The sequence below is a fragment of the Carassius carassius genome, chromosome 41, assembly GCF_963082965.1.
Source record: "Carassius carassius chromosome 41, fCarCar2.1, whole genome shotgun sequence".
NCBI classification, from domain to species: Eukaryota; Metazoa; Chordata; class Actinopteri; order Cypriniformes; family Cyprinidae; genus Carassius; species Carassius carassius.
In genome coordinates, this window is record NC_081795.1 from 17,096,829 (window position 1) to 17,241,007 (window position 144,179).

The 144,179-nt window shown below is 40.3% G+C and overlaps 5 protein-coding genes and 1 pseudogene across 9 annotated transcripts; 3 read left to right on the top strand and 3 right to left on the bottom strand.

Moving 5' to 3' along the window:
• Nucleotides 1-4,558: 4,558 nt before the first annotated feature.
• On the bottom strand, nucleotides 4,559-8,913 carry LOC132122908 (calcium-activated chloride channel regulator 4-like). The gene is made up of 7 exons (XM_059533406.1): nucleotides 8,717-8,913; nucleotides 8,052-8,158; nucleotides 7,735-7,950; nucleotides 7,340-7,604; nucleotides 7,073-7,237; nucleotides 5,495-5,719; nucleotides 4,559-5,027 (listed from the first exon to the last, which is right to left on the bottom strand). The coding sequence occupies exons 1-7, from the start codon at nucleotides 8,730-8,732 to the stop codon at nucleotides 4,642-4,644; spliced, it is 1,380 nt and encodes a 459-aa protein (XP_059389389.1). The 5' UTR covers nucleotides 8,733-8,913; the 3' UTR covers nucleotides 4,559-4,641.
• Nucleotides 8,914-8,915: 2 nt separating this feature from the next.
• On the top strand, nucleotides 8,916-113,279 carry LOC132122909 (trafficking protein particle complex subunit 6b-like). Of its 4 annotated transcripts, none has more exons than XM_059533408.1 (7): nucleotides 8,916-8,920; nucleotides 112,058-112,143; nucleotides 112,270-112,337; nucleotides 112,451-112,568; nucleotides 112,658-112,741; nucleotides 112,863-112,956; nucleotides 113,140-113,279. In XM_059533408.1, the coding sequence occupies exons 1-7, from the start codon at nucleotides 8,917-8,919 to the stop codon at nucleotides 113,169-113,171; spliced, it is 486 nt and encodes a 161-aa protein (XP_059389391.1). In that variant the 5' UTR covers nucleotide 8,916; the 3' UTR covers nucleotides 113,172-113,279. The 4 variants fall into 4 exon arrangements, with proteins under 4 accessions (XP_059389391.1, XP_059389393.1, XP_059389390.1 ...); XM_059533410.1 differs by having other exon boundaries at nucleotides 112,273-112,337; XM_059533407.1 differs by lacking the exon at nucleotides 8,916-8,920 and adding an exon at nucleotides 109,837-109,988 and having other exon boundaries at nucleotides 112,052-112,143.
• On the bottom strand, nucleotides 9,390-11,102 carry LOC132122985 (calcium-activated chloride channel regulator family member 3-like). Its single transcript, XM_059533523.1, has 6 exons — nucleotides 10,954-11,102; nucleotides 10,669-10,806; nucleotides 10,420-10,570; nucleotides 10,203-10,308; nucleotides 9,948-10,116; nucleotides 9,390-9,488 (listed from the first exon to the last, which is right to left on the bottom strand). Exons 1-6 carry the CDS (start codon nucleotides 11,068-11,070, stop codon nucleotides 9,390-9,392), a joined length of 780 nt encoding a protein of 259 aa, XP_059389506.1. The 5' UTR covers nucleotides 11,071-11,102.
• LOC132122910 (calcium-activated chloride channel regulator 4-like) lies at nucleotides 51,940-84,898 on the bottom strand (annotated as a pseudogene).
• On the top strand, nucleotides 105,648-109,427 carry LOC132122904 (uncharacterized). Of its 2 annotated transcripts, none has more exons than XM_059533400.1 (4): nucleotides 105,648-105,899; nucleotides 107,141-107,591; nucleotides 108,076-108,342; nucleotides 108,422-109,427. In XM_059533400.1, the coding sequence occupies exons 2-4, from the start codon at nucleotides 107,180-107,182 to the stop codon at nucleotides 108,892-108,894; spliced, it is 1,152 nt and encodes a 383-aa protein (XP_059389383.1). In that variant the 5' UTR covers nucleotides 105,648-105,899; nucleotides 107,141-107,179; the 3' UTR covers nucleotides 108,895-109,427. The 2 variants fall into 2 exon arrangements, with proteins under 2 accessions (XP_059389383.1, XP_059389384.1); XM_059533401.1 differs by having other exon boundaries at nucleotides 105,652-105,899; nucleotides 108,425-109,427.
• A 16,676-nt stretch (nucleotides 113,280-129,955) lies between the features above and the next one.
• Nucleotides 129,956-133,199, top strand: LOC132122905 (mRNA decay activator protein ZFP36L1-like). The gene is made up of 2 exons (XM_059533402.1): nucleotides 129,956-130,114; nucleotides 131,049-133,199. The coding sequence occupies exons 1-2, from the start codon at nucleotides 130,061-130,063 to the stop codon at nucleotides 132,186-132,188; spliced, it is 1,194 nt and encodes a 397-aa protein (XP_059389385.1). The 5' UTR covers nucleotides 129,956-130,060; the 3' UTR covers nucleotides 132,189-133,199.
• Nucleotides 133,200-144,179: the final 10,980 nt, after the last annotated feature.

A 144,179-nucleotide genomic window follows, 5' to 3' on the forward strand; every position in this document is an offset into this window, starting at 1 on the left:
TTTGAATATTTACACACATCCACATACAGATTTAACTGATTTATTTCCCAAATTGCGCTGACTATTCTGAGACATACCGCCCTAATAATTTCCGGGATGTGGAAATACAGTCTGGTTCGTAGAATCCAGTCATAAAAACGGAATGCCTAACGCGGACGGAATATGCCACATTTTGGATGACTAAATCAAAAGTAGGTCAGTACACTTGAATCAAAACATGACATGGACTAGTGTCTGTGAATATAAAGCCCCAAAAATGCAATAGCCTATAAGACTTGCACATTCTGCGTGTTGGAAATCAGGCGCGGACTGGACACCGGGAGAACCGGGACAATTCCCGGTGGCCTGGCAGCCGATTTTGCCCCACTATTTAATATCATTATTGTATAATTGCCTGCCGAATGTACTAAAGCGATCATCCGCCATATGATAATTAAATCTCTAATAAGTAATGAATTGTTAGTCATGACTCGCGCGCTCTCCGCGCCTCCGCCAAACGGTTTGGATCAGACTCGGAGTAATCAATGAGAGAGAGAGAGAGAGAGAGAGAGAGAGAGAGAGAGAGTCACCAGTCATCACTCAAAATACTATATAAAGGACATCATTATTATCTGTTGTAATGTTATAGTAGTAATTTAGCTGAAAAAAATTCCGATTTTTTTATAGGTTTAGGGGGAGCTACGACAGACAACAACACAACCCTTACTAAAAATTAACATTTTAATATTTAACTATAAATCCAGAGAAAATGGTTACTATTGTTTAAATGTGTTAACCAAAAATGTAAAATTATTTTACAAATGTATTTATTTAAAAATAAATACAAATCCATTTGCAAAAAAACAAAAAAAAACAAAACAAGGTTATTTTACTTTTATATAGGCTAATAAAAGCAAGGTTAATTTTTGTAAGGGAAAAACATGACTCGTGTACAGTATGAGGATTTTTCTATAAAGATATTGTAGTATTGTAGAGTATTGTATTGTAAAGTATAGTTTTGTTCAATCTTGAGTATTAAAGTCACGAGAGATGGATAACAGGGCAAAATAAAGAGACTGAAGAGAAAAATGGAAGTGAAGGTGCAGTTCAGGAGAGCATGTCCCAAAATTAAAGATTTAAACCTTTTTTTATGTCAGGTCCATACAAAAAAATAGTTTTGTCCATGAATTTGTTTGTATGAGTTTGAATTTTCCAGTCCGAATTTTTTTCCAGTCCGCCCCTCCTGTAAATTAATGGCAAAGACATGGTTTCATTTACTACACATAGGCCTACTGAAGCTCGCAGTGTTTTCAACCTCTGCTGCCTCAATATAGGAGTACACAAGCACATAAACATAATTTCTAGAACTGCTCTGTGTCACTTCATGTGAAATTTTACTTATTTTGAGAAAACTATCATCATATACAAAGAGACAGCAGTTTAAAAAAAACACCAATGTTTCAGGAGTTTATTACACAGAATACGTCTACATATGCTTATTAGATAACTGTATTTAAGTTGATGTATATGCTTTTATTTATTATTCTTTAATTAAAAAAAAAAGTACTCAAAAGTAATTGGTTACATTACTTTAATAAAGTAATTGAAAAAGTTACACTACTATTACATTTTAAACAGGGTAACTTGTAATATGTAACCTATTACATTTCCAAAGTAACCTTCCCAACACTGATGATACACAGGCTGGACGTTGCAGTGGGAGGAGAGATGGTGGCTTCTGGATCTTTCATTTTCTCCAGTTGTTTCGCCCATTTCTTTTCTCTCCTCTTAAAACAGTCAATGACCTCTCTCTCTAGTGTCGCCACGGCATCCTTGATAGATTCCTCCATTTTACCAATTTTAAAATCCACAGCCTCTCTAAAATACACCTCATGGTTAAAATTACTTTCAACAGAGTCTTTAAAATCCTTCTCCAATTTTAAAACAATTTATTTGATTTACGAACATCCTGTGTCTTGAGCCTTTCTATGGAATTCGGCTCCTCAAGTTTCAACCATGCTCTCAATTGAATCTTTAATTTATCTGGATTGCTCTGAAACCCTACAGGACCAAAAAAAAAAAAAGAAAAAAAAAAGAAAAAAGAAAAGAAAAGAAAAGAAGAAGCACACATTCACCTTGATTTTATCAATGAGCATGTTATCCTGTGGTACTGTTGAACTGATTACAATGACAATGTCAACATAAACATTTTCATCTAGTTTGATTCCAGAGGTGGACGACAGCAACATCCATAATAAGACAAACATTGTTCTTAAGTCCACTGACGCAGAGTTTAGATGAACAGTAACTCCCAGACCCTGTTTTGAACAATGTCACAAGTGATTTTCAAGGGTCTGATCAGAGATAAGTGGGTGAGTGCTTTAATGTCATGCAGGGGTGTAAATAGATTCTCCAAACATTAGAGCATGAAACAAAAGAGCCAAGAGGCATTTATTTATAAATGATAAAATATAAATACATTCATAGTTAACACTGGGGTAAACTAGGCATTGAAGTGCTTGTGACGAGGCTCAGACATACAGTAACAATAACAGGACTATACATAAACAGATATAGATGTACATGGAGGGCACTGAGGTATTGAGTGACTTCAGTGACCATAGGCAGAAAGATAAACACAGACAGAGCATTAAATACAAATAAGTGACAGTAACCGATACAATAAGGGTAGACAGTGTTAAAAGTTATAAGTAGTCCTGAGGAACTGATATAATATAATATTGGGGTAGAGCAGTGTCCAAAATGTCATTGTAGAGTGTCGCAGAGCTACATGAATGAAAATAAAAAGTGGCAGTGCAAGTACAATAAAAATAAACTAAAGAGCAGCACATATTTAGATTTTGTATTTCTGAGTAGAGCAGTGTCCAAAATACCATTGTAGAGTGACACAGAGCTACATGAAGGGATATTAAAAGTGGCAGTGCAAGTACAATAAAAATAAACTTAAGAGCAGCATGTATTCCGGTTTTAGCTAAAGAAAAGCTGGCTGTTAAACAGTCTGATGGCTTGGGTCAGCAAATTTGAGGATGATCTTGGAGTTATGCTTAGTAGAGCAGTTGTACGTGAACAAGGAGTACAAGAGAGGACTGAGTACACGTCCCTTTGGGGCACCAGTGCTGAGTGTGAGTGAGGAGTATGTGTGATTGCCAATTCTAACCACCTCGGGTCTGCCAGTCAGGATGTCCAGGACCCAGTTACATAAGTGACTGTTAAAACCCAGATCTTTCAGTTTGGCTATAAGTTTGGCTATTAACACCACTGGCATGAAGGGGTGTATATGGTCTGCAACAATCTTTTGGTAGGTGATGCATGTCAAAGTAACAGCCATGTGATTGGACCCAAAATTTCCCAGCAGAACACTGAACAGAGCAAAACACTGCATCTGCCAACCAAACTTGTTTCTAGAGTGTATCTGGTTCCAGATCTCTAGGTAAATGATGAACACTCACCTGGCCATCCACCTGATCTAAAAGAAAACATGATTTATCAGACCAGGAAATGTTCTTCCGATGCTCCATGGTCCAGTTCTGAAGTTGCTTTTGGAGGTGGGCAGGAGCCATCACGGACACTTATTCAAAGCCCTGTTAAATTTGAACACAAGGCTGGTACATTTGAAAATATATAGGCTAACTCTTAATTAGTTTACTATGTGCAACTACAGTTTACAACTACTGTTTAGAGCAGTCCTGTATACTGTATGTCATGTTGCAGTATGTGCGAATGGAAAACAGGAAATTTACCCTTCAATGTGTTTATTGTTTTTAACCATCACAGGTTAAATGTGTATGTACTACAGAAGTTATTTCATATCTTATAACATAAGTTATAACAGCACTATAAGTTATAAAGTCACTCCCTTGGTGTTATGGACTGATGATGCAAGTAAAGGCATTTTAAAAGACTTTTCTTCTATTTCTGGTTTAAAGGAATAGTTTGCCCAAAACATTCCATCAGAATAGGTTTGCTTCTTCATCTGAACAGATGAGAGTTATCAACTTTTCAGGAAACAAAGCAGTATCTGCTTCATACTGATGCAGTTATTTTGCCATTCATTAATAAATTCAATAACGTGTAAATACTGGTCTGGTCTATGTCTTCATTCTAATCTACATTTCATTGAATAATTAAAAAGGGGAAGCAGATTGTTGGAGATGCTGATCAGTGACTGATGAATGTGAAACATCACAGTGGCTCCCCCTTATGTTTATATAACTACAACTACAAACTCCATCAATACTTACAGCTTGTTATAGAACAGTTTTATTTATTATTATTTCAATATATATTTTTAAACATTCACATATTACAAATTATTATGGATTTATCTGCATTGTGCAGACTTACCAGGTCATAAATATGGAAATCTAAATAACAGTGTTTCTAATCACAACAATTCAAATTGAAGGTTTTACTGCTCACATTTCAGGAAGCTAAATAAGTTGATTGAGAATCATAAATAAAAATGCTTCGAGGCGGCAGCTTTAGACATGCACTTGAAACATTTTTTTCAGAAACTAAGAAATTCTGTCTGAACTAATTAATTATTTTAAGAAATGTTTTTAAGCTATTGCATGTATTTGTTAAAAGTAGGAATAAGGCTTGATTTTATATTTATCTGCGTCGTTAATGTCAGTTGTTGCTTTAGACAGCGAGATTCCTGCGTCTCACTGCCCACGTGGTTACAACTACAATAAAGCATATAACCATAATTCCCACACACAGAGAGATGACAAGAAGTGTTAAATTCAGGCCTGGGTTTGATACTCCTGGGGGTTTTGGACCAGGCAGGATCTTTGAAGCTTGAGCGATGTTGGAGGTTTCAGATTTTGCATTTTGTTTGTCCTCAGACTGAACCGCAAAGAAGAGTGTGGTCCCATTTTGGATTGGGAAACTGAGATTGAATGAATGTTGTTCAACTGATCCAGCCTCGTGAGGAGAGACGGCAGCTGTGTTCACTACATGACCATTGCTGAAGCTGTTTCGAAGCATATCAAGGTCAAAGCTCCATCTGATCTCATAGGATTTAGCTTTAAGGAAAATAAACATACCATCAGTTATCCTCCTGAGACTAGAGGAGCCTACTTTTATCAAAATATATGACTTGTGAAGACAACCAATTGTAAATTCAACAAAATGAAGTATCGTTTTTAAGATTCAGTTGTGTTCTTCTGTATTTATCAGTCTGTACAAATTCAATATTTAATACCACTTTTACAAAATAATGCTAAAACATATACACTGAATAGGGTTGTCACATATTGTCTTCTTGTTAACATGTAGCACTGTTAAATAATCATCAATGTTATAGTTACATTTCTAAAAGTGTGTGACATTATTAACTGGTTAAAATCACTTAATCTATTTAATTTTGATTTTCTACACATGCAAGACAATTAAAGATACATTATGACGTAACTTTAAAACAACTATTATTTTGTCAGTGAAGTGAAAAATATTGTATTTTAAATGCTGTTACAGTAAGTGTATGCTTTACCTGTGCCTTGGTCGAGGTCCTCTCCAGGTGCTGTCCAGCTGAGAATCACAGTGTCCTCCTGGATCTCAGCACTCAGATCTGTGATTCTGTTAGGAGGGAAGTTTAGTGGAGTTGTGCCTGAAAGTTTCACCACAAAACTCTCTCCGGTGGCTGTTCTGGTGAAGTTTCCAACCTCAAGTGGTTCCTCAGAAACTGGAGGCTTTGGAGGGTTCAGCTGCACAACACCTGAAATAAGAGGAACCATTTGAGTACATCTCAAGTGAATTGGTTAAAAAAACAGAGAACCTCTTTCTTGACTACTGTATTATCTGAACTGTTTTCTCCAAACAACTTTATAGCTTATTATACTGCCATTTACATAACATTTATACCAATGCTGTCAACACAGGTTTCTTTATGAGTGAGTAATTTAATCATTTATTCAAATGATTTGTTCAACACAATGATTCATTCAAAACTCAGAAGCTGCGTTCAAATTGACAGGTTCCCCACATATACTGCGTTTCCACCGAAATTACCCGGAACAATTATACCAGGAACTTTTTTTGTCCCCCCCCCCCCCCAGTTTCTTTCTGCATTTCCACCGTGGTCTAAAGTACTTGGAAGATTAGATAAATAGCCCCCAAAAGTTCCAGAACTTTGAAAAAGTACTACATCGCCAGCAGGGACTTTCTGAGGGGTATTTTTTTTTTTTTTAATTCCTGGTTCCTGCGGTGGAAACATACCGAGTACCAGCCCAAAGTCCCTAGTTCCTGGGTAAAGTTCCAGTGGTGGAAACGCAGCTATAGTATTCACAACTCTCTATTCACTGAACACAGGATATCTGTTGAAATTCATTTCACTTCACAAAATTACACTGATCAGTCATCAAAGACATAATGAAGCCATTATATATATATATATATAGACTTGTGTGAATTTTAATAATAATAAAATAAATACATGGGTATTAATTATAATTAATTTACATTGTGATAAAAAGTGATAAATGTCTGTTGCAATGATTAATATGAAAATAAATGTAATTTGGATATATTCGATGTGGATTATTATTGTGATCTTATTTAATCATAATCAAAAAATGATAGCTACATTGTGACTTTTGTGTCTCATGTGGTTTATACCTATGAAAAGTAGTATACAATCCACACTTTGAATTGATAAAACTCAATAATTCCAGAGCCTCAACTCAACAGAATCAATTGTAAATCCACGTCTCAGGATGCTTAAGGTAGACGCATCATCATTCACTCCATCATTCACTCAGCTGATCAGTTTAAAAACTGATAAATTCATAAAAAAAGTGGCTTTATGTGTAATTTGGCTTTGGTTTTATTGCTGACAAAAATATAATGATATAGTGTGTCTAAAACTTAACTTACTCAATATAAATATTTGTTAAATGAACTGCTGTATAAAAGCAATATTACAATCACAGTTGTAGTGTTGGTAAGAATTTCCATTTTTAGATGTGATTACGTTTGAATGTATTTTAAAACAGACCAATATTGATCTCAGGATTTACCGTTTACCACAGAATGTATTTTAAAACAGACCAATATTGATCTCAGGATTTACCGTTTACCACATATCCTGGAACATATGGGGCGCCACTATTTTTTGGGGCAGCAAATCTGATTTGTCCACCTTTGTTCTTCACTCTTACTTTCAAGCTGCTTCTCCCATCTACAATCTTTGTGAAATATCTGGAATAGATTCCATCACCCTGAAAAGCATCAGCTCCTGTAAAAGATGTGTCTCTGATTTATGTGGGCACAATCTGAAGATGTATCTTAGTGTTTATTTTATTATATTTTAAGTTGAGTGCACATTTTTGTAATTTACCTGCTCCATTGTCCAGCAGTTGTAGATTATGTGTTAACCCAGTTTTTGACTCCAGTGTAGCCCACACTTCAGCATTTATTACAGGCCTGTAATTCTGACTAACCTCAGCAAACACTGTCATGGGTTTAGAGCCGTCATTGAACTGCTGGTTCATGTGGGTTTTTACAATAATAGGAGGAACATCAGCACGCGCCGCTTGACTCGTTACTGTTATAGTGAAAGCCTGATTTGAGGTGGTTTGGACATTGTACTTCCAGTCCCCAGGCTACCAAACACAAGAAAGTAAAAGCAGATCAATAATGGTTTGCTGTGAGTGTATAATTTAAGTGTAAGTTACGTTTATGGTCTGAACTACAGTATAATCTTGATTCAGTGGGTTATAAAGGTTATCATACCTCTGCAGTTCCTGGAATGTTTAAAGTGACTATTTTGAGCGATCCATCATGACTCATATTTGTCTGAGTGTAGATTGAGCCACTTGGTGATTGTATGTAAACACTAGGAAAACTTTTTTCATAGATTATTACAAAGCTGGTTTTGTTCCCAACAGTCTGATCCACTGATACTGTCCCGTTGAACCAACCAGATGTTCTTGCTCCAACACTCTCTAGCTAAAGTCATAAGAAAAATAAAATGATGAAATACACATAATATTGATGAGACTCTCATAGTGATGAATGTATTATGTTTAATAAGTGAAACCTTGACAAACCTGAACTGGTTCTTTTGTGTAATCACCAGTTGATAATGTAAGCATAGCAAAAGCATCCATTAACTGGTTGGAGATCATGTCATCTCTGGCTATGAAAAATATTCCCCCTATTTTCAACATGGAACAGTTTTTCATTGGAAAATGAGCAGATAGAAAGTAAGTTATTAATTGTCCATTCGCAAAGACCCGCCCCCTTAGTTACTGTTGCTACATCTAACAAGCCAAGCCACACATCAAGTTCTCACACAGTTAAAATATATTGCAAAGTAAAGAGGACACTGATGATGTGCCGACATACAGAGCTAGTTACTTGAAACATAATCAAAGTTTTAGCTTTCAAATGTTGTAATTTCTTAAGAATTCAAACTATAATTACCAATTATTTGGCTCTTTAACGTGTTTTGACAAATCGCTGTAGACCCTCAGTTCAAGTGGAACCAATCATCGCTTCCTCTTTACTTACAGCACCAAATAAACATGAATCAACATCAGAAGCTATGTTGATTCAACCACAGAAAACTGACAATTCACACTATTTTTCAAGGTTATGTCCGCTGACATTACGAACTCTCTGTTGTGGTTTTGGCAGATTCTGCATTATGATTGGTCGGATCACCTGTCAATCAAACTCTCAGTGAAGGGTGAATTGTGGTTATATCACTTACCAGTTTTGTTCGCCATATCTGTAAGTGCCTGAGCTGCACTGTCACTAAAAGCTATTGTGCTTATAATGGCACCACTTTGTATTGCAGATGGAGCACAACCAGCAATGTTGTCTGTTGCCTGACCATCTGTCAGAAAAATTATTTCATCTCCTAATACATCCCCATTGTCCCTTTGTAGTACCTGTTGTATTTGAAGGAATATGGATCACTGACATAAAACAAACTCTATTCACTTAATACATCACAAACATATAAAACACCTATAACTGCAATTAATATGGCACCTGTAAGCCTTGACTAAGGCCCAAGCACATATTTGTAGATCCACTTGCTACTTTTGGTAACGATTGGATAAGAGTCTCTCGTGTGTTTTCACTGTCAATAATAGTCAAGGATCGCAGAGTAGAAGCAGAAGTACTAAAGGTTACAATTCCAACACTGGCTTGATCCTCAATGATGTACCGCAGGAAATGTGTAGCAGCCTGTCGCTGTTGAAGAATTCTAGTGCCCTAGAAAATAGGTGAATAAAAATAAAATAAAAATTTGTTTCTCCTTGCCGCAAGTTATTTTTCATTTCAAAGCATTGGTAACACAAAAAGTTTATCATAGTAGCATCTTTGTTCTAAGATGAAGCTAATATCTTTTATAACATACTGCCATGCTTCCTGAGACATCAAGGATGAGACAAACGACCCGCTGTGCTCTCTGCACAACTTTGAAAGATGGTGGCGGTGGAGGGGACTGCAGTGGTTTTAGAGCTTGAAGTGCATCTCTATCCACAGAATCCTCAAAGATTACAGTCCATGTCGCTTTGTTGCCACATTTATCATTTTGTAGGTTTGGGGCTTTCTTATTGTGCTCATTTTCACGACAAAATGTGCTCACCTGAAACCGAAATACCCTGAATTATTGCAGATATTTCACCAAACACTCAAGGACAGATCATGGCTCTATGAAAAACTCAACTCTTTTACCGATTGTTATCTTGAGATAACACACCTTGGAATGTTGCGACTGACCAATCAGAATCAAGTGTTCCACATGCCGTGTAATAACTCAAAGTAATGCCTAACAGTTTAACTTTGCAAATGTGACATATCAAGCAGCTGTTGGAAATACATTGCATAGAAGAAAACAGTCTGTGACCCCTTTGGCTCAGGCAATATATTAATATACTAGTTCTTAAAATAATTTAGTGGAATGTGTGTAAACATGTAAATTCAGTACTTACAGAACCCAGGCTTGGTAGGAACATTAAGGAGCTGTTTGTGTTCTGATTTCGTTTTGGAAAAAACTTGCACTTATCGGTTGGTAGTGAAGTTTGTGGATCTATACGGCATGGTTGAAGAGATCCTCCAGCGATCTCCTCATAAAACTGACCTTCAATATTCTTGCTACACCTAAAGATAAGCAAGACATCAATAGTAATTCTAATTTCTAATGTAATTTCAGTAATATTCTTTATTTTATATTATCAGTTTATAACCTTGTGGCTTCAATGCGGCCATTAGAGAGGTAGAAAGGATTTTTTTCACTGTTTTCATCATACACGCCCCATCTCAAATGAGCCCATTCATGCACAAAGACCCTTCCTGCAAACATACAAGCTATTAAATAACAGACTACTGTATTCATAGAACTTTAAACCTCTTATCATTTCATAATAAATGTATAAATGTTGAAGGCAGATAAAGGACATTCACCTCTTAATCCGTAAAGCTGGATGACTATGTCCTTCAGGAGGTATTCTGGGGTGAAATGAATGTATTCTGCCATAGTTCCACATTCTCCATACTGTTTAGTATAGGGCTGATCACCGTATGTTGAATTAGCATGATCAATTCTTATTTTTGCCTGCATTCCACAGAGAAAGTGTCAACAACATCATATATGAATGAAGTGATTAGAAATTTATATTTTACTAAATTAAATCATAAAGTAATGCTAGGTACTTTATCAAAGGACTCTGTTCTTGCTTTGGTAACATTCTTACTGCTCCAGTGCGATGGGACTAGTATTGTAGCTTCTTTGAAATAGACCTTTTTATCCAATGCATCATAAAGATAAACCGACCCTTCAGTGACCATTTCCTGTGAGAATGAAAATGGAAAGATAAGTAATTATTAGATATGTAATTATGCTTTACTTCAAATACTGGCAACAAAAATACAGTGTACACTGTATATTTCTGTCTGTTTTCAATTTAAATAATTAAATCATAAAAAAAGCACGTTTACCTTGATTTTATCAATAAGTCTGTCATCCTGTGGAACTTTTGAACCGATTGCGATTATAATGTCAACATAACCATTTCCATCTAATTTGATTCCAGAGGACATGGATGACAGCAACATCCATAATAAGACAAACACCGATCTGGAGTCCATAGCTGCGGAGTTTAGATGAACAGCAACTCCCAAACTCTTGTTTTAAACAATGTCAAGTCAAAAATTAACTTAAAATGTCCTTTACTGGAATGGACTGAATGATACCAATATAACTGGTTCATACTGGTAAACACATTATTACAGTGTCAGTGACACGTGTCACGTTGAAGCATTTTGGAGACAGCTATCAACAGCTGTTTATTTCACTTCACATGACTGCCATTGCACAGGAAAGCACCTACAGTCCATAAAATAAGGTTCTCCTAAGTCATTCCAGTGCATTTCCCAATTTTGTTCAACTATAGTTTTGTCTGAAATTGCATACTGTCTAGTATATACTATATTTAGTTTACTGTTTTTTTAATACTATGAATTTGAACATGCCACTTTTTAGGGGCCAAGCAACGAAGGTGCAAGGCACCTATTGTATCCGTTAGCATGATTTTTTTCTATTCAAGTTGATTTATCCAACCGTTCTCGAATGACACATGACCAAATTTGACAAAAATCACGCAAAAATGCATATGAGACTATATCTCGGCAACAGTTTGTCATATTGAGACCAATTTTGGTGGGTGTTATAACAAGCATGACCAGAGACTACCTGCATTGTTTCGGCACTTTGTCCCTTTGTGGTCAGGATATATAAAAAATGCATATTTTTGCTCATAACTTTTGAATGTTTTAGCCAAAATTCACAAAACTTTTCTCTTTAGATTATCTATTAGATATCTAATTTTCCTTTGTCGACCATTTTAGGCGTCGGCCATTTTGAATTATGTTCTAAAATGCTGTATTTTTTTTTACGTATTAGCATATCATTACGAAAATAATTACAAAAATATTCGGCCCCATGCCCTGATGGTATTCAAAAAGTTTTGGGGGCAGCCCCACCTTGTGGTCAACAGTTATGATGAAATTTAGAAAAATGCTAATAACTTTTGCTTACATTAACCTATTGTAATTGGATTAATGTTGATAGATTCCTTGCATCATTCTGAAAACATGGATACCAATTTTGCCATAATTTACTGATCTTCCTGTCCACCATTTTGATTCATGTTGAAAACATACTTTTTTAAAATCCTCTTAGATCGTTGGTCCAATTGTCACCAAATTTGGCTCAGATCATCTTCAGACCAAGCTGGCAAAAAGTTATGGATTTCGTGTTGATACATGAAATGGTTTTCATTTAGCGCATGAACGAATTTGTTAGAAAAATGCCAAACTGCATCTGAGGGCTGCATTACACCAAACTTTGTATGTGCCATTTTCACCTCAGACTGACCACAGCACATTAATTTGGTAAAAGCACCACATATTGGTCAAGAGTAATAAACCATTAATTAACCTTCAATTATGAAATTTCCAAAAATGCTAATAACTTTTGATTGCATTAGGCTATTGTAATAAAACTGATCTCAAAATATTCCTTCGTGCAGACAATAGATATGCCAATTTTTTAGTAGGAAATCTGAACTCCCTGTCCGCCATTTTGATTTATATTAAAATCCTACCTTTTCTAACTCCTCCTCAACTGTTAGTCCGATTTTCACCAAAAATCGAGTCAGATCATCTTCAGACTTTGCTGACAAAATTTTAAGCATTTTGTGTTGATTTACATAACCATTTTCATACAGCACCGTTACAAATTTTAGGCACGGTGCCAAAATGATTCTGAGGCTATATCTCTGCAAAGCTTTGACATATTTGCACCAAACTTTGTATGTGTCACTGTCACTTCACACTGACCATACCTCCTCAATTTGTTAACAGCGCCACCTATTGGTCAAGAGTAATAAACCATTCATTAACCAGTAATAATTACATTTATAAAAAATGCTAATAACGTTTTATTGCATTAGCCTTTTGTAATGAAACTGGTCTCAAAATATTCCATGGCTTAAGCCGACAACATAGATACCAAATATGCCAGATTAAGATGGATTTCCTGTCCGCCATTTCTATTTATGTTGAAAACCTTTGTTAAAAAAATATTGACACCAAACTTTGTGTGTGCCGTTGTCACCTCACACAGAACACACCAAAATGATTTGATTACAGCGCCACATTTTGGTCAAACGTGGTAAGCCATTTAATCATATTACTAGTGCTTGTATTTATGATTTTTCACAGCCTTTTCAATTACAATCATCCTAAAATTGCTCATTGTTGCATTTGGTGTGGTACTCTATGCCATGCTTACCTCCTAAATTTGCCGGTGGAGTGCTTGGCCCCGTAATTGCTGCTTGCAGCTATATTTTTACATATATTTTTCACATTTGTGATCCTGGATCATAAAACCAGTCTTAAGTCGCTGGGGTATATTCGTAGCAATAGCCAAAAATACATTGTATGGGTCAAAATAATTGATTATTATCGATTCTTTCATGCCAAAAATTGTTAGGATATTAAGTAAAGATCATGTTCCATGAAAATATTTGGTACATTTCCTACTGTAAATACAACTTAATTTTTGATTCATAAAATGCTTTGCTAAGAACTTCATTTGGACAAGGTGATTTTCTCAGATTCCAGATTTTCAAATAATTAAACTCCAAACAACGTGGCTTCGCTATGAGTTGCGTGTGTTTTGCTTGACTGACTTATATTCCACAGTCTGTTCGGACACCTTCTTTCAGTGAGTGTCTATGGGTCGCTGGAAGGTAAAAACATACTTGACAATATTTGAAACCTTTTTTCATCAACATTCAAAGCTAGTGTGTTGATTTAATTATTTTAGAATAGGCCTATCACATAATTCATCATTGCTCGTTTGTCATGTAGGCTATAATACACCAACCAATCATTATTATCTGGCAGAAGAAGTTCAAATTTCCCTTGACAATAATGAGAAGTGGAGCGGTCATTTTCCGTTTTTATTCATAAATCAGTTGAAAATTACATGGACTGACGAGTTTACATTTGTGGAGCGCTCTGGATCTGTGGTTTGTTTCATTTTATAAATCAAATACATCGCTGAAAAAATGGATGCTAAATGACAAGACCGTGCAGTGCCAAAAGTGGCAATAATGGTGATCAGTATTAATTTCCCTTATATTTATATATATATATATGGTAGGCCTACACCATTTCCTATTTCATGAAACTATTAAAGTTAATGAAGCCTAAGTGCCACCTCCAGGTCTATTATGTGAAGTGTAGGTTGGCGAACTGGTGACGTGAAAGAACTTTATGAATTTACAATTTTTGATAATTATGCAGCATTATGAAAGTGTGGTATGCTCATCATGCCTGCATTTATTTGATCAAAAAAATATTTAAAAAGAATAATCAAATTGTACTAAATTTAAAATAATGTTTTTCTATTTTAATATAGGCCTACTTAAAAATATTATTTATTCCTGTGATGCAAAGCTGAATTTTCATCATCATTAGTCAAGTCTTCAGTGTCACATGATCCTTCAGAAATCATTATATGCTGATTTATTATCAATATTGTGCTGTTTAATTTTAATTTTACATTTTTTTTATTTTTTTTACCTGTGATGTTTTTTGTGGGGTTCATTGTTTAAAAGAAATTATAAAAAAATAAATAAACACATTTATTGAAAATAGAGATGTTTTCTAACAACATCAGGCTTTAATATCACTGTTTCTATCAATTTAACAAATCCTTGCTGAATAAAAACTTCTTTCAAAAAATAAAAAATAAATAAAATACTGATCTCAAGCTTTTTAACTGAAGAATATTGTTACATAAGTTATATTTTACATAAATGCTGTTCTTTTTAAACTTTTTATTTATCAAATAATCACAGGTGAAAAAAGTATCATATGTACATGCAGAGAGTCCTTCAGAGATAGAGGCAATGTAAAAAATAAATAAATAAACTCATGTTAAAATAATAATAATAATAATAATAAAATAAAAAATAAAAACATTGTAGGTCAAAAGTTTGGATATATCAACAGCAAATCAGAATATTAGAATGATTTCTGAAGGATCATGACGGGTAGTGTATATATAATATATTTAATCCACCAATTTTCTATATTAAAATTATGAAAAAAAGTTGTTTGAATTAAACTACTTCACTTGTTTCATTACTGGATGAATCAGCGTTTTTAAAACGATTCTCTTGAATTAATAATTCATTCATTGACAATATTTTTCACGTCACTTGTCTCCACCTAGTGGCAAAACAATGCAATCGACACAAACATTATTTGAAGCGCAGATACTTTCAAAAGGTGATTTCAATTGTCCAGTAAGAATTTCAAGAATTTCAGATTTCAATGATCCAGTAAGAATTTGTCAAAGGCAGGGATGGGCAGTATTTCAGATTTAAAATACAAAATACTATTTCGTATTTTGTTTTCAAATATATTTAATCTCAGTATTTTTATAGTTTCAAAATAGCCTACATAAAATAATTTTTGCTAGTCAACCTCTTTGTTAGACTGCTGATTTCCTGTATCAACAAGTATACAAAAATACTAAATACAAAAATACAACTAATAAATGTATTTAAATACAAAATACATTTGCCTTTTCCCAAAGGTATTTAAATACAAAATAGTACTCCACCCACCAGCGTGTGATTCTGCTTGTCAAAACCACACACACACACACGCACACACACGCACACACACACACACACACACACACACACACACACACACACACACACACAAAGAAAAACCCACCTTGACAGATGTTTTCTTTAGTGGTGAAGAGGGTAACACATGTCTTGTACATATTTGGCCTTTATTAAAAGTAAGCTGACATTTAAACAGGACTGCCCACACTTACTTGTCAATGAAACCTTTCTGTAATCAGAAACTAGCCTGTCTACTCATGATGAGGCACTGCAATAAGGAGAAAAAAGTAATATAACATATTATTCTAAACAACACAATCTAATCCCTTTAAAATGTACAATGGCTGAGAGAGTTCAACGTGCTGCAAAAAAAAAAAAAAAAAAAAAACATCTGCAAATTAAAAATACATCTTCATCAATTTGACAACATACGCACTGCAAACTCCAAATAGAGAAACATGCTGCAAATTCTCACAAAATAATCATATGCTAATTTCGTGACGTAAATTCTCACAACTCAACCAAATACAGAACACAACCAAATACAGATAGTAGTAGAAAGCAGTAGAATTTGCAGCTTGTTTCTGCAGTTTGTTCCCAACACTGCAGTGGCTGAGTGGATGTTTGACATCCTTGAAAACATTATAAACTCAAGACCCAATTACATATTCATGCTTTGTTGGAAATACCTGACTCCTCTCGTGTCCCTGGTGAGTGTCTCTGTAATTCATTCAGCTGTTCGATCCCCATCTATTCTTTGGAATGTTCTCATTCTCTTTTCACTTAGACGACTGTTTATAAACTGCATAACTAACCAAGAATAAATCAACCTAGGTTAGTGTTGTTTCACTGTGTCTGTGTGTCATGACAGCGTTGGCGTCACCTGTGCAGACCTGACATAAATCACCCTTTTACCTGTAAGCTACAAATTGAAAAAAAGAAAAGACCCTCATCACAGAGATGGAAGACTTAGTCAAGAACTACACCAACTAACACAATACAATAGATATGGAAAATACATGCATAAGAAAAAGGTTCTGTTCACAATTACTGGAGGTGCTCACTCTTCTTATTTATTTCAATTTTTTTTAGTGATCTTTGTTATATAATCAGCTGTTCATAGGTTATTGCACTGTACTACTGTGCGTTCACACATTTGTATAACTTTTTATTATTTTGTTTTGAATAAAAATAAATAATAATAATAATAATAATAATAATTAAAGCTGCAAGCAGCATTTACCGGGGTTCAAGCATTTAAGGCCTCTGAGGTAGTCACAGTCAGACACATGCACTGAAATTAAATGATTAAACTAGTTTTTCAGAGTTTAGATGTCATTTTCAGGTTTCACTGTAATCATAATGTGGCAAACATTTAAAAACTGATATATATGTATAAACAAAATGGAAAACTTTAACTCAATGAGATTTAAAATTTTGTAACTGTGTTTTTTGATTGGTTAGGCATGAATTAATGAATCCTTTCAACAGTACTGTTTAACTTAGCTGAATGAGCCCATTATTGGTCTTCCGCTGCCATCTAGTGGTTATAAATTGCATTTACTCAAACAACAATGTGTTTTTAAACATAACTGTTATAGTGTTTTTTTTTTTTTTGCCAAATCTCTCTTAAATTTTGCATGCTTGTTTAGAATGAATTATGCATCATTTTACACAGTTTTGATAATTTGTGGGCTTTCTTGTTTGTATTAATAGGCCTTTGTGTACACTATGCAAATAACATATTATAAAATTACTGGTTTATAGTTGTCCAAATGCAATTGTTCAACATGTTTTTGATAATTATTGACCTTCAGAGTCTAGAGAATTGTACTTCAGTGGTGTTATTGATTTTCAGCTTAAACCCTATCACTAGTTTGCCAAAGTAACTTTTTAAAATAATCTTGAATATTTAATTAACAGCTTTATTGACAACATTGGTCCGAGAGGCAAAGTTGTTCAGAATGAGGAGATCTATCATATGATATGAAGATCTAGTGTTTTTGAGTGAATATATGAGCATTTTCAAACAATTTGAGGGCATTTACCATATAAATCTTTTGTTTTGAGACCTTTTCTACTGTTATAGCGCCACCTATGGTCCGATCTTCATGAAACTTTGCATGCTTGTTAAGAGTCACCTGTTACATGATTTCACCAAGTTTCATAAAGTTTTGAGTTTTCGTTTAGGTTTTATAGGCTTTGGGGTGTGTTTGGCCACGCCCCTTTTCTAAATTACCCCTTTAAAGCCAACCAAAGTACAAAATTCAACATTTTTTTGATAATTATTGATCTAGAGAGTCCACAGAATATTACTGCAGTGGTTTGGTTCCAATCGGACAAAAAATCTAGGACTAGTTCGCAAAAGTAGCTTTTTAACATATTTGTGAATAACAATTGAACGATTTGATTGACAGCAATGGTTCTTGAGGCAAAGTTGTGCATTATGAGGAGATCTATCAAATGATATGCTTATTGTGTTGATATGTGAAACACCACGTGATTACAGAGCCATAAAACTCGTCAGCGCCAACTAGTGGCCGATTTCTTTCAAAATTCTTACAGACCTTAAGGTTCATGAGTCGAACGTACCCAGCGAGTTTCGTTCCGATCAACATCTGTTAACCCTTTCAAATAGGTGGCTAAAAATGTTTGGCCAATGGCGGCCATGTTTTTTGAGATATGCAAATGTCCTTTAAGATTTTCAGCTTAAACCCTATCACTAGTTTGCCAAAGTAACTTTTAAAAATAATCTTGAATATTTAATTAACAGCTTAATTGACAACATTGGTCCCAGAGGCAAAGTTGTTCAGAATGAGGAGATCTATCATATGATATGAAGATCTAGTTAGATCTAGATTTTAGGCACCTAAAATTTTTTGGCCAATGGCGGCCATGTTTTTTGAGATATGCAAATGTCCTCATAGGTACTTGTGCCCCTTCAGACCAAGACACTGCATACCAATTTTCAAGTCGATCGAGCCTACGGTTGCCTAGTTATAGCCGTTTATGTGTTTTTTCTTTTTATAGCGCCCCCAAGTGGCAGAGGTCTGCAATTTTTTTTATTTGACCAAAGTTTTAGCTCATAAAAATGTTCAGCAAGTTTGGTTATGATATCTCATTTCATTCATGAGTTATAGCCTGTTGCGTAAAATTGGTCCTCGACTTTCGAACATTTTGGCATCCCATTACGACAGTGAGTCAAAATTTCTACTTTTTTTTGATAATTATTGATATTCACTGGCCAGAGAACATTTCTGCAGTGGTTTGGTTCAGATTGGGCGAAAAACCTAGGACTAGTTCGCAAAAGTAGGTTTTGGACATACGTCAAATTTGCGAAAAAACGAGGCCTCCTAGACCCAAAATCAGAGTGACCGTTTTTCATTTCGCATGACCCAAGGATTCCAGAAATGTTAAATTTTTGGCTCTATCACAAGCGCTTTAGGAGCTATTAGCTAAAACGCATTTTCGATCACTGTAGCGCCCCCTATTGGCCAATTGGGCTGAGACTTTGATAGGTTCTCCCCAAATTGAGCTCTATCATCTGACCAAGTTTCAAGTCTCTAGGCCTTACGGTTTGGGCTGCACGTTCAGTTTTAGGGGAGAAGAATAATAATAATAATAATAAAAATCCTAACAAAAACAATAGGGTTTCAGCACTGCGTGCTTGAACCCCTAATTAAAGCTGCAAGCAGCATTTACCGGGGTTCAAGCATTTAAGGCCTCTGAGGTAGTCACAGTCAGACACATGCACTGAAATTAAATGATTAAACTAGTTTTTCAGAGTTTAGATGTCATTTTCAGGTTTCACTGTAATCATAATGTGGCAAACATTTAAAAACTGATATATATGTATAAACAAAATGGAAAACTTTAACTCAATGAGATTTAAAATTTTGTAACTGTGTTTTTTGATTGGTTAGGCATGAATTAATGAATCCTTTCAACAGTACTGTTTAACTTAGCTGAATGAGCCCATTATTGGTCTTCCGCTGCCATCTAGTGGTTATAAATTGCATTTACTCAAACAACAATGTGTTTTTAAACATAACTGTTATAGTGTTTTTTTTTTTTTGCCAAATCTCTCTTAAATTTTGCATGCTTGTTTAGAATGAAATTATGCATTATTTTACAGTTTTGATAATTTGTGGGCTTTCTTGTTTGTATTAATAGGCCTTTGTGTACACTATGCAAATAACATATTATAAAATTACTGGTTTATAGTTGTCCAAATGCAATTGTTCAACATGTTTTTGATAATTATTGACCTTCAGAGTCTAGAGAATTGTACTTCAGTGGTGTTATTGATTTTCAGCGTAAACCCTATCACTAGTTTGCCAAAGTAACTTTTTAAAATAATCTTGAATATTTAATTAACAGCTTTATTGACAACATTGGTCCCAGAGGCAAAGTTGTTCAGAATGAGGAGATCTATCATATGATATGAAGATCTAGTGTTTTTGAGTGAATATATGAGCATTTTCAAACAATTTGAGGGCATTTACCATATAAATCTTGTGTTTTGAGACCTTTTCTACTGTTATAGCGCCACCTATGGTCCGATCTTCATGAAACATTGCATGCTTGTTAAGAGTCACCTGTTACATGATTTCACCAAGTTTCATAAAGTTTTGAGTTTTCGTTAAGGTTTTATAGGCTTTGGGGTGTGTTTGGCCACACCCCTTTTCTAAATTACCCCTTTAAAGCCAACCAAAGTACAAAATTCAACATTTTTTGATAATTATTGATCTAGAGAGTCCACAGAATATTACTGCAGTGGTTTGGTTCCAATCGGACAAAAAACCTAGGACTAGTTCGCAAAAGTAGCTTTTTAACATATTTGTGAATAACAATTGAACGATTTGATTGACAGCAATGGTTCTTGAGGCAAAGTTGTGCATTATGAGGAGATCTATCAAATGATATGCATATTGTGTTGATATGTGAAACACCACGTGATTACAGAGCCATAAAACTCGTTAGCACCAACTAGTGGCCGATTTCTTTCAAAATTCTTACAGACCTTAAGGTTCATGAGTCGAACGTACCCAGCGAGTTTCGTTCCGATCAACATCTGTTAACCCTTTCAAATAGGTGGCTAAAATTTTTTGGCCAATGGCGGCCATGTTTTTTGAGATATGCAAATGTCCTCATAGGTACTTGTGCCCCTTCAGACCAAGACACTGCATACCAATTTTCAAGTCGATCGAGCCAACGGTTGCCTAGTTATAGCCATTTATGTGTTTTTTCTTTTTATAGCGCCCCCACGTGGCAGAGGTGTGCAATTCTTTTTATTTGACCAAAGTTTTAGCTCATAAAAATCTTCAGCAAGTTTGGTTAAGATATCTCATTTCTTTCATGAGTTATAGCCTGTTGCGTAAAATTGGTCCTCGACTTTCGAACATTTTGGCATCCCATTACGACAGTGAGTCGAAATTTCTACTTTTTTTTGATAATTATTAATATTCACTGGCCAGAGAACATTCCTGCAGTGGTTTGGTTCAGATTGGGCGAAAAACCTAGGACTAGTTCGCAAAAGTAGGTTTTGGACATACGTCAAATTTGCGAAAAAACGAGGCCTCCTAGACCCAAAATCAGAGTGACCGTTTTTCATTTCGCATGACCCAAGGATTCCAGAAATGTTAAATTTTTGGCTCTATCACAAGCGCTTTAGGAGCTATTAGCTAAAACGCATTTTCGATCACTGTAGCGCCCCCTATTGGCCAATTGGGCTGAGACTTTGATAGGTTCTCCCCAAATTGAGCTCTATCATCTGACCAAGTTTCAAGTCTCTAGGCCTTACGGTTTGGGCTGCACGTTCAGTTTTAGGGGAGAATAATAATAATAATAATTAAAGCTGCAAGCAGCATTTACCGGGGTTCAAGCATTTAAGGCCTCTGAGGTGGTCACAGTCAGACACATGCACTGAAATTAAATGATTAAACTAGTTTTTCAGAGTTTAGATGTCATTTTCAGGTTTCACTGTAATCATAATGTGGCAAACATTTAAAAACTGATATATATGTATAAACAAAATGGAAAACTTTAACTCAATGAGATTTAAAATTTTGTAACTGTGTTTTTTGATTGGTTAGGCATGAATTAATGAATCCTTTCAACAGTACTGTTTAACTTAGCTGAATGAGCCCATTACTGGTCTTCCGCTGCCATCTAGTGGTTATAAATTGCATTTACTCAAACAACAATGTGTTTTTAAACTTAACTGTTATAGTGTTTTTTTTTTTTTGCCAAATCTCTCTTAAATTTTGCATGCTTGTTTAGAATGAAATTATGCATTATTTTACAGTTTTGATAATTTGTGGGCTTTCTTGTTTGTATTAATAGGCCTTTGTGTACACTATGAAAATAACATATTATAAAATTACTGGTTTATAGTTGTCCAAATGCAATTGTTCAACATGTTTTTGATAATTATTGACCTTCAGAGTCTAGAGAATTGTACTTCAGTGGTGTTATTGATTTTCAGCTTAAACCCTATCACTAGTTTGCCTAAGTAACTTTTTAAAATAATCTTGAATATTTAATTAACAGCTTTATTGACAACATTGGTCCCAGAGGCAAAGTTGTTCAGAATGAGGAGATCTATCATATGATATGAAGATCTAGTGTTTTTGAGTGAATATATGAGCATTTTCAAACAATTTGAGGGCATTTACCATATAAATCTTGTGTTTTGAGACCTTTTCTACTGTTATAGCGCCACCTATGGTCCGATCTTCATGAAACTTTGCATGCTTGTTAAGAGTCACCTGTTACATGATTTCACCAAGTTTCATAAAGTTTTGAGTTTTCGTTAAGGTTTTATAGGCTTTGGGGTGTGTTTGGCCACACCCCTTTTCTAAATTACCCCTTTAAAGCCAACCAAAGTACAAAATTCAACATTTTTTTGATAATTATTGATCTAGAGAGTCCACAGAATATTACTGCAGTGGTTTGGTTCCAATCGGACAAAAAACCTAGGACTAGTTCGCAAAAGTAGCTTTTTAACATATTTGTGAATAACAATTGAACGATTTGATTGACAGCAATGGTTTTTAAGGCAAAGTTGTGCATTATGAGGAGATCTATCAAATGATATGCATATTGTGTTGATATGTGAAACACCACGTGATTACAGAGCCATAAAACTCGTTAGCGCCAACTAGTGGCCGATTTCTTTCAAAATTCTTACAGACCTTAAGGTTCATGAGTCGAACGTACCCAGCGAGTTTCGTTCCGATCAACATCTGTTAACCCTTTCAAATAGGTGCCTAAAATTTTTTGGCCAATGGCGGCCATGTTTTTTGAGATATGCAAATGTCCTCATAGGTACTTGTGCCCCTTCAGACCAAGACACTGCATACCAGTTTTCAAGTCGATCGAGCCTACGGTTGCCTACTTATAGCCGTTTATGTGTTTTTTCTTTTTATAGCGCCCCCAAGTGGCAGAGGTCTGCAATTTTTTTTATTTGACCAAAGTTTTAGCTCATAAAAATGTTCAGCAAGTTTGGTTTTGATATCTCATTTCATTCATGAGTTATAGCCTGTTGCGTAAAATTGGTCCTCGACTTTCGAACATTTTGGCATCCCATTACGACAGTGAGTCGAAATTTCTACTTTTTTTTGATAATTATTGATATTCACTGGCCAGAGAACATTTCTGCAGTGGTTTGGTTCAGATTGGGCGAAAAACCTAGGACTAGTTCGCAAAAGTAGGTTTTGGACATACGTCAAATTTGCGAAAAAACGAGGCCTCCTAGACCCAAAATCAGAGTGACCGTTTTTCATTTCGCATGACCCAAGGATTCCAGAAATGTTAAATTTTTGGCTCTATCACAAGCGCTTTAGGAGCTATTAGCTAAAACGCATTTTCGATCACTGTAGCGCCCCCTATTGGCCAATTGGGCTGAGACTTTGATAGGTTCTCCCCAAATTGAGCTCTATCATCTGACCAAGTTTCAAGTCTCTAGGCCTTACGGTTTGGGCTGCACGTTCAGTTTTAGGGGAGAAGAATAATAATAATAATAATAAAAATCCTAACGAAAACAATAGGGTTTCAGCACTGCGTGCTTGAACCCCTAATAATAAAAATCCTAACAGAAACAATAGGGTTTCAGCACTTCGTGCTTGAACCCCTAAAAATCCTAACAGAAACAATAGGGTTTCAGCACTTCGTGCTTGAACCCCTAATAATTGTTTCTTTGAGATAGCTTGACTTTTTACAGCTGCCTGTGTCTCAGCATTTACAATTTGATTATGTTTAAATACCAAATAATATGTAAATTGCCCAATACGTATAAAGCAGTGTTCTTTTATTTGGGTTAAATCACCTATTTATCATCTTTTTGTAGTGTGTTTTTATGTTGGTCTAATTGAAAATCATAGTTTCCAGTTTGAACCAGTTTTGTTCACCTTTGTATAAAACATGGCTGCTTTATCTCTAAAGAAAACCCACAGACTATGAAAACCCTGAAACCCATGAAAACCTACTATTACTACTACAACTAATTTTCACCTCTTCGACTAATATTTAAATATATTTATTTAAAAAAAATTTTTTTTTACTGATACAGCATCTGAATTAATCTTTTATAAGTCTGTTTCTTTGCTTTTATGCTCAGTGCTGTAACTCTTACAACTTTTATTACTTATTGGAACATATTTCAGGGTGTACGTTTTGAATGAATAACAAATTAATTACTTTGCATTTCATGTTTTACCTGAGGCTCACCAAGCATCATATTAATCATACATTTTGTCTGCTTTAGACTCACCCACTGACGACTTCTTTTTTTTTATTTTTTTTATTTTTTATGCCTTTCATCCTCCTCCACCACAGAATTACAGCAGTCTAGAGAACAGGATCAGTGAAGCGCTGAAAACAAAGTGAAGAAATGAACAGAATAGAAGGACAAATAGAGGAGCGACGGTACTGGGGCAGTAAAGCAGAGTTTCTTCTGGTGATTGCAGGGAATGTGGTTGGTCTGGGTAACGTTTGGAGGTTTCCTTACCTCTGCTACAGAAATGGAGGAGGTATGATACAGCCTAAATACAGATTTCATTATATCTGCACATTGCTGAACATAAAAATAGATTTAGATGCATACATTTTTTTTTTCCCAAATGTGCAGTTATTAGTTGTACAACCCGAATTCCGGAAAAGTTGGGACGTTTTTTTAATTTTAATAAAATGAAAACTAAAGGAATTTCAAATCACATGAGCCAATATTTTATTCATAATAGAACATAGATAACGTAGCAAATGTTTAAACTGAGAAATTTTACACTTTTATCCACTTAATTAGCTCATTTAAAATTTAATGTCTGTTACAGGTCTCAAAAAAGTTGGCACGGGGGCAACAAATGGCTAAAAAAGCAAGCAGTTTTGAAAAGATTCAGCTGGGAGAATATCTAGTGATTAATTAGGTTAATTGATATCAGGTCTGTAACATGATTAGCTATAAAAGCTTTGTCTTAGAGAAGCAGAGTCTCTCAGAAGTAAAGATGGGCAGAGGCTCTCCAATCTGTGAAAGACTGCGTAAAAAAATTGTGTAAAACTTTAAAAACAATGTTCCTCAACGTCAAATTGCAAAGGCTTTGCAAATCTCATCATCTACAGTGCATAACATCATCAAAAGATTCAGAGAAACTGGAGAAATCTCTGTGCGTAAGGGACAAGGCCGGAGACCTTTATTGGATGCCCGTGGTCTTCGGGCTCTCAGACGACACTGCATCACTCATCGGCATGATTGTGTCAATGACATTACTAAATGGGCCCAGGAATACTTTCAGAAACCACTGTCGGTAAACACAATCCGCCGTGCCATCAGCAGATGCCAACTAAAGCTCTATCATGCAAAAAGGAAGCCATATGTGAACATGGTCCAGAAGCGCCGTCGTGTCCTGTGGGCCAAGGCTCATTTAAAATGGACTATTTCAAAGTGGAATAGTGTTTTATGGTCAGACGAGTCCAAATTTGACATTCTTGTTGGAAATCACGGACGCCGTGTCCTCCGGGCTAAAGAGGAGGGAGACCTTCCAGCATGTTATCAGCGTTCAGTTCAAAAGCCAGCATCTCTGATGGTATGGGGGTGCATAAGTGCAAACGGTATGGGCAGCTTGCATGTTTTGGAAGGCTCTGTGAATGCTGAAAGGTATATAAAGGTTTTAAAGCAACATATGCTTCCCTCCAAACAACGTCTATTTCAGGGAAGGCCTTGTTTATTTCAGCAGGACAATGCAAAACCACATACTGCAGCTATAACAACAGCATGGCTTCGTCGTAGAAGAGTCCGGGTGCTAACCTGGCCTGCCTGCAGTCCAGATCTTTCACCTATAGAGAACATTTGGCGCATCATTAAACGAAAAATACGTCAAAGACGACCACGAACTCTTCAGCAGCTGGAAATCTATATAAGGCAAGAATGGGACCAAATTCCAACAGCAAAACTCCAGCAACTCATAGCCTCAATGCCCAGACGTCTTCAAACTGTTTTGAAAAGAAAAGGAGATGCTACACCATGGTAAACATGCCCCGTCCCAACTATTTTGAGACCTGTAGCAGAAATCAAAATTGAAATGAGCTCATTTTGTGCATACAATTGTAAACTTTCTCAGTTTAAACATTTGCTATGTTATCTATGTTCTATTATGAAAAAAATATTGGCTCATGTGATTTGAAAGTCTTTTAGTTTTCATTTTATTAAACTTTAAAAAACGTCCCAACTTTTCCGGAATTCGGGTTGTAGAAAAAAAAAATTTTGTCCCTACCTTCCAAAGCATTCTAAACATTTAGGAAGTGGCTGCTTATTTTAAATTTATTTTAAAGTGACACAATCGTCAGTAGATAATTAATATATATATATATATATATATATATATATATATATATATATATATATATATATATATATATACACTCTAAAAAACGCTGGGTTGTTTTTCCAAACCCAAATGCTGGGTTGAGGCCGCTGGATAGTATTTTGGGATGTTTTAACCAAAGTTTGGGTTTAAAATTGTTCTTCGTTTTAACCCAGCGGGACTGGGTTGAACGCGGACGTGAAGGAGAGCACGCACGTCACGTCAAGATCGTACGTCTCCAGTGCGAGCAGCCGCCATTTTCTCAGCGTGAAAGAAGCGAGAAGCGAGTGAAAGACTATGGTAAGTAAATATTCAAAATGTTAAGTTATCGTTTATTGTTTACCCAGTTGTATGAGAAGGTTTTATGAAAGGCGGAAACAAAGAAGCTTAACGTTATATTACAAAAAACCGCTGTGCGCCGAGAGTTAAAGACACAGAAGCTGTTTGTGTGAGAGTCTCAGACTGCGAGGAGGAGGGTGTTCTTCTGAAGAGAGGGACAGACGGGTTTAATGAGAGTAAACTTCAGAATAACATCGTTATCGTTATATTTATTTTTACTAAGACTAAAATAATGTTTGTTTTTGTAGATGTTGAAATCCAGAGACAAGATAACTTAATTCTTTTGAGACTGATGTGAGTTATTTATTTTTTATATTTTGGAAAATTCATGTTTCTGTTGTGTCCTCCCTGTTTAATTCACATTTTGATGCAACAACAGTGTGATCACATGTTCATATTTTATTGAAACCATTGATATCCCTCTTTGCAGAACTCAAACTAACTGGAGTTAAGGACACAGAAGTCTGCTTGTGTGAGGAGGTTTCTCAGCTTCTTCTGAAGAGAGGGAAAGATAGTTTAAGGCTAAGAGTGTTTTTTACTAAGAGTAAAATAATGTTTGTTTTTTGTTTTTGTAGATGTTAAAAGCCAGAGGCATGGGTGAGCATCATTCTTTTGAGATTTTATGTAAGTTATTTTTAGAAAATAAATGTTTCTGTTGTCTCCTGTCGGTTTACTTCACATTTTGATGCAACAACAGTGTGATTATGTGCTCATTTCATTAAAACCATTGATGTCTGTGTTTTTCATTGCAGAACTCAAACCAACTTTGGAGTTGTCTTGTCTGATTTGGAGAGTCATCATTCCTGGTCTTCCCTTTTAAAGGTAAATTTCACACACAAAATAATTTACTTGCCCTCATGCCATTCCAAACCTATAAGACTTGAATATATTGAAATTAATATATTTTAAATTTTCTCATAATTTTGTTAATCCATTTATAGTCTAGATAATCAGTATTTTAAAGCCTCATAAATACAGAGTTATTGTAGAAGTAATTAATTCCGATATTTATATATGAATAAATCTTAAATTATATGATAGTAAACATGTATGTTTCAAATAAAATACTGGTCTCCCAGACTAGCAATGGAGGACACAAATTAATAGAATATTAAATATATTCATTTGTTTTCCAAAAATGAGCAGAGTTTGTATGAGTCTGGAACAACATGAGGGAGAGTAAATTATGACCATTTTCATTATTTGGTGAACTAACCGTTTGAAGAGCAGCCACCTAGGTACATGAACATTTGTGAGGTATGTGAATGTCATGTCTGTTTTAATGTTTCAGAAGTTTTCTGAAAGCAGTATATTTATTCAAACAATATTATGTGCCCTCACACTAGTGCTGTCATTATAGCATTCTGGAGCGCTGTTGTGGACCGAGACATTAAACAACCTCACAAAGTGTTGAAACTTTAACACAGATTATTTACCTATCATTACGGATGTGAATACACCTCTACCTGAAAATGGATAGTTTAATTAAATGTTTTATTTTTTCAAATGTGTTTCACTTTCTAGGCCACTGATGAAGAACAGGTGGTGACTGGATGAATGCTGGTCACAGAAGAGAACGTCCTTTCCCCTAAACTGATGCAGCAGTGGTTTTAAAGGAGGACGCTGCCCTGGATGATGGAAAAGTCACATGTGCTGATGGGGCTTCTTTATGACTACATCAATTATGCTAAAGAGATCATGAAAATTGACTGTGATGCTTGATCTGTATTCATGGACTATGAAACAAACTAAGTGTATAATTTGTAAAAACAATGTTAAATGCTTGTTCTGTGTTGTTTAGTAGAAGAGTTTACACTCTGTCATTCATACACATGCTCACATTCTTTCACACACACACACACACACACACACACACACACACACGTCTGTTAAATGTTATAATATCAGAGTTAATGTTGATATTTATTTGTGTACTGTCATGCCAGAATAGTTGGTAAAGAACCTAACTAATTTTAAATTTATTGTATAATAGTGTTTTTCGTATATTTGTTTTAATACAGTATATACAATTGAACAAAGTCCAATTTGATCTTAAGTTATAATAATTAATTTGAACATTTTCTAAATATAGCAGTTTTCCTTCTGAAATACAGTGAGAAAAAACACCTGCTCTGGTTTTTGAAACCCTGCAATGTAGTCATTTTAAACCATAAAAAAAGTAACCCAGCAGGTTGGGTTAAAATAACCCAACGTTGGGTTCGTCCCTTTTTGACCCAGCGTTGGGTTGCCAAAATAACCCAAATTGGGTTGTTTTCAACCCAGCAGGTTTTAGAGTGTAACATCAGCATATTTTCATTTTTGTGAAATATGCATTACTGCATAATGATGTTCTGGTTGTGGGCATATGTAGTGGATAGGTATAGGGCCCAAACATAACTTCAATCCCAGGGGCCTCTGCCCTGCATATATGCATTCCCCTTGGAGTTAATCAGAGAAACAGCAATTCCAAGGGGAACTACTTACAATTTAAACAAGGCAAGCTAAATTACTTACCAAAAATAAATCTACCTTAAATTCTAATGTTGTTTAATCTTTGTCTGTATTTCCTGACAGCGTTGGCACCACTTGTGTACTCCTGACAAGAACCTTCCTCTTACCTGTAAGCAACGAGGTAAAACCAAGGGATAAAAATTTCACCACAGAAGTGAAAGACTTAGGAGTTTCGTTTTTCAGAAAATTCTCTCAATATGCTAAACATATATTTACTACTCTGGGCCACTTTGACAACCTATGTCATCACACTATGTGACTTTTTCAACACATTTACTTCATTCTCTATCCCTTATATTAAAGAATAAAGTTGGATATTGTATGAACTTCTCTCTCTGTTAAAATGCACTCATTATCTTTATGTTTTGGGAAGTGCCTGATAAGAGTATGAGCCTGAGCTACTCAACCTTGACAAAGTTCCGATCAGCAAGAGTGTGTAAGTTTAAGATTTGGCACCTGCCCACACTGCCAAAAGCACCAAATTGGTTAAATGAGCATGGTTTTGGTGTGCTTGATTTGCCAGCAAACTCACCAGACCTGAGCCCCATAGAGAATCTAAGGGGTATTATCAAGAGAAAACTGAGAAACAAGAGACCAAAAATTGCAGTTGAGCTGAAGGTCACTGTCAAAAAAACCTGGGCTTCCATACCACCTCAACAGTGCCACAAACTGATCACATCCTTGCCTACCAAGTATTGAGTATATGTACAGTAAATGAACATTCTTTCCAGAAGGACAACAATACATTAAAAATAATTTTTTTGTTGATCTTATGAAGTATTCTAATTTGTTGAGATTTGTTTTTTTTTGTTGGGTTTTTGTTGAATGTGAGCCAACATCATCACACTGAAAATAACCAAAGACTTGCTACTTCAGTCTGTGTGCATTGAATTTATTTAACACATGAGTTTTACAATTTGAGTTTTTTCACGACATTCTGATTCATTGAGAAGCACCTGTATGTGTGTGTGTGTGTGTGTGTATATATATATATATATATATATATATATATATATATATATATATATATATACAGTGTTGGGGAGTAACTAGTTACATGTAACGGCGTTACGTAATTTAATTACAAAATTATAGTAACTGTAATTAGTTACAGTTACTAAGAAAAAATGAGTAATTAAATTACAGTTACTTATGAAATTTTTTACGATTTCAAAGGGGATTACATTTGAATATTTACACACATCCACATACAGATTTAACTGATTTCTTTCCCAAATTGCACTGACTATTCTGAGACATACCGCCCTAATAATTTCCGGGATGCGGAAACACAGTCTGGTTCGTAGAATCCAGTCATAAAAACGGAATGCCTAACGCGGACGGAATAGGCTATGCCACATTTTGGATGTCTAAATCAAAAGTAGGTCAGTACACTTGAATCAAAACATGACATGGACTAGTGTCTGTGAATATAAAGACCCAAAAATGCAATATATGACTTGCACATTCTGCGTGTCTGTGGAAATCAGGCGCGGACTGGACACCGGGAGAACCGGGACAATTCCCGGTGGCCTGGCAGCCGATTTTGCCCCACTATTTAATATCATTATTGTATAATTGCCTGCCGAATGTACTAAAGCGATCATTTGCGAATCCGCCATTTGATAATTAAATCTCTAATAAGTCATGAATTGTTAGTCATGACTCGAGTCGCTCGCTCTCCGCGCCTCCGCCAAACGGTTTGGATCAGACTCAGAGTAATCAATGCGAGAGAGAGAGAGAGAGAGAGGGAAAGAGAGATAGGAAGGGGGGGGGGCTGCTGGAGCAGAGAAGCAGAACTCCTGTTCAGGGTTTCAGGTCAGTTTCATCTGTAAAGATGCTTTTTTGTCTTTGTTTTTTTATTTATTTAATCAAGCAGCAGCACGTTGCTCATCAGTCATCACTCAAAATACTATATAAAGGACATCATTATTATCTGCTGTAATGTTACAGTAGTAATTTATCTGAAAAAAAAAAATCCGATTTTTTTAATAGGTTTAGGGGGAGCTACGACAGACAACAACACAACCCTTACGAAAATTAACATTTTAATATTTAACTATAAATCCAGAGAAAATGGTTACCCTTGTCAAAAAATCCTAAAGGATTCCAATAAGAAAACTGTACAGGATTCTAATTGGAATTTCTATTATATTTTGGAACCATTGTAGGACAAGACATAAATATCCTGTAGGATCAGTCCTATAGGATTTTAATGGGATCCAGTTGGGTGACTGTTTATATGGGATTTCTATTTTTTTTTTTATTATTATTATTATTATTATTATTATTATTATTCTAAAGGTACACTTTTCCATTGTATTTGTTTTATGAACAAATAGTACTTGCAGTTTGCTTTAACTCACCCTGATGTAGACATTGTTTATTGTATGTTGCACAACCTTTAGTAACATTGTAAACAACATGAGAGGTGATTTGTGCAGCACACAGCATTAGTGCAAAAATTTCTAAGGCACTGATAATGGATTGATCATACACATACACGCACGCACACACACACACACACACACACACACACACACACACACACACACACACACACAATGTAGCACTTGTGTCCTCCAATGTAAATATCCACTGGACCAGTTCTAGACTCGAAAGGAGTGAGGAAAACCATATAAAGTGTACACAGGAAACCAAAAGTTGAATATAAAAATAACACTTTACTGTAACAATAATAATAGCAAATACAATCACAACAAATAACAATAAAACATCAAACAATATGTAGAATTTGATATTGTAACTCAATTAATGTAAATGTAATGTAAAAAGAGAGAAAAAACTGAAAAAATATTGTATCAAATATATTCCAGAGCAATCACTAATGCTCTATCAATTGATATGCACAATTACTTCCTGGTTTTAGATAAGCCAGCTCAGTCATTTCCAGTCAGTTGTACTGTGCTTTAAGGGGAGTTACCTTTGCTCAGTTTCTCTACAAAATCTATTCACAATTTAATGAAAATTTTTGTTTATCTAAGAGGACCAAACGTCCACATTTACCATTTCAGGAATGACAAATGCGGGTGTTAAATATTAAGCAGGTAAATCTCATAAATTGTTCTGGACTCATTGCTACGATTGACAGTAATAACGGAAGACAAGCCAATGTCAAAATAGAGCGATCCATTAAGTGATTCAGACTAAATTCACAGTAGCAAAACTACAACAGTAACAAGTCTGTGTTGACAATATATTTTGAAGCTTTTACAGTTAAAGATAAAACTTTAAAAATGTAGTTACTAAATTAAATCTAAAAAGATAAAAAAATGTGTAATGCATTATTTAATTGTTAAACCATTAATATTTAAATTTCATTTGTAGTTAACTAGTTAAGTATTTAAATAATTCTCCCTTATACACTGTTGGTGTTGGGACATATTTTTGTTCTTATTATGATTCTAGCACCTTTTTTTAAAATTCTGACAAGAACTAGGCAGGAGAGGTTTCTGTACCTATGTAAACCACCACAATCAGCTTTAACCGAAGTTTACGAGCTGGCTTATGTTTATGTGGAAGTTATAAAGATCTCCGTGCATATGGTCAATTGTTTACCAGGCAACGTAACAGGTCCTCGCTGACAAAGGCCCGTCATCTTATTCTCTTGTCATGCATGTCTTCTCCATGTAACTTAGACACACACAAACACACACACACACACACACACACACACACACACACATCATGGGAGAATTGCTGTCCCATGTGTCAAACTTTTTAACTGGAACATAAAACCTGACCTGGACAACAGCCCATAAGAACAAATGACTCAATACAAATTAAATTGCGCTAAACAAAACCGTAAAGCACAATTCAAAACAGCTCTACTTGGCAGAACAGGCATTTTGTACTCACTGCTCCAGTGTTTTATGCAATTAAATGTTATTATAAACTGCATACAATAATATTTCATTGATATCAGTTGTTAAACAATTTAGCTTTTGCTATGTAATGGCAGACTCCTGTACTAATCAGAAAACTAGATCAACAACTCACCAACAGATATAGTTAATTTGTCATGTCCGCTGTCTGATCACCCCGTTCTTCGGTGTGTGCGTGTGTTTCTGTATATGTCTGCAGCTCGTGTGCACATGGTGTTTGGTTTTGGTTTTGATCGTTCGTCTTGCACCTATCTGTGGCGTTCATCCCTCCCCCTCATCACTACTGTTTCCGCTTCTAATTGTTTGACTCCGCTCACCTGAATTCAATGTCTGTTCATCTCTTGCTCTATTTATTCTCGTCTGTCGCGCCTATCGGTGCCAGATCGTTGTTCGTCAATAGTCCCGGTGTAGTCTTTCTGTCTGATCCTGTCAAGCCTTGTTCTGTCGTGCCATTGTTTGCTGCTACTGGTTTTGTTTTGTTTTTCTATTTTTCCCCTCCCTCATTTCCTAGACCGGGCACCGGCATACTTCTGAAGAGTTTTGTTTGCTCCGTCACTGGCTCTCTCGTGGCTTCCTCCCCTCACCGCTCTCTACGCGGCCGCGCCGTTGGGCGCCCCCTGCCGGGCATTTTTGCAAGGACATTGAAGTCTCTTATTTTTGTTGGACCTTTTTCCTCATTTCCCGGCCTGTTTTTGTTTGTTGGAGGGAGCTTTTCTTTTGACTTTTTTGAATAAATTGGTCTCGCACTGTAACCTGCATCTGTGTCCAGTTGTGTTCCTGACAGAACGATCTGGCCTAGATGGACACAGCAGGTGCAGATCCTGTCAGAACCGCAGTCACCCAGCAGGGTGTTCTTTTGGGCCAGCACGAAGCCAGACTGACGAACACCACAAGGGAGGTGGAGTTTCTAGCCAACCAAGTGGCTGAGCTGACCAACCGCATCCAAGAACTGCAACGAGAGGCTGCTCAGGGTGGTGCAGTTCACCATTTTCCTCGCCATGAGCCTGAGCCCCGATGCAATAACCCACCACCCTATGATGGGGACCCCAATTCCTGCCGGGCCTTCTTGTCCCAGTGTTCTGTGGTGTTTGCCTTGCAGCCACGCATATACGCACTTGAGATATCCAAAGTGGCTTTTGTATTGACTCTTCTAACCGGCAAGGCTAGAGACTGGGGAACCTCCGTCTGGGAGACTAAAGCTCCGTGTTGTGCTTCTTTTAAAGATTTCCGCCAGGAGATGGAGAGGCTATTCGACCGCTCTGCCAGAGGTCAGGAAGCGGCTGACCAGCTAGCACGGCTCCGTCAGGCGGGTCGCTCCGTAACAGACTATGCAATTCATTTCAAGACTCTGGCAGCTACCTGCGATTGGAATGAGGAGGCCTGTCGAGCTATGTTTCGTGCTGGGCTAGAGGATGACATCCAGGATGAGCTGGCCACTCAGGACCTGCCACGTGATTTTGACGATCTTGTTAACATGGCGTTGCGGATCGAGGGTCGCCTTCGCCGCCGTCGTCAACGCCTGGCAGTTCGTGCACCCTGGAGGACTGAGGAGTCGTCATCTGTTTCCCCCACAGAAACCACTGAGCCTGAGCCCATGCAGGTGGGGCGCCTTCGGCTCACTCCTCAACAGAAGCAGCAACGCCTCGCCCTAGGGCTATGTCTGTATTGCGGCAAATCAGGTCACTTCGCAGCAGGCTGTCCGCTAAAAGTCAAGGCTCACCAGTAAAGAGGGGGATCCTGGTGAGCGCTACCCCTTTATTGCACCCCCCCTCCTCTCGCACTCTCCTTCCTGTCTCCATTCAGTTTGGTGATGTCCTTAACTCCTGTACTGCACTGGTTGACTCGGGAGCTGAGGGCAACTTTATGGACCTCTCTCTAGCCACCCGCTGGGGAATTCCTGCAATTCCTCTTTCCAAACCTATTCCTGCCCGTTCATTGAATGGCACTTTGATCACCACTGTCTCCTATGCTACTCCTCCTGTCAATCTTATAGTCTCGGGCAATCACCGTGAGGTGACCACGCTGTACCTTCTTGAATCCCCGAGTGCTCCCATAGTTCTGGGGCACCCGTGGTTGGTGCAACATGGCCCTCACGTGGATTGGTCCAGCAACTCTGTCTTGTCTTGGAGTAAGTTTTGTCTTGCGTCTTGTTTGGGTGCTGCCTCTTTCCCTGTGTCTGTGTGTCCTGTCTTGCAGGTGGAGGCTGCTGATTTGAAGGGGGTCCCGGTGGAGTACCACGACCTGTGCCAGGTGTTTAGTAAGTCCCGGGCCACCTCCTTACCTCCACATCGCCCTTATGATTGTGCCATTGAGCTCCTCCCAGGCACTTCTCCGCCCAAGGGTCACTTGTTTTCCCTTTCAGGTCCTGAAAGAGAGGCCATGGACAAATATATTAATGAATCCCTCAAAGCCGGTCTCATCCGACCCTCTTCATCTCCTGCAGGTGCTGGGTTCTTCTTTGTCAAGAAGAAGGACGGCTCCTTGCGTCCTTGTATAGATTATCGAGGCCTGAATGACATCACTATTAAAAACAGGTACCCCTTGCCTCTTATGTCGTCTGCCTTTGAGCTATTGCAGGGAGCCAAGGTCTTCACCAAGCTAGACCTTCGGAATGCCTATCACCTAATCCGCATACGTGAGGGGGATGAGTGGAAGACAGCTTTCAACACACCCACGGGACACTTTGAGTACCGGGTCCTACCATTTGGTCTGACCAATGCCCCAGCTGTCTTCCAGGCCCTGGTTAACGACGTGTTGAGAGACATGGTGAATCGCTTTGTCTTCGTGTATCTTGATGATATCTTGATATTTTCCCCATCTCTGCAGGTACACACTCAGCATGTTCGCCAGGTGTTACAACGGCTGCTGGAGAACCAGCTCTATGTTAAGGCGGAGAAGTGCGTCTTCCATGCCCAGTCGGTTCCGTTCCTGGGGTTCGTTGTTTCCGCGGGGGAGATCAAAGCGGACCCCTGTAAGGTAAGGGCCGTTGCCGAGTGGCCAGCTCCTGACTCTCGTAAAGCTCTGCAGCGGTTCCTGGGGTTTGCCAACTTCTATCGGCGGTTCATCCGGAACTTTGGTCAGATTGCTGCACCTTTAACGGCACTCACCTCTCCCAAGGTACCGTTCAAGTGGAATACTGGGGCACAGGAGGCCTTTGATAAATTAAAGTCCCGTTTTATCTCTGCTCCTGTCTTGTCTATTCCAGACCCTGAACGTCAATTCATTGTTGAGGTGGATGCCTCCGATGTCGGAGTGGGCGCGGTCCTATCTCAGCGGTCGCACGAGGACGGAAAGGTGCATCCCTGTGCCTTCCTCTCCCACCGCCTGAGTCCCCCAGAACGGAATTACGACATAGGTAATCGGGAGTTGTTGGCGGTCAGGCTGGCTTTGGGGGAGTGGCGTCACTGGTTGGAGGGCGCAGCTCGGCCCTTCCTGGTCTGGACGGATCACAAGAACCTCGAGTATATCCGTTCGGCCAGGAGGCTGAGCTCCCGACAGGCTCGCTGGGCCCTCTTCTTCGGCCGGTTCAATTTCACGCTGTCTTACAGGCCCGGGTCCAAAAATGTTAAGCCCGATGCTCTTTCTCGTCTCTTTGAGGTTCCTGGGAGGGAGGAGTCAGCAGACACCATCTTGCCCAAGGGGGTGGTGGTGGTGGCATCCCTCTCTTGGGACATCGAGAGACGAGTAGAGGAGGCCCTAATTAAGGGGCCTGTGCCGAAGGGGGGTCCAGCGGGTAATCTGTTCCCACCAAGTTGCGTTCTGAAGTCATCCAGTGGGGTCACTCGTCCAGGCTGGTTTGTCATCCAGGAGTCCGGAGGTCGCTGTCTGCCATCCGCCAGCGATTCTGGTGGCCATCCATGGCCAAGGATGTCAGGCAGTTCGTGGCTGCCTGCTCGGTGTGCGCTCAGAACAAGACTTCCAATGTGCCTCCCGTTGGTCTGCTCCACCCGTTGCCCATCCCTTCTCGCCCCTGGTCACATTTGGCCCTTGATTTTGTCACTGGCCTTCCGGAATCTAAGGGTAACACCGTCATTCTTACGGTGGTGGACCGTTTCTCTAAGGCGGCCCATTTCATTCCCCTTCCCAAGCTCCCCTCAGCCAAAGACACTACTCAGGTGATGGTTGATCACGTGTTCCGGATTCATGGTCTTCCGGTCAACGTGGTCTCTGATAGGGGTCCCCAGTTTGTCTCTCGGTTTTGGAGGGAGTTCTGTCGGCAGATCGGGGCCTCTACGAGTCTGTCTTCAGGATTCCATCCCCAGACCAACAGGCAGTCTGAGCGGGCAAACCAGGATTTGGAACGTACTCTTCGCTGCCTGGCATCCCAAAATCCCAGCTCCTGGTGTCAACAGCTATCCTGGGTAGAATACGCCCATAACTCCCTTCCGGCTTCTGCCACAGGTATGTCCCCATTCCAGTGTTCTGTCGGTTATCAACCTCCCTTGTTTCCCACACAGGAACCCGAAGCTGCGGTCCCGTCTGCTTTGGCCTTCGTCCGACGGTGTCGACGCACCTGGAAGAGGGCTAAGGCGGCCTTGGCCCAGGCTAGTAGGCGGACTAAAGCAGCGGCCGACCGTCACCGGACTCCGGCTCCCCGCTATGTGTGTGGTCAACGGGTATGGCTCTCCACCAAGGACCTGCCTCTCAGGGTAGCCTCACGCAAGTTGGCACCCAGGTTCATTGGCCCATACCGGATCACCAAGGTCCTGAGTCCGGCGGCGGTACAGCTCAAGCTCCCTACCATGCTTGGTCGGGTGCACCCTGTTTTCCATGTTTCCAGGGTTAAACCTGTGTTCCATTACCCTCTTGTTCCTTCTGCCCCAACCCCCCCTCCCCCCCGTCTAGTGGATGGCTCCCCGGTCTATACGGTGCGGAAGTTGCTAGATGTCCGACGTAGGGGTCGGGGCTTTCAATATCTTGTGGACTGGGAGGGCTATGGCCCAGAGGAGAGGAGCTGGGTTCCGGCCCGGGACATCTTGGATCGGACACTGGTCGAGGACTTCTACCGGCGACGAGGTGAGCCCCTTCCTGCGGCGCCTGGTGGCGTCCGTCGGAGGGGGGGTACTGTCATGTCCGCTGTCTGATCACCCCGTTCTTCGGTGTGTGCGTGTGTTTCTGTATATGTCTGCAGCTCGTGTGCACATGGTGTTTGGTTTTGGTTTTGATCGTTCGTCTTGCACCTATCTGTGGCGTTCATCCCTCCCCCTCATCACTACTGTTTCCGCTTCTAATTGTTTGACTCCGCTCACCTGAATTCAATGTCTGTTCATCTCTTGCTCTATTTATTCTCGTCTGTCGCGCCTATCGGTGCCAGATCGTTGTTCGTCAATAGTCCCGGTGTAGTCTTTCTGTCTGATCCTGTCAAGCCTTGTTCTGTCGTGCCATTGTTTGCTGCTACTGGTTTTGTTTTGTTTTTCTATTTTTCCCCTCCCTCATTTCCTAGACCGGGCACCGGCATACTTCTGAAGAGTTTTGTTTGCTCCGTCACTGGCTCTCTCGTGGCTTCCTCCCCTCACCGCTCTCTACGCGGCCGCGCCGTTGGGCGCCCCCTGCCGGGCATTTTTGCAAGGACATTGAAGTCTCTTATTTTTTTTCCTCATTTCCCGGCCTTGTTGGAGGGAGCTTTTCTTTTGACTTTTTTGAATAAATTGGTCTCGCACTGTAACCTGCATCTGTGTCCAGTTGTGTTCCTGACATAATTAACTCAAAAATGTTTGTTTAGGATGCAGCCCAGATAAGTATCATTATTTCTTCCGTTTTAGCGTCTTTAAATAAACTTTTAACAAGTTTAACAACGTTAATACTCGATTTCTCAGCATCCTCTCCTCTTTGACCGTTACTGTTTAAAGTATGCGCGCTACAGTTGCACGCGCACTACATTCGGATTTCTTAGAAGGGGAAGCGTCACGACAATACCATTATAGATGTTTGTGTTTCTATGAATTTTTAGTCACATGTAAGACATTTTAACTTATTCGGATATTATGAAATACCATATTTATTATTTTTGCCTTACTGTATAATGAATTTCAGTTTTTATATTTGTGTATATTCATGTAGGCTGCATTTTTATTGGTTACAAGTACACACACACACACACAGTGTTACTCTAAAAATTTAAAGTTACTCTTAAAAGTAATTAACATAATCAAATAAGATCCTACAAGACAAAGTGAATTTCCATTTAAAAATCACAATACAAATCAATAAAAGATCCTACATGAAAAATTTTAATCCCATTAAATAAAACACAATGTCCAATAGGATTCTAAGCATCAAATAAAATCCAATAGGACAAAGTGAAATTCCATTAAAATCAATCCGAATGTCCAATAGGATTCTAAAAATCAAATAAAATCCAATAGGACAAAGTGAAAATCCATTAAAATCAATCAGAATGTCCAATAGGATTCTAAAATTCAAATAAAATCCAATAGGACAAAGTGAAATTCCATTAAAATCAATCCGAATGTCCAATAGGATTCTAAGAATCCAGTAAGATCCAATAGGACAAAGTGAATTTATGGGGGAAGTCGTGGCCTAATGGTTAGAGAGTTGGACTCCCAATCGAAAGGTTGTGAGTTCGAGTCCCGGGCTGGCAGGAATTGTGGGTGGGGGGAGTGCATGTACAGTTCTCTCTTCACCTTCAATACCACGACTTAGGTGCCCTTGAGCAAGGCATCGAACCCCCAACTGCTTCCCGGGCGCCGCAACATAAATGGCTGCCCACTGCTCCGGGTGTGTGCTCACAGTGTGTGTGTGTTCACTGCTCTGTGTGTGTGCATTTCGGATGGGTTAAATGCAGAGCACAAATTCTGAGTATGGGTCACCATACTTGGCTGAATGTCACTTCACTTATTTATCACTTATCGAAATTCCATTAAAATCAATCAGAATGTCCAATAGGATTCTAAGAATCCAGTAAGATCCAAAAAAAAAACAAGGTTATTTAACTTTTATATAGGCTAATAAAAGCATGGTAATTTTTTTGTAAGGGAAAAACATGACTCGTGTACAGTATTAGGATTTTTTCTATAAAGATATTGTAGTATTGTAGAGTATTGTATTGTAAAGTATAGTTTTGTTCAATCTTGAGTATTAAAGTCACGAGAGAGATGGATAACAGGACAAAATAAAGAAACTGAAGAGAAAAATGAAAGTGAAGGTGCAGTTCAGGAGAGAACTTTTAATTATTTTGCATGTCCCCAAATTAAAGATTTAAACCTTTTTATGTCAGGTCCATACAAAAAATAGTTTTGTCCATGAATTTGTTTGTATGAGTTTAAATTTTCCAGTCTGAATTTTTTTCCCAGTCCGCCCCTCCTGTAAATTAATGGCAAAGACATGGTTTCATTTACTACACATATATAGGCCTACTGAAGCTTGCAATGTTTTCAACCTCTGCCATCTCAATATAGGAGTACACGAGCACATAAACATAATTTCTAGAACTGCTCTGTGTCACTTCATGTGCGTTTTACTTATTTTGAGAAAACTATCATCATATCATATACAAAGAGACAGCAGTTTAAATAAACACCAATGTTTCAGGAGTTTATTACACAGAATACGTCACATGTTTATTAGATAACTGTATTTAAGTTGATTTATATGCTTTTATTTATTATTCTTTAAATTTCACAAATTTAGAAAAGTAATCAAAAAGTACTCAAAAGTAATTAGTTACATTACTTTAATAAAGTAATTGAAAAAGTTACACTACTATTACATTTTAAACAGGGTAACTTGTAATCTGTAACCTATTACATTTCCAAAGTAACCTTCCCAACACTGTATATATATATATATATATATATATATATATAATAAATAATTATTATAAGTAATATATAAGGTAGTATTTAAGTCATGTCGATATTAATAAAGCACTTATATTTATTTTATTGTCATCTCACGCATGGATTATATTTTTTTCCTTCTTTTTACAACAGGACATTTTCTACAATGTATTTCTATAATAAAAATACATTATAATATGTCTTATTAATCAGCATAAAACAAAGATTAAACATTAAACACCTCTATTTAAAATTCTTTTGCCGTTGTTTCAACCCAACTTTGGGTCAAATATGGACTCAATTTTAATGTAAAAATTTAACTAAATGGTTAGGTTAGTCCATATTTCACCTTAAGTTTGAAAAAACCCAGCAATTTTTAGACTGATGAAACTAAAAGTTTGAAAAATGATTGCACAACGAATTAGGTGGCAATATGTAAATAGCCACTGAACAAAATAACAAAAAAGCAGCATGACACGCTTTTTCCTAGTCCGTTTCCATAGTGACTCATCGATTTGTGGCTCCATTGAGAATGTCTTGTGTGTTAACCGTGAACATACTCGAAGTTGACTGAACTTACTCCTGAACGCATTCTTGGAACAGCATACCTCAAGTACCCAACCCAGACAGATAATGTTTCATGTAACAGATGCTCCTTATCTAATTTGCACAAAACAGACAATATTAATAACACACAGGGACATATAAACACGCTTCGGATCAGTGTTTCGACACATCTGCGCTTCGGGATCTCGCAAAGCTTCGGAACGACTGTTTCGCTTCAGCCATCCTTACCTGTGCACCCAGTGTGTGTCTCGTGATAAGGATCTGTTGAGCAGCAAATCCCTCCAGCATAGTCTGTCAGCCATCTCTCCTCTCATCCCACAATCAGTCAAATCTGACTCCTGCTGCTTGTGTTGGATGCAGGGAAGTCTGTGTTTTTTTTCCCCATATAATTGAGCTACTTTTAAACTGTTGCCATGGGTTGATTTTCCCCCATGGGAAAATTAATTGCATAAATTACATTTGACTGAAATGCTGCTATTGAAACATTTTGCATTCCACCTAGGACTGTCGCTAGCAGAAAGGTGGTGACGAATACGATTATAGGGGCCCACGGCTATATTAGTGTCCTTAATCTTAATCCAAGAAAATAAAAAAAATTAAATCACTCACTGCTCTTGACTGAATATATTTTTAGTTTTAACAAGAATCAGTGTTAAAACTAGTTACTCTGAAAATGTAATCAAATGACTGATTACACCTTTTAAAAGTAATCACAGTACTGTTCTGATTACTTTATTTCAAAAGTAGTTAGTAATTAGTTACATTTCTAGTTACTTTTGTCTCCATGAAATTTATTAAATCCCAGCATACACGCTCCTCATAAATATTTGTTATTAAAGCTTCAACATTCATAGAACACTGCGTACAGCAGCAAAAGGTGCTGCATTTAGGCAGCATTTTAAAAGAGTAAAGGAGGTGGTTGGGCCAGTTGTGGGCCTCCGTGTCCCTCGAGAAATAAACTGGGCAATGATAGTTGTCTTTTGAGGCAAAAAGATCGACCTTTGCCTTGCCAAAGATCTCCCACATTTTTTTAACAGTTTGTGGGTGAAGCATCCACCCTTCCAAGGGTACATTGCTCTGAGACAGCATGTCCACTCCTTGGTTCAACCTGCCCTGTACATGTGTCACTCAGTAGAGCTAAGTCCATTCCAAGAGGCACTCTAATAGAGTAAAGAGGCACATTGAGGAGAGACCTCCCTGGCGATTTTTGTAGGATACTACCGTCATGCTGTCTGATTGGACTAGGACGTGATATGAAGTTTCATAACAAGGTTCGAGAGGAGCACGTCAGATACTCAGCCTAATTAGCACAGGTGAAGAACACTTAAGATAATCAACACTAGGGTATAAATACAGCTGACTTACCTGTCTCCATTGACAGTTTATTAGCATCCTCCCTCCACCCCATCTCCTCCACTTAGAGTTAGTTTTTGAACTCTTTATTTTTGAACACTGCCAGCATTTCCAGGCAGTTGATGTGCAGCCAGCCTTCCTTTTTTCAACCAGAGGCCAAATGACAGTTTGCCATCACTCAGTGCTTCCCAATGGGAAGGCTGGTCATGGACCTGCCTATTGCCTGCCTAATGGTGGTGCGTAATGCCAGGCCAGTTTGGTCCAGGCCTACACGGCTTGGAAGGTTGGGTGAACTTCGCCTTCAAGCGGATAGCCGTGGGATGGCAGAAATGGGTGGCCACAGACTCATCCAGGGGAGGCATCTTGTCGTTCCCCCTTCTCTTCATCACCATTGTGAGGACAGAGGAAGAGGAGGCATGCAGTAAAGTAGGGAGCATGCCATGACTTGGTGAGTTCATCATGAACTTCTGGAAAGAATGGTGAAGCTTGTTGACGAAGTGCTTGACGGCATACTGGCTAGAACCATTCATCCAGGTGGCTGTGATTGGTCTCCCCTTACGAAAATTAACCATGGTTTTACTACAAATAAAACCAAAAAACCATGGTTACTATAGTTAACCCATTGTAACCACAAATTAACCATGGTTTTGTTATATTAACCATGGTTTAACCATGGTATTTGTAGTAAATCTGTGGTTCTACAAATGGTAGTCAACACGCCAAAAAAACATGGTTTACTACAGTTTTACTATATTAAAACCATGGTTATTTTTCGTAAGGGTCTTCTTATAGAGACCATTCCAATCCCAGCTCTTCCACAGCCTTTGATAGAACGTGGATCAGTTCGGCATCTATTGTATGCCTGGCTTGGGCTCGCTGTGCTCTGTAGGTGGCAGGGGGGCGGGGTTGCTGAATGAGCCCGACAGTTCCTCTGCATCTGAATCAACCAACGCCTCAAAAAATGCCTCAAGGTTACTTATATAACCCTAGTTTCCCAAAGGAAGGAGACACTTTGGGACAGCTTTAGCATGACCACACTCTGAATCATGTGTGAAATCAGTCCAATGGACAGGTGGGATGTCACTGATGGGGTGACATAGTGACCAGGAAGCTATAAATGCACGTGTAATCAGCACAACTACAGAAGAAGGACAGAGGAACCAGGAGTGGTATGAACATCAAGGTCAAGGAACCTGATGAAGGTGAGCGGTGTGGACCAACCCACAGCATTACAAATATCCAACATAGCCACACCTGACAGGCCTTGGAAGCTGCCACTCTTCAGGTAGCGTGAATCTTGACTCCCAAGTGTGAGGGGAGACCAGAGGACTCATATGACAATAAAATGGCTTTAACAATCCACTGACTGAGGGTCTGCTTAGTAGTAGGCAGGCCCCTCATGGAAGGACCATAACAGAAAAATAATTGGTCAGACTGCCCACACACGGCAGCTCTGTGGACGTATGTATTCAGCGCTTGCATAGGCCGACACAGTTAAGCTTTTGCTGGTCTGGATCCCAAAGGGAGGAGGAAAGAGTGTAGTATGACAGGCCGTGGCGCAAAGGATGGCACTTTAGGGAGAAAAACTTTGACCAAACCAGGCGCAATGTCTAGAAGGAGGGGGCCTCTGACAGAGCCAGCAGATCTCCTACTCTCTTGTTCCATGGGTCAGAGAGAACCAGAGGGAACATTACAATGTCTACCGAGCCACAAACAAGTCGACCTGAGCCTGGCCAAACATTCTCCAAATCTGACACACCACATCTGGGTGGAGTCTCCATGCCTCAGGCCCTGTAACAAGAACAAAGTTTTCATCCACATGTCTAAGGCTGAAAGCATCGCCCCGTGACATTGATCATATGAAGCGGATTTCCCCTCAGGGAATACCCCTTGGTCTTGAGCCACCACTGTAGGAGTCTCATGTACAGCAGGCCAAAAGTTATCATGTTGGACACAGCTAGCATCAGACCCAACAGCTTTTGAAACTGCTTGACAGTGAGTGACTGGCCTTCTCTGACTCTCGCGACAGCTGTGCCTGCATTGTGGTCAAATCCCACACCATGCCCAGATAAGTGGTCCTCGGTGATAGAGAAAGCACACTTTTCTTAAAATGTTGTATTAACCCCAAATCTTTCATTTGGGTTAGAACGACAGCTTGATGCCTAACCACCATCTGCTTCGATTTAGCTAAAATCAACCAATCATCCATTTAATTAAGAATGTGGATGCGGATGCCGGATGGAGTCACACTGGGCGGACTGAGTGGACATCGCCCTCCTCGGAGGATGATATCTTGAGTGTCGAGCCCCCTCCCGGGGGAAGGAGGCACTCGATCTGTAGGCAAAAGAAGAAGAAACAGACTCGCCTCTCTCCATTCTTTCCTACAGATCCATTTGCGATCCCCATGACTGCCGCAGCCACTCTGCCTCGGCAGAAGTGGAAGCCAGAGTCACGAGGATTGAGAGCTGACTGAGAGTGCTTTGCTCCCAAACAAACAACGCAAAGGCTGTGTGTATCCCCACCCGTGACAGCCTAAACTGATGTTTACTTTTTTCATTGCCCTTATTAATTTTATGCTTGGACATTGGCATGCTTATATCATTGGGAATAGTGACAGACAACATTAAAGAGTACATACGCACCCACACAGAGTCCTTCACTGAATGACAGAAGCTACCACTGTTTCCACTGCACATGCATTTATAGCTTCCTAATCACTATGTCACCTTATCTTTGAAGTCACGCCCGCCCATTGGACTGATTCAGGCCCGTCGTCAAGGGGGGGCATTGGGGGGCAGTGCCCCCCCAGATTACTTGTTGTGCCCCCCTGAAATAAGACAATAAAACAAATTACAATTATACAGTTGATATAGGAAGTCTTGCTATTGTGATCATTTTCACTTGCAGATCAAGCAATGTATCCGCAGACCTTAGCTCACAGGAACAGTAATCTCTATAACGGTAACACTAGAAATGCATAACCCATTATCTATAGAATTTTTTCCTGAAAATTCATTATTCAACGCATTATTGCACAGAACGTTACTTGAAATATAATTATATTCATATATGGCTGTTAAAACATCCCAAAACAGCACCCAAACCAAAGACCTACCTCATTAATTATTCAAATACAACAGCCAATGGCAAGTCTCCAGCGGCAGATCTTTCAAAATGTTATTTTTGTGTTAGTAGTTTTATTTATTCAAATTACAATGTTCAGTTTGTAAGTATATGTATATATATATATATATATATATATATATATATATATATATATATATATATATATATATATATATAAATCATGCAATTCATTTAGTTAAGCATACAGTATTCTTGTTTACGTAATTCCTTTACGCAGCTGCGCAGTGCATGCGATCTCAGAATAAAATTTTGGCGGTTTTGTAAGCTATGGATATAAGAAAGTGGTTTAAAGATTCGTCGTTGACAAAGACTTTGACCAACAACAACAATGTGTGTGGAGACGACTCTGGAACTAATGAGATGGTAGGAATGGAGAATTTGTCTAATGAGACACAAGTTCACAGCGTAGACAGAGCAGCGGGTGTATTTATGGATGGGCCTACTACTACTAGTGACGTGATCGCCGGCGCTGTGGCTGTGACTGGGCCAAAGCTGCAGGCCATTGATGATCTTGGAAAAGAAGGACCGAATCAGATCATTTTACAGCGATACCCTGCTCGCTTGTATAATAATAAAAATCGCTCCTTTGTGTCTTCATGGTATCAGACTCGTGACTGGCTTGAATATAGTGTCAAAGCTGACGCCGCATTCTGCTTCCCTTGTCGAGTGTTCAATAGTGCGCATGCCGTAGTAGTAGACACGACTTTCACAGTTAAAGGGTACCGGGACTGGAAACATGCCGCTGAAAAAGACAAGGGATTTCATAAACACGCAAGTTCAAAAGAACATTTGACATGTCTGGCAAGATGGAAAGAACACCAGATTCGCATGGATAGTGGAAGGGAAATTTCCACACTTCTTAATTCTGATCAGCTAAGCAGAAATCGTTATTACGTGTCTGCTCTCATTGATGTTGTGGGATTTCTCGCTGAAAATCAGTTACCTTTCAGAGGGAGCTGTGGTGCGTTTGATGACATGGCAGAGGATGGTAGTGGTCTTTTTCTCTCCCTGTTGAATTATACTGTTAAGAAAGACCCTACATTGTCTGAAATAATAAAACACATCCCCCGTTATGCAAGCTACACAAGTCCGGATATGCAAAATGAACTGATCGCCATTATGAGTAACGTCGTGACTGATGCCATTGTCCAAGAGGTGGGCGATTCGTGGTATACTATTAAAGTGGATGGGACACGGGACGCCACTGGATGTGAGAACATATCTATAGTTATTCGCTTCGTGTCTGCATTACATGAAACAACAGAACGTCTTCTCACAATAGCTACAGCAGACGCTGGTGATGCCAACACACTGACAAACAAAATTATGGAAGAACTGGCAAAAGCCGGACTGAACACGTCACAAATTTTAAGTCAGGTGTATGATGGAGCTTCTGTTATGGCTGGAAAGAATGGCGGTGTGCAGAAACTACTTCAAGAAAAGCTGGGCAGAGAAATCCCATATGTTCACTGCATGAACCATCAGCTGCACCTGGTGGTTGTGAACACTTTGACAGCAGAGAAAGCAGTCACTGATTTTTTTGATGTATGTTGCACCCTGTACAGATTCTTTCGGAAGCCTACTGTTTCGGCACAGTACAAAGGTGAGCGATTGAAGCGACTTCTTGAGCAGAGATGGACAGGACATTTATCAACAGTATCTGCGATCATTAAGTCTTACAAGGAGATCATTTCTTTGCTTTCGGAGATCGACGCAGAGCGCACATACGGTGCTGAGGTGAGGATGGAGGCCATTGGGCTTTTGAGGGAAATTTCTCAGCCTGCGTTTATGTTCATCGCACACTTTGTAAAGATAGTGTTGATGTTGCTGGATGGCCCTAACAAGCTTTTACAAAGTGAGGAAATGGACCTGTTGACTGGGTTGGAACTGGTCGCGAGTGCCACTAAGTGTGTGAGTGAACTCCGCTGTGAGGCCAAGTTCACAGAGCTGTGGGATGCGGTCACCGAATTGGATGTTACTTACGCACCTTCAAAACGGCAGCGCACAGTAAATAAGAATTTACACCAGTATTTCGTTGAAGAAACAACAGGACAAAGGGACAATGACAAACCAGAGCTACGAAGGCTTTATTACAGTGCACTTGACACACTTCTTGGAGAAATCAACCATCGCTTCGGTGAGCGCAACACACAGCTTGCGCAATCGCTGATTGCTTTGAACCCAGAGAGCGATCAATTTTTGAATCCGAAGTTACTTCAGCACATCATGTCATTAACAAAATCAACCATCGTTGAGACAGAATGTATTGTTGCTAAACAGTTTATTTCTACACAAATAAACAAAGAAGGAAACGCGAAATTGACAACACAAAATCTCCTTTCAAAGTACCACAAAACATTAGAAGCAATGCCAAGTGTACTGACAGCTTTGAAGACCGGATTGACGCTTGGTGCTTCAACCGCGATGTGTGAAAATTCATTTTCAGTTTTGAGGAATGTTTTCACCGACCACAGACGTTCTATGTGCCACACACGCAAGGCCCAGCTAATTCAGCTGGCATTTGAGAAGGATCTCACACGCAAGTGTCAACATGAATGGAAAGATAAAGTTCTTCGAAGATTTCACTCTGAGACCCGCCGCCTTCAACTATTTTAATCAATTGTGAGTACACTGACTGACTGCTTGCCTATTGCTAATTTTCTACTGCAGTATGACATGCATTGCTTTTATTATTGTTGTGTTGTTGATGGAAACCAGGAGCTTTTGTGACTCATGTTTATAAGGTTTAGAGTCATATTCATAAATCAAATTGGTTTTGGTGTAGTTTTAGGTTGGACTTGTAGGTTACGTTGATTGTGCCTGTTACTCAAAAAAGCCACTAGATGGCACTGTATTGTTTATGTGACGAGCAATGCAGATAAAAAAATATAGGCTATAGCTAAATGTGGAAATGTTAAGAGAAAATAAACAGAGACGTTGAGATCATACGGTGAAGTATTTTATTTGAATAATTGAACAAAACAAGACTATTGTGGTCTATTTTAGTTATAGCCTAATATGGGTTGTTGTTTTGGTCTGTCTCAGATCATTAAAAAAAAGTGTGCCCCCCTATGAAAATTAAATGCCCCCCCATTTGGTTTGTTCTGGTGACGGCCCTGGACTGATTACACATGTGATTCAGAGCATGGTCAAGCTGAAGGCGTTCCCAAAGTGTCAAAAAAAAAAACCCTTAAAAGACTAAATACCTTATATAATTTTTCTTATGTAGAAAATTCATGTTTTCCAGTGCAGGTGTACATTTACATGGGGAGGAGGATTATTTGTTTTATTTATTTTTTTATTATTTTGTTGTTGTTTGCCACATCTGTATGCAATCCTGTCTTTATTTGAGTGGTACCATTTTTAAATAGCAGTTTTCTACAACCCGAATTCCGGAAAAGTTGGGACGTTTTTTAAATTTTAATAAAATGAAAACTAAAGGAATTTCAAATCACATGAGCCAATATTTTATTCACAATAGAACATAGATAACGTAGCAAATGTTTAAACTGAGAAATGTTACACTTTTATCCACTTAATTAGCTCATTTAAAATTTAATGCCTGCTACAGGTCTCAAAAAAGTTGGCACGGGGGCAACAAATGGCTAAAAAGCAAGCAGTTTTGAAAAGATTCAGCTGGGAGAACATCTAGTAATTGATATCAGGTCTATAACATGATTAGCTATAAAAGCTTTGTCTTAGAGAAGCAGAGTCTCTCAGAAGTAAAGATGGGCAGAGGCTCTCCAATCTGTGAAAGACTGCGTAAAAAAAATTGTGTAAAACTTTAAAAACAATGTTCCTCAACGTCAAATTGCAAAGGCTTTGCAAATCTCATCATCTACAGTGCATAACATCATCAAAAGATTCAGAGAAACTGGAGAAATCTCTGTGCGTAAGGGACAAGGCCGGAGACCTTTATTGGATGCCCGTGGTCTTCGGGCTCTCAGACGACACTGCATCACTCATCGGCATGATTGTGTCAATGACATTACTAAATGGGCCCAGGAATACTTTCAGAAACCACTGTCGGTAAACACAATCCGCCGTGCCATCAGCAGATGTTAACTAAAGCTCTATCATGCAAAAAGGAAGCCATATGTGAACATGGTCCAGAAGCGCCGTCGTGTCCTGTGGGCCAAGGCTCATTTAAAATGGACTATTTCAAAGTGGAATAGTGTTTTATGGTCAGACGCGTCCAAATTTGACATTCTTGTTGGAAATCACGGACGCCGTGTCCTCCGGGCTAAAGAGGAGGGAGACCTTCCAGCATGTTATCAGCGTTCAGTTCAAAAGCCAGCATCTCTGATGGTATGGGGGTGCATAAGTGCAAACGGTATGGGCAGCTTGCATGTTTTGGAAGGCTCTGTGAATGCTGAAAGGTATATAAAGGTTTTAGAGCAACATATGCTTCCCTCCAAACAACGTCTATTTCAGGGAAGGCCTTGTTTATTTCAGCAGGACAATGCAAAACCACATACTGCAGCTATAACAACAGCATGGCTTCGTCGTAGAAGAGTCCGGGTGCTAACCTGGCCTGCCTGCAGTCCAGATCTTTCACCTATAGAGAACATTTGGCGCATCATTAAACGAAAAATACGTCAAAGACGACCACGAACTCTTCAGCAGCTGGAAATCTATATAAGGCAAGAATGGGACCAAATTCCAACAGCAAAACTCCAGCAACTCATAGCCTCAATGCCCAGACATCTTCAAACTGTTTTGAAAAGAAAAGGAGATGCTACACCACGGTAAACATGCCCCGTCCCAACTATTTTGAGACCTGTAGCAGAAATCAAAATTGAAATGAGCTCATTTTGTGCATACAATTGTAAACTTTCTCAGTTTAAACATTTGCTATGTTATCTATGTTCTATTGTGAATAAAATATTGGCTCATGTGATTTGAAAGTCTTTTAGTTTTCATTTTATTAAAATTTAAAAAACGTCCCAACTTTTCCGGAATTCGGGTTGTATATAACATCTTGGATGCAGATCACATTAGTAAGGCCATTGTATAGACATTGTATAGAAGTGTGTCACATTCTCACGCACTTTATGATAATTTTTGTGTGGTTTCCTGAGCACCAACCAACTGAAAATGAAGCTGATTACTGGAATGGAAGGATGCCAGATATATGGGTAGCTCGAGATATATGACCTAAGCACCACCACAGCTTATTTAGACATAAAATGGCTGGATTTTTGGTAGTGACTATTTATTTGGAGAGTTTAGCCACTAAGTTAATTTATTAGAAATATGGTATTTGCTACAGGGCTTATGTTGTTAATGTTGTTCCATTTCAATAAAACAAAAAGCAAGTGAGCCATTTTGAAAGAGTATACACTTCATTTTGTCTGATTTTTAAACAAATAATCCTGTTGTCAACACATCAAATAATGACTTGAAAAGACTTATAGAAAACCATTATTCAAAGTAGCACAACTGTCGAACACACCAATAATTATAAAGTATAAACACAAGAAAAATCTGAAAACATTACATCTTATTTTAGTATCTTTTTGGGTAAATAGCCAAAAAGCACTCTGAAAGCACTCTCTCTCTCTCTCTCTCTCTCTCTCTCTCTCTCTCTCTTATCATGGCTGGCTCGACCATGTATTTTCAAACTGTGAATGGGTTGACCGTAGTGGCTCACTGCAGTGTATTTTATGAGTGTTTTGAAAGTGCTGTAAAAAGAAGACATTTCGGTGGCAGCTCCAGTCTGGGACAGGACACAAAAAACCGGAACTGTCCCCGGACATGTGCAAAAAAAAAGAAAGGAAAATGGAACTATATGAGAATCAACACTACGTACTAGATAAGGTCACAATGTAATATAATCCTACAAGATAAACAAATATCACATATTTGTTAAAACAAAACAGAAATACTTAATAATCTTTGCAAGATGCTGCAAAAATACACATGCATGTTTGTGATGCTGCCAAAATATTCAGAAACCAATAAATTCTTTTTTATAGAATTGAATGTTTTAAGAAACATTACAAAGCTGTTGGATGTACATAGTTATGTTAAAATTAGGCATAGGGATTGATTTGAAATTTGTTTGCGATTGTTAATGCCACTTTCCTTTCAGCAAAGCGTTTCCTGCATTTCACTACCCTTCTGGTTAAAATAACAATAAAGCATATGACCATAGTTTCCACACACAGAGAAATTACAAGAATTATTAAATTAATGCATGGGTATGATACTCCTGGGGGTTTTGGACCAGGGGGGATCATTGAACCTGGAGCAATGTTGGAGGTTTCAGATGTTACATTTTGATTGTCTTTAGACAGAACCGCAAAGAAGACTGTGGTGCAATTTTTGATTTGGAAACTGAGTTTGAATGAATACTTTTCATCTGATCCAGCCTTCTGAGGTGAGATGCCTGCTGTATTGACCGCATGACCATTGCTGAAGCTGCCTCGAAGCATATCAAGGTCAAAGCTCCACCTGATCTCATAGGATTTAGCTTGAAGTAAAAGAAATGTGCCATGCAAGGCAATTAAAGATACATTATTATTTTACGATGTTACTTTAAAGCAACTATTATTTTGTCAGCGAAGATGTTAAACAAATGAAAAACCTTTTAAATACTGGTATAGTAAGTGTATATTTTACCTGTGCCTTGGTCGAGGTCCTCTCCAGGTGCTGTCCAGCTGAGAATCACAGTGTCCTCCTGGATTTCAGCACTCAGATCTGTGATTCTGTTAGGAGGGAAGTTTAGTGGAGTTGTGCCTGAAAGTTTCACCGCAAAACTCTCTCCGGTGGCTGTTCTGGTGAAGTTCCCAACCTCAAGTGGTTCCTCAGAAACTGGAGGCTTTGGAGGGTTCAGCTGCACAACACCTGAAATAAGAGGAACTCCCTGAATATTTTATTTTATGTTATTTATTTTATATTATGTTTTCCTGCACAAAGGTTTATAGATAATTATTTTGCTATTAATTCAACAGTTAGTTCCAGTTTGTACATTTAAAAAAACAATTACTCTTTTTGAAGGTTATATCAATGCGAATGTCTGCATGAGTGAGTAACTGAGTCATTTACACAAACGTTCTGTTCGAAACAGAATCATTCAGGAACAGAACTTTATGTTTGACAAGCTGCATTCCAACTGACATAGTCCCTATGTAGTGTTTACTACTCCTTATTCAATGATGAAGACTACTTGACAAAACGTGTTCATTCGGGACACCCAGTAATGTCATCAAAAAATACAAATCATAATATATATTTTTTTATATCTAATATGAAAATCAATGTAGCTTGGTTATATATTTCTCTTATCTTATTTAATTGTTTTGTGGAATCTGACTTAAAATGTTAAAATAGTCTGTCAAGTCCACTTCGTAGGATGCTTACAATTGAATGTAATTCACATGTTGAATCATTCACTCAACTGATTCTTTGAAAAAGTGATTAATTTAGGAATTAACTATGTATAAGAGCAATATCCCAATTAATTTAAATTTACTTTCAAACCAACCAATATTAATCTTGTTTACCGTTTATCACATATCCAGGTACATACTCGGCAGCAAATCTGGATTGTCCATCTTGGTTCTTCACTCTTACTTTCAAGCTACTTCTCCCGTTTACCATCTTTGTGAAATATCTGGAATAGACGCCATCATCTTTGAAAGCATCAGCTCCTGTAAAAGATGCATTTCTGATTAATTTGCCAAATTTGGGAAACGTACCTTAAAATTTTAATTATTTAGTTTATTTATTTTGTGTAATTTACCTGCTCCATTGTCCAGCAGTTGTAATGTATGCACGGATCCAGTTTCCGACTCCAGTGTAGCCCACACTTCAGCATTTATTACAGGCCTGTAATTCTGACTAACCTCAGCAAACACTGCCATGGGTTTAGAGCCGTCATGGAACTGCTGGTTCATGTGGGTTTTTACAATAACAGGAGGAACCACATCATCTGCCGCTTGACTCGTTACTGTTATAGTGAAAGCCTGATTTGAGGAGGTTTGGATACTGTACTTCCAGTTCCCAGGCTACCAAACACAAGAAAGTAAAATCATTTCAAGTAAGGGTTTGCTGAAAATGTATCAGCTGAATCATCACTGAAAAAACTAATTAGTCTGTTGAATGTTGAATCTAAAACACTTGGCCCAGATGCCTTTTATTGTGTTATGATAATACATTTAAATGTTTATGATTTATAAACTGATTAAATAATTAGTTCATAAAGGTTATCATACCTCTGCAGTTCCTGGAATGTTTAAAGTGACTATGTTGAGCGAACCATCATGGCTCATATTTGTCTGAGTGTAGATTGAGCCACTTGGTGTATGTAAACACTAGGAAAACTTTTTTCATAGATTATTACAAAGCTGGTTTTGTTCCCAACAGTCTGATCCACTGATACTGTCCCGTTGAACCAACCAGATGTTCTTGCTCCAACACTCTCTAGCTAAAGTCATAAGAAAAATAAATTGATGAAATAAATACACATAATATTGATGAGACTCTCATAGTAATAAATATATTATGTGCAATAAGTGAAACCTCGACAAACCTGAACTGGTTCTTTTGTGTAATCACCAGTTGATAATGTAAGCATAGCAAATGCATCCATTAACTGGTTAGAGATCATGTCATGTCTGGCTATGAAAAATATTCCCCCTGTTTTCACCATGTAAACATTTTTTTTGCATTGAATTATAAACTGCTGATTTTATTATATGATATACATTGAGATAGACAAAGTAAGTTATTCATGCTGATATCACTTACCAGTTTTGTTCGCCATTTCTATTAGTGCACTAGCTGCTTCATTACTAAAAGCTAGTGTGTGTATAATGGTACCACTTTGTATTGCAGATGGAGCACAAGCAGCAATGTTGTCTGTTGCCTGACCATCTGTCAGAAAAATTATTTCATCCCCTAATACATCCCCATTGTCGTTTTGAAGTACCTGAAGAAAAAAAAGGATCACTGGCATAGAACAAACTCTACATATTACATATAGCACAAACACAAATTCATACTAGTGTAATTAATATGGCACCTGTAAGCCTTGACTAAGGCCCAAGCACATATTTGTAGATCCACTTGCTACTTTTGGTAACGATTGGATAAGAGTCTCTCGTGTGTTTTCACTGTCAATAATAGTCAAGGATCGCAGAGTAAAAGCAGAAGTACGTACTCGGTTACTAAACGTAACCTCGGTTCTCTCTAGAAGAGCGAACGAGTACTGCGTCTTAGCTAAGACGCTACGGGAAAAGTCTCTTTTCACGAAATACTGAAGCAAAAAATTATCCTTAATTTTGTATTTTTGTAAAACGCATTTGCAGCAGTACACAGCCATAGGCGAGACGGCTCGCTCGCTCACTGGCTTGTTCTGCGGCAACTGCACAGCCTATCGAGCGCAGGCTGATGCAACATCAGACCAATAAGGGCGCTTCGCGCCCTTCTTGCCACTTCCCGCCGAAACGGGTGTGGCCCAACCTATAAAAGGAGCTCGAAAAGGCTGACTCACCTGATTTATTTCATCGCCGAAGCGAACCAGAGTGAATCGTACGCACGGCAGAGAACGCAGTACTCGTTCGCTCTTCTAGAGAGAACCGAGGTTACGTTTAGTAACCGAGTACGTTCTCTTACGAGAGCTCTCTCGTACTGCGTCTTAGCTAAGACGCTACGGGAACCCGATGTAAAACGCCGTGCGCGCAGGGATCACACACCGATAAACCTGAAGCAACGCCCAGGATATACAGTGCACAGTCACCTGAGGGACTCACAGAGAGTCCGGGACAGAAAAAGGGGGAAAAAACCCTCCGTCCCATATCTAGCAGCATCCGTAGATGCGGCAATATGACATCACACAGCCGAGGCAAGGCCTGACCAATGTGGCAATGCGGGTCTTACGCAATACTGCCCATATAACAGTCGGCAGCGTCTAGCGCTCATGAATTCAGAATTCCCCTCAGGGCCCTGATTCTTCTATACCGACAGCAGCCTTGCTTGCAAGGCGGGAACCTCCAGGTTATAGAACCTGATAAATGTAGACGGCGAGGCCCAACCCGCCGCCATACATATATCCTGCAAGGAGATCCCAGTAGACCACGCCCACGATGAGGCGACGCCTCTTGTGGAGTGTGCTCTGACGCCCAACGGGCACTGAAGGCCCCTGGAAGCGTAAGCTAACGCTATGGCGTCAACTATCCATCTGGATAGAGTCTGTCTCGAAACAGCCATTCCTTTGGAACGTCCACCGAATGAGACAAATAGCTGCTCCGTCTGCCTAAAGGCAGCAGAGCGAGACACATAAGCTCTTAAAACCCTGACAGGGCAAAGAAGACTCGAGTCTCCATCCTCCCCTGACACCGGCAGGGCGGACAGGGCAATAACCTGAGCCCGAAACGGTGTGTTGAGGGATTTCGGCACATAACCGTGCCTAGGTTTGAGTATGACCCTTGAGTCATTGGGCCCAAACTCCAAGCACGACTGGCTCACCGAGAGCGCGTGCAAATCACCCACACGCTTCACAGAAGCGAGAGCCAACAAGAATACTGTCTTGAACGACAGATGCTGAAGGCTAACCGATTGGATAGGCTCAAAAGGGGGACCCTTCAAGGCCTCCAAAACCGCCGCGAGGTCCCACATAGGGACTGACGGAGGCCTGGGAGGATTCAGCCTCCTAGCTCCTCTGAGGAACCGGATGACTAAATCGTTCCTTCCTATTGACTGACCGGACGCCGTTTCAGAAAACGCCGCGATGGCCGCCACATAAACTTTGAGCGTGGATGGGGCTCTGCCCTTATCCAACAGCTCCTGTAGGAAGGAGAGGACCTCCGTCACCTCACAACTAAGGGGTGAATAACCTCGAGCTGTGCACCAGCTGGAGAACACCGACCACTTCGAGGCATACAGACGTCGTGTCGACGGAGCTCTAGCCTGAGTGATGGTATTTAGCACTCCCACTGCGAGATCAGCGGGTAACCGTTGAGTGCCCATACATGGAGGGACCACAACTCCGGTTGAGGGTGCCAAATCGAGCCCCTGGCCTGCGAGAGGAGATCTCTCCTCAACGGTACCGGCCATGGGGCGACATCCGCTAATTGCATCAAATCTGGGAACCATGGTTGGTTCTTCCAAAGAGGTGCCACAAGCAGTATTGAACATCTCGTTTCTCTCACCCGTTCTATCACCTGCGGAAGGAGGGAGACGGGAGGGAACGCATAAAGCGGGCAGCACGGCCATTTCCGTGACAGCGCGCTTTCGTTCTTGGAAAAGAATGCGGGGCAGTGAGCGTTTTCGTGGGACGCAAAGAGGTCCACCTCCGCCTTGCCAAATCTCTCCCACAACAGCCGAACTGTTTGCGGGTGTAGAGACCATTCGCCCGTAGGGACATTGCCTCTGGACAGCCTGTCTGGACCCAGATTCTGCAGTCCAGGCACATGCACCGCTCTCAGCGAGCACACGTTGCGCTGAGCCCAAATCAGGAGGCGTTCCGTCAGCCTGTACAGGTTTCGGGACCCGAGACCGCCCTGGCGATTTATGTAGGACACCACGGACATGTTGTCCGAACGGACTACGACGTGGTGATCCTTGATATGGGGACAAAAGCGCGTCAGCGCATTCTCCACTGCCAGCATTTCCAGGCAGTTGATATGATGGAGCTTTTCCCGTTCTGACCATAGGCCAAAGGACGGTCTGCCTTCGAGCAGCGCTCCCCATCCCGAAGTGGAGGCGTCCGTCGACACCATTTTCACACTCGGGGAAGTCCCCAGGCTTACACCTGATCGGTACCAGCCGTTCGCTGTCCAAGGTGCTAGAGCCGCAACGCAGCTCTGATCGACCTTGAAATGCAGCCGGCCAGACGCCCACGCTCTGCGCGGCACCCGAGCCTTCAGCCAGAACTGCAGGGGGCGCATGCGGAGCAGGCCCAGCCGCAGAACCGGAGATGCTGAGGCCATGAGACCCAGCATCCTTTGACAGTGTTTGAGCGACACAGTCGCGCCGCAGCGGAAAGAACTCGCTGCGCGCTGAATGCCCATCGTGCGCTGTGGTGACAGTCGCGCCGTCATGGAACACGAGTCCAGAACTATACCCAGAAACAGGATCGTCTGACTGGGGTTCAGCGAACTCTTCGCCCAATTGACACTGAGGCCGAGCTTCTCGAGGTGATCGAGTAAAACAGCCCTGTGGTTCACGAGCTCCGCTCGTGATTGGGCCAGAACTAGCCAGTCGTCCAAATAATTCAGCACTCGTATGCCTCTGAGTCTGAGAGGAGCGAGCGCTGCATCCATGCACCTCGTAAACGTACGAGGAGCTACGGACAAGCCGAATGGCAGGACTGCAAACTGGTATGCCTGGCCCTCGAAGGCGAATCTCAAAAACCGCCTGTGGTTTGACGCTATCTGTATTTGAAAATACGCGTCCTTCAGATCTATTGACATAAACCAGTCCCCTCCGCGAATCTGCGCGAGGAGCTTCCTGGTCGTGAGCATTTTGAAACTGCGCTTCATCAATGCCTTGTTCAGCTGCCTTAGATCCAGTATGGGCCTGAGACCCCCGTCTCTCTTGGGCACCAGAAAGTATCTGCTGTACAGCCCCCCCTCGCTTTGAGCTTGAGACACAGGCTCTACAGCCCCTTTGCTCAACAGTTTCGATATTTCGGCCCGAAGTATGTGTGCTACTTCTGTTTTGACCGTAGTTTCGACGCGCGCTGAGAAGCGCGGTGGGCGTCGAGAAAACTGTAGCGAGTAGCCTCTCTTTATAATGCCTAGCACCCAATCCGAAACCCCTGGAAGCGCTGACCATGCATTCGCATGAATGGCTAAGGGCTGGATGTGACACGCGCTCCGTTGACTGGGCAACGGCGGCGCTCGAGTGTGCTGCGCATCTGAGGCGGGGAGCGCGCTGATCACAGCGGGCAGATCGCTCATCCTCGACCCCGTTCCGGCGCTTAACCGACTGGAGGGAGGCTGAGCGGGTCCCGTGGGACTCAATATATCTGCGAGTAACCGTGGGTTGCATGTGTGCACTTTTACCACTTCCAACTCGCCGTCTGCCTGTGCAGAATGTACGTGCACGGGCCTCGTTTTTACAGAAGCCCCGCGCCGTAAGTGACATAGTGTATGTGGGCACTGGGAAGTGGGCACGTTTACTATGCGGCGCGCTCGACCGATCTGTGTCGATCTTATGTGCGCCCGCCCTGTGTGCAGGGCTGTGCTTACATGTGGGGATGGGCACTGGGTAGTGGGCATCGTCACTGCATTTAAAGCACCATCGGCCGTGGCCGGACGAGCGTGCACGGGTTTCGTTTTTACAGAAACCGCATGACGCGTGTGACATAGTAATTGTGGGCACTGAGGGGTGGGCACGTTTACTATGTAGTGTGCGCGACCGACTTGAGTCGACATTATGAGCGCAGGCCCTGTGTGTAGGGCTGTGCTTACATGTGGAGATGGGCACTGAGGAGTGGGCATCGTCACAACATTTATAGCACCATCGGCCGTGGCCGGGACACCAGAAAAAACGCTGTTTTTGTGAAACATCTGGGTAGCCGTGATAACGGCTTTTGTGTGCAGGCAAGCGGGCACTCGTGCAGGCTTGCTCATTGCAGAAAACACTGAGGCAGTCGCAACTCTTGGAACTGCAACAGCGGCGCGCTTGGGTGAGAGCTCGGCCGCAGCGGAACTCGAACACCGGCGCTTTCCCAGCAGTGCTAGGATGCTTTCGGGGCTTCTGGCTTCACCGCAATCCTCTGCCGCGGCTCCCGCGGCGCGGGGCGACGGCTCGAAGAGCGAGAACGGGGTCCCGAGCTGCGTTGCTGACGCTGTCGTGATGGCGCAGCAGGAGGCGGTGGGCGTGACTGAGAGCTCTGTGGGGCCGGTCTAGAGCGGCTAGCTGCAGAACTGGAGCGCTTCGGCAAGAAGTGCTTGAACGCCTGTGAAGCTTTCTGGTCCTCGGCGAATCTCTCCACAAACTCGTTGACGGAAGATCCAAAGAGGCCGGTAGGAGTTAGCGGAGCGTCAAGAAACGCAGCGCGCTCAGACTCCTTGATGTCAGAAAGCGTCAGCCACAAATGCCTCTCAGCCACCGTAGCGGAAGCCATAACCCGTCCTATGGCCTGTGCAGCGGACTTAGCAGCGCGGAGGGAGAGATCCGAAGCACTCCTCAGATCCGCGAGACAGATCGCTTCAGGTCCCATCTCATCCAGCTTGCGGAGAAGATCGCCCTGGAAAATCTGTAGCGTCGCCATGGTGTGTAACGCAGACGCAGCCTGCCCAGCAGCAGAGAATATCCGTGTGAGCAGCGATGACGTCATGCGGCAGGCTTTGGATGGCAACGCCGCCTTAGTCCGCCGTCCAGCAGAGGGCGGGCAAAGGTGCGCTGCTATAGCCTGTTCCACCGGCGGAAGTGACAGGTAGCCTCTGTTCTTAGCACCGTCCAGTGTGGAGAATGCTGGCGAAACAGATGAGCGGATTCTCGCCGAGAATGGAGCGTCCCAAGCCTTCGCCACTTCTTCGTGAAGCTCAGGAAGAAAAGGGGCGTGTTTTGAGCTTGAGGAAGAGCGCTCATCCGGAAGATAGCTACCATCCAGCCGGGAACGTGAAGGGGGCGCTGGTGCAGACCACTCGAGGCCGAGGCTCGCCGCGGCCAACGAGAGTACACGCATCAGCTTCTTATCGATATCCCCCCGTCTGCTGGGCCTCTGAGCAGCTGGCGCGAGATCCACGGAGCTCGTCCAACCCTCACTGCCCGAAGCCAGCAGAGAGCACGTGTCTTCTTCCTCCGACGCGGGCCTGAGATCCACTTCCTCCGATGACGCGTCGGCAAGCAGCGGACACTGAGCATCGGGAAGCGATGCAGGGGAGACCGGCGAAGCGGAGGGAACCGGCGAGCTCGGCCGAGCTGGAGGCGGTTCTGGTAGGCGCTGCGAGCGGCGCTTCTTACGGCGCTGCGGCGCAGCGGATGATGCAGGCTTCGAGAAGTATGCCAGGCGAGTCCTCAGAGTCACCATAGGCATCAGCTCGCAATGAGGACATCCTCCATCAGCGAGCGCGAGCGCTGCATGGTCTTCACCCAGACAGGAGACGCAGATGACATGACGATCTCCTTCGCTGAGCGGGGTTCTGCACGAGCCGCATGAAGGCATCTTTAAAAAGACGCAGCTCTTTTGTGAACGTGCGTCGCAGGGCGAACACACACACAGATTATGACAGAACAAGGATTATAAAGGATATGGGCGCCGGATAGCGCAGCAGGAACGGCAGTGGAAGGCGGCGGTGCCAGCGGCTTCAGGATGGCTCGTCCTGCTGATGTGCTCTTCCAGACGGCGCTTGCTTCCTCGTGATCCAGCGATGCGTGAGCTTCGCTGAAGAGATGAAAAATCAGGTGAGTCAGCCTTTTCGAGCTCCTTTTATAGGTTGGGCCACACCCGTTTCGGCGGGAAGTGGCAAGAAGGGCGCGAAGCGCCCTTATTGGTCTGATGTTGCATCAGCCTGCGCTCGATAGGCTGTGCAGTTGCCGCAGAACAAGCCAGTGAGCGAGCGAGCCGTCTCGCCTATGGCTGTGTACTGCTGCAAATGCGTTTTACAAAAATACAAAATTAAGGATAATTTTTTGCTTCAGTATTTCGTGAAAAGAGACTTTTCCCGTAGCGTCTTAGCTAAGACGCAGTACGAGAGAGCTCTCGTAAGAGAACTAAAGGTTACAATTCCAACACTGGCTTGATCCTCAATGATGTACCGCAGGAAATGTGTGGCAGCCTGTCGCTGCTGAAGAATTCTAGCGCCCTAGAAAATGGGTGAAAAAAAAAACAACAACAGCAGCATACATTTGTTTCTTACAGTTTCTAAATTATTTATCAAACTCATTTCAAAGCATTGGTAACATGAAAAGGTTGACATGGTAGCTTCTTTGTTTTCAGATGAAGTTACTGTCTGTTATTACATACTGCCATGCTTCCTGACACATCAAGGATGAGACAAATGACCCGCTGTGTCCTCTGCACAACTTTGAAAGATGGTGGCGGTGGAGGGGACTGCAGTGGTTTCAGAGAACGAAGTGCATCTTTATCCACAGAATCCTCAAAAATTACAGTCCATGTTGCTTTGCCACATCTTTTATTTAACATGTTTTGAGCTTCATAATCGTGCTCATTTTCTTGACAAAATGCAGTCACCTGAAAATAGGATTTGCTTTATAAATGTCACCAAATACCCAAAGAAGGGCCCAGTTTCTTTTAAACTAATTAAAAAGTTAATTTTTCTTTATTTTAAATGAAACTCAACCACCCACATGCAGTAATTATGCATGAACATTAATTCAAAGACCAGTGAAAACAAAACCAATGTAAACAAATGTGCAAAAATGGAACAAGTGAAAAACAGATACTGCAAAGTGCCTGTAATGAATAAACAAATATCTGTCACTGTCATTCTGTTGTTTACTTACTGTTATGATTCATGTCCATATACTGTAAAACCTATCCCGTCTCATCCTGTGTAAGGACTTTTAAGTTACTTCCTGTCTGATGTGTTTTTTGTAGTCAGTTTGTAGTTTTTCTATTAGTTTGCCCTTCATTGTTATCAGATGTTTCTTGTCAGCCAATTACCCGTGTATATAACATTCATGTGTTTCCCTTGTCTATTTGTCAGTTGTTATTCAACTGTAGCTGTTTTGTTGTTCCTTGTTGGCTCTTGTTCATGCCTCCTCTGCTCTAGCATTACAGATAGGGATGTGTCGAATGAGGCTTTTACCACAAACTGATGCTTCAAAACTTTTGACACAGTGCTCTACCCCACTATCGGGTGGTCAATAACAATTCCTACACCAACTGTATAATTAAGATGTTTTGTTCATTGGGATGTCATTAGCCATGTTTCCACTGTCGGGCTAAAAGCGGGCATGCTAGTAAGTGCAAGGGCCAGTCGCATTTCCACTGTCACTCCCGGGGCTTGATCGTGCCTCGTCGGGGCTTCCTCGGGGCCAACTGCCAGGGTTTTTTGGCCCGACGAAAACCTTGGGCCAAAGCGGGCCAGCCGGGGCTGGAGGAGGGGTTATGAACAATAGATACAGTCGGCATCTAGTCATAGCTGGGGGCGTGGCGAGGGCAGAGTCGGCGTGGGGGAAAACACTGCGAACATCGTGTGTATTTGAATGACAAAAATGCACATATTGAGCGCTCATTCCCAGAGACACGTAGAACAATTGTAGTCTGTTTTAACTTTAATATTCATATACACTAGTCCATATCGATATTTGATTCATTTTAGAGCTAATGTAGAATTTTAGAGCCCCAATTCCGTGACGTTCTGCTTTATACAGCAAGTTCTATTTTTGACTGGATTCCGCGATTCAATCGTTTCGCAAACACAGACAGGGTGAATTTATGAATGAAAGTGTAAAAATGCTGACACAAAACTAAGTTGTTACGTGTCCACACGCTTTTCTAAGTGGGTTTATGTTCGACACTAGGCTAACGTTACATAGTTTTGCTTCAGGTAGAATGATAAGTCTAATTATATATGCATGCCACTTTCTGAAACAACCTTACACAGTTTTGATAACGTTAATAATGAACACGATGTTAATATAGCCTGCCTGTGATGAAATGCCGACTGCACACATACACCTGCTTAGTCTTGGGATTCCACAACTTCCCTTGATCATCCTCACAACTTATTGCTTAGCCATTTTGTCATCCTGTCCGGTTTTGTATGTTTATTAGGAAGGATGTAGAACTTCAATTCATAATTTGTTAGTTTATTGGAGGTACAGAAAACGACACAGCAACTCTTCGGCGTGATTTTCCCGTGTATTTCAATTGGCGCCAAGGCAATGTTTTCCCCCACGGGCTCACATCACGTGACGGGGCGTTTCCGGGGGCGTTCCCAGACCAACCGTCTGTATCTATGGCGGAGTTTCAGTGCCATATATCATAACAAAATGTTATGCTATAACACCAGCATTAAAGACTTTTTAAAATAACTTGAGCTCAAAACTCACTTTCAGTCATCAGCGAATGTTTGAAATAACTTGATCCGATGTGGATTATAATCACTCAAGGCAGAAATATTTATAAGCGATGGAAAAGACTATGCACGCTAGCCATCAACGTTACCATAGTAAACATGGTAAATATGACTGCTTGGAGAAATCAGACGTCATCATCTTATTCTCTATCACAATCGTGTATTTATTAAGTAACTTATATTATCTGTCATAAGTCTCATCTTGAGAGTTTAGCTCCGCGTAGCCTATGTCATAAAATATAATAATGTTTTATGTTCGGGAGCTTTTATAAAAAAATATAGAGCGTCAGCACTGCGGATCATTTCAGAAAGCTAACAGCTATAACACCAGCATTAAAAATAAAAATTAAACACTTTTTTAAATAAGTTGAGCTCAAAACTCACTTTCAGTCAGTAGCGAGTGTTTGATATAACTTGATCCGATGTGAATTATAATCATCATACAAGGCAGAAATATTTATAAACGATGCTAAAGACTGCAGAGTCCTGCACGGGTCCATTTTTGGAGACCCGTGCCCACCCGTACCCGCAAAGTTCAGCACCAGATCCGACCCTCTCACCCCTGATAATATAAAAATTAAATCCAGACTCTTTAATATTTGGCCCGTTACCCGACCTGCGCCCGCGATAAATCACACACGCTAAAAACATTCCATTTAAAGTGTTTTATATCTCGCACCTCTCTCAACATCACAACAACATCATGAATGGGCTAATGAAATAGGCTAAAGTGCGCTTTCAAGTAGTCTACCATCGGCACCTAAATAGGCTATGGAACCTGATAACTATACGCAAATAGACCTATTAATGAAAAAAAAAGAACAAGAAAAAAATACAACCTGAGCCTGTCGCTCACAAACTATGGATTTACTTTCCCTTAAGGTTAATGCACAGATAAAGGATATCGTCCCCAAGACAAGGTTTAAGCTGCGTTCTCCATTCTTGAATTTCAAATTTAGCTGTGGAAAAGTCTCTCTTACTCGCAGCCCTCGAGAAGCTCAACAAAAGTCGCACTGTCGCAGTGGTGGTGACGTGATGGGTCAATTGTCATATCGTTGTTGATGTCACGGTTCAGGGTGCTTCATCGGCTTCCCTGATGTCTGTGTCCTGCCATTTTCTGCAGCTCGTGACCTGGGCAATGATCAGGTCAAAGTGACCTGATTGCCCTTACCTGTCGCTTGTTCCCATTTTCCCTTATATTCCCTGCTGTGTCTGTCCCATGTTGTCCGTAGATTTTGTGTTGACTTTGTGACAGTACTGTGTGTCTGTTTCCTTACCTGTTTTCCACTGTGTTGCTCAGGACGTCTAGACGAGGAGTCTTACGTTGGCCGTGTGCCCGAGATCCTCTGTCTCGTTTTTCCACGTCCCGTTGGGCATTGCAACAGTGGTGGTATCCACAGCCTGTGTCAGCAGGTGACTGTACGGACGGCTTTGGAGTTGTTACACTTGGGGTTTTGTTTGTGTGTGTGTCTTCACACATTGGATTATTTTTGGATTCACGGTTGTACCAAATAAACTGTTTCACTTATCCTCTGCGTTTGAGTCCTCTCTCTTCACGCCTGACAGTTGCGTTTGTGTAATGGTAATTTAGACATACAAATATTGCACATAATTTACATCCGCGCTACTACCCGCCCCGCAAGGAGATAATTATCCGCCGCATGCCCGCCCGTGAATTTTAGGAATGTCACAATCCACCCGTTTTAGCCACTTTTATGCGGGTACCCGACCCGTTGCAGGAGTCTACAAAAGTCGCTAAATGCACGCTAAATATTAACATTACCATAGTAAACATGGTAAACTGTGACCGCTGGAGAAATCAGAGGTCAGCTTCTTATTCTCTATCACAATCGTGTATTTATTTAGTAACTTATATTATCTGTCATAAGTCTCCTCTCGAGAGTTTAGCTCCACGTAGCCTATCATAAAAATATAATAATGTTTTATGTTCGGGAACTTTTATAAAAATAGACATATCATTCATTCTAAATGTAACGTACAGGCTACTGTAGCTACAAATAAACAGTATTTCTGTATGACTAATTTTGAGTCCCGATAAATTAATTCATTATGATCAATGTATCACTATAGTAAAACATCGATGCTTTTGAATTTAAATATTTAACAAAGCATTCAAACAAACAGCCACTTTTATCATGTTCGTTTTGTGATATCGCTAGTTCCAGTGATTTATTTCTTATTAGTTTTCTGATAGCTTCTCTTTGTTGGTGAAATGATTGGTTGCGTGACATTGTTCTGAGAGGCGTGTAAAGGGTGGCTTTTAGTGAAGTGCAGCGGAGCTTCAGGCTCGACAGTGGAAACGCAGCACTATTCTGGCCTCGGTGCTACTGGCCCAAGGCTATTAGCCCCGCCCGGCCCGGTTTGAGCCTGGCTCGCACTAGCCCGACAGTGGTAACATGGCAATTGTAAGGTTTAATTGTCTATTTAATAAGCATATGTGTCATAGCAAGGTGGTATGTGTGTGCAGCGATAGAGTTCTGCAAATGTATTACATTTTGCACAATATGATGACAATAAAGGCTTTTTCTTTATTTTTACTTGCATCAAACTTGTTTCTTTTCACATAAATATAATCTTTGATACGCCAATAAATTAGACCTACGTCATTTTTCTTTGCAGTTCATTTTGTGTCTACCCCAGCCACCCCTGTCTCTCCCGGTGGGATGGCCGATTCTAGACCGGGGTCTACAAACAGGAGGACCGCCAGCCCAGCACCACTGCACAGTATGGTCGCAAGCCCAGCGCCACTGCACAAGGTGGTCGCCAGCCCAGTGCCACAGCACAAGTTGGCTGCCGGCCCAGCGCCACAGCACAAGTTGGCCACCGGACCAGCGCCACTGCACAAGATGGCTACCGGTCCAGAGTCATGGCACAAGATGGCCGCCTGTCCAGCGCCTCTGCACAAGATGACAGCCACAGTTGACCCTCCAGAGTCGAGTCAGGTTCCCGTTGACCCTCCAGAGATCCCGAAGCGCAGATGTGTCGAAACACTTATCCGAAGCGTGATTCGAAACACCCATGTCACGTGACTATGACCAAACGAAGCCTCGAAGTGTTTCACTAATTGTTAAATCAGGTGTGGTCCGCCGAATCAGCGTTTGATTGGAACGGTCGGGAACAGACCACACAATCGCACATCTGTATAAAAGTGAAATAAACGCATTTTGACCTCGTGGGTTTTTGTGAGAGGAGTTTGACTTTGAGATAGCGGATTTTTGGTGATATAGTGACATAGTGCGATTTGATTAGTTATAGGCAATTTAGACTTACATTTAAATTTACACAACACATTGACTGAGAGGCTAGAGACAGACAGAGTAAACATATAGTGACACATTAATAGATACATAGATATAAATATATATAGACAGCTAGATTAATAGATAGATACATATATAGATAGATTACAGATACATATATAAATACATATATTATAGATAGATACATATATAGATAGATTATAGATACATATATAAATACATATATTATAGATAGATACATATATAGATACATAGATTATAGATACATATCTAGATACATAGATCGATTCATATATAGATAGATAGATTTGGATAGATAGATAAAATGGAAGCTCCCCAGAAGAGATGCCGTACATCTGTGGTGTGGGAGCATTTCCATTTAGAAACCCCAAATAAAGTGAGATGTGTGTATTGTGATCGGCAGCTAGCCTACTGCAACAATACATCATCCATGATGCGCCATTTGAGGAGCACTCATCCTGCCATTTTGCAGGGTGCAGAGGATGGCATTCCCCCTGTACCTAGGCCTGCTACTGACACTGCTGGGCCATCTAAGCAAGGTATGCATTGTTTGGGATATAATTATAATTGAAATATAATTACAACCTTTTGGGACACTGTTTATAAAGTTTATAAGTTATATAAAGCACTGATTATAAACACTGGAAGGTTTCCAAATAATGAACCAGTAGGCTATACTTTTAATAGATGTGCACTAATTGAAGCTGTATTTTTCCAATGTATTTGTCTGAAAGTATGTTTTGTCTTCTCTTTTAAAAGTCAGACAGAGGGAATTGGATGAGGCTCTTATAAACATGGTGGTGAAGGATCTGCAGCCCTTCACCATCGTGGACGATGAGGGATTCAGGGCATTTGTGAACAAGCTTGATCCAAGCTATGTCCTCCCATCCCGGAAGGTGCTTAAAATAATGGTCAGTGAAAAGTACAACAAAGCCAAGGAGAAGACAATGGAGGACCTACAAAAGGCAGAATTTGTTAGCCTTACAGCTGACATGTGGTCCTCCATTAATATGGATGGATATCTTGGTGTGACTTGCCATTACATAACACCAGAGGCAAAAATGGCAACTGTTGTACTGGGTGTAAGGAGGTTTTACCAAACCCACACAGCCCAGCATCTCATGGAGGCTAAAGCCTTGCTAATGGCTGAGTGGGGAATAACCTCCAAAGTTCAGTGCATGGTGACTGACAATGCATCTAACATGATCCTAAGTGCCCAGCTACTCCACCTTCGCCATGTCCCATGTTTTGCTCATACTTTAAATTTGATTGTGAAAAAGGCACTAGATCAAACCCCAGTCATCAATGAAATACGCCAGAAGGCCAGAAAGATAGTGGGGTTGTTCAGATCCAGCTGCAAAGCAAAGGACAAGCTTGTGGAGATGCAGAGCTTGATGGGAAGACCAACTCTGAAACTGATACAGGAGGTTGACACGAGATGGAACAGCACATTTGACATGCTACAGCGCTTGTATGACCAACGTGAACCAGTGGCTGCTCCACTTTCCAACTTAAACAATGATACTGCTCCCCTGACAAGTATTGATTATGACATTATTGAACAATCATTGTCAATACTGCAACCATTCAAACTCGCAACAACAGAGATGTCAGAGGAAAAGAGAGTGTCTGCTTCAAAGCTTATACCACTGTACAGGATGTTGCAGCACAAGCTTGCACAGAAAAAAGGAAATGCAACGCAGGAATCAACTGTTCAATTAGGTAGGCCACAATGACCATACTACCCATGTGATTGGCCATAACTGTCATATTATTGTCATTATTATAAATATGTGTTTCTCCTGTTTTGGCTCATAGGCTCACATCTGCAAGAAGGTCTGCACTCCAGATGTGGAGGTTATGAGAGTTTTAGAGCCTTGGCACTGTCTACACTGCTGGACTCAAGGTTAAAAAATGTGGCATTTGGAAATGCTGCCAAAGCCCAGGAAGCTGAAAAGCATATCACACTGGAGTGTGCTTCACTGATGCGTTCAAACACAAATCCTGGTGAGCAGTTTCAGTCTGTGTTATGTTATGTAATCTGAATCATGTAATATAATATATCCTTCATATATGCCGTCAGTTTAGGATTTGTTACTAATTGCTGTTTTCATTTTTATTCAGACACAGAAATGTCAACATCACACCCATCATCATCATCATCATCATCATCATCACCATCACCATCACCATCAACATCAACACCAGTAGAAACACAGGACAGTTTATGGGAACTTTTTGATACTCGCATCCATCAAACCAAGATGATACACAATGCTACAGCTGATGCCACAGTGGAAGTGAAAAAATACATCAACGATGCGTATTTGCCCAGAACTCATGATCCACTAACTTACTGGAAAGAGAGAGCAGTAATCTTTCCTCATTTGTATGTCCTTGCAAAAATATCTTTGTATGCCAGCAACAAGTGTCCTTTGTGAGAGGATTTTTTCAAAGGCTGGAAAAATTATCTGTAAAAAAAGAAGTAGGCTAAGTCCTTCCACAGCAGATAAATTAATATTTTTGAATAAAAATCTCTAAAAAAGTGAGACATTGTGGCTTGATTTCTTTTATAAATATTCATTTTTCATGACCAAAATAACATTATGCACAGTGAGGAGCCTATAGGTTACAAGCTTCACATATTAGAACATTATAATAATAAAAAAACAACACATTTTTTTAATGGCTTGTCAAGGTTGTTTCAGATCAACACCTGCAAGTGACCACTAGGTGTCACCGTTGAGACGGGTGTCGGATTGATTCGAAGCCTCAAAACAATATGGCACATTTGGTTCAACTGTTTCATTGGTTCACGAGGCCTCGATTTTGCCATCACTAGAGTCAGGTCAAGTCACCGTTGACACTCATGAGTCAGGTCAAGTCACCATTGACACTCATGATTCAGGTCAAGTCACCGTTGACACTCATGAGCTAAGCACTACCACAGTTAGACCTCAGGAGTCAAGTCACCGGTGATCTTCAAGGACAAAGTCAAGTCACCGGTGTTCTTCATGGACAAGGTCAAGTCACCATTGATCTTCATGTGCAAAGGCAAGTCACCAATGATCTTCATGGCCTTGTCCCTTTATCACAGTAATTGCACTCCTGTTAATTGCACTCAGGTGTCTTCACTTCATAGTCATTACCCTGCCTATATTGACTGGTCTGTTTCTGTTTGTTTTCATGGAGTCCTTTCTTTCCGTCACCCAGTTTCCTCGCCTTCCGAGTTTCAAGTTCTATATTCCTGTTCCTGTTCCTATCCCTGTTTGTTTGTTTGTTTGGATTGATTTTTGGTTTTGACCCTCTGCTTGTTGGATTCTGAATTTGGATTACCCATTAAACTCACACTTCGTTTGGATCTCTCGTCTCCTGTGTTTCCCTGGGTTCCCGAACGTAACAAGTTCAAACTCCATCAGGTGGCTTCTTGATGGAAAACAATGCATCGTTTTTGTTGTTGGTGTTTTTTTTTTTCATAGTTTATCCAAGCCTTTTTATTTGAAGCACGTTTTATTTTTATTGTATAAAACAGAATTAGAATTCATTAGATACTGATTATACAATATTTGCTTAAAGTTGTCTTGTGTTTACTGAGAAATAAAGCCAATAGTTTAAGATTCTTTTAAGTTTGAACATTATTAATTGAAAATTGAAAATTATTAATTCATGAAATTGTCACATGACTTTTACTGGCAAATTTCTTCTCACCTGTGATTCCCGGCGGTTTTAGAGGACAATTACTCCTTGTCGCCCCGTGTCACTTCAAATAATAGTAAAATGGCGAACGTGACAAGTATGAAAGCCTCATGCATTTGGGAAGGTGCTTGCAGTCAGCGGAGGTACACGGAATGGAACCAGGCGAAAGTATAAATCCTGCTTCAGTTAAGTAAAAGTTTTCAGTCCAATGATCCAGGAAGCGAATGCATTCAAACAATCCATCCAAAACAGCGCTAATATAATGGAAACTAGGCTGATTACATCAGAGATTGCAGAGCTCTGTCATATTCTGTGATTGTCTCTGAAGAACGTGAGTCCTCACACGCGCTGAAGTACAGACTGAACAGATTGTCAACACATCCCACCGCTGTATGGCCAGATGAGACACAAACTACGGTTTCTCGACTGGATAAGCAGTCTTGCTAGTAAAGTTTTTAAGGATTAAGACTGCAATCAAGGTAAATACGATTGCGGTGGCATACAGAAGTCGTACAGTAAGCAGGCTTGAGTCTGTTATATTAATATGTGTATGAGTGCTCTTGACACACTGATCACATATATCAATATAGGTGATGGCGGGTGCCAAAAACCTCAGAATCTTCGACTGAACAAGAGTTATGAGGCTGGAAGGTTTTCCACACGTTAGGTTACGTAATGTCTCGTTCCCTCCTCTCAGGGAACAAAGGTTACGTGAGTAACCGGAGACGTTCCCTTATCGAGTCGGTCTCTCGACATTATGTATGGGGAACAATAAAACCCTCGCTGTGTGGGAAATACTGTCCGGCCCAGCTCGCATTGAGCCACAGAAGAGCATAAGCACTAGTTCTTACAGCGCATTAGCTCTAGGTCGGGTACCGGACCTGGTTGAAACACCTCTTGGCACAGAGCCAAATCAGCTCTTACATCATCGTAATCTAGTGCACCCAGATAAGCAACACTGGTGTGATATGGGGAAAATGCAGCAATATGTTGGTGATTAGATATTGAATGAATACCTCAACTGCAGCTATTACTAAAAAAACTCACGCTGTCTATATGACCTGGTCGAAACCATGGCTAGGGCACGCGCCAGGCAAGGCGTGCCCATAGCCTAGTCCAATGACTGCTCAACTCCCTCCTCCTGCACTGACAGCACATGTGACGCGAACGAGGGAATTTCCAAATTATAGAATCTCGCAAACGTGTTGCGAGACGACCAGCCCGCTGCGAAGAAAGTGTCCTGAAAAGACATGCCTTTCGCCCAACCCAATGACGACGCCAAACTCCTTGTGGAGTGGGCGTGCACCCCGATTGGGCAGGCGGTTCCCCGGGAAGCATAAGCTAGTCGCACAGCCTCCACTATCTAGTGTGATAGCCTCTGCTTCGACAGCGCGCTGCCCTTCTTGGCACCCTCGTAGCAGACGAAAAGCTGCTCTGAAGTTCGAAACTGGCCAGTTCTGTTCACATATGCACACAGGGCACGCACGGGGCACAAATCGCACTTATGAGACACTGAATTACTGTCCTCCTCGGGGCAAAATGCTTGAATTGTAAATATCTGAGCTCTGAACGGCGTTGAGAGTACTTTAGGCGAATAGCCGCGTTTGGGTAAAAGTCTGACCCTAAGAGGTCCCTTCTCGGCGGGATCCGCCACGGGGAAAGCCGCGACATGTTCACCAGTTCCGGGAACCAAGGCTGGTTGGGCCATTTGGGTCAACGCACATCTCTCCTCCCTGATCTTTTGCAGCACCAGCCGCATTAACTTAACTGGGGGAAAACCATACTTCCGTTCCTTGGGCCAGCGGCTCGACAGCGCGTCTCCCCCAGGGGGGATGCTTTCAGCGAGAAGTACAGAGGGCAGTGGGCGTTCTCTTGCGACCCAAAAAGGTCGATCTCCGCTTTGCCAAACAGATTCCAGATCATATTTATCGTTTGCGGATGGAGCCTCCATTCTCTGTGTACAATGCCGTCCCTGGACAGCATGTCCGCGCTGCAATTCAAACTGCCCTGTACGTGCACTGCTCGAATCGACAGAAGTACCCTGTCTGTCCATAACAGCAGCTGTCTCGCTAATCCCTGCAGGGATTGCGAACGCAAACCTCCCTGCCGATTGATGTACGCCACCACCGCCGTGTTGTCCGTTCTGATGAGAACATGATGGTGTTTCACAAACGGAAGGAAACTCTGCAGCGCTAGATCAACTGTTTCCATCTCCAAGCAGTTTATATGCCAGCGCGTCTGGTCCCCTGTCCACGTACCGAATGCTGGTCTGCCATCGCATAGGGCTCCCCAGCCTGATAGTGAAGCATCCGTAGTGACCACTACACGTCTGACCACTCTGCCCATAGCAGCACCCTGCTCGAATATGGTTGTGCCAAACCAAGGCGCCAGAGTCTCGAGACATGAACGCGTTATGATAAGGCGTTCCGTTCCCGCTCTCCACGCCCGCGGCTTCACTCGGCTCTGTAACCAGTGTTGAAGCGGTCTCATGTGCAACAAGCCCAGTCTGCAGACGGAGGCTGCGGCCGCCATCAGACCGAGCAACCTCTGAAACGTTCTTAAGGGGATAGCTCTGTCTTGAACAAAGAGGGTTAGTGTATTGTGAATCGACTGAATTCTCGGCTCTGACAGCTTCGCGATCATAGTGCGAGAGTCCAGTATCATACCCAGGAATGTGATATATTGGTGCGGCTGCAGTGTGGTCTTCTGAATGTTCACAGACAGCCCCAAACCTGTCAGATGGGCAAAGAGTCCGTGTTTGTGTTCCTCGAGAGTGCTTCTCGACCGTGCGATGACTAACCAGTTCAGTATGTGCATTCCACTGAGCTTCAGGGGAGCGAGCGCTGTATTCATGCACATTGTAAATACGCGGGGAGCCAAAGCGAGCCTAAACGGCAACACTTTGAACTGGTACGCCACACCCTCGAATGCACAACACAGGAAGCGCATGTGATGTGGGGCTATCTGGATGTGGAAGTATGCATCCTTTAGATCCACTGCAATGAAGTAATCGTCGGGTTGAATGTGCGCGAGGATCTGCTTCACAGTTATCATCTTGAACGTGCGTTTCGCGAGCGCTTTGTTCAGTAATCTCAGGTCTAAGATGGGGCGCATACCTCTTTTCCTTTTTCGGAACTAGAAAATAACGGCTGTAGAACCTCGGGCACTATCTCTACTGCTTGTTTGGCCAGGATAGAGGATATCTCTGCTCGTAGCAGCGGGGCGCTCTGTTCTGATACTTCTGTCATAATCACACCGCCGAAGCGGGGCGGTCTGCGAGCGAACTGGAGCGTATAGCCGCGTTTTATCGTGTTGATCACCCAATAAGATGCCGCGGGGAGCGTCGCCCACGCGCTCAGATGACTCAATACAGAGGTTATTAATGCATGCTGCGGCGGGGGCTGCGCGCCAGCCACCGGGGAAGCATTGACCACAATATGAACGGCAGGTGACTCGTTCCGCGGCATCTTGCACGGGAACATACATGGTCACCTCCTCGGGATTCCCCGAGCTTCTGCTTTGAGAAGCGTCTCTCGGGGGAGAGGCTTCGCTTATGTAGCGGGTAATAGTAGAGGGAGGAAGAAAGCTCTTTTGCTGAGGCATGTAATGCATATTTTTGAAATTTATTTACATTGTTGACGAACTCTAGGCGGGAACACGCCCTCTTCGCCGCGGGTCTGACGAACACGTCTCGCGCTCTCTTCCCCCTGGCACGAGCATCAGGAATGTTGATCCTTCTTGCCCACCGGGCGCACTTGGCTGCTAGAGGCCGGTTTAGTACCAAAACGGGGCTTCCTGGGCTGCCTCTTGCGGAACGGTGGCTCTGGCTCACGACGCTCTACCGCGCTTGGGAAAGCGAGCCTGGTATATCCCGCCGGGCGCTGCGCTGAAGAAGACCTGGACCTCGCTTGCAGGGGGGGCTTGAAACCGTTTCGGCAGGAAATGAGGCATCATCTTAGACTGCTTGATGGTCTCGGCGTATTTCCCAGACAGAGATTCCACCGCGACACCGAAAAGACTGATGGGGCTCACCGGCGCATCCAGGAACTGCCTCTTTTCGACATCGCGCATGCCGGACAGCGTCAGCCACAGATGGCGATGCAGGACCACAAGGTTGCTCATATTGCGGCCGATTCCCTGCGTGACCTTCTTCGACGCCGCGAGATCCGCCGCCGTGCGCAGCTTCCTGAGCGACTCTGGGTCCGGGCTTCCCTCGTCCAGGGACCCCAGGAGCCGAGTAGGATTGCCATCGTGTGGAGGGCAGATGCTGCATGTTCAGCTGATATGTACGCCTTCTCGGCGATGTGAGCAGTAGCTCGACATGGCCTAGAAGGCAAAGAGGTGGTTTTCCAGCCGGGAGAATACGCCAGGTGGGCCGCAATAGCATCCTCGACGGGAGGCGGTCGCGCATATCCTAATTTCTCCACCCCTTCCACCGTCGTCAGCAGCACGCTCCCGGGTCTGAGGCATTAGTAGACATTGCGTCGTCTTCGTCATATCCAAACGAGACCATTTCCCGCGCTTCTAGTGGAGGGCGGTAACTGGCCTCAGAGTAGAGCAGAGTAACTGGCCGGTTCGCGGCTCAACGGCGTCAGACGGGGGAGAGGCAGGAGATACAGGGCCACTGTTACGGGTAACGGCCAGCCTTGCACAAAGGATCTTGATGGGAAGCTCCTCACAGGCACGACATCCCGATCCTTCGAATGCCGCCTCTGCGTGAGCCCGACCCAGGCACAGCATACACTGCTTGTGTGCGTCCGGGAAATCAATGGGCCCACCACACATGTGGCAAAGTGACATTTTAAGAGTAAAAATCACCGGAACGCGAGAGAATGCGTGAATCCACGGCAAAGCCAGACTCAAGTGAAGAAAAAAAGATTCTGAGGTTTTTGGCGCCCGCCGTCACCTATATTGATGGCTGTCAGCCAATCAGGTGAGGGCGAGGGCGTCATTGGCTATTTGCAAGCAAAAGAGTTATTCAATCAGACTTCATAATTTAGAGGAAACGGATTTCCCCATACGTAACATACTGTCTCTTCTCGCCCCATTCGAACAGATGACCAAGGAAATAAGCTCGGCTAAAGCCTCGGCTGCAGAGGTTATTCCTTTGATAGGAGCACTGAAGCGTCTGCTGGGAAAAGATGTGGAAACAGATCACGGTGTAAAAACAGCTAAAAAGACTCTTTTGGAGGCTGTTAAAAAGCGCTTTCGAGACACAGAGTCCAACCCTCTATACTGTATTGCAACTATACTACCCCGCGCTTTAAAGAACATTATTTCGACGAACAGAAAAAGCAGCGAGTGCGTGAAATGACACAAAAAGAACTGAAGGAGATTGAAACATCTGGTGAAGGAAGAGATTTGACGGGGAGTGCACTGCAAACGGTGCCCGAGAAACGGTCACGTACAAGTGAGGAGGCGTACAATCCCTCACTTTCTGAGATGTTTGACGAAATTTTACAGGAAAGCACCCCAATTCGTAGCGGTGTTGAAACAAGTGCAGCCGCACAACAAATAGAGATGTATCTAGCTGAACAACCCATTGCCAGAAGCGACAATCCTCTGGACTACTGGCGCGCAAACAAAGACCGCTTTCCATTGCTTGCACAGATTGCACGCAGGTATTTATCTGCCCCAAGCACCAGCACAGACAGTGAGAGACTATTCAGTGCAGCATCTCATGTTGTTAATGAGAAGAGGAACCGTCTTTCTTGTCAAAAAGCTGAGCAACTTTTGTTCTTAAAGAGAAACCTGACACATTTCCTTAAATAAACAGCAGTCAAATTTTCTGTTTATATAGGTGACATTAAAATTTGCGTAGCACTGCACAACTGTGTTTCCTAAGGCTACATAGGCTTAAATGTTGTTTACAGTTTGAGTTTGGATTAAGTTCTATTGCTGTTTTTGCACTGTTGTTTTGCACAGAAATTTAAAATGCAAGTAAATAATTGTTTACATGCAGCAACAGAATAGAGGCCGACTGCCATTCTGTGATTTTTGAAAGAAAATTGTGGATTGTTTTTTCCCCCACAAATGTTAAACTATTTTATTCAATGGAAGAAAACTTGAAGAATAATATTATTTATTTATTGTTAAAAAATATTTTAGGTTTTGTTATGTAACTGTAAGTGTTAATAAAAGTTTGATGATTGTTCTATTGGTTTGTGATTTTTCATTTCAGATCCATTAAAAATTAAGCAATACGTATTTAAAAGAAGCTATTTTCGGCTTCAGTTTCGGTTTCGGCCAAGTGCATCCTAAATTTTCGGTTTCGGCCCAGAATTTTCATTTCGGTGCATCACTAATATATATATATATATACATACATACATACACACACACACACACACACACACACACACACACACACACACACACACACACACACACACACAGGTGCGGGTCATAGAATTAGAATATCATCAAAAAGTTGATTTATTTCACTAATCCCATTCAAAAAGTGAAACTTGTATATTATATTCATTCATTACACACAGACTGATATGTTTGTTTATTTGTTTATGTTTATTTCTTTTAATTTTGATGATTATAACTGACAACTAAGGAAAATCCCAAATTCAGTATCTCAGAAAATTAGAATATTGTGAAAAGGTTCAATATGGAAGACACCTGGTGCCACACTCTAATCAGCTAATTAACTCAAAACACCTGCAAAGTCTTTAAATGGTCTCTCAGTCTAGTTCTGTAGGCTACACAATCATGGGGAAGACTGCTGACTTGATAGTAGGGTTGTAACGGTATGAGATTTTCACGGTATGTTAATAGTCTCAGAAAAAATTTAATTAATCAAAAACAAGAAAATTTTACTATTGATTAATTATTAGTTGAATAACTTATATTTATCATTAATAATTCATACAGATTCATAAATTCTTAAATTTTTCTGAATTCTGTACTTATATGATTTAATAAAAATATACTATAAAAAAAAAACTTTAATTTGGACGGGTTGTATTGAAGAGCTTTGAGTGTCAATTTATTTGTTTTTGACAGTGATTTTCTCAAATAAAATGATGAAATGATTATTAATTGTTCTCTCAGTGAGGCTCTCATTGTATGTGTTCATGTCCTCAGATAGTGAGACAGCAGGCACTGTTAAACCTGGCACTTTAAAGGGTAACTAATCCCCTGGTCAGAGCCTGACTCCACCGACTGGCAATATTTGAAAAATGCTGAAAAGTGGGCAGAGCACAGCGGAGATAGAGGGGACGAACCGAGGGCGGGGCTGAGCGGGTGGGGCATGAACCTGAGACCCGCAGTGATTGATTGATTGACAGCTGTTGTCAGAGTCGCTAAAAAGGAGAGTGACTGTAGTGACGCAAGTAGCTTTGCAACAGAGCGTTCATCTGAAGTAGAGGACTTTTCTCGCCCACCTTCACCTGAAGTGGAGAATGTCGAGGTGTCTGCGGACACAGGGACAGGGCCTTAACCTTATCAATTCGAGCCGCTGCAGTCTTAACTCCCGCATCGCGCTCGGCACTGTGTCGCTTTTCAGCACGAGCTGTGTGGAGAAGCCCATTTCCCCCTCCATTGCGTTGGAGAAGCAATCCCGCATAAAATGCAGTTTGCACACTCCAGCTTTAGGCGGGAACTCAAGGTCATTCAGACCAAGTGCATGCAACCACTGGCACCTAAATTTAAAGTCTGCTGGAAACTATGCACTCCAGCAGTGCTGTTGCAACCTACACCTACGTACCATCCTGACCACTGTAAATAAATCTACGCTAACTTAAAGCTATCCTAACTGATGCAATACTATGCTACTAACTATGCTTCTAACAATACCAACGTTACACTAACAACTATGCTAATTAACTACATAGGCTACACAAAATAATCTAAATAACTATATAAATGCTATGCTAAATAGATGCTAAAATACTAATAAATATCCTGATCATTTCAATACTCGCAATTCCAGCTCCTGACTCACTACAGTGATTTTGACGGAACAAGATGGTTTTATACTGCCAAGGGCGTCGTAAGCTGGAAACTGCCTACGTCACCTGCCACCGCTTACGTCACGTACCACCGCAAACATCCAGTAGGAAAAAGGGCAGCACGTTTTTACACCATATTGTAGAACTAAAACACTTTATATTCAAATGTCAAAAAAGTTACTCAAATCAATGAACAGCACTAATAAAGCCCCATTCTTACATATCATTAACTAAAAAAAGTTGGTTTAGTTACTCTTTAAGCCATGCTGGCGCATTCTTGTGTATGTAGTACATGACAACGCCCCTCATTCACAGAGAGACATGCAAAACAAACAGATTAGCCTATATATATATATAGCAGTGCTTTTGTCATTATTTTACAGCTTTGTTTTTTATTTATTCATCAATCCATCAAATTGCACATTTTATGTGACATCTGCAGAGTAGCTAGCTACTGTAAATTCATTGTCATGACTGGATTCTGTGGTTCACTCCGCATCACAGAAATCATAATGCATTAACTTTAAATTATAAATTGGACATAGCTGTATCTGCACGAGATGATGATGTTCTGAATAGGTAAACATGTTCGATGTGTTTCTTCATTTTGCAGCCACTTTCCGACCAGGCACGGAACTGTGGGCCCACATTTACAGCTGGCCTGCCCAATCAAAAAAAAAAAAAATAATAATAGTTTGTATAGTTAAACATGGATAACTATTTAACTATTTAAAATGTAAGCGTGTTGGGGACGTGTTTTCATTGGTCAATGCAACATCAACGTAGCATGCACTATTGCAATCTGGCGTGAACAACCAACGGCTAACGATCGCTATAGAAGTGTACATGGTATCTTGATTTTTCTTTAGTATGGCCAAACAAGTTAATCTCACTAATAAGCCTCTGAGCTCAAATAATGTTGCTTTTTTACAAAGCTAAACGTGTATGTGGGGGTTGACCTCAGCCTCTTGTTCAGGGCCTAAATATCCATTCAGTTAACATGTCATTACTTTAAATGTTCACTGAATAGAGTGTAATGTTCTGTTGTTGTTTTTTTGTTTTGTTATATTGTTAGACCTACGTGCTCTCTAATTGATCTTCCCTATGCACTCCCAATGTTGCCTTTTTGTGAATTATATGTTCATGGCTCAGTAGCCATATGTTATATAGGCTTATGTATTTAGGACAGTTTTGACAGTAGATGAAATGTGAACTAAAAAATAAGTAGTCTAATAATTTTTTTTTTATTTTTTACGATTTTGTAATTTGAAGCAGTTTGAATGTTTCAACAAATATGACAGGGGGGGGGGGGTACATTTTTTTTGAAAGAAAGCGTCTGGTCTGATCACAGTGATTTTTGTTTTTTGTTTTTACCAGCTCTGTAATTCAGCATTATAAGTCATGTCACGTTTATTGCTTCTATACAATATAGATATAGCATATTGCTTTTAAGCCACAAATAGCCTGTGTAACTGAGATATTAATACAAGAATTTGATTAAAAACAGAAAGACATAGGCTGCGTGGGTTCGTTTGTAACCACTTCAATCCAGACCCGACGTTCTTGGTTTGCTTATTATTAAATCGAGGCAATTGTTTGATTAAACATTGATTGAAATTAAGATACAATTTATACCAAAGGAAATTCACTTTAAAGAAAGTCTTTCTACAAAACAAACCTATTAAGTGGTCATAATCATATCTGACCATGTCATATTGTGCCTCTTTGTAATGCTGTTCAGTGTTCACTTATCATAACCAAAAAAAAAAAAAACATTAATATTATAATATTGAACATGTATATGAACCTAAATACTTTTTCTTTAATAGCTACATCACTTAGTAACGTCAGAGAACTTAAGGCTGCGTTTCCCGAAACCTTTTTATTTAATCTACACTTTTTTTATTTTTTTACTGAAATGCTGGAAAGTATTTACAAGAACAATATTTCATTGCAGCATCACCACACCAAACAAAAAATGGGAACGAGAAGAAAGCACGTAAAAAATCGAAATGGTTATTGTGGCAGCAATATATGATACAATTTTAAAATATGTAGGCTAGGCTATTCTAGTTTGGATTACAGTCAATTTCAACTATTTCTGAAGTGATAATTTTATAAAGAACACAGCTTTCTCACATAACGCAGTGAAGCAGCCCGTGCATGAGAGAATAATTCTCGAGCCGTCGATATAAATAGATTCAGCACCGTATTGTTCAGGGAACACGCCTAGAAATGGTATACATTTTTAGTTAAGTTATTGTGACGAGTGGGAACGGAGCGAGGCTGGTGGAGTGATTAGAAATGAGCGTTACCTGCTCCACTCACCGGTCTCGAGTCCCATGGATGAGATTGGAAGGATACAAAAGAGGAGCAACAACAGTCAAGGACGAGAGAGGTCAAGGCCTGGACTTTATTTTGTGGCTTGGTTTTGTTTGTGCGTGGCAGTTCGCGAGGGGCTGTTGCACTGTTTTGTGTTTATTTTGTCATTAAAGTTTTTATTTAAATGTCCACCGGTACCCGCCTCCCTCTTCCCATGACTACGAAGGTGTTTATACATTGTTACAGTTATACCTTAAGAGTCTTAAGAGACAACGTTATCAAAATGCAGCCCAAGTGTGACGAGTGGGGCGGGGCTGAGAGCTGTGGGAACGGAGCGAGGCCGGTGGAGTGATTGGAAATCAGCGACACCTGCGACACTCACCGGTTTCGAGTTCCACGGAGGAGATTGGAAGAATACAAAATGGGAGCGATGACAGTGAAGTACGAGAGAGGACCAGGCCTGGGTTTTAGTTGTGTTTGGTTTTTGTTTGCGCTGTTTTTTTTTTTTAAGTGTACAAACAATAGGGATAACTGCACCCTGGAGAGGATTGTGAAATAAAACCCATTCAAAAATGTAGGGGAGATTCACAAAGAGTGGACTGCAGCTGGAGTCAGTGCTTCAAGAACCACTACACACAGACGTATGCAAGACATGGGTTTCAGCTGTCATATTCCTTGTGTCAATCCACTCTTGAACAACAGACAGTGTCAGAAGTGTCTAAAGACCAAAAGGACTGGACTGCTGCTGAGTGGTCCAAAGTTATGTTCTCTGATGAAAGTCAAATTTGCCTTTCCAGGGTCCCAGAGTCTGGAGGAAGAGAGGAGAGGCACACAATCCACGTTGCTCGAGGTCCAGTGTAAAGTTTCCAAAGTCAGTGATGGTTTGGGGTGCCATGTCATCTGCTGGTGTTGGCCCACTGTGTTTTCTGAGGTTCAAGGTCAATGCAGTCGTATAACAGGAAGTTTTAGAGCACTTCATGCTTCCTGCTGCTGACCAACTTTATGGAGATGCAGATTTCATTTTCCAACAGGACTTGGCACCTGCACACAGTGCCAAAGCTACCAGTACCTGGTTTAAGAACCATGTTATCCCTGTTCTTAATTGGCCAACAAACTCGTCTGACCTTAACCCCATAGAAAATCTATGTGGTATTGTGAAGAGGAAGATGTGATATGCCAGACCCAACAATGCAGAAAAGCTGAAGGCCACTATCAGAGCAACCTGGGCTCTTATAACACCTGAGCAGTGCCACAGATTGAACGACTCCATGCCACGCCGCATTGCTGAAGTAATTCAGGCAAAAGGAGCCCCAACTAAGTATTGAGGGCAGTACATGCTCAAACTTTTAATTTTTATACTTTTCAGTTTGCCAATTTTTCCAAAAAAAAAAACCTTTCTTGTGTTGGTCTTAAGTAATATTCTAATTTTCTTTTCTGAGATACTGAACTTGGGATTTTACTTAGTTGTCAGTTATAATCATCAAAACTAAAATAAATAAACATTTGAACATTATATGACCAGCCCCTGTATGTATATCTATCTATCTATCTATCTATCTATCTATCTATCTATCTATCTATCTATCTATCTATCTATCTATCTATCTATCTATCTATCTATCTATCTATCTATCTATCTATCTATCTATTCATCCATCCATCCATCCATCCATCCATCCATCCATCTATCTATACACACACACACACATTATGCATGAATTATGCATTACCTTGAGCTTGAAGAACCATCCTCAAACTTAATTCTGAACTTGGTAAAACAATTATCTTTATGTAAATATTTGTCTTAAAATGTTTCCTTCTGTTAACGTTTTTCTTAAAAGTTTTCTTTAACTGTTTAGCTTTAATTCATATTGGGATGTTTGTTAAAATGATTGGATTTGGCACAACAGTCACCTCTTTGTTTTCCTTGTTAGTAGTTTTTCATTTGTTAGTTGTTGTTCCACTTCATTACTTTGTTTTCTTTAAAGCATTTTTATTTTGGACTTGGATCTGCCTCCTCTCACAATAATATTTTTTTTTCTTCCTCATGGCTGACGAGGGCTGGCCGTGAATGATCCCTTTGATACAGGCCACTATCCCTGTATGACTAAAACTTTGACCAAAACTTGTGTCGACTCATAGTTTGATGATATTTGTTTCAAATACAGTTAGAAATATTCATGTGTGGATAGATGTACAATCAATACTTACAGGATCCAGACTTGGTGAGAACATAATGGAGCAATTTGTGATTTGATTCCTGTTTGGAAAAAACATGCACCCCTTGGCAGGCAGTGAAGTTTGTGGATCAATGCGGCAAGGTTGAAGAGATCCTCCTGCTGTAACATTATAAAACTGATCATTTTTTTCACTACACCTAAAGATAAGGTGATAAAATTTCCGATAAGATCAAACGCCTTTTAATCATATGTTTTCTTTTGGTTATCACCTTGTAGCTTCAGTATGGCTTTTAGAGTGGTAATATGGCTTATCTCTATTGTATTCATCATATACACCCCATCTCAGATGAGCCCATTCATGCACAAAAACTATTCCTGCAAAAAAAGAAAGACAATATATATATATATATATATATATATATATATATTAATGTTTGTATAGACTTTTCTCACCGCTCTTATTTCATGATATATAAATGCTGAAGAAAGATAAAACAACGTTTACCTCTTGATCCATAAAGCTGAATAAAAGTGTCATTCAGGAGGTATTCTGGGGTGAAATGAATATACTCGCCCTCAGCTCCACATTCTCCATATTGATTAGTGTAGGGTTCAACATCATATGCTGGATTAGCATTATCAATTCTTATTTTGGCCTGCATTTCACATAGAAATTAAAACATCATATGCAAGTGAAGGTTTTTTTTTATTTATTTTTGAACACTAATATTTGGCATGCAAGATAAAATGCCATAATTCTCTTTACCTTTCCAAAGGACTCTGTTCTTGCTTTGGTAAAGTTTATACCATTCCACTGAGGTGGGACTATAATTGTAGCTTCTTTGAAATAGACCTTTTTATTCAATGCATCATAAAGGGAAAACGACCCCTCGGTGACCATCTCCTGTAAGAAAGAATATGAAAAGATAAAATGAGAAAAGACTTTTAAAAAATTAAAACCTCTAAAACCATTTAATTACATTAAGTTAGTTAAATGGACAAAAAGTACACATTCACCTTGATTTTATCAATGAGCGTGTTATCCTGTGGTACTCTTGAACTGATTGCAATTATAACGTCAACAAAACCATTTCCATCTAGTTTGATTCCAGAGGAGGTGGATGGCAGCAAGATCCATAATAAGACAAACATCGCTCTTGAATCCATAGCTGCAGAGTTTAGATGAACAGCAACTCCCAAACCATTTTGAACTATGTCAAATCAAATAGAGGGATTTATACTGGCACGGACTGATGGTATTAATAACATTTCTTTCAGGAACCAGGAAATCGGAAAAAAAAACATTGATCGGTTGTCGATGAAGCCGATCACATATATGAGACTATGATGACTGAAAGTTATAGCGCCACAATCATTGGCAAAAGCTCATAAATGGACATAAATGAGGCACTCTGTAGTTTTGAAACAAAACACCTTTTGATAAAAGTGAGGGGGTACGTTTTAGATACAGACACCAAACTCGTTATATATATTGTTCTCATCAAGGCGGACAACTTTTTAGTTTACAGTCATTAGTTGCAACCAACAGGAAGTCTGCTATTTTGTTTTGAATGTGGATTTATTTTTCAAATCAGACTGTGCATTATTGCATACTACTTTCTCTACATGATGACAACATATTAAAGATGCTAAATTGCAAACAGATCTTGGATAACTTAAATAGTGTTGCCATTGCGATTTATTCAATTAACATTAAAAACTAATTTCATTAATTTTCTTTAAAGTTCATTATTCAAACCCTTCAAAACTTTTTATATATGGAAAACAAGTCATTCTAAAAAAAAGTGTTTAGTTTCATGGATTTACAATGATCTATGGCTAAAATAAAATTAAAAACTATTACATAATCTATATTAACCATTTCATTGCTGTGTGCTGACCATAAGAACCAGACTGCTAAAAATAATTTATATAGCATTTATTTCTATGTAAAATAGTACATTTACTAGTAGGTAATATGTGCAAATAAGTACTGGTTTAAATAATGGAAAAATTAATGAATAGTATAAACACTATGTATATGTATATCTAGGCCTATTTTTAAAACATGGTTGTGAAAAAATTTTGCTGCTGAGAATTATTTTTCTTTTCTTGGGTGTTGAATTAGGTATTGTATTTGGATGTATATTTAGACTAGAATTATCAAAAAGACTATTTTTGGTCACAGTTAAGGTGTTTTTTTTTTCAGGGTTGGAGCTAAACTCTGCAGGGCATTGGCACTCCAGGACCGACGTTGCCTGTCGCTGGTGTAGAGTGATCAGATGCATGAACGTTTCACAAAAAAAAAATAATAATAATAATATTAAAAAAAATTCCTGTTTAGAACTGTTAACTGTTTTTTGATCCTGACACAAAATGACGTGCTCCCAATCATTGTGTTCTTGTTAGCAATTGTTAACTCCAAAGAAACCATCTCAGGTTACGCATGTAACCATGGTTCCCCGAGAGGGAATGAGACACTGCATCTTCTAGGGGACACAATGGAGAATGTTGCCAGTAGTGATGTGTCGTTCTTGAACGATTCGTTTATTTTGAACGAATCTTTAATGTGACTCGGGAAGAACGAGTCGTCTCGGGGAGTGATTCGTTCAGTCATGCATGCACAATATTCTATAGGTTCTGTTCCACTAGTAGTAATTCACCTGTGTCAGTCAATGCCGTCTTGAGCCGGAAAGAGAATTGATTAGTTCATAGTTCGGGTCTATCGGGTTTTTGACTCGTTCCTTAATCATGTGACAGCCCCATACGCTACCCAATGCAGTCTGAGCCGGAAAGAGAATTGATTAGTTCATCTCATGAGTCTTCGGGTCGAGTCGTTCCTTAATCACGTGACAGACCCATACGCTAAAACCATAGACAGTAAAAGAATGTAGTATTGAGCCAGAAAGAGAATTGATTAGTTCATCTTTCGGGTCTTCGGGTTGTTCGTTCTTTTGTCACGTAATGTGACAACATTGGCTAGAGTAATTAGTTAATTTACAACCTTCCTTACAAATGGGTGCATAGTACTTATTATTATTTTTTTATAATAATTATGCTTTAAATGTTGTCCATATGATGGTGAAATCACTTTGATGAAGAGAAGTTTTTTTCTGTTTTTTACAGTGGATTCTAATCTTCAAAAATGACCTTGTTGTATGATTTATTTCTTTTGAGTTCACCCTTCAGATTAGACTATAGAACTGTAGTGTTACTTGTTTAGGATTCAAAATGTTATTTGCTTTTAATTTATGTCAATATGTCCTTTTTGAACAATCTTCTTGTACATATATTAGACAAAAATGTCAAGTTTGCCTAGGAAAAGCAATTATTATACCAGCAAACTCAAAATTGGATTAAAAATGAACAAACTAGGCTATAAATACTTTGTATTGTAGGCTTGTATTATTATATTATTATATAGCCTAGTGTTTATTTACTGATAGATAGTCAAAAGGACAATTTAATCAATATTTTATTTATAACAGGGTTTTATTTATTTATAAAATAATAACACACCACAGATCCTGATGAAACGGTAACAAAAACACAGTTGCAGAAATGTCAGAAATAGAGTATGGGGCTGTCACGTGATTAAGGAACGACTCGACCCGAAAGAATCATGAGATGAACTAATCAATTCTCTTTCCGGCTCAGACTGCATGGTTTAGCGTTTGGGTCTGTCACGTGGTTAAGGAATGACTTGAACCCGAAGACTTGTCAGACAAGAGGTGAGGTGAGCTAATCACAGGCTGAAGACCCAGGTTAACAATGAATTAATCTTTTCTATATCTTATAGCATTTTAGTTTTGTATTGTTTGTAGTGTGATCAACGTTTGCGTAAGTACTAGATGTGTTGGGGAAGTAACACATAACATTTTAATTACATTTTGCTAAAATGAACAAAATGACTCGAAAAAAGATTCGTTCATTTTGCTGAACGTGATTCAAAAGTCAGAGTCGGTAAAATGATCCTAACTTCCCATCACTAGTTGCCAGCATGACCGGTGTCTGAAGCACATGTAAAACAAAGCCAATCCTATTGGTCCACATGGCCCGTGACCTCATATGCAGATGCCTGGAAGCATAAAAGGGCACCTGCTAAATACTTCACCAAGTTGTCTGAAGGAGCCGTAAACAGGTAGGCTAAAGGCATGGCAAGGGGACACAGTGCCCCATTCCATCTCAGGGAACCATGGTTACTAGAGCTGAAACAACGAATCGATTTAATCGATATAAATCGATTATTAAAATAGTTGTCAACTAATTTAGTCATCGATTCGTTGCTAAATAACTTTTATTTGCCGTAAACGGCTCATTTCGTGCATATTTCAAATCTGCGGTGACCAAAGTGTGGCAGTAATGAGCCACCGGAGGTTTTACTCAGCCAGTACAGCAGGAGAAGTAGCGAATAGCCAATAGCTGGCCTCGTTTATGTCACGTGCTTCCCGAACAGCGTCTCTGCAGCATTTAGCGGGATGTGCGAGAACTTTACTTTGAGCCTTCAAAAAAGAAGAGTAACCTGTAAACTCTGCACTACTGAACTATTTAAGGGGACGTTCACATATCGCGTCTTTTGCGCGCTCAAGTTCGTTATTTCCAACACCGCACCGCATCGAGTTAAAAACATTTCAACTTTTCAGAATGCTGCAAGCGCATCGCGGGTCATGTGACAAGAACTAACCAATCAGCTTCATCCTTTCCCGTAACAACGTTAAAAGCTCAGTCAAGATGAAAGGAACAGCTGATCATAGTTGTATATGGATTTCCACTTTGAAATAAATTTAGTAGCAGAGCTACTGCAAGCGATTTTTTGAGCTGCAAATCCATTTATCCTTTGCTGAAATTTCCGCGTCTTCAAGGAGAGAGCACGTCATGGTTGCTTATCAAAGGCAGACGCCTCAGGGGTGCTTCTGCGCGAGCGCTTTGGAAAGAAGGAGAAAGCGGCGCGCCTAGCGTTTTCCCCGCGTTTTTAGGCGCGATTTGTGAACGGCCCCTAAGACTTTCATTTGTGCAGATTCTCCAGTACAATGTTGTTTGCAAATGTTTAGTCGTAAAAGCTGATAACATTGCTTTTTAACAGTTAACATTAAAAGCTTTACAAACATGTTCTGTGATCAGTTTGTAGTTTACCAGTTCAAAATTCAGTCGTGCAGCCTAATTATGACTGAATGACAGAGGTAAATGTTTAAAGATATTTGAAATGCACTTTTTTTTCTAAGTATTCACTGCTTTTTCACACAGCAGGTTTTTTGTGTGTGACTGTCCAATTTTTTTTTCTGGACAACCTTCTGATGGATTTTACTTTAAATTGTGAGTTCCATTCAGGTTTCATGCCACTGGCACTTTATTCGAAGGATTGTTTACAATTTCTCAGCAAAAGCTATAAAGCTGTTTCCCAGTAAATAATAAAATACAATGCACTGCAATTTTATTCTGTTTTATCCTTATTCTTAGTGAAAATATGTTCTAAAAGGTTCCTTAATAAGCTTCGTTCGGGATGTTAAACTACTTTAGGAGCTCTAAGGACTGCCATGGTGAAAACATTATTTTAAATCTCCTTGTGAAATTTGCTAGAGTATGGGTCAGTGTTCTGATTGCAGAAGAGTTCGACAAAGGATTACTAACACAATAAAACAACTCCAGGTATATTTTTGATTAGGATATAACAGTGCAAAATGGTTAAAATCTCTTAAAAATCTATGCTGAAGGATAAAGACCATTTATTAATAATTTACTTGGGGAAAAAATGGAAAAAACTAAAATATAAGTACATAAACCGATTAATCGATTAATCGTAAAAATAATCGACAGATTAATCGATTATCAAAATAATCGTTAGTTGCAGCCCTAATGGTTACATGCACAACCTGAGACGTTCCCTTTCTATGGAACTCAACGCTGTGTCCTGTAGAAGACACAATGAACAATACACAGCTAGCCCAGACAGCCAGCTAAGGCCTTCCTGCAAAGGTGCCCAGACCACAGAGCCTGGGCTATCTACTTACAACCCTAGGAGGGGAGATAGCACTGTCTACGCAAGTGCTCAAGTAGAATGTTATTTAAAGACTCCAAAAATGGGAACAATCACTAAACTAGTATATCCTCAGATAGCTATGTACCTTGGAATGGGTATCTAAAAGGGGGACCAACTGAGACTACCCACACACCAGAGACTGGGCTGTCTACTTACAACCCAAGGATGGGGAGACAGCACTGTCTAGGTAAGGGGTCAAGGAGACCATTGTTACGCTACTTAAAACCCTTAGCAGGGGTGCAATCACTGAGCTATCACATAGCTATCCTCAGATAGCTATGTTCCCAGGAGAAGGCTCACCGCAACTTGACAGTTAAACAACAGCTAGCCTCAGATGGCTGTGTTATGTAAGCCTGTCCTGCCATAACAATGGCTGGAATAGTCAATTCAATTCAAGTTTATTTGTATAGCGCTTTTTACGATACAAATCATTGCAAAGCAACTTATTAAGTTTCTACAATATTTAGTAGTAGTGTAGTAGCGAATATAACCACCCTCAGATGGCAATACTAAGGAGGAATAGCGAAGCACTGTGTTTTGACCAGGAGCTCACAAGAGAGAGTCTCGGACCATCAGTAAATGATTCGTTAAAGTGCAAACACATAAACATCATTAGTCCAAGATAAAAGCCTGATGTAAGCAGTGACCATAACACTACAGGGCTGTACACAGCTATCCTCGAATAGCAGTTCCCTCAGATAAGGCTGAAGTTTGCCCAGACCACAGAGTGGGCCATCAACTTAAAAACCAGAAGGGGAAACAGCACAGTCTAGGCAAGGAGCTCAAGGAGACAACTTCTTAAAAACCCCAAAAGGGGAGCAGTTTCCGAGCTGGAACACAGCTATCCTCAATTAGCAGATTCCTAGACAAGTCTTCAACGCTTACTTGAGAGAGCTTGTGCCAAGGGGGAGCCATAGGCTGTATAAAAACATGAATGTAGTGTCCGTGATGTCACCCATAGGTTTCCGAAGAGAGTTTTTGAAACCAAAAGTAGGCGGAGCGGGTCGTCGCCATCTTGGCAACGCGTCACTCCGGGGTAATCGAAAATGGGCAAAAAGGCGGGAGCTGGTTGCTGAAGCCACGCCCACCTAGCGCGACGGCGGTGACAGCAGCGGCAATCCCCCTTCTCACCTTAGTGGCCACACCCTTATTTATGCAGAACTTTAATGCTTAATATAATTAAAAAGGATGAGTTATACAAAAAATTCACCCCCCTCACAGTTGTCATGAAGGGCAAAATTAGCTATATAGACCAAAATAATTTTGGCACCAGGCTGTAAACATGTTTATTTTCTGCTGTAAAGTTAGGTATTTTAACATGGGGAGTCTATGAGACTGACTCCCTTTTGTAGCCAGCCTCAATCGGCCAGTCGATGAATTACAGTTTTAGTCACTTCCTTATTGGCTTCACAAGAAAAAGCTGGAGGTTGCCGCTGGGGTGGAACCCAACCTAGTTATAGAAGCCAGGCTAGAACATAGCTGGCCTCAGACTGCTATATTCCAGAGCAAAGCAAGCTTGAGCTGGAGCATAACCATCCACAGACAGCTTCACTCTGAGCAGAGGCTATTCACATGGGTTACTTTTTATCCCTGTGTGCACCAAACCCATCTTGATTGTTTGCTGCTAAAAAGCTAATTTTTTAGTTTCAACTGACCAGAGAATCCCATTTGAAGTTCCAGTCATGTCTGATAACTGAATATGCTTGTTTTTGGATGACAAGGATATTTTTTCTTGAAACCCTCCCAAACAACATGTGGTGATGTAGGTGCTGTTTAACAATGTTTTAAGGTTTTCTGACCCAGAGGCTCAACTATTTAATGCAATTCTCCAGCTGTGGTCCTTGGAGAGTTTTTGGCCACTTAAACTCTCCTCTTCACTGTGCATTAGAATGATATAGACACATGTCCTCTTCCAGGCAGATTCGTAACATTTTATCTTGATTCTAAATTAAATAAATAAAATAAATAAAAAATAAATAAATAAAATAAATATATATATATTTCTGTGAAACAAAATAAAATAAAAAATAAAAAAATAAATATATATATTTCTGTGAAACAGGAAACGTACTCGGTTACTAAACGTAACCTCGGTTCTCTCTAGAAGAGCGAACGAGTACTGCGTCTTAGCTAAGACGCTACGGGAAAAGTCTCTTTTCACGAAATACTGAAGCAAAAAATTTTGTATTTTTGTAAAGCGCATTTGCAGCAGTACACAGCCATAGGCGAGACGGCTCGTTCGCTCATTGGCTTGTTCTGCGGCAACTGCACAGCCTATCGAGCGCAGGCTGATCCAACATCAGACCAATAAGTCACTTCTTGCCACTTCCCGCCGAAACGGGTGTGGCCCAACCTATAAAAGGAGCTCGAAAAGGCTGACTCACCTGATTTATTTCATCGCCGAAGCGAACCAGAGTGAATCGTACGCACGGCAGAGAACGCAGTACTCGTTCGCTCTTCTAGAGAGAACCGAGGTTACGTTTAGTAACCGAGTACGTTCTCTTACGAGAGCTCTCTCGTACGTCTTAGCTAAGACGCTACGGGAACCCAATGTAAAGCGCCGTGCGCACAGGGATCACACCAATAAACCTGAAGCAACGCCCAGGATTTACAGTGCACAGTCACCTGAGGGACTCACAGAGAGTCTAGGACAGAAAAGGGGGGAAAGCCCTCCGTCCCATATCTAGCAGCATCCGTAGATGCGGCAAAATGACATCACACAGCCGAGGCAAGGCCTGACCAATGTGGCAATGCGGGTCTTACGCAATACTGCCCATATAACAGTCGGCAGCGCATAGCGCTCGTGAACTCAGAATTCCCCTCAGGGTCCTGATTCGACTATACCGACAGCAGCCTTGCTTGCAAGGCGGGAACCTCCTGGTTATAGAACCTGATAAATGGAGACGGCGAGGCCCAACCTGCCGCCATACATATATCCTGCAAGGAGATCCCAGTAGACCACGCCCACGACGAGGCGACGCCTCTTGTGGAGTGTGCTCTGACGCCCAACGGGCACTGAAGGCCCCTGGAAGCGTAAGTTAACGCTATGGCGTCAACTATCCATCTGGATAGAGTCTGTCTCAAAACAGCCATTCCCTTGGAACGTCCAACGAACGAGACAAACAGCTGCTCCGTCTGCCGAAAGGCAGCAGAGCGAGACACATAAGCTCTTAAAACCCTGACAGGGCAAAGAAGACTCGAGTCTCTATCCTCTCCTGACACCGGCAGGGCAGACAGGGCAATAACCTGAGCCCGAAACGGTGTGTTGAGGGATTTCGGCACATAACCGTGCCTAGGTTTGAGTATGACCCTTGAGTCATTGGGCCCAAACTCCAAGCACGACTTGCTCACCGAGAGTGCGTGCAAATCACCCACACGCTTCACCGAAGCGAGAGCCAACAAGAATACTGTCTTGAACGACAGATGCTGAAGGCTAACCGATTGGATAGGCTCAAAAGGGGGACCCTTCAAGGCCTCCAAAACCGCCGCGAGGTCCCACATAGGGACTGACGGAGGTCTGGGAGGATTCAGCATCCTAGCTCCACTGAGGAACCGGATGACTAAATCATTCCTTCCAATTGACTGACCGAGCGCCGTTTCAGAAAACGCTGCGATGGCCGCCACATAAACTTTGAGCGTGGATGGGGCTCTGCCCTTATCCAACAGCTCCTGTAGGAAGGAGAGGACCTCCGTCACCTCACAACTAAGGGGTGAATAACCTCGAGCTGTGCACCAGCTGGAGAACACTGACCACTTCGAGGCATACAGATGTCGTGTCGACGGAGCTCTAGCCTGAGTGATGGTATTTAGCACTCCCACTGTGAGATCAGCAGGTAACCGTTGAGCGCCCACACATGGAGGGACCACAACTCCGGTTGAGGGTGCCAAATCGAGCCCCTGGCCTGCGAGAGGAGGTCCATCCTCAACGGTACCGGCCACGGGGCGATATCTGCTAACTGCATCAAATCTGGGAACCATGGTTGGTTCATCCAAAGAGGTGCTACAAGCAGTATTGAACATCTCTTTCTCTCACCCGTTCTATCACCTGCGGAAGGAGAGAGACGGGAGGGAAAGCATAAAGCGGGCAGCACGGCCATTCCCGTGACAGCGCGCTTTCGTTCTTGGAAAAGAACGCAGGGCAGTGAGCGTTTTCGTGGGACACGAAGAGGTCCACCTCCGCCCTGCCAAATCTCTCCCACAACAGCCGGACTGTTTGCGGGTGTAGAGACCATTCGCCCGTAGGATCATTGCCTCTGGACAGCCTGTCTGGACCCAGATTCTGTAGCCCAGGCACATGCACTGCCCTCAGTGAACGCACGTTGCGCTGAGCCCAAACCAGGAGGCGTTCAGCTAGCCTGTACAGGTTTCAGGACCCGAGACCGCCCTGGCGATTTATGTAGGACACCACAGACATGTTGCCTGAACGGACTAAGACGTGGTGATCCTTGATTTGGGGACAAAAGCGCATCAGCGCGTTCTCCACTGCCAGCATTTCCAGACAGTTGATATGATGGAGCTTTTCCCGTTCTGACCATAGGCCAAAGTCGTCCAAATAATCCAGCACTCGCATGCCTCTGAGTCTGAGAGGAGCGAGCGCTGCATCCATGCACCTCGTAAACGTACAAGGAGCCACGGAGGACTGCAAACTGGTATGCCTGGCCTTCGAAGGCGAATCTCAAATATCGCCTGTGGTTTGACGCTATCTGTATTTGAAAATACGCGTCCCTCAGATCTATTGACATGAACCAGTCCCCTCTGCGAATCTGCGCGAGGAGTTTCTTGGTCGTAAGCATTTTGAAACTGCGTTTCATCAATGCCTTGTTCAGCTGTCTTAGATCCAGTATGGGCCTGAGACCCCCGTCTCTCTTGGGCACCAGAAAGTATCTGCTGTACAGCCCCCCCTCGCTTTGAGCTTGAGACACAGGCTCTACAGCCCCTTTGCTCAACAGTTTTGATATTTCGGCCCGAAGTATGTGTGCTACTTCTGTTTTGACCATAGTTTCGATGCGCGCTGAAAAGCGCGGAGGGCGTCAAAAAAACTGTAGCGAGTAGCCTCTCTTTATAATGCCTAGCACCCAATCCGAAACCCCTGGAAGCGCTGACCATGCATCTGCATGAATGGCTAAGGGCTGGATGCGAAGCGCGCTCTGTTGACTGGGCAACGGGGGCGCTGTGTGCAGGGCTGTGCTTACATGTGGAGATGGGCACTGAGGAGTGGGCATCGTCACTGCATTTATAGCACCATCGGCCGTGGCCGGACAAGCGTGCACGGGTTTTGTTTTTACAGAAACCACGTGACGCGTGTGACATAGTAATTGTGGGCACTGAGGGGTGGGCACGCTTACTATGCAGTGTGCGCGATCGACTTGAGTCGCTTTTATGGGCGCGAGCCCTATGTGCAGGGCTGTGCTTACATGTGGAGATGGGCACTGAGGAGTGGGCATCGTCACTAAATTTATAGCACCATCGGCCGTGGCCGGACGAACGTGCACAGGTTTCGTTTTTATAGAAACCACATGACGCGTGTGACATAGTGATTGTGGGCACTGAGGGGTGGGCACGTCTACTATGTAGTGCGCGTGATCGACTTGAGTCGCTTTTATGGGCGCGAGCCCTGTGTGAAGGGCTGTGCTTATATGTGGAGATGGGCACTGAGCAGTGGGCATCGTCACTACATTTATAGCACCATCGGCCGTGGCCGGGACACCAGAAATTACACCTTTTTCGGGAAATATCTGGGTAGCCGTGATAACGGTTTTTGTGTGCAGGCAAGCGGGCAACCGTACAGGCTTGCGCATTGCAAAAGACGCTGAAACTGTCACAATCTCTGGAACTGAAACAGCGGCGCGCTTAGGTGAGGGCCCGGCCACAGCGGAACTCGTACACCGGCGCTTCGATGAAGCAGCCATCGTGTGTAGTGCAGACGCAGCGTCATGCAGCATGCATAGATGGCTTTCCTAGGATGGTAACGTAATCAACGTAATTCTCTGCCGCGGTCCCCGCGGCGTGGGGCGACGGCCGCTAGAGAGAGAACGGGGGTCTCGAGCTGCGTTGCTGAAGCTGTTGTGATAACGGCTTTTGTGTGCAGGCTAGCGGGCAACTGTGCAGGCTTGCGCGTTGCAGAAAACACTGAGACAGTCACAATTGCTGGAACTGAAACAGCGGCGCGCTTGGGTGAGAGCTCGGCCACAGCGGAACTCGTACACCTGCGCTTCGATGAAGCAGCCATCGCGAGTAGTGCAGCCGCAGCGTCACACAGCAGGCTTTAGATGGCAACACCGCTTTTGCCGCCGTCCAGCAGAGGGCGGACAAAGGTGCGTCGCTATCGCCTGTTCCACTGGCGGAAGTGACTGGTAGTTCCTGTTTTTTAGCATCATCAGTGTGGAGAATGCTAGTGAGACAGACGAACGAGTTCGCGCTGAATATGGAGCGTTCCAAGCCTTCGCCACTTCTTCGTGAAGCTCAGGAAGAAATGAGGCGGGCTTTGAGAAGTACGCTCATCCGAAAGGGAAATACCATCCAGCCGGGAACGAGAGGGGGGGCGCTGGTGCAAACCACTCGCGGCCGAGACTCGTCGCGGCCAACGCGAGCATTCGCCCCGGCTCCTTCTCGATGTCAGCTCGTCTGCTGGGCTTCTGAGCAGAAGGTGCGAGATCCTCGGAGCTCGCCCAGCCCTCACTGCCCGAAGCTAGCAGAGAGCGCGTGTCCTCTTCCCCCGACGCGGCCCTGAGATCGACTTCCTCGGACGACGTGCCGGCAAATGGCGGGCGCTGCCCACCGGGAAGCGATGCAGGGGGGTGCGGTGAAGCAGGGCGAACCGGCGAGCTCGGTTGAGCTGAAGACGGTTCCGGAATCCGCTGGAAGCGATGCTTTTACGGCGCCTCAGCGCAGCGGAGAATGCAGGCTCAGAGAAAAAGGCCAGGCGAGTCCCCATAGTCACCATGGCAACAGCTCGCAGTGGGGGGCATCCGCCGTCAGCGAGCGCGAGCGCTGCATGATCTTCACCCAGGCAGGAGACACAGATGACGTACCGGTCTCCCTCGCTGAGTGTAGCTCTGACGAGCCGCAGGAAGGCATCGTAAAAAAGACGCGAGCTCTTTTACGAGTGTGTGTCGCAGGGCGAACACACACACATAAAGAACAGCTGGATATAACAGAATTGAAAGGATATAGGCGCCGGATAGCGCAGCAGGAACGGTAGTGGAAGGCGGCGATGCCAGCAGCTTCAGAATGGCTCGTCCTGCTGATATGCTTTCTCAGACGGCGCTTGCTTCCTCCGTGATCCAGCGATGCGTGAGCTTCGCTGAAGAGATGAAAAATCAGGTGAGTCAGCCTTTTCGAGCTCCTTTTATAGGTTGGGCCACACCCGTTTCGACGGGAAGTGGCAAGAAGGGCGCGAAGCATCAGCCTGCGCTCGATAGGCTGTGCAGTTGCCGCAGAACAAGCCAATGAGCGAACGAGCTGTCTCGCCTATGGCTGTGTACTGCTGCAAATGCGCTTTACAAAAATACAAAATTAAGGATAATTTTTTGCTTCAGTATTTCGTGAAAAGAGACTTTCCCCGTAGCGTCTTAGCTAAGACGCAGTACGAGAGAGCTCTCGTAAGAGAACCATTGCTGGATAATTTCATGTTCATAATCACCCTGGAGTGCTCAAAATTGTGAACATGAAAGGAAATATACTTCATAGATATTTTACTTATAAGAATTTCTAGGGGTGCCAATAATTGTGTTCAATGTGCATTTGAGGAAAAAACATTTCATAATGATATTTTCCCCCATTTTAAATTCTTATTATCCGATGAAAGGTAAGATTTTTGTGATTTTTAAAAAAATAAAAGATCAAAAGGATTAACAACACAGATTAATTTTCACAGCTGCCTTTGATCATATTTACCGAGGGTGGCGATATTTTTGGTCATGACTGTAACCCTGGACCACAAAACCAGTTCCCTTTTATTTGTGAGCAACATGACACACAATGAAATAAGTTATGACAAAAAGACACTTTTTGCATTCTCAAAATGCTGTTACATAACGGCTACTGAGGTGGAACAAGGAGATGAGGAAAGTCAGGTGTAAACTCAAAACACAGTCTTTAATCTTCACTTGGGGAAAAACACGGCAGGCAGACACTCACGTAGCATACAAAGCAAATCAACATTAACAGCAGACAAAGGAATATTGGAGAACACAGGCTTTAAATACTGGGAATGTAACCAGGGAGAAACAGATACAGTGTGGAGCTAATTAATCAAAAACTATTGCAACTAATAGACAAATGGGACTCAGGGAAATGTGGAGGCAGAAACAAAGCCAAAACAGAACATAACCATAACAGCTGTGTTTTGAATCATACAGCAGAGTTTTGCTGAGAAACAAACAGGGTATTTTGGAAAAAGAATAAACATTGTTCTTTTACACATAATACCAATATTGTAACAATACAAATTAGGCTGAACATTTTTTAAATTAATCTTTAATAATGTTATTATATACAAATAATGAAAAGGTGTTTAACTGAACACGACTAGAGACTTGTTTAGTAAGATTTTAACAGAAAAGTTTTTTTATCATATAATTTACAACTTTTAACTGCTGTAATTAGTATTTGCATGTTTTTTTTGTTTTGTTTTTTTTGTGTAAGTGATGTAATATTGCAACTCAGTTTTTGCCATGAAGATAGCCTTGGATGCTGATATGCAATAAAAGTAAATAACTACTAGTACTGAATAAAGGACTTGTATTATCTTTGAGCTACTGTCATATGCACATTACTTTGTTGCCAGGAAGTCTATTTTAAATGTAATTTTATTAATAAGATTCGGGAGGAGCGCGTCAGATACTTAGCCTAATCAACACAGGTGGACCATAATCAAGTAATCAATCCCATAGTATAAATATCGCTAACTTACCTCTATCCATTGACGGTTTATCAGCATGATGGTTCGCTTCGTCCGTCATCTTAACACAGACCCAATTTTCGTACCAACGAAGAGAGCTACACAGGGGATTTATAAGACCTGCTGCTGCTTTTCTCTGACCCGAGATCATTTCTACCCAGCCAAACACGGCCGTTGAGCAGCATTAAGCGTCATCGTGACAGCTGCTCTCCTCGCCAAGCCACACGTCGTGGCCAATAGACCGTGCAAGCTCCGAGCTCGCCTTGCTCGACACAACAATCGTGCCGCCCAAGACCGAGCCCTCCCCGAGCGCTGGATTGCAGCAGAAAGAACCCAACCAGCACGGGTCGAACCCCAGTTCTCACCGCGGCCCAGCCTTTCACCCCGGCGTACCGGCCGAGTGGCAGTTTGAGGCCGCTTCCTCTAGCGGCGCAGACCGCGCGACGTTAACCAATACATTTTCAGGCGAAGACGCTAAAAACAGGTTCTTCTTTTTCTTCATTGGATTTTTACGGCAGTTGGCATCCAAAGTGTTGCATCTAAAAGCAGGTTCGCGGCAAAAGTTTGTTAAACGACGTCATGACGCAGTTCCGTCTTCTTCTGCTAGTGTTTTATAGCGGTTTTGGCAAACCAGCGTAAAGGTGCATTACCACCACCTGCTGATCTGGAGTGTGGATTGCGCATAGATTTGGACTACAGATACAAACGTTCCGTCGGACGAAGATGCCACTTAACCACGAAGCAAAGGCATTACATTCACCTTACCGCGCACGTTTAAACCTCACGGAAATGATACAGACATAAGTTCCATGAAGGAGAAAAGTCTCAGTCTCTGGATAAAAGAGTCTCTGCTAAATGCTTAATTTAATTTTAAATTTTAATTTCTATGCAAGTTTTCTGGTAGGACCAAATCATTTAGGGACCTATTTCACCATTCACAGGTGTGATCACTCAAAATTCATCTAAAACGCATCCGCTATAGTGTTTCAACGCAGGATAGCAAGTGTGAGTAAAATAACTGTCGCCTTTTAAAGTCCACATGAAATCAAAATTGACTATATTTACTTTGTTTGCCTAAATTGATCGTTTTTTGCTGAACAATTCATCCATGCGAGCCAATCCACACACAAAAAAAAAAAAAAATTCTGCCTTCATATTCTTTAATCAAAATCTGAAAATGCCCCCCCCCCCCCCCCCCCCTGCATTGGAGGACCTTCACTGATGATGTAGGCTTGAGGAATTTGGTGTCTGCTTAATCCATAACCACGCCCCTCAAACTGACACTGACAGTAGACAGGCTGCCTGTGTGTAGCGAGCATTGACAGCGTGTGAAAGGAGAGATGGCAAGGAGGTGCATTTTTGTAAATGATCCTCGGTGTGTTCCTGTTCTCATCTTCCTTTTCCTGCTGAAACTAAATTGTGGTGATTCAGGTGGCGAGTAATCCTCAACAACCGATTGTAAACTTGCATTTAGATCTGCCTCTATTTTTCGAATTAAACACCTACTTATCTAGATCCAATCAGGTGCTAGTTGGAAAATAAGCCACGCCCACTACTTTCCTCATTTATTATTCCGTTTCTCTCGGAAATACGTCACAACACTGGAGAAAAGTCGTTTGCAACTTCCGTTTCACGGGGACTTTAAGGACCGTAATACGAAAAAACTGGCAAGTAAACATCTTTAGAAACCACTTGGAAGCGAATAGCACATAACTGCCATTAACCCATCTGCTTGCAAGCATCGCCAACCGCCCCAGTTTATTATCGTTCATTTTCACAGCACGTTAAACATCACTCCCTTACTTGATCTGGATAAAACCCGGCATCAATTGAAAGCCAATTGACCAATATTTCGATAAAACATCATTTCAGTGACAGTTATTAAGTAATTATGTCAGGAAAACGATTCCTATTCCTGAACGGTAAACATCGAAGTGTTAGCTCGTGGACAAATGTTGATCATGGATCTAGTCAGAAAGAATCATGAGCAGAAACATCTTTATTTTGGCCTCTGTTTCCACAGTCCATACTACAACGTGAAAACAGCGTTCCAAACGTATCCGCTCGGGAAACCGTCTAAAGAGCCCGGAGGCCAAACGAGAGGAAAGATGCTTTTCCAACAGGAACCTAATAATGTGGACAAGGCTTGAGGAACTGTCAAATCAGGCAACCAATTGCTGAGCTGGTGACACAGTAGGCTACCCATTCATTTTTAGCTTGCCCCATCAAATGTTACTAACCCCAGTTTATTATCGTTCATTTTCACAGCACGTTAAACATCACTCCCTTACTTGATCTGGATAAAACCCGGCATCAATTGAAAGCCAATTGACCAATATTTCGATAAAACATCATTTCAGTGACAGTTATTAAGTAATTATGTCAGGAAAACGATTCCTATTCCTGAACGGTAAACATCGAAGTGTTAGCTCGTGGACAAATGTTGATCATGGATCTAGTCAGAAAGAATCATGAGCAGAAACATCTTTATTTTGGCCTCTGTTTCCACAGTCCATACTACAACGTGAAAACAGCGTTCCAAACGTATCCGCTCGGGAAACCGTCTAAAGAGCCCGGAGGCCAAACGAGAGGAAAGATGCTTTTCCAACAGGAACCTAATAATGTGGACAAGGCTTGAGGAACTGTCAAATCAGGCAACCAATTGCTGAGCTGGTGACACAGTAGGCTACCCATTCATTTTTAGCTTGCCCCATCAAATGTTACTAACCTTTTTTTTTTTTACTCTTCCCACAGCCAACATCTACAGCAGCCGAAGCAAGTAGCCTTGCACGTACCTCCTCACTGCTGCAGCAGTGTCTGCTCCCGCAGGGGCCTTTCCTATACCTCCTCACTGCCGCAGCAGTTACTGCTCCCACAGGAGCCTTACCTGTACCTCATCACTGCCGCAGCAGCGTCTGCTCCCGCAGGAGCCTTTCCCGTATCTCCCCACTGCCGCAGCAGTGTCTGCTCCCGCAGGAGCCTTTCCTATACCTCCTCACTGCCGCAGCAGTGTCTGCTCCCGCAGGAGCCTTTCCCGTATCTCTCCACTGCCGCAGCAGTGTCTGCTCCCGCAGGAGCCTTTCCTATACCTCCTCACTGCCGCAGCAGTGTCTGCTCCCGCAGAAGCCTTTCCTATATCTCCTCACTGCCGCAGCAGTATCTGCTCCTGCAGGAGCCTTTCCCGTATCTCCCCACTGCCACAGCAGCGTCTGTTCACACGCAAAAAAAAAAAATAATAATAATAATAATTTCCGCTACTAGGTATGCCAGGCATCCTAGGTTGCGGTGACAGCATCATGTATCGACAATAGCCAAGACGATATTAGGCCCATTCTCCAATCAACGTTTTTTTTTTTTTTTTTTTTTTTTTATTATAATTATCAGGTGGCCTACCATAATTCGGCTATTAAACCGCTCCGTTATCCCATCTCAGCCCTGCACTTCACGCTCGCCCGTGATCTCAAAGGATGACGTGAGCCTGCAGGTGGCAAAGAAGTCTCCATCCACAAATAGACATGCATCGTTTGCAGATATAAGGTATTCCATCGTACTTTAAAATGTGGCACGTATCGGATTTACCTGTTAATGGAGCTCTCACTAACGGAGTTTAATGCCACAGTTACATTAGAATGCATCTCATTCTGGTCTCAGGAGCGGCGCGTCGGTCCCATCATGAGGCATGTGGTCCGGAGCGCGTATGACCAAGGCATCATTTCAACCGAACTCACTCCAAATATATGAACTTACCGGTTTTTGAATACCTTATATTTAAGGCATTTGTTTACGTCAATATTAGGGTTAAATCGTTGGACTTTAAATGGAATCTACTATAGTTTAAAAAATAAATAAATAAATAAAATAAAATAAAATAAAAAATACTTATGAAAAATAATTTCACTGGACAAGCGAGATGACAATAGTGCCGACTACATGAACTAGTAGTTTTAAATATAGTATTTTATATTTAAAGCCAGTTTATCCGGAGAGGCTTACCCGTTCGATGCGTGTGCTCCCTTCGGACGCCGGCGAGAGCCTCCCGGTTAGACAACCTTACCTTTTCCTTTTCTATGGTCAGCGAGGCTTACCCGTTCGATGCGCGTGCTCCCTTCGGACGCTGGCGAGAGCCTCCTGGACAGACTTGCTTTACGTTTCCACTCTACGGTCGGCGAGGCTTACCCGTTCGATGCGTGTTCTCCCTTCGGACGTCGGTAACAGTCTCTCGGCCACGCAACTTCCCTTTCCATTTGACGGTAGGCGAGGCTTAACCGTCCGACGCTACGAGTCTTGTCCTCTCGCCAAATCCTGCAAAAAAAAATAAAATAAAAAAATAAAAAAATAAATAAATCAAAAAATAAAATAAAATAAAATAAAATAAATAAATAATAATAATAACTCAGCTACCCTCAGCTACCCTCACATCTTTTAACCCCGCCTGGCGAGGCTTACCCGTTCGATGTTCTGAGTCTAATGCCCCATCGGATGCTGCGAGAGACCTCCCAGTCGGGTTTTCCTTTCCACTCTCCCCGTCCGGCGAGGCTTACCCGTCTGATGCGTGCGCTCCCTTCAGACGTCTGGCGAGAGTTCTCCCGGGCGGGCCTATGCTTGCCGGCCGCAAGTGAGTCTCATCCATCTAATGCCGTGAGTCGGGATCTCCCATCAGATGTCGCCAGAGTCCTCCTTGTCGGCCAGCCCAAAGCTTTTTATCTGCCAAACCGAGAGGACCCAGACGTCCGTCATTCTGAGTCTCAATCTCCTGTCGGAGGCTTCATGGGCCCTCTCGGTCAGCACTAGGCCCTTCACCCACTGAATAGCAGGGGCTATCAGCCAGTAGGGCCCGTACGCCGACTCCGTGACCTATTCCGGTCGAGGCAACTCGGGTCCTCCCGGTCGGGCACCACAACCACACTGCTCCTCCTCATCGGCCGGTAGGGCTCACCGTTCCAACGCCAAAAAGCTCCAGTTGAGCATCGGCTCGAGCCCTACCGACCGGGCGCCAACAACCACGTAGTTCACTAGCTGCAGCCGGTAGGGCCTACTCTCCCAACGCCCAAGTCGCTCCCTCCGGAGTACGTAGGCCCTTCCAACCTGCCAACGAGACGACTTCTCAGAAACCAAATCAGCCCCCGCCAGTACTCTATGCTTTTGGGGGGGCATTCTCTAAACTGGCGGCTGTCCTCCTGTATATTTGCTTTTTGGGGGGTACTCTAGGTTCGGGCCATTCCCGAGCTCGGAGCCCTTCCCCGGACAGCACGCCAAATACGCATTCCATACCTCAGCTAATTATATGTAAGCGTGAACTATTGAAATGTAATTTTATTAATAAGATTCGGGAGGAGCGCGTCAGATACTTAGCCTAATCAACACAGGTGGACCATAATCAAGTAATCAATCCCATAGTATAAATATCGCTAACTTACCTCTATCCATTGACGGTTTATCAGCATCCCTCCTCCACCCCATCTCCTCACTTCAAGTTCACTTTATAAATAGACGGGGAAGGGGGGGGTACTCTAGGTTCGGGCCATTCCCGAGCTCGGAGCCCTTCCCCGGACAGCACGCCAAATACGCATTCCATACCTCAGCTAATTATATGTAAGCGTGAACTATTGAAATGCTGTTTTAGCATAAGAAACAACATCCATGGGGCAGTTCATTTTAGATTTTTTTTGCTGGATTTGAAATATTTATTTAAAATGTAATGTTTAATTGTGAGTTCAGTGTGCAGTTTTGGGGATTTCAGGATTCCCCCATTAATTTAGATTGCAATTGGTCTTGAATGTCGAAATAGCTGTCAGGAGGCATTGCAAATATGGCCATCCAGTGAACAGACTTTGCATGAAAGGGGCTTTGGCTGCTTTTAGCAGGTGCGCCGTCATCGCTGGTGTTCGGTTGAGATAAGGACTGTGTGAAAGTCTAGAACTTTGTTTTGCATCATCTCAGTTTATTACGTCAACATTACAAAAGATCTGATTGCAAAACAAGCAGGAAAGAACATGCAATTGCAAAGTCACCAGTGGGGATTTCAGCAAAAATTACACTCACAAATCAATTGCCTATTTTTGGCTATAACTATTTTAGTTGCAGTCTGGGGCAGATATTATATTTATATTATATTTATATTATATTATATTATATTATATTAACTTTTTTGTTTGAGCATCAGTAACAGGTTGTTTGTGTTAGATCTTTCAATCTTTGATAAACGGTAGCCACATTTGTCTACTCACTTGGATGTGTACTACATAATCACAGCGTTATTGTAAAAAAAAAAAAAAAACAGATTTCCATTGTTACAACCAACCCCACTACTGGTGTGAATAGTAATACTAGGTGTGTAGTAATTCTCCATTGACTGTCGATGGGAATTGAATATTTTTCTAATTTTGCCTATTTTCTACATTTTACTTTGATTACTTTTAAGTCTGCACATTATTATAATGTTACTATATATTATAATGTGTACACCTTATTCAACAATCCTATGAGAAGCAACACTAGGTACTCCGATACACCATGTGGCAGTAAAGATGTCTTTATCTAATGCTATTCCACCACAAGCGGAGGCAGAAATCGCACTAGGCAGCAAATGTTACCTTTTCTGTTATAAATGTGTATTCTTCTACCAGGGGGCGCTTGGTGGCCCAATAAGACGACTCAATCATTGAGCTACAGCCAAATCTCAGAGTTTGTTTTGTCTCACGGTGGCCATTTGTGCACCTAAATGAACAATAATAAAATTTACATTCAGTCCACAGTCCTACATGATAAACCAAACATAAATCCGCAATAGTAATCCCTTTACGATTAATTTACAAACAATCCAAAACAAGTAATCGCAAACAACTGTCATTGGCCCATCCTCATCAGCGCTGTGAAAAGTAACGCTCATCACGTGACAACGCCGTCTACATTACCATTTTCAATAACGCCGTGGAACAATTATTTACACTAGATAAACGAAACGTGCGATGCTTACATTCTGTTAAAATTTATAACACAAAGTTAACAGTCATAATAATTTTACACCCATCGTTTCTCAATTTGATACGTCAATTCGGCCCGTTAATCTCTGCCTGTGTTGGGTCCATGTCTCATGCTAACGGCCGTTCTATCCGCTCGATTTATTTCTATGAGAAATCAAGAGGGAAAGGACTGAGTATGAAGTAAACAGATGTTCTCAGTGCCTTGATAACATTCAAAACCTTTCACAATCAAGAACCACCTACATGTTTTTCGCAGTCTGTCATCTGGCGAATTCAGCGCGTTTCGGCCGATGCGGAGGCGATTTCGATGAATCCCTGCTGCACTACAGTATGTGCAGGAGGCCTAACGTTACAACTTAACAGGTTTGATCCGTGTTATCTGTGAACGCTTTATGCTTATGGTGTTGAGGTTTATACTGAATGTCAATTGACTGAATAATTACTAGGCCTCATAATGCATATATGTATAATCGTGATTTGCGTTGTTGTACAAATGTCAGATTACTAGTCAATAATGCTTCTCTTTGGTGTATTTTCTTAAAAAGTTATGATTGAGAACCGTTTTATGATACAATTTAACATATAAATGAAATTAAATATCTAAATAAATATAAAGTTTTAATTTTATTTAATATAAAATAAAAATAGACAACTATTTTAATATATTGCAGTGATTATTATAAATTATATTTATTATTATTCTTATTAAATTCATGTATATAATCTTAAATCAGAAAACACTAACTCCCAGCACCATCTCTTCTCTGATGATTTGTGTGCTGAGTTGACGGCGGGACAAAAATGAAACATCTGTGTCCAGAAGTAAAAATTTATAAACCTTTAAAAATAGACCTGTTGTTAGCTCAGAAGCCATCCATTCACATTATTTCAACTTATTATTTTTTTTAAATAATCATGTTTAACAGATTAATTTTTTAATTACCCATAATGCTATGCAGAAAATCCATAAATTAGAGAGCTGCCGCTGAGAAATTGTGCATAACGAGATAACAGGGAACGACCTCTCCCATGAATCACGTAATTAAGTCCCTACACTTTAATATTACAGTCAAATTATGCTTTTTTTTAAGATTTGTGTGTGTGTGTGTGTGTGTGTTTTTGGTGTAACTGAATATGTTGACATGCTTTAATGTTAAAAAAAAAACACATTATTTTTTAAAATACTGTACATTATTGTAGGTCCTCCATGCCCCGGCTCTCTCAAATGCATAGTTTTCTACAAGGTTGCTCCTTCTGACAAGCGCAGCGTGCTCTGATTGGCCAACTGACAAAAACGGGTCAATCACACAGAATGTGTTTTTATATTTAAAAATGCGAAACACATGGCAGTATAAAAAAAAAAAAAAGTATGTGTTCAAAATATGTTAGGAAACTATGGAAAAGCAGTGCAGTGCAATGCAGAAATTTGTTTGATGTGAACAGCCCCATATATTGTACATCGTAAAAAGAATTTTACATCATAATGTTTACTTGTTTTGAATTCTCACTGTTATAATTACAGTAATGATTTTTAAATGCATTTAAAATTAGTAATAAGTGTCAGATCATCTAAATGATTTCTTTAATCTTCCTTCTTTCTGAAGTGGGTTGCATGTTTAGGGGCCTCAAGCAGGGAGGAGACCATGAACCTCAACGAGAAGAAGCCCAACAAGTGGTGGACTGAACCGGACACGTTTGCCATGCTGGCCCTCATAGAACAGATGGGTCTGGTCCACGAGCTGGATAAGAAGCGTCAGCGCAACGAATCCCTCTTCCGACGCCTCAGGCTGAGTCTGGCAAAGCGGGGAATCCACTTCACTGTTACCCAGATCCGAAACCGCTGGAAGAGCCTCAAACACAAGTACCGTAAGATCAAACTGGCCAGCTACCGAAGTCCAGCCGCTCGCCTCTCTGCCGTCGAGTCTTTCCGATACTTCCATATGCTGGATCACATGTTGGTGCGCAGACCGAAGACGGGAGGCAGGGAGGACGACCTTACAGATGCTCACGCCCTGCTAGGACGGTCACTCGTGGACCTGGAAGACCATGCAGACAGTACTGCTTCCCATTGGCTTTTTTGCATGACTTGAAGTTATTTGTCTGTATGCACTGTATTAAAAGAGTAGATCATCTTAAAATTCAAATAGACATACTCACCCTCATTCCAAACCTGTATGACTTTCTTCTGTGGAGCCCCAACTGAAAGGTTAGAATGAGAAGCTGATTGCTGACATTGCTTCATTCAACTCCAATCTTCTGAAGTTGTGCGTTTTAGTTATTCACTGATATCCTCCACCACAGCCCTCAAATCTCATTTCATTCACTTGTATTTTAATATAGTGTGTCTTTGTAGCCTAATTCTAGGGAACACAGAAGAAAAAAGTCAAACTGGTTTTGAACTGATTGGTTGAATAACTTATTTTTGGTCAATGTCATCAAGATTTCCTCTAGATTCATTCCTTATAATGCAAGTCCAATTGAATTGTGATCACTGTACGAGATGAGGTTTTGTCCTGTTGATCTCCTCTTCCTCTTCCAGGTCCTTGGCTTGAAGGCTTACTCCCTAAATCTGAGCCTGAGAGCATGTCTTCTAAACTTGAACCTGATGTTGACGACAGTCTGAATCCAGATGACGTGGCTGGTCCTGAGCCGCCGAGCTGGCCTGTAGGACCAGATGAAGTTATGACCCTGGGCTTGTCAGGAGAATACCTCTATGCAGTGAAGACCGAGCCACCATCCCTATGCACTCCCAACAGCACAGAAAGTACAAGAGACGCCGTTGACTGCAGCCACAGTGATTTCCCAGGTGACGTACTGGTTCAGTTCTGTCTGGTACAACAACCAAAAGCAGCTCAGGAGTCACAGTTCTTCTTGTTTTATCCCAGCAGGAACGTCTGAAGAGACCAGCAGCCTCATCCTCCAGCAGCTCACCATCCTGAACCACCGGCTTGGAGAACAGCTGGCCGAGCAGAGAGCCTTCCACTGCAGCATGCTGGGAATGATGGATCGCCAGATCCAGGTCTTGGAGCAGCTATCCAATTTCACCAGGAACCACCAATCCAAGCTTGAGACCCTGGACACGGACTCTTCAGCCAGTCCAAGTGTGCACGAAGCTCAAACGCAGACTTTTGAGCGACATCCCATGTTCCTCAAGCCCAAAAGCGAACCAGCAGATGCTCCTTGGAAGGTCTCTCTCTTGGAAGTCCACAAGAGGTCACCTTCTGAGTCGGGCAGTGACACTGAGACTCCTCAAACCCTGGAAGGGTGCGAAGTAAACACCTCTAGCCCACCTTCTTTGGGGATTTCGCCCTCAACCAAGAACGCTGTTGTGCAGAATGGATTGTGTAAGCACGATTGAGTGCTGCTTGTTCGGGACGTTACACATTCAGTAGGAACAACAAAAGTCTTTTGTTCTGTAGATGTTTCAGGAGGCGGCCTGATCCGAAACATCAACATATGCGTTTTTCAGTTTCATAGGAAAGTATTCGTTGCTCTGATGTTTTAATCAGTAACACTTTTCAGAAATAGAACAATAGACTCATTATTTATTTGCTTTGGTTTGTTTGCGAACTAACACTCGATGTGAATCTTAGATGGTAAGTAACTTAACAGTGACGCTTTCAAAATTGCAGTTCGGACCAAGGTAGCTTTATGTCTGTAATCTTGCATTATCTGAAAAAAAGTAGGTCACTGGGAAGCCTAAAGTTGTGTAAAATATCAGTTCCTTCCAATTAGGTTTGGGTCACACTTTAAGGCTGATTTTAACAAATGAAGGTGTGTTATCATGAATTTCATCATCTAATCTGAACTAATATGTGGTTAAGTATGAATTTATAAGTCTGTTAATTTCAATAACTGCTTGCCTCTTATTATAAAGTAATATTTCACTGATATGTGTCATAGTATTTTTGACATGCAATCATTTAGGGTTGGGATGTAACACTAATTACTCCAGCAATCTTACTAGTGCACATACAGGGTTTTAAGAAATTACATTTATGTTAAGCTATGGGTATTGTGTCAAAATTTAACTCAGAAGTCATAAAATGCTCAACATACTCAAGTGGAAGAAAAAAAAAGGTCCTTTTAACATGTGATCATACTTAGGTAGGGCAAACACTTTACACAGGTTTTTTGAAATCGTGACAATATCCGAACTATATGGGGTCAGTTAGATGTTTTAATTATATAAAATAAGGCTCTTGTGCTCACGAGATGCTAATTTGATTAAAAATACAGTAAAACTGTAATATTGTGAAATATCACAATAAACTCTCAAATGAACTTTACAGTCGTTTGGGTCAGAGAAGAAATCTGCGGTCGTTAAACTCCATAACAGCAGGGGGCAGTATTCCTTGTGAGCATCAGCGCAATACTAAAAACAAGACGGTTTTGTGTGTTTGGTTCTATATAAATGTATTTTTATTGCATGCCTGAAGATACGTGCAAGGAGTAAGTGATTTAAATGTGTGTTTATGCTAATGCCATAGCATATTTAACATTAACAGACTGAGCAGGTTCCAGCTCTATCGCTGGAGCTGCGCTAACATTAGCTGAGCGGCTGTCTTCACTTTAAACACACAGACAATGTCTACCTAGGGATTGTAGTTTTACGGATCACATTAATATTTTAATATAAAGTTCCAATTGGAAAAGACTTTTAGCATCAAGCTTGCAGGCGTCGGTTTTGACATTTAATGCACATCAACAACATACTGAAGACACAATATTACACCGCTTCTGTTAAGTTCTCGTGTATAAATATACAAAACAATACAAAAATGTCCAAGGAGAACTAATACGCAAGAATATTTAGGACAGATAGATTTATGTATTGTATATTAGGCGAGGGGTTTCAGTGTTTTAGATTCCACGGTACTCAAAAGATAGACTAAATCAGTGGCGGCTGGTGAAAATTATGTTAGGTGGGGCTGTCATATTCGGTTATTTTAAATAGCTTGGCCTTGGTAACCATGGGACACCAGGTCTTATAGCATTGTGGCTCCCAGGTTGTGGAATGCTTTTGCTCAAGACGTCTGTCAAGCATTCACCCTTTTCTCCTTCAAAACCTTTTTTTTTTGTCTGAATATTACTCTTTAGCTCAGAATCTTTAAATTTTACCTTATTATTAATGTTTATGTTACTTGCTTGAATCTTTAACCTAACTTTTGTAACTGAACTCTGTATATTTATATCTGCCCTTGGTATGTCTATCTTTGATGTTGAGGTTTATTTAGTTCAATTCCTTAACCTAGGCCTATATTGTAAAGCGACTTTGTTGGAAAGGCTATATAAATAAAAAAATCCTATTATAATTAATAACCACCCAGGATACCAGTGCTCTGTGAAAAGTAATTATTTAATGCCAATATTAAAAGGTTGAGGCAATTTTGCACAAAAACAAACATATTGCACAAACTTTCTATTTGCATTTGAAATTTAACTCAAACAAAATACTTAGTCATTAATTAGCTGATTAAATACAACTATTACCTGCAACAATTTTGAGTGATTTCAAACAAATGTTCCACAAAATGTACAGTAAATAAACATAATAAACTCGATACTTTAGTAGTGGCTCGCGCCCATTGCTCGCGCCTCGCGGCCGCGCGCAGTTTGGGGCGCTAGGCGAAGCGCCCATAAGCTGACTAGATTTTAGCTCGCTGATTGGCTACAGTTTATGTCAAACATTTATATCTAAAATCAGCAATTGGCTAAACTGCTCCAAAGACCCGCCTTTCTGGGGCGCTTTCTCCAGCGCCCCAGAGCTGATCACGTGTACAGATCTAGACGGGACGTGTAGAAAAACAAACATTTTGAATTTCTATAATATTTTTCAAATATACTAGCTGCATTTACTATCTCAAACACACAAATATTGATAATTTTATATATGATTTATTTATGTATTTACATGTATTTGACTGCAGTCTATGGTATATGCTCATGGGGGGGCGGCGCCCTAGCGCCCTCTATTGGCCAGCCGCCCCTGGACTAAATATTTTAATTCATATGAAGATCCAATGCATTCAGTGATATATTGTAAATATGCGTAAACATGATTTGGAAACCATTTCATTAACGGGTTTATGAGCCAGAAAAAAACCCATAAATGTGTGTGTGTGTGTGTGTATATATATATATATATATATATATATATATATTTTTTTTTTTCCTGCTCATTAGTACTGTTAGTACTGATTATTAGTTTATTTATTTATTAAAATTGATTTATTTACACGGACCCCAGCTTGAAAACCTTTGTATTAGACGGTTGAATTTAACATCACCACGTGACACATTACACAACAAGTTGCCAAAATCTCTTTCTCAGGTAGCATATTTATATGCCAAATGTTTGCAAAACACATGTAGTCACTTCTAAATATTCACTAGTGCAAAAAAAGAGAGAGAGGAAGAGCCACTTTATTTTGTCTGCAGGCCTGAATGGGTTAAACACAGAAATGGTAATTTTCCATAAGTTTGAGGAACTTTCCTGGGATGTTCTCTTTCAGATATGCCAGATGACGCTCTGTTTGGATTCCTCCACATGGAGATTGTTGCTCACGTGTACAAGGAACAGGCGACTCGGGAGGACATTGACAAGGTACCGTCTTCAATTGTCCAGATATATTAATTTGTATCTTTTTCCATGCATTAATTATGTTTCATCATAGCTTTTTTTTCTCCCTCTCTTTTCCATGTACATCATTTTCTGATGTGCTTTCTGAAGGAGAGAGTGACGTGTGTCTCTACTCTAGAGTTGATGGGCTTCAGAGTTGGACAAGGACTGATTGAAAGGTATTCATATTTATTTACAGATTTCCTAAATTAAAAAAGTTTGTATTTTTTTTGTAAGTATCCAGAGTTTATAAACCTAACGATGACCCGATTTTGCATATGCTTTTGAGAAGGTTTACAAAAGACTGCCCCACTTTCAAAGATGACTTGGACATAATGAAGTTCCTGTGTAAAGACCTCTGGAGCACCATCTTCAAAAAACAAATCGACAACTTGAGGACGAACCATCAGGTCTGAAAGTTCAGTTTTTGTTTAATCAGTGGCAGTGCACTTGCAGAATTCAGCGTTATTGTCAGTTCTTCTTTCTGGCTTTGCTCTAGGGCACGTATGTTTTACAGGATAATAAATTTGCACTACTGACTCAATTTTCCAGTGGAAAGCAATACCTTGAAGAGGCCCCTAAAGTAAGAGTGATATTTAAGTTGATTCGTATTATATAATTTTCTGAAATGTATTTTACCTATATTGTTTTTATACCATGATAAATGAAATATTAGTATATCTTAATATGTTTAATCTCTGCAGTACTTGGCCTTTTCCTGTGGGTTGATTCGAGGAGCTCTGTCGAATCTGGGCTTGGAGAGCGTCGTCACTGCAGAGCTTTCTTTAATGCCATCATGTAAGTTTATGCCATTTAGCTCTTATCGCTAACTAACTGATATACATATAATCAGTTTATTAATAAATTAAATTAGTCTACTCTTTTTTTTTGCTACATGATATTCAAAATATTTGGGGCATTAATGGCAAACATATACATAAAGGTAAAGTGTGATTTGACCTTTTTTTTCTTTTTCTATAGGCAAATTCCAGGTTGTAGTTCAGAAACTCTAGGATGGACTAAACAAGCTCTGACCAACAATGGATCTTCAGTTAAAACATTATGAATGTGAATTACATGGAGCTAGATTTTAAATGTTTACAACATTATTTTTGATATAATGCTGTCAGAGGCGGCCTTACCTATGTTTCACCCGTTTCAATTGAAACGGGCCCCGCCCTCCAAGGGGGCCTCCAACAGAACAGGAAAATCCCATTCATTTTCTCCCTAGGATATTGATTTTCCGACATAATGTCTAAAGTGGTCTCCAACACGTCGCTCGCGAGAGTAGCTCGTGACCTGATTGGAGGTAGCTCGAGGGCCGTTCAATATCGCGTCTTTTGCACGCTCAAGTTCATTATTTCAAATAATTGAAGCGACGCGCTCATTTTTTTCCAGGCGCAACAAGTCAACATGAAGGATGGGGGTGCACCCAAACTACGGGTGTTTTTTCTAAATAAATCTTCTAGCAGAGCTACAGCAAAGCGTTTTTCGGTGGTGGAAATCCATTAGCTATTAAAACTTCTCTGTCGTTGTGGAGAGCGCATGGTGCATAGTAACGACAGACGCCACGGGAACCGAATTTTACTATTAATAATAAAAGATAAGCTAATAATGTGCATTGTAAATGTCAGTATTTTGTCTTTTTTTGAATCATTTTACTTACACAGGTGACTTCCCGGGCTCCGTAATACGGCAAGTTGAGGGGATGTTTGAGCTGTTTTTTTTTTTTTTTAAGTCAGCCCAGACAGCTGAAAATATAGCTACTGCGCAAATCAAATAAGCAGTGATGTTGCCCTGCGTGAAAGGGCGAGGCTTATTCCAACGTAAAACGCTGTATTGTATATAGTTTGTATAAAGCTGCCTTTTAATGAAGCTGAAAGTGCGAGTAATAAAATAATATGATGCAAACCAACAGGAATCCTTGCTTTTTCTGCTCTATTATGTTTACATTTTATGTGGGCAGGGCCCCATATTAGTTATTGAAACGGGCCCCCAGATGCTTAAGGCCGCCCCTGAATGCTGTTAGCAGTTTCAAGGTACATTTTTCACAGTTTTTTCCTCCATATCACTTAAATTCAGAGACTGGACCTGTTTGGAAATATTCTGAATGTCGTATTCCACCTCGACACAACTTATTAAAGACTAAATTGCTGTCACTGATCATTTTGGATCATTTCGTAACATTTGAATATTGCATAATCTCACAACCTCACTTAAGTTTTTGTCCACTTTTTTTATAGTCCTTTGGCTGGATAAGAAAATAAAAAATGTAGGTGTTTGTTTGTTTGTTTTTTATTGTGAAATTAAATTATTTATTTATATTTGGGACCGTTCATATCTGTAGTTTACTCAGTTATCTAAAGCCATAATTTTAGTATTGACACATCTGATTTATTGTTTGGAAAAATATATATTTTGAGAATCATCAGGAAACAAAATGGATTCTGGAAAAACAGCTTTTTTTGTTTATGGTTTGGGTATGTTGGATAAATTGAGGCATATGTCTTAAAGCAACTTTTTCCTTGTTCAAAATTTTCAAACGTGTATAGAATGAGCGAATACATTATAAATTCATCTACCAAACCGCCTTTTTTGTCTTATCCCAAATCAGTGCGTTAAGTGATTATATTTGGACTATTGTAGCCTGAGTCATCACCGCTGCGGAGTAACACATACCTGCGTGATTCGCCATAGACGTAAACTTGGAGAAGTAGTTCCGGTTAGAATATTCTTCCGCGGGATGTGTGCAGTTCTTTTTTTAAACCGCTAGAGCCCCGAAAAATAGAAATGGTGAAGTTTTGCAGAAACAAATTCTTGATTTCACCAGAAGAGGGCAACCTTTGTCAATCAGACACATGTCATGAAAGCACACAAAAACACACTATTTGATCATGAAAGTTTCATTTGAATGACCTTGTACAAGCTTATTGCCCTTAAATTAGCCTGAAAACTCTCTGCAGCTTGTGCTTTCGTTAACTTAAGCTTTGTTTTACTAGCTGGTGCAGTTTTTCTCATATATATGCATTTTCATTGTTATATTGTAGTAATTGCATTTAAAATATTTATTTGCATTCTGAACAATTATTTACTTATTTACTATATGCATATACTACACACACACACACACACACACACACACAGACATAATTATAGTAAATAAGTACATTTTTGTTCAGAATACAAATACTTAAAATGCAATTTAACAATCAAAATGCATGCATTTATCTGACAGTGTATTTTGTTTCTTGGCACTGCCCTAAAGTACTAAATTATTATTATTATTTTGGCACAGAAACCTTACTTGAACTAATTTATTAATTTAGTTATTAGAAAAACAAATCGAATAATCTTAAAACAGTTTAAAAAGATTTTTTGAACAGTTTAAGAATCCTATATATTTATTTGAGAGTAAACATCTCTACGGAGGTAGGAAATCAAATATTAATGAATTCAGCATAAAAACAAAGAATCTAGATGACACCAATCTTGACATAATGCTGAATCATCAAAGAAAAAAAATGTGATGATTATGTTGCATAATTATCGCACAAGTCAATATGTCAGCAACACAAAACACAGATAATGTTTTTTTCTCTGTTTGTAAATGCCAGACTGTTATTGCGTAGCTCATTTGCGTTTCTCTCTCTTTTGCTGTCAGATGTAGTGTGTAAGGTCATGCGCTCTTCTTCTCTCGTTTATACGTCCCAAAAGCCTACTTCTGCTGCTATGAGAAACAAACCAAAAGTGGCATGCTTATATGGAGGGCCCACATAAAGAAGTTTAGCAAGCCTTCCCCAGTGAGAGGCCATTCAGGAGCTCTCTTTTGTGCAGCAGCTTTCCTTTGCTGCTGGTGGGGGTGAAGAAACAGCCAGCTGTCTCACTTCTCCTGCGCTGTCATGAAAGGGTTCGTGGAAGGCCCAGACAAGAGAGTCTGCAGCTGAGTCTAGCGAAGGCCGACTTCAAACACCTTCTGTCCCGCAGCAAACATCCTACACGTACACATTTCTCCTCACTTTCACCCTGTTTGGCTGGCTTTTGGCCCAACAGACGGTCTGTTGGTCTTTTAGGTCGGTCTTGCCTTCTGCAGTGTTTCTTCGTTATAGATTATCATTCATGTGTTTATTAGGCTACACTAAACTTTCTGAAGATTAAAACAGAGATTATTGGAATATGTTTTACAGTTTTTCTACAACAGTTCATGTTTAATTTAGTGCGCTACTTGTCGTTTCTTTGTAATTATTGATTTTACTAGTAACATCTGAGTGAAAATCGTTTTTTTGTTCAGTGTATTTGTGTTCTCTTTCAGAACTCTTTCATAAAATATTGCTGAATTTGGCTCCACGACTACTTTCACCGACATATTTATTCAGGTGTGGGTGAGCGTGAATCTTGATTCAAAAAATGAAAATTTATAAAGATACAATTTAAACATTTAAGACCACTAAGATGTTTTGCATTGTTTTACATTGTTTTCGTTAATTTCGTGATAATTACTTTTCCTCCCCAAATATTTATTACTGTAATGTAGCCTAAAAAAAATTCACAGTAAAGTTAATAGTACATTATCATGTCAAATGTAATTACGTAATGTGGAAAAACATGATTACTTTCAGTACCTTATCAAAGTTTTATTATTATTATTATTATTATTATTATTATTATTATTATAATTGTTTATTACAAAGTAGTAAAAATCATAATAATAAAACAATATGTATTTTTAAATAGCTCAAAAAAACTATGACTAATGAAAAGCAGGATTTTAAATATATTTAATACTGTATTTCAGTGTAAAGAGTGATATTTTTAACTAAAGGTAGTGGATAAAGTAAATAAATACAATGTTTAAAAATATATAAAATAATACTGTATGGAAAGAAACAGGATGACTTCAGTAATCTTATTTATTTATTTATTTAAATAAGGGGCCTGGCTAAAAAATTACAGAATAATTTAAAAAGTAATAAATCATTGTAATGTTAAAAAAGCTATATACATTGTTAAGTACAAACAATATTTTATAAATAAAATATATAAATATATATATTATTTTAAATAAAGAGCTTGGTCATGTATTTTAAGGGTGTTTGTATTGTTATTGTCTTATGGAAGGCAGATTCCCATGTTAGTGATGTGCCCATCTGCCATATGCATGTCAAATGCTTGCAAAATGCATGCTTCTTTGAAATGCCTGCTGTAAAAGCTGGTATGCATTTCTTTGGTTAACTTGCATTAATATCTCGCAGAGGATCATATAAATGATAAACTGCACCGGGACATCAGCGCAGACACTCCTCTCTGCATCCTGTGTGTTTTCGTGTGTGCTGCGGGGGGATTAATGGAACTGTGGGAACTCGAGCCACAGCTGCTCCATCAATGCAGCAGGAGGAACACAAAATCCCAGCACAACACTCCATGGTTTAAGTGTGATGCCTTCACAAGGCTGTTCATTAAACCCTATTCAGTGTACTGTGCTGGAATTGAGGAAGAGTGTAAGATCAGCCGTGGTGTCAATCAGAAAACATTGTGGTCTTTAGGGTCATTTAATGAGGTGGTATATTAAGTTTTGTAAAGATTTATACAGGCATACACAACCAGTTAAATGTTTGGGTGGATGTACTCTTTATTACTTTTGTTGATGCTGCTGTTGTTGTTATTGTTCTTTATGATGATGATGATGATATTTAAAATGTAAGTAAATTATCAAACTATGAAATAACACACACAAAATTATTTAGTGACCAAAAATGTAATAAAATCTTAAATAATCTAAAATTAAAAAAAAAATATATATATATATATTTTCCGAAGTGTGATGATATTGGAATTCCCATGCCGAAAAAAACAATAATAACATATTTCATATTGTACACACTGTGTACACATGTAGCATTAATTGTCTGTGGAAAAAGTACAAATACAAAAGTAAATACATTTAAATGTTTACAAATTTTAAATAATGTTAAAATGTTAAATATTTTATAGAACTAAAAAAAATAAAAATTCACACTGGAATAATTATATTCATATTCATACATAGGATGTTTTTAAGCAGTTCTGGAATTCACAAATAAAATAATAAAGCATAAAAAAACATTTATATTGTACATGCTGTACAAATTTAGCACTTATGGCTGGGAAAAAAAAATCACAAATAAGACCTAAAAATAGAAAAATTATATATATATATATATGTATGTATTCTGACACATTGAAGTGTTTCCACATCTTAGAGTCATGATGTTATGCCATCAGAGCACTGTTTAACATCTTGATTGACAAGAAAAATTGGCAAAAACATTCCCCCTTTTGTCTTCTACATAAATTGGCAAGATTTCCAGCAGGACAAATCCCAGACGTGGACCTGGGGTTGAGGGGGTGGGAAATATGCTTTTAAAAGTGGCAAACAATAACTTGTCATTTGCAACTCTTATTTCAAAAGGGAACCAGGCAGCAGTCTCTTTGTAAAAGAGAGAGAAAGTGGGCCACAATGCAGGGATATCTGTGGAGTCTTTCTTTTCACTATGCTGAAAGGATTACGCTTTTAAAAAGAAAGAGAAAAAAACTAAAGACCTGTACCTAATCACTTCCCCTGGTAATTCCTCGGCTTGATTAGAAGAGGGACAGAGGGATATCAAGAGGATTTGAGAGGAAAGGCACTGCTACCTGAGGTCTGTGTGCGTTGAGTTGATTACAAGATTTGAGGTGATGGACAGCTAATTGTGAAGTCAATGTTTACTGCATTGGTTCAGCATTTAATAAGATTTTCTTATTTTCATGACACCAAATTAAACATGATGTCCACCCTGATTATTGTTCATTGTTGACCTATTATGTTTAAAACAGTTCAATGTTAAAGGAATAGTTCACTGAAAAATGATAATTTGTTGAGCCAAGTTTGTTTCTTCATCAGAGCAGTAATACTTTACTATACTTTAAGATACAGTACATTCATAATAAATCAAAGTAGTTCAAAGTAGTAGCATTTTTCACTTCTTTTCTTTTCACTACTACTACTTTGAAGTACTTACTAAATAGACCACTTACATTTTATTGCATATGCAAAATGAGAAATGTTCAATAGAAGTGCACAACCCTCATAATAAGATACTCTAGCTTATCCTTCTCCGTTTATCTAATGAAATGCTGTGTCAGTGGTAATCCGTTCATTCAACCTTCTCAGCTGATTCATTCTATGTCACACTGCTGGGGTCGAATAGCATCCATTCTTAAAATAAAATAAAAGAATGTCCCCTTTGTCCATCTCTACCCAATATGCCCCCCACTTCTTCTGCCACATCATCCCATTTGGCTTCTTCAAGACATTTGTGCATTTGTGTAGTGATGGACGGTCTGATAGACAGTGCTTATGCCTCGGTGGCTCTTCTATGAACAGTCTGCATTGCACTGAACCTTTTGTCCAGGGTGTCGCTACGTTCCTCCAGTTCTAATTGAATCAACAGGGTTGCTGTTATGAGGAGCATTGAGGCAAGGGGGTCTCTAAGAGGGCAAAGGACGGGTCAGGACCTCTGATCCCAGCGCTGTAGCTACTGGGCATGGCCAACTAGTGTCAAACTTTGGGCACTGGGATGAATTAGCACTGTGTTTGTAATGAGTCCCAGCTGGAGCATTGTAAAGGGGACTTCTTATTCATCTGTTGTAAGCAACTTGCAAGCCGTACACTGACGCAATGACAGCCGTTTTATGAAGGACTCTTCGTAAGAGAGCATTCTTCACTTTAATCAGACAGTTTAAAGAGATTTGTGACAATAACATGCAAATGTGTTGATTCTACAAGATGGACTGAACTTTACTGTATGAACTTTGCAAACAAACAAGCAGTCAGTTCAGTGTAAAAGATCATAAAGTAATTCTTGTACTAGTTCCAGTTTCTTTATAACATTTCTAGTTAAATGACATTCACATTACCAATTATTTTAGAACTTTTAAAGAACCGATTGCTATAATAAACACACTCTGAAAAGGTGTGTTTGCATAGCTGACTTACTTATCAGTGCTTTATATTTTTGATTGACCAAAAATAACCGACACATTCTACCCTTGAAATGTGTCATCTGAAGGCAGAATTTTCCATTTTTTTGGATCCAGCCTACATTGGTTGGTCACTAAACCGAACCAGCTTGTATAGTAATTTAAATGAATAGTAAAATAAACGTATAAAAAAAAAAATTCACTGTTTACCTAAGCCATTCATGAGAAGCAATGGGAAACTTAAGGTTGGGAGCAAACCATATGCCTGTGGGATATGAGCCTTATTATCTTAACAAGTATCAGCCCTGAAGCTCATATGTCTATAGGAGGGGCAAAGAAACTGCAGACTTTCGTCCAGAGTGTTGACGTCCTCCCCCAGTCTCCCCTCAGGAGTTGCAAAGACAGATATCTTGATTATTTGTCAAGAGCCTTCAAGAAGGAATAAACAACAGGCCCAAAGGGACAGGCCTGGATAATGTAGGCCTGGTTTAGATTCAGGGGTCGTTTAGGAGCCGACATGGGGGTAAGGAGCGGTGGGTGCTCTAATGTTGTTCCAGAGCGAGTGAAAGAGCACTTTATTATTGCAATCAAAATGGAAATAAAACCAAAGTGAGCTATATTACATGAATGTTCACTTGCAGAGAATATAAACATGGTTTGCGACGACTAGAACAAGAAACCATCAACATGAATTTAGAAAACACTGTAACCAAGCACTACTAGTCCTAGTTGACCTATTCAGCATATTGTGTATTTGTTCAGCCTATTTCAGTGTTTGATTTTGGTTGACATTTTTAATGAAAAACAACTTTGGCACTGTGTTGATATGAAATGTATGGAAGCCTGTTTCCGCCATAGAAAAATGGAAATTGCGACTTTTACCTCACAATGTGGACTTTATTTCTTGGAATTTTGAGAAAAATTATATCAGAATTGTGAGATATAAACGCAGAATTGCAAGATACAAATCATAATTCTTAGTTCATCTCTCACAATTATCAGTTTACATCTCATAATTCCGACTATATCACAATTCTGAATTTATATCTCATAATTCTGAATATATCGTGCTATTCTCAGTTTATATCTAATAATTTTTGACTATATCTCGCAATGATTCGTTTATATCTCACAATTCTGAGATTATATGTAATAATTCTGAATATATTTCATCATTCTGAGTATACCTTCCAATTCTGAGTTGTTTATATCTCATAATTCTGACTTTTTTCTGAATTTTGACTTTATATCTTGTGATTTTTTTCACCACAGAATTAAGAATAAAAAAGGTATTTGCGACTTATCTCACAACTCTGACTTTGCTTCTCAGAACTGCAAGAACAAAAGACAGAATTATGAGATAAAATGTTGCAGTTACCTTGTATTACTATTATTATTTAAAAAATAAAAACCCCATTGCGGATAAAAGCTGTACCAATAGCAAATCTGAAGCAAAATCAAAAACCAAAACTTTGTGCAACTTTTAGACGAATGCTATATATATCAAGTTATTCCATGCACCTGACCATGAATGTACATTCTATAACTTTAAAAGAAAGAAAGCACCTTCTGAATGTCTTTATTAGGAAAAGTATTATTAATGCACACCACACAGTGAACAAAATCATCTCTTTTTTTTTTGGTGAGTATTGATTAACGCATACACAACTGAGTCTCTCGCTCTCTTGTGGCTTGATCCATGGGGTACTCAGTAGTTAAAACGTGTCCTTTCTAAGCGAGAGAGGTCTCTTCTGGAAGAGTGCAATGTTCTCTTTGTTCCCCGTGTGGAAAAACACAATGTAGGTGCTCAGGCATGCACTAAAAGGCAGATCTCCAGAGCTGCCCCGAATCTCATTAGAGGACTTTCCAAAGTTTATTATGATTGGACAGCCTTGTGAAAAGAAAGCAAGGGCCCTAAGAGTGCAGGGTAAGCCTGAGGGTGTATGTATATATGTGTGTGGGAACAGAATTAGTCCCATTCCCATACAGGAAGCAGATGTTTTGCTGTGGCCAAGTAACTCTGGGAAATCCACCGAGACAGGTCTTAAATGCTGTAACTCTTCATTAACTCAATGCAGCATAAATGGGATTCTGTACACGGGGCCAGTGTAGTTTCCCTTTCCCGTTCCAAATAAATCCATATAAGTGCACTTCTCCGTGTTTTTGAGTATCTTTAAAGAGGCGCTCATAAAGGCGACCAGCAGGGGGAGGCTTTGAAAACAAATCTGCTCATTGCGTAGCGAGATTGGGCCCTCGGCAGGGAGCGAAGCACAGCGCTGGGCACAATACACAGCCTGAAGAGACTTCCTGTGGGGTGAGGGATGAAAAATAAGAAACTAACTTGAGTAATAAAGATGAAAAGCTAGCTTGGTTTAACTGCTTGACAATGGGGAAGTGGTTCTTTGGTGTAGCTGATGGGGTTTGGCTCATAGATTAACATCATAGATGCTTAATGGTAATTTTTTTTTATTACTATGTTATATTGCAGAATAGACCTTTATATTGGCTTAAGCGCTACAATGTGAAGACCAACTATTTTATTTTATTTTATGAATGATAAAAAAAGCAATGACAGATTGTATCCAGTATCATTGGAAAAAACATGCATGTTGTGACATATCTGCAAAATAATTTTCTTGCATGTTTTGTGACACATTCAAAGTGGACATTGCACAAATAAGTTTTTGCTAATTGATAATCTGCCCCTGTCTTCCTAATTTGGGTGAAAAGGAATACAAGTTGTGTTTTACTGCTTATAGTGTTCATTTCAGTTGGAAACTGAAGTGTGAAAAAGTGGCTATATTCCAATATGGCAATGTATTTCACTTCTCATTTTCTTACATTTATTCACAAGGAAATTAGCTCACATTCTTACACCGAATAACACACAGTGACATACATATTCTCCTTCCTTCAATAAACATTACAGTTTTCTATTCCCTAAAAACGGTTTTGCTTTGACAACAAGTGGCAATGTTTTGTATGCAACTGTGAACAGACAAATATAGTTAAAAAGCTGCAACTCATCCCTAAAGGTCTGACAGTTAGAGTGTTACCGCGATCACTGCATGTGTATGTTTGGTAAAGGTTTCTCTTTCTCTTAGGTTCACTTGTTTTTTTTGGCGTAACTGGACACCTTTTACCTCCAGGACTGTTTTTCAGTAAACTAGCCCCTATCTGCTGCACAGATACTCACTGTGACAACCACACACTCTTTTACAAACATGCACGTATTCAGTTAATACATACACTATACAGATATTTAATCATATGGAAAGTGTGGTTATATTTTATTCTTACAAATATGTATAAGGTTTCTGATAAAAAAGTATACACATACATATATTAACAGGGCAGAGAGCAGTGTGTATAGTTTACATTGTAGGTTGTCTTTAGTGCAGATTGTTTTGGTTTGTCTGCATCACCTGTTCCTGGTTTAGTGTCAGGATGATGGAAAAGGTCCCACACTAAAACGATAAACATGACTGAACGTTAAAAGCAGGAGTGTGTCCTTTTTTGTTCCTCTAGTGGCACCAAACAGAACTGCAATTAAATTATGGTTTTCAAACAGGTTTCCCGAATTCTCGTTTTCTTCTGTATTGGCCGGTTGATTCAGTGTTAGTGTCTAGCTCGTCTGGATACTCAAACAGATGTTTTGAAAGTAACAACGTATATACGTATTATTTACACATTTCAGGATTAAATTACAAATAACTTATCAATAGTTGTCGCTGCATATTAAAGTGGGACATTATGTGTGACACATGAGCTCAAAAAAGATCAATGTAAAATACTAAAAATGCTATGAAAATAAAATGCTAAAATAACAAACCCATCAACAGCAGTTAAACTAACATCAAAAAATATGGTAAACAAAATAAACTTTAACCTAAATAGTATAAAACATACAAAAATGTACTTACTTTAAAGTATATTTGCAGTAAAATATCCAAAAACCACTAGGCTAGTGTTATACATTTTGTCCAGCTGATTACTAACAATATCTCTAGTGTTTTCAACTACTTATAAATCATGAGAAAATTCCCATTCTAAACAGGGACACGGGCAGTGCAGTCGCCTGTCAATGACGTTAGTTCCCCTTTGTTTCCTTCTTTACTGACATAAATGCAATTTTAGGGCATCAGAATGTGTGCAGTGGAGATTCCTTCTTTACTGACATAAATGCAATTTTAGGGCATCAGAATGTGTGCAGTGGAGATTTAACGTATAACAATTCATTAGAAGTCTTAAAAGACATGAATCATATGTTCAGGAATTTCATTTTTAGCTGCACATAAGTGTATGAGACACAGCTCTTTTGTCACTCACACCCGTATGTGTTTCCCATGCGTTCTTACCGCATTTGCATGAGAACAGCCCTGAGAGGCGGGTGTGAAATATTCTTTTCATGCTCTGCTAAAGGATGGAGATCCCTGTCATGCCAAAGCTATCTTGTTGTGGCTTTTGTTTGTTTCGAGACCGCTGGATTCCTTGAGATCAGGTTTTATGTCATGTAATGGCTTCCCATTTGCAAGGTGGGCCTCTGCAGATGCAGGACCCATTACAAGTTGATTGACATCATTCTTGGGACGTTTACAGGTCATTTGCAGTGACATGTGGTGCATAGTAATGGATTAAGGTCATATGAAAGCACACTTGTTGAGTTTCTAGACTTCGTTTGGGAGATTTTGAAATGCCATTTGTTTCCCATTTGTACTGGTTTCTGTTCATTGTTCATTTGTTCATCAATAAGTCAGTGACAAACAAAAAATCTGGGTTTAAACACAAATGTAGAAATAGTACTTTGTATTCATGATGGTTTTATAAGTTTTGAAATACTTTTTCAAGAAAGGTTTCATTTGAAGGACTCGTGAATACATACAATTCTGAAGGGACTTTACTTAAGAAATATTAATTTATATGAAGGTTTTTGCAGAGTCACACCAAATGGCATTTTAGAATATGAACTTTACAGTCTTGCAGGTTTGCAGGGGTTCTCTCTATGATATCATTTCCTGGTTTCTGCATGTCAGCCATACCGCATGCCTTTGTTTTGTTGGACAAATTATTATTATTATTTTTTCAAATATTAATAATATGTAAAAAATGATTAAATATTAAAATACATGAAATGAAATAATATGAAAAATTGCAAAATTTGTATTTGAAATCATAACTATGCATTAATTCATTATTTTAGTTAGTATTTTAACGCTCATTAGATTATCAGGACATTTGCATCATAATTTTGACTTTAACCCTTAAAATAATCAAAATTATTTATTTTAATTCAGAAACTAAAAAACACTCTCATTATAGAAGGGCTGTATTCATGCAATTGTTTGTAAGAATTGCCTTTTTAATGTATTTTAAATAATTTTTGAACAAATTAATAGATAGGATTAAAATAAAATAGTGCCATATTGGCCATGCACCACTATTCAAAAGTTGGTCAAGAATACAATAGAACACAGTAATATTGTTAAATATGATTAAATTTCAAATGATGTTTTTTATTAATTTTTTGTTATTTTTTATTGTAACTTTTTAAAAACAGTTTTAATTATATCTAACATTTTAAAATGCAATTTATTTGTGTGATTTCAAAGCTGAATTTTCAGCATCATAACTCCAGTCTTTAATGTAAAATCCTTCAGAAATCATTCTAATATGCTGATTAGCTGCTCATGAAACCGTTTATTTATTTATTTAATTTAATTGTTCTTTTCTTTAATCATTATCAATGTTGAAAACTGTTGTGGTGTTTAATCATTTTTTTGTGGAAACATTGTTACATTTTCAATTTCAGGATTCTTTGATAAATCAATTTAAAATTAACAGCATTCATTTGTACCATTATAAATATCTCCTTTGATCAATTTACTGTATCCTAAATAAAATATTATTATTATTATTATTTTTAATCAAGTCGCACAGAATGGTAGTGTATGTAGTAGTTTGTACATATTCACATCTGTGTGGTTTGTTGAATAATTTCCTTTCTGGTCATCTGGGATGAGTGCAGCAAAAGGTGGGGGTTTCTTTTAGGGTGATGTTCCTTTTTACCTCCGACACTGTTGTGATTAAGGATTAGACCGGTGTGGGTCTTCAGCCATTTCTCCCCTTTCCCTAAACAATCACCCCTTCCCTGCCCCCCATCTCCTTCTCTTATCACTCCTCCATTCCCCTGGGGATCGGGGGAGGCTTTTTAGCCCAAGAACTTTTTACTTTAAAGTCTTTTGCTCAATGAGCAGGAGGGAAACACCCCCGCCCCCCACACATCCACCAACCAACCCACCCAAAACCCCCCTCTTCCCAAACCACACACCCTGCCTGACAACAACATCGCAGCAAACATCGAAGCCCCTTAAATGCCTCTTCCAAGTCCCCAAATCAAACCGACCAGATGTCTGTTTATCACACGCTAATGACCCGAAGACAACGGGCTTAGTGTTCTAGACCACCAGGTATTTAGTTTTCAATCACTTGTGCCTCTAATGAGTAGCGAGGACTTCTGAAGTTTGACTCTTCTCATTCTCTACTTGTCCATTCTTTATTTATTCCTCCATAACTCCCACCGAACCATTACATCACTCTCCGTCTAAAGCACTTGTTGTTTTTCCTTATTAGAATGGTAATGAGGTCTCCGGTTCCTTGACCTCCTAATAAGAGTAAGATTATAATTATAAGCTGTAGTCTTGCAGGCTCTTTAACAATAGGTATAAGACAAAGGAGTCGTTTTGTTTGGTTGTGAGGTTAAGTTACAGCCGCATGGATGGAAATTAGACTTAAGTCAGCTAGTTCACAAGAGCCCTTGTGTCTCAACAAGCCCTTCATAAGACAACATATTGTTTTTTTGGAACCTCCTCCCTCAAATTTTGGTCTTTTCTGCTTTTCATTAACGAAGGGGCTCGACATGATGAGAGAGTAAAGTTACAGTCACTAACAAGCTACTGTACCTTCGAGATCTAGAAAGGAGACACTATTAAATTAAAGTAAGTTTTGGAAGTGGAATGGTTTAATGGCTTCCTGTGCAGATTTTTTTTTAAATAACTCTTGAAAATAAAGGTTTATATATATATATATATATATATATATATATATATATATATATATATATATATATATATATATATATATATATATATATATATATATATATATATATATATATATATATATATATGAGCCTTTCCATTCCGAAAAAATAATTATTTAGAAGTTCTATAGACTTCCGTTGTTCACGGTCAGAAAATAAAAAACAGTTATATTAAGAACTGATCACTGAAAGGTTATTTGGGGAACCAAAAAAAGGGTTCTTCTATGACATGGCTGTGGAAACCACCTTTTGGAACTTTTATTTTTAAGAGTGTTATTGATAAACATCATGAGCCGTGGCAACCATAGACCTTAGTCAGGCCTACTATAAATAAAGGTTCTTCACTGACATAGATGGTTCCATGAAGAACCTTTAACATTCATGCGCTCTTGGAAATAAAGGTTCAAAAACTGAGTTTTTCACAGTAATGTCATTGAAGAACCATTTTTGGTTCCTCAAAGAAACGTTCAGTGATCAGTTCTTTAAAGAACCCTTATTTTCTTAGTGCGAAGAAACGTTTTATTCATCTAAAGAACCTTTTTCCACTAAATAACTTTGTGTCAAGTGGAAGGATTTTATGGATCTTAAAAGTTATTTTCTGTTAATACCAATAAAGAACCTTTATTTTTAAAAATGCTGAAACTTTTCATTCCACAAAAGGTTGGACTGATAATCATCATGAGCCGTAGTAACCATAGACGTTAGTCAGGTTAGATGTCATATTGAATTTTCGGATGAAAACAAGGCTATGAGGGATACACTTACAATATTTATAATGCCATGCATGTATAAAAGTCATAGATCATGTAATTTTCATCAAATCATAACGTTGAAAACTGTTTTACGGAGTTTTGGTCTACTGAACTTTTTCAGAAAGACTGAAAAACACACTGTACTTCAATCCCTCACAGCCTCATTTTCATTCCTGTCGGAAATCAAATATCTATTGATGAAGACCTCAAAATACAGACCCTTATGCGTGTCCCACAAAAAAACTACTATAAATTGTAGGTCCAACAAAGTCACTCTTTGGATTCTAGGTATAATTGCTAACAGAGAATCTACCTTCATTGTTAAAAGTGCCGGCACCCGCAGGTCTTCATACACCACACAGAGCCAGCCCCGTCTCCTCTCACAGTTGGATCAGCTGATCAGTATGTCTGTGGTCACTGGGAAAAGGGATATAAAATGACTTTTATGTCCACCTCTTCACCAGTGGGTGACACTTTCAACACCTTCGCTGAGTTGTATCAAAGCAGCTCAGAGAGTCGTCGTCTCCAGGTCTGACAGCAACAGAGTGACGTGATCGAATTCTGAGATGTTATAATTCACAGTAGCCTCAAACAATGTTTTCTTAAACTAATTAGGTATAGCTAGTAAAATAAGCATAGAGTGAGACTCAATGGATAATGAAATAGAGTGAATAGTGTGTATAGTATCGGCAAAAAGTTAAGTTCACCATTGCACCATGTTCACCAAGGCATTTATTTGAAATACAGTAAAAACTTTAGTATTGTGAAATATTATTACAATTTAAAATAACTGCTTTCTGTTTTAATATATTTTTGAAAATAATTTATTTGTAATGGCATCATCACGTCAGTCTTCAGTGTCACATGATCCTTCAGAAATCATTCTAATATGTCGAGGCTCAGTAATAAGGTAATGATTGTTCTCATTATTATCAGTGTGGAACAGTTTTTTGCTGTTCTGATGATAGCATATTTTGATCAGGATTCGTTGATGAATAGGAATTTGAAGATAACAGCATTTATTTGAATCTGAAATCTTCTGCCACATTATAAATGTCTTTACTGTCACTTTTGATTAATTTAATGCTCCCTTGTTGAATAAAAGTATATAATTTCCTTTTACTTTCTACAACCTGAAAAAAAAAAAAAAAAACCTGTTTCAACATTGATAATCACAGAAAAAGTTTCTTGAGCAGCAAATCAGCATATTAAATCATTTCTGAAGGATCATGTGACACAGAGGACTGGAGTGATGACACAGCATTATCATCAAAGGAATAAATTGCATTTAAAAATATAATAAAATAGAAACAATTCTTTTAAACTGTAATAATATTTCACAATATTACTGTTATTAACACAGTTTTGTTCTAATAAATTCAATGCAGTTTTGACCTAATAAATTCAGCCTTGGTGTAGGCATAAAAATCTTATTTAAAAACATAAAAAAACATTAATTATTCCAATCTTCTGTATTATCATAATTCATATAGCTAAGTAGCATATGTGGGCTAGTTGTCCCACTTTTTAAATAGCCTATTAAAGTGCCAAATATGTCAACACAAGGCAAGTTTTTGTGACATGTCCCAATAACAGGTTCCCTTTTTTTTTTTTACCAACAACTACTAAATTTGATAACACTGGACTGAATGATAAAACTACAGAAAACAAGCATTTCTTTGGAGTTTTAAGGTCTTAAGAATTTAGGCCTACTGTGATATGGTCTTTCAGACTCGTTTCCCATATATAATGATTATTATATAATCTCACTAATACAATTCTGATGTAAGATAAATGTACACAGGTCTATAATATTTGTGTGCTATAGCCTATAATGGGTGTAAACTGTGTGGTGCAAACAAACACAAACAACTCCGCGCGCTTTCTACTGTTCAGCGTGGAGTGGGCGGAGCAAAGAGAACGTGGGGGTGTGGTCGCCGTGCAGCAGCCTTAAAGACACGTGTTAAGCCAAAAAGCGTGGAGTTCTGAAAAACCACGAGGGAGTTGTGTGGGATCACGGAAGAATCGCAAAATAAAGTCGTCGTCACACTGGATTATGCCATCCTACGCACTCAATCAGTTCATTGATCTGGATGATGTCCTGTGCAAGGTATATTTAGCGTTATGAGTGTAAAAACTACAGTGTGATTGTTTTGAGACAGGTGTATTAGCGAAACATGCATCAATCATGTTTTTGGGGGCGGTTATTTATTTTCCACAATGCGTTTGAATGCATTCTGTAGCAAACGTATAATGCCTCATGCAAACGCGTATGGTTGGCAATAGCTGGTCGAATCAATAAAACGAAATTCAGCGTGCTAGAAACTTCCCAACCAGGGAGGGAACGTGGGCCACGAGTAAGCGCCTTATTATTGCAATCAGCCATTATGATTATGCTGTGCTAGTTTTGCATGTGCGAAGCTTGAACAGAACGGCGTGTAAGCACCATTGCTTGTGTCATTGTTGAGTTAAAGCGCAAACATTTGAACTCCGTTTGGTTTTAAACGTAAACAAGTTGAGTCCCCGGAGTTGTAAAATAACTGCTGCAAAGGTGTGTTTTTTTCTTCGCGTCAATGTGAATCTTAAAAGGGAATTGGAAGTAATCGGGAACTGACACGTTTTGTGTAGTGTTTTTTATTTATTTATTTATTTTTTATTTATTAACTTGTTTTATTCAATTATACTTGCGAATGAATGTGTTCGACTCGTACACGAATCGTTCTAATGAGTCGGTTCACTGAAACCTGTTGAATACAACCGAAACATGGGTTACAAAAAGTGAATTGGTGGCATGAAAAAGAGAAAAAAAAAACGTTAAAGTTAAGACAAAATGTGCATATGTATCGCTTTTTATTAGAATGTTAGGAACCAAGAGAATCGTTTTTTGAACCGGTTCTTTTGAAAGCCTTTTGCAAAAATGAGTCTGACTCCCTTGCTTCCACTGCATCTGTAGGAATGACATGCCTGTTGTTTTCAGTGAAACTGCCTGTCTTTGTCATCTACTTCAAGTTGTCTAACCCTTTTTGTTGTTTTTTTCCTCCCAGCACCTTTTAAATCTTGATCTTCGAGAGCCAATGAATCCCTCACACACAGCTGCTGTTGGATATCGGAAGCCTGACAGTCCCTGCACACTTTCCTCCACCAGTTCAGGACTTTCTATTGACAGCATTGAGAGTGGAATCATGAACTCAAGCCACTGGGGTCCCCAGAAAGCATCACCTCGGTCAAAGTGGAGCAAGATGTCCTTTTGGTCTGAGCGCTCCGTTAGCATGGTGGAGGGTGACACTGGAAGTCTGGGTTGGTCTTCTGCTGAACCCGGCAATTTACAGCAGTCTTCAGTCACGTCCGGTGCTGTTTCCCTCTCCGGCTCCACGTCTTCATTCTCAGTGACCTCATCGCGCTATAAGACCGAGCTCTGCCGCACGTTCGCAGAAAGGGGCATGTGCAAATACGGTGGCAAGTGTCAGTTTGCGCACGGTCCCGAAGAACTCCGAGACCTCAACCGTCACCCGAAATACAAGACCGAACCCTGCCGCACTTTCCACTCCATTGGCTTCTGCCCCTATGGCATCCGCTGCCACTTCGTGCACAACGCCGAAGATGATCACGCGCAATCCCGACCCCAGACCTGCAACCCGACTATCCAACGCCCCCCCCTCCTCAAGCAGAGCTTCAGCTTCGCCGGGTTTCCCACAACTCCCCAACCTCTAGAAGCCCCCCTAGCGCCTTCCTCGTTCCTGTGTGCACCTTCGGTTTCGACTCCAACGTCGGCCGTCATGTCCGATCTTCTCTCCCTGGCCTTCCCCGATATAGACCCCAACACTCTTCTGGACCAGGCCCGAGAGTTGCACCCTCAGTTTCTGCCGTCTCCTGACTCTGGCTACTCGCACTCGGGACTGACGCCCACTTTGTCACCCACCCGGCCCGCTCCTTTCCAGCCTGAGGTCTGCTTGCGACAGAGTCCCACTGGCGGGGGTTCTCTAGGTCTCCGAAGTCTATCTCACACCTCTCTCTCAGACCACGAAGGTGGCAGCTGTTCTTCATCCAGCAGTACGAGCGGCTCTGAATCCTCCTCGGGACCTGAAGCCAGCGGGCGCAGGCTGCCCATCTTCAGCCAGCTTTCGGTTCCCGATGACAGCATCTTCAACGAAGGCAGCGACTCTGGCACAAGCTTCTTCCTGTAGACTGTCGCTCCTCGCAAGGACTGAACTGTATACTGTGGTATACCTACTGTATTATTCAGCCGATATTTGAGATTTTATTTAAGTGAAACGACATGCATACCGTTTGAAGGTAGTGAACGTTGAAATGGTTCTTTAAGTGGGGTTTCATGTGCTTTTTAAGTGGAGCGATTCGCCAGGTTTTATTTTTTGATGACTGAAAAGATAAGTGGGGAGAATGATTAACTTGAAAACCTGCAAAGTTCTGGCATCAACGTGTTGTTTGGTAACGCATGAAGCTGTTAACTTTTAGGATGCATTTAGCAATCAGCTATTTACAAGGTTGTACTGAAATAGCCAAAGAGAGGTTATGACCAGGTCTTAAAGATCCTTTTCAATATTTGAGAAATTCAATGTACTCTTCCTAACTAGAGACCAGAATTCTTTTTCTTTTTTACTCCACCGTTCATGTACTACCATCATAAACTGACTTTTTCTGGACGTTTTGATGTTAGATATGAATTTATTTGGTTGTGCTAGACTGCAATACCGGTTTGAGTTCTTCCAGCTTTTTTCTTTTTTGACCTCAGCGTTTGGTTCGTTCCCAAACCTACTTGCCTTAAGTTTCCGAGGCTCTGTACGCGGGCCTCTGGAAGTGCACAGCTGGAACTTTTACTTGGAATGGGTTTCCTGTGTCATAGTTTTTGGTTGTGTAGCTGTTATTAATGTAAATTTAGGCAAATCCGTTTATTACTATACAAGCCTTTAGTGGCCTTGTGTTTGGTTTAGTCGTTTTTATAGCTGGTTCTGATATGGGTCCCTTTTTTGCATCTGATTGTCTGAAATGCCTTTTGTTGGCTTCGTTTCATGATGGAGAGTTTCAAGTAACTTAATTTTTCCTTTTTTATTTATTTTATTGTATTTATAGAAAACATGTTTTTTGATAACGTTTGTATTAAGGTTAATATATTGATTTCGTCTCCCTGCTGCCATTCCTATTTTGTACTGAAAATAAACCCTGTTGTTGAACATTGACTTTTGGTGTTTCTCTTTAATGATTTCAGTGGATGGTTCACCCAAAAAGTAAGGGTAGGGTAATCCTCACTATTCTCACATTATTCCAAATTGGTTTTGATTTTTATAGAATGGAACAAGAGTATTTTGAACTGATTTTGTTCATATGATGAAAGTTAAAAAGGCCAGAAACAACAAATGAAACCATTGATATTGTAGTCTAATCTTTTGTTTTAAGGAATAAACTTTTCTCAGTGTTTGAAAGAAAATGATTTACAAAACGCTGTAAATAAAATGCATTTCGAAGAGTTGGACCCAAATTTGTTCTTTTCTGCAAAAAAACCAAACAAAAAACGTAATGACCTGGAATTGATTTATTGTACAATAAATAACACTTAGTATTTTAGGACTTTTTGAAGTAGTTCATCCATATACATTTATGACTTTATTTGCTAATTTGTTCTTTATCTTATCAGTGCTGTGGGTTTGTTAGTCCTTGATTTATTGTGGATTGTTGGGGGGGGGGGGGGGGTGTGAGCAGATCACATCTAGTATGGAAAGGAGACATCCTTTGTTTTATCTGGTTAACCCCGTATTTGCCTATCCTTTAATGTGTTAACAGGCCGGTGGTGACAGGTATTTTTTTGAATGGCCTGTGGCTCTACCATAAACTCACATATTTACCTTCTCTTCATTTCTCCCACTTTTTTTTATTTTTACTTCGGTATACGAGGATCCCGTTGGTGTTCTAAAGAGTTGAAACTGAATCCCACGAGAGCTTTTGATAGTTAAGTAACAAGAAACCGATTCTGTTCACTATTCACTTGTCAGAGGACAATGGTTCAGGGAGGCGTCCTTTGAGAGAGGGGAACCAGGCAAAGGGTTAAAACTGTCTTACTGTTCTCTATTGTGTGAGGGGGAGATTCTCCCACATCACCCAGTGAGTTTTTACAAAGCCAGGCGCATTCTCACACACGGCCCGGATCATATGGAATCCCGAGCAGATGGCCACATTCACTGGGACTGCGGGTCCAACATATGCTCTCCAGGCTCTTGTGTAGAATGGGATCTGTGAGCGGAAAGAGCTGGGGGTGGGGAGCTCAACCTGGCTACTGTAAGACAATGGGACAGGGAAAGAAACTCTTGCAAGTTTTTAGGGTGAAACATTCTCATACGAAAAAAAAAACAAAAAACACTTGACTGATATCTTCATGTTTGCAATGGTTTATCTGTAACTAGTTGGGTTTACATTTGCATTCAAACAGGTACTTAAAAAACATGAATAGAAGTTGGTTAAATATGGGGACACAAAACTCTGAAAACCACTAAAATCACACATAGTAAAGCAGAATGTAAAAAAAAAATAAAAATACAACCAAACAACCAGCAGAGGTCAGCAGAGTCTTACAAATACACCCCGTGTGTTCCAAACAAACGCTGCTAATTCTCTATTATTAAAATGCTCGTGTCACAGTGAATAGCTTGTAACAGACTGTTCTGTCATCTACTCTAGTTTATTATAATTCATCTTCTATAGCTGAAATGGCATAGCGGCCTACAGACACAGCATGTTTCCTCATGACAAACATTGAGCATAAAGCTGCCGCTCAGCTGAAATAGCAAACAGCATGTTTCAGGTATTTATTCTTATTAAAATAAAAGTCATCGGTATTGTATATTTGCACTGTAATCATTCATATTTAATTAGTATCACAGTTGTGGCGTCAGAATATTATTTATGGGGAATCCCCATCCTCAAATATCCCATGAGGCCTTTCAGATGAGTGGCGAGACGTCTTCAGATTTATATCTACATGTTCTATAACGTTTATTAATTCCTCAAGGAAGGTCTGAACTGCAACAGTATACAAATATAGACAAAGTGCGGGACAGCAAAAAAACAAAACACACAAAAAAAAAAAAACCTGCCAACTGGTCAGTTGCACTTCCCTTTCCTGCTTGCTTCATTTCCTCCTATAAAAGAGGAAGTGCCTGTGGCCTGAGACACAACTAACATTTCAGAACCCAAGAGGCTTTTGTAATCACGTTGTCAAGCCTTTGTTTGAAAGGCTAGGAGGTTATGTGTTGTCGTAGAAAATCAGAGAAGAACTGTATTATAGGACCAGGAAAAATAGAGAATTTGGAAATCACATGGTTTCCTATTGAGATTTCAGGAAGGATCATTCACATAACTACACTATTCTTTCCCATAAAAGTTTTGGATATCCAGTCATTTTTTTTTTTTTTACATTTTTTATTAGGGTGTTGTTTTAAATAACAAGGGTGGACATAGATTTTCCACTTTCTGGTGTTCTTGGAAACCTACCAGTTATTTCAGCTGTGGGTGTTTGAGAGTCAGGGGAAAGACATTTTTTCATTGTGCTACTTGCAAAAGACAGTGATTTAAGAACATCGTTTAAGGACTTACTAAACAGTTGTGAATTAAAAAAAAAAAAAAAAAAAAAAAAACTGCTCCCTCTCAGGGGAAGGCCGATTGAGTAACTCTGAATGAACTGGATGTTTCCAAATGGTCTTTCCAAGGTTTGGAGGTCAGTTCCCAGAGAATGAACAGAAAGCACAAACATTCCTTTAATCCTAGATTAATCAAATCTATCTGTCCAATTGAAGTGGCAATAAAATAAAAGTACTTTGCATTTAGAACATGCTGGTCAGCATCCTCTGGAGGCCAAAATAAATCAGGAGCTGTTGTATCTTCTTTTTAACTGTGATTGGTGCGATTTTATATTCAAGATATTCAAAATAAATACACAAATTAAATTAAACCATAACAATGAATGCATTTAAATAAAAAAACAAACACAAATGAATAAATAAATAAACAGTTTAAATTACAAAACTCTGCTGTTTCAACTCTGCTAGCAAACTTTCAGATAGATTTGTGTGATTTTTTTAAACAATAAATATTCGAGTTAAATACACCATTTAAATTAAAAAAATGCAAAATGACCAATATAAATATAAAGATGAATAAATAAAATGTTCAACTCTAAAAATTAGCTCAAGTTATAATTACTACAATTAATTGTTGACATCGTTATATCAGAATCAGAATCAGAATCAGAATCAGAAAGAGCTTTATTGCCAAGTATGCTTGCGCATACAAGGAATTTGTTTTAGTGACATAAGCTTCCAGTAAACAGAGACAACAACACACAGACAAAAAAAAAAAAAAAAAAAAATTACAGGAGAATTACAAATTGGCAAATAAATAAGTGTATAAACAATTGTGCTATAAATGATAATGGAATAGGATTGAGTGAGATGCAGGAATGTTCTAGGATGGAGGGGTAACAAATAAATATAAGGATATTGCACATTTTTGCATAAGTTTAAGTGGGAAACATTTAACTGTTCATGAGGTAGATTGCCTGGGGGAAGAAACTATTCTTGTGCCTTGCTGTTCTTGTATTTGCGGCTCTGAGGCGCCGGCCAGATGGCAAAAGTTCAATGTGAGGGATCCACAGTGATTTTCTGAGCCCTTTTCCTCACTCTGGATGTGTACAGTTCTTGAAGGGTGGGCAGAGGAGCACCAATAATCCTTTCGGCAGTCCGAACAGTTCTCTGTAGTCTTCTGATATCTGATTTTGTAGCTGAACCAAACCAGACAGTAATTGAAGTACACAGGACTGACTCAATGACAGCTGAGTAGAACTGTTTCAGCAGCTCCTGTGGCAGGTTAAACTTCCTCAGCTGGCGAAGGAAGTACAACCTTTGTTGGGCTTTTTTCACAATGGAGCCAATGTGATTGTCCCACTTCAGGTCCTGAGAGATGGTGGTTCCCAGGAATCTGAATGACTCCACTGCAGCCACAGTGCTGTTCATGATGGTGAGCGGGGAAAGTACAGGGGGGTTTCTCCTAAAGTCCACAGTCATCTCCACTGTTTTGAGCGTGTTCAGCTCCAGGTTGTTAAGACTGCACCAGACAGCCAGCTGCTCAACCTCCTGTCTGTAAGCAGACTCGTCACCGTCCTGGATGAGGCCGATGACTGTAGTGTCGTCTGCAAACTTCAGGAGCTTGACAGAGGGGTCTTTAGAGGTGCAGCCGTTGGTGTACAGGGAGAAGAGCAGAGGGGAGAGAACACATCCCTGAGGGGCACCAGTGTTGGTGGAGCAGCTGTTTGACATGAATTTCCCCAGTCTCACTAACTGTTGCCTATCTGTCAGAAAGCTGGTGATCCACTGACAGATAGAGCTAGGAACAGAGAGCTTGGTCAGTTTGGTCTGGAGGGTTGTTGGGATGATGGTGTTGAAAGCCGAACTAAAGTCCACAAACAGGATCCTCACATAAGTCCCTGTTTTGTCCAGATGTTGCAGGATGAAGTGCAATGCCATGTTGATTGCATCATCCACGGACCTGTTTGCTCGATAAGCAAACTGCAGGGGGTCCAGTAAGGGTCCAGTGATGTTCTTCAGATAAGCCAGAACCAGTTTTTCAAACGACTTCATGACGACAGACGTTAGAGCCACAGGTCTGTAGTCGTTAAGTCCTGTTATCTTGGGTTTCTTTGGAATGGGGATTATGGTGGAGCGTTTGAAGCAGGAAGGCACTTCACACAACTCCAGAGATCTGTTGAAGATCTGTGAAAAGATGGGGGCCAGCTGGTCAGCACAGATTTTCAGACAGGCTGGTGTAACGCCATCTGGGCCTGGTGCTTTTCTTCTTTTGTTTTTCTTGAAGACCTGGCGCACATCATCTTCACAGATTTGAAGAGCAGGAGGTATGGAGAGGGGGATTGCAGGAGGTGTTAATGGTTGTGTAGGGAGATGGTCAGAGTGGGTGTTGGGGGTTTCAAATCTACAATAAAACTCATTCAGGTCGTTAGCAAGTCGTTGATTAGCCTCAGTGCAAGGGGATGGTGTCTTGTAGTTTGTTATGGCTCTCAGTCCTCTCCACACTGAAGTTGAGTCGTTGGAAGTAAACTGGTCTTCCAACTTTTTAGCGTAGGTCTTTTTAGCCGCTCTAATCTCTTTGTTCAGTGTGTTCCTGGCCTGATTGTACAAGACCCTGTCCCCATTTCTGTAGGCATCCTCTTTGGCCTGACGAAGGTGTCTGAGTTTTACTGTAAACCATGGCTTATCATTGTTGAATGTTAAATAAGTCCCGGTAGGAATGCATATATCCTCACAGAAACTAATATAGGATGTTACAGTCTCTGTGAGTTCGTCCAGATCAGTGGTAGCAGCTTCAAAAACACTCCAGTCTGTGATGTCAAAACAAGATTGTAAATCCTGCTCTGTTTCGCTGGTCCATCTCTTCACAGTCTTTACTACAGGTTTAGCAGATTTTAGTTTCTGCTTGTAGGTCGGTATAAGATGAACCAGACAGTGATCAGAACGTCCCAAAGCTGCTCGTGGAACAGAGTGATATGCATCCTTTATTGTGGTGTAACAGTGATCCAGTATATTACTGTTTCTGGTGGGACAGGTAACATGCTGTCTGTATTTTGGCAGTTCATGGGAGAGATTGGCTTTGTTAAAGTCCCCAAGAATGATTAAAACAGAGTCCGGGTGTTGTTGTTCTGTGTCTGTGATCTGATCAGCGAGTTTCTGTAAAGCTGAGCTCACATGCGCTTGAGGTGGAATGTAAACACTAACCAGAATGAACGAGTGAAACTCCCGCGGCGAATAGAACGGCTTGCAGTTGATAAACTGCGTTTCTAGATCAGGACAGCACATCTTCTTTAACACAGTTACATCTGTACACCACCGTTCATTGATGTAAAAGCATGTCCCGCCGCCGCGCGATTTCCCCGTTGATTCTGCTTCGCGGTCCGCTCTAAACAGCTGAAAGCCCGGCAGATGGAGTGCGCTGTCCGGTATGGCGTCATTCAGCCAGGTTTCCGTGAAACACAGAGCAGCAGAGTGAGAGAAATCCTTATTTGTCCGAGAAAGCAGAAGGAGTTCGTCCGTTTTGTTGGGTAGAGAGCGGAGATTTGCGAGATGGATGCTAGGCAACGGCGTTCGAAATCCGCGCTTCCTGAGTCTGACGAGCGCTCCCGCTCGCTTTCCCCGTCTGTGCGTCCTGAAGCGCTTGATCAGCGCCGCTGCTCCTCCGATAACAATGTTCAGTAAAACGTCTGTATAATAGAAATCCGGAAAAATATCATGTGGTGTGTTCTGCCGAATGTTCAGCAGTTCATCCCTGGTGAAACTGATCGTGTTTGTTAAACAAAAAACAGGAAAAACGAACAAAAACAGTACAAACACTGGAGAGCCAAGCACTGAAGCAGCCATGTGCGGCGCCATCTGATTTTAGACTCACAAGATTTTTATTGATTTTTATGATTTTAGACTCACAAGACCACTTACTTTTCACAACAGGTTGATTTTATATTATATAATAGTCTATAATTAAGTATATTTAAAAATTTTGTACACAAACTCTATGCCTTAAAGTCACAAGATACCAGCATGTAACACATTTGTGAAAAGTAGACCAAAACAAATCAACAAAGCATTCGGATCTAGATGCCTTTCCCTTTTGGGAAACAAAATCTGGTAATCTTTGAGGTTTTATGTGTTTTGTGGAGGGAGAGGAAATAAGGCCACAGATGGAGGCAGCAAAAGGGTGGAAAGCAAAGGGAGACTGCTGGTGTTTTCAGAGCCTCTCTGGGCTGAATGGCACTCTTTGTGATCCTGTCACAGCTCCACATCCCACATGTGTTTCAGAAGCAACAGTCCTCTCCCCCCCTGCTTACGAAAGCACTTTAGGAAAGCAAGAGAGCGAGAGAGAGCGGCCTCAGAAGTACAGGTTTCCGAACCCCTAGGTGTTTTTAAAGCACAATCACATTTCAGTGCATGTGTGGATTTGTCCTGGTGTCCAAGGCTTTGAAAACGGACTCAAGAATTGCACAATTATGTTTCTGATCCACTGTGTGAAAACATGCTTTCCAAAATGTGTGCTTGTTGTTTACATGTCAAACACTTAAACAGAAAACTCCCTCACAGAAAATGAATAGTGCTCTTTTTAAAACTGTAATTAGGTCTTGAGTTTGATTACACACACACACACACACACACACACACACAGTATGTATATATATATATTCCCATAGGATATAACATTTTATTTTATTTTATTTTATTTTACAGATACGACATTAGTACATCGTATTTTTGTTTTGTTGACTGTTTCATGTTACAAATGCAGTCAAATGACTATGCATTTCCCCCAATAATAAATGATAATAATTCCCCATAGATAGTAACATTTACATTTAAAATTAGTATTTAATAAAATTTTTATCATTTTAACAAAATAAAGTAGCATGAAATAGTACAGCCAGATCAGATAAAGCGATGTATCAGTATATTTATATATAAATTCCCAGTACATATATAACATTACTACAATAAATTAACCCATTAGTTCATTTATTTATGAATATTTGTTTGCTCGATAAAAATTCTATTCTACATGTTGCACATGACAATAACAGTCAAACTACTACTACTACACACACACACACGCACACACACACTCACACTCACACATGTAAGTTTGTATCTATGTATATATGCGGTTTATATTAGTATATTTAGATTTATTAATAAGTACAAAGAACAAACAAATGAACAATGATTTTTGGAAAATGAAACACATTTCTATATATCTGCTCATTTAGACTTCACCTTGTAACGTGAAATAAACATAATAACAGTAGGATTTATGTATTTTTTATTTTTTGCAAGCCAACATTGCACCAAATCATGGAGAATTTTGCTGAGAAGTAAAAAAATAAACCCAGAAAGAATTGACATGGTTCTTCTCAGAAATTGTGCAAGTGAGTGTTGCAAGCGCTAGCATGCTGCCTAGCAATGAAAGCTTAGTCTTGACTAAGGGACTGTCTGTGTAAACAAAGCCAGAGAAAACAAGAGTAAAGGCAGTGTAGTGTAGTGTGACCTCACACCTGATGTGAATGAACATCAATCCAAGACACACTGCGGTGAAGGGAAAGCACTCCTTGATACTAATTTAGGGCACAGATACCACAGTACTGATCTAACTATGACTTTTTCTCATGAGAACCTGTGGCTCTGAAGGTGTAACCTAATTTGACAGATAATTCTAGTCTTGTCTAGGCCAGTTTTGAAGACATGAGTTTGCCAATATCCTTTGCTGATCCAGTAAAGGATACGAAAATCCCTACATATGAATTATTTCAGGACTGTACTGCTTGCACTCCCCTCGATAGGCAAACTCCCTGTGTGAGTGACTGGTGAACGGTCCATAGACTCGCTGTGACAAAACATGGCTGAAAGCTTTCTTTGAGATCCTGTTATGCTTCTCTAAAGATTTTTCTTTTTACCCTGTTTCCTCAGATGTTTCCTCTCCGACTGCCAGATACTGCAGTAACAGCTAGAATGGAATAGCTTTGCACTTCTGGAATGGAAAAAAGTAAGAGGTGGTTACATTCGCTCCAGCGCTGAGCAACATAATGGAAGCATGTCATGTGGTTTAAATCACGGCGGTGAAAACTTGACTGGCTGGATGTTTTAGACGTGTTTGAGAAATGGCCCTTTACCCCTATATTTCCAGTGGACTAAGGTTTTCATTTTGCATAACGTTCTTAATTTAGAATCAGCCCTCGTCTTTACAATTTTCCTTTTATTATTATTATTAAAGCATCATGCATCATTATTTATATTGCTACGGTTAAGGGTTTTTTAAAGGTTCACCCCTTTTGTTTTGACCTGGTGGATAATAAAACATTCAGAGATTTGGGAGTGGTCTTATTCTACTTGGGGAAGTATGTATACCAGCAGCTACACAGAACAACTTAGCAACCGTGCCAACAACCATTCTGAACACCCTAGCAACCTCATAACAATGCACTAACGCCCAGCATGTGTGGCAACTGCATAGCAACACACTAAAACACTGGCAACCAGATAGCAACACTTTTACTGAAATTGGTACTGCAGTCCGAATGTAAAATATGCCCCAAACTCCGCCCTCAAGCAGGTTGCCAGATTGAGGAATTGATTGGAATTACACTGTAAGCCTTATACTGTAAGTTAATGAGTCGATTTATGCACGTTTTAATACATCTCTGGTCATAGAGCCATTTAAATGGATGCTTTAGGCTGTGTAGAACCCAGTGTGTTTGCTGGCTTCCATGGCTGCAGTATGCAGTGTTTTCCACCAACTGGAAACCCGGGGTTTCATAGAGCACCTTTACAAACGTTCAATGTGTGTAAAAAGTTATAATAAATATTCAGAAGTGTGACAACTTGCCCCTGACTCCAATACACGTTGCTTGGTGTTTCCAATTAGGCCTACTATTGACAGGGCAGCTGATGAATAATTTGCACTGGTTTAATGCTGAAATAATGGAGACGCTCAGCATACTTAGTTTGCAATGTAGATCCTCAGAGAAAAATATAAACTATTTTTCCTGGAAAAGGGGTGAGCGAAATTTAAAAGTAGTACATTTCCCCAAAGAAACATTCTGTTCTCCGGCTTATAATACTTAAACTCATAGTTCCTTTTCTATCATTGGTTGGCAGGTAATTTCCATACCAGATCATTTTCAGAGCAGAAGGAAGGAATTTGGCCTTGCCTGCAAAAAGCGTCTGCAGAAAGTGTCTCTTTCAAACTCCACTGACATTCATACTTCCCTCTCAGAATTCACACACCTGTTTAAATAGCCAGCCTCAGTGGCCAGAAAGAGGAATTGTTCACCGCCATACACTTGCAATGTCATGTGCAGTATTTCAGAATACCCAAGAGAGAACTTATTTTAGACTCAACATAAATAAGATTGTAATGACTTGTTTGAAGTCTGACCATCTGGCCGTGTGCTGAGGCTGGTTTCATGTCTCATACTGAAAGGCTTTTTCACATGCTCCAAAAAAAAAAAAAAAAATCATGCCTCAGGAAAGCAATCTGGATGAAGCACATGTCTGGTGTCTGAGTTTCTGCCTGACTATTAAATAGAGTTTGGTAATATGTTGGTTAGCAGATATGTCTCTTTTTTATCATTATTAATGTTCATTACAGTTTAAGTTGTAGTTATTATGTCAAGTTAAATCAATCAATCAATCTATCTATCTGTTAAAATTTTTACTTAACTGTACGAACCCTGGAACCTTCATATAATACAAATTATTATTTAAATTTAATTAAATTTAATTTGACCAATATTTAAATACATTTTGAAATACATTTTCTAAAAAAAAAAAAAAAAAAAAAAAAAAATATATATATATATATATATATATATATATATATATATATATATATATATATATATATATATATATATATATATATATAATATTCATCTTGATAATACTATATACTATACTTGCAGATAAACATATGAGGAAATATGAATGATCAAACTAAAACTAAAATATATATATATATATATATATATATATATATATATATATATTTGCAAATATATATAAAAATCTTTTAAAAACCATACTATATAAAGTGTAAAAACCATACTATATATAAAGTGATGTGACGTGAAGATTTTATATATATATATATATATATATATATATATATATATATATATATATATATAATCATTATATATAAATTGTACATATTAACAAAAATGTTTTTTTATATATATATAGGCTATATTTTGTTCGAGTTTAATGAGTATAATAAAAAAGTAATGACTATATCAACCAAGTGACTCATAAATCATATGCCAGAAGAAGTATTGCAGTCATAACTTTCCTGACAATTGTCTAGTTATTAAGCTAATTACCAGTAGATTCATCACTAATTTATCGTTCCTGAAGTATAGTCATGTTTTCTAGTCAGTAATTTTGTAACCCTCCCCGAGCATGTTTAAGACATGACATCATTTAGTGCCAATATACTTATGTTCAGTCCTTCATAGTTTTATAGCGCTTTTTATTGATTTCCTACACACTGATTAAATCCTAATATGGGAATAAAACAGTTCTGCAGATGTAAAACTTTTGCGTTATCTTTCACAGGGAGACCTGAAA

Bases quoted from the DNA above. Each gene is read 5' to 3' on its own strand.
- LOC132122908 (XM_059533406.1), bottom strand. The intron at 7,605-7,734 runs GTATGATAACCT...TGTGTTTGGTAG, and splicing joins ACATTCCAGGAACTGCAGAG to CCTGGGGACTGGAAGTACAA. The intron at 7,238-7,339 runs GTAAATTACAAA...CATCTTTTACAG, and splicing joins ACTGCTGGACAATGGAGCAG to GAGCTGATGCTTTTCAGGGT.
- LOC132122909 (XM_059533408.1), top strand. The intron at 112,338-112,450 runs GTATTCATATTT...GCTTTTGAGAAG, and splicing joins GGACAAGGACTGATTGAAAG to GTTTACAAAAGACTGCCCCA. The intron at 112,569-112,657 runs GTCTGAAAGTTC...GCTTTGCTCTAG, and splicing joins ACTTGAGGACGAACCATCAG to GGCACGTATGTTTTACAGGA.
- LOC132122985 (XM_059533523.1), bottom strand. From the start codon at position 11,070: ATGTTGCTGTCATCCATGTCCTCTGGAATCAAATTAGATGGAAATGGT. The intron at 10,807-10,953 runs GTAAACGTGCTT...TCATTCTCACAG, and splicing joins GACTTATTGATAAAATCAAG to GAAATGGTCACTGAAGGGTC. The intron at 9,489-9,947 runs GTAAGTACTGAA...TTCTGTGGATAG, and splicing joins TCCTACCAAGCCTGGGTTCT to AGATGCACTTCAAGCTCTAA.
- LOC132122904 (XM_059533400.1), top strand. From the start codon at position 107,180: ATGAACCTCAACGAGAAGAAGCCCAACAAGTGGTGGACTGAACCGGAC. The intron at 107,592-108,075 runs GTACTGCTTCCC...TTCCTCTTCCAG, and splicing joins CCTGGAAGACCATGCAGACA to GTCCTTGGCTTGAAGGCTTA. The intron at 108,343-108,421 runs GTGACGTACTGG...GTTTTATCCCAG, and splicing joins CAGCCACAGTGATTTCCCAG to CAGGAACGTCTGAAGAGACC.
- LOC132122905 (XM_059533402.1), top strand. From the start codon at position 130,061: ATGCCATCCTACGCACTCAATCAGTTCATTGATCTGGATGATGTCCTG. The intron at 130,115-131,048 runs GTATATTTAGCG...TTTTCCTCCCAG, and splicing joins TGGATGATGTCCTGTGCAAG to CACCTTTTAAATCTTGATCT.